We start from the raw sequence: 135,083 nt of genomic DNA, 5'->3' as shown, positions 1-135,083 counted from the left end.
TTATTTCAAATTGTAAAATTTTGGGTGTTGCTTGTAAATGTTACAGTTTAGTTTGGCTAACCCTTCTACATGTTTCCCATATATGTAGATAATCACTAGAGCCGGAGAGAAGGTATTGGGATCGAGTACGGAGTTGATTTGCTTGAATAATAATAATAATAACAATAACCTATTTGTGTATCATGTGCTAAGAATGTCTGCAAAATAATTAATATATGTATAATGACCAAACTAAGTTAGTAAGCTATTATGCGTGAAAAATAAGGTTTTGATGATATTTTTATGGTATAGTTTATGCACTCCACAATCAGGTAACTGGGAATGTATGGTTAGTTACCGTGTCCTATAATTACCCCGATAAAAAGATTTGGGGTGTTACAAGAACCCAGGCCTATTGGGGATGAGTGGGATAGCTAAGGGATCCATTTTGGATTTGGGATTGGTTTGGATAAAGATAAATCCAGAGTGATTCTAGGTTCTCTATTAAGTAAAGAAGAGGACTTGGGTTTTTCTGGAGGATATGGGTTATCTACGAAGTGATGGACATGAGAATGCGCAATGTAGTTTCTCAAAGAGGATATGGGGTTTTATGCGAAGTGAGAGAAAAAAAGAACAGAATTTGAGATTCTTGAAAATGCTTCTCAAAGAGGATCAAAAGAGTATTTTGAGTTTGTTGTTCCAGAAGAGTTGAATGTCACCAAAGCTTAACGATACCTGTATTGTTGATGCAATCTTTTTTTTTTTTTTTTTTTTTTAACGTGGAACCTACCAACTATTTACTGGATAATTGATTGGTAAACGCTGGACTATATGAAAGACTCCGTAACCCTATGGACGAGTTGAGACCTAGATCGAGGCTCACTGTGAGAAGATAATGATTGGTGGCATACCTGTAATCCTTGAAATTAATCGTTTGTCTATGAAAACTCGTGCAAGAAAATTACAATTGGTCTCGCAGTTACATTATTGTTTCCTCTACAAACACTCGAGTTTGAGTTTGTTGGGCACCAAGGGCCAAGGGCATCATTTTTTTCCCTAATAGGCCACCACTTACAGGGTCGTTTTGGTACAAAAGATGCTATGGGCGACCCTGCATCTATAGAACTTTCCTTGGTCCTCTTTTTACTGACTTAAAGCTTCTTTTGGCCGATATCTTCTGGTGTCCAGAGTTGTTTGAGAATTGTCTCAGCTTGGCTGGTGACCATCTTGACTTTTCTTCAATTATCAAGCAATTATACTCTGATTCTCTCTCCTCTCCTTCCAAGCAGTCCAAGTTTCCACTGGTATGCCAAGCAACTTCTCCGGGAATATAGAAGCAAGTGTAAAATTAAAGTTAAAGCTACCATTGAAGAGGGGGGAAAAACTTGTGGAAGAGCAAAAAGTGGGCTCTATTTTAAATAACCGAAACTAAGGTGGCAAAAGTTGCAAAGTAGTAATGTAGTATGACATTTACACGACACTCGCCGTGACATCAGCATTTAAATACACACATTTCGCCTCCATTTGGGCCGCGGTCACTTGCTCGAGAGCAGTCGAGCAGACAAACACAGAGAAGGAAAGAGAAGCGGGAAAAGAGATGTCTTTTGCGACTTCTAGGGTTTTCAAGGCCTGCAGTGCGCTATTGGCTCCGGCGAGATCGTCGGCTACGGCAGGCAACGCTACGAAACCTGCATCCACTGCCGTTGCGAAAACAAAGTCTAAGCCGAAGCTGAAATCGACAACACCGACTATATCTAAGGCCGCTGGCATCCTGAAGGTGACACCAGTCTCGCCGGCTCTTGGCGATTTCCTGGGGGCCCCGGAGTCCTCCCGTACCGAAGCGGTCAAGAAGATCTGGGCACACATCAAGCTTCACAACCTTCAGGTCTTCATTTACTCGCTGTTTTGCTGTGTGTTCATGTTTGTTAAACGCTAGTGTATTGCTGCTTCTTTGTATGTTTATTAGCCTTTTGTTAACCATTTGTTTGACATGATTTCGAGAATATTGCAATGTTCGTTTACGGTTATTGATCATCTTAGAGTAAGCGTTTTTCTTCTTGAGATTTTGGGTTTATGTGTCAAACCCATAATGTTGGATTTATTTGTTTTTTTTTTTTTCCGTTTACATAAATTTTCGATTTTCTTTTTCTGCTGGAAAGGTTTTGATACAGAGTGATGTGCTTGTCTCTTTAATTTTTGTTTATGGATTTTTTGTCACCCTACTTTCGTGTTTCTTGCGTTATTTTTTTGGTCTTTGTTCTTATTTCTCTCCCTTATGATATGCATGTTAAACCCTAGATTTCTGTTAGGGTTTAGTATTCCTGAAAGGGAATGCCTTGGTAATGGATGCTCAATTTTCTTCTAATTGATGCATAAAAAAAGTGCTTAGGATTGTATATATTTAACCATTCACTAGAACAATCTGATGCAGCACTGAAATCATTGGAAATGCATACCTTCAAAGTTGCTGCTGATCAATCTTTACCTATTTTAAGCTAGTCATTTTTTAGGAAGAGATGAGTGAGAAGCATATAGAGGACATGAGATGGCTACAGAGCACGGAGCCTTTTGTAAGACTCTGATTAATGTCCATTTTTTTCTTGCGCCAAGTCTTTGTAAGACTGCTGGGGCTTGGTCCTCTAAATGAAATGGATTGGCCAAACCCTGTAAAACTTGAAGGTATCTGTTTTCTTCCACATCTGTTAAGCTAGAAAAAAATGTAGGGTGTAAATAATGTATAGGTGGGCTGAATTTCTTTTTGATGGTAGGATTTACACCATAGACAAGATTACCAACAAGAGTCCCTGAAGATAGTTGCGAGAGTGTATACTTGATTTCTTGTTATGTAGAGAGCATTGTAATTTTCTTCGAAGCATGTGGACTAGTGTGAATTCTGATTTTAATGGGCAAGTGTGTTGTAAGTGAGAAGTTGTTCTTACAAATATTAATCACCATACCCTATTCCCGATCGTGTTTTCTTTCTAGAATTTAATTGAATTTTACTTCTGTTTTCGATTTGTCCCTTTTTTTGGATACATCATACATGCCATACTTACTGTTCTTTGAAACCAAAAGGATTGAGGAACATTTTGGTCTATCAATTTATCATTGGTTAACATATGTGCATTATTTTGGCTGCAGAACCCGGAAAATAAGAGGGAAATATTTTGTGATCAGAAGCTGAAGACCCTATTTGATGGGAAAGACAAAGTTGGATTCTTGGAGATTGGAAAACTGCTGTCCGGCCATTTTGTAAAGACTGGTTAACTTCTGATTCGGATATTGATTCTGGGTATTAGCTTTAGATCGGCTTCCCCAACCCTCGGAAGAGCAGGCTCTTATGAACTAAATTTGCATCCTTTTGCTTGTTGTTATGTTCATATTTACTTTTATTTTGAGAGCAGAACTCTCAGGGCTGGGTTATGTGTTGATCAGTTTTCAGTTGGACGTATGGTAAAATTAATTAATTTACTTAAGTTGCATTAAAAAAGCTTCCCCACCCAATAATGTTCCAAATCTCTTCCCACAGCTTCAGATACAACAATCTGTTGGTCTGTTGCTGCTAGTGCTTGTTACCATTTTCTTTATCCGTATTGAGCTCCTCTGTCCCCTGTCCCTGTAGTTCCATCATTCCCCTTAATCCTTGTAGAACTTTTGAAGAAACGCCCAAGGAAGGAGGGACCAGTGATATATTTTAGTTGATTAATTAGTAGCAATTGAAGAAGCACCGAATTCTTCTTTACATGATTTGGAATATTATTAATGAAATTATAAGTTATTAGAAAAAGTCATAATATGAGAAAAACAAAATCCAAATTGCAATGGAGGAGCTAAGCAAATTGAAGATTTTAATAGACGATCAGACATCTAAAGAATTTGGTATGTAAACATTCAATGGGCGGTAAGGAAATAAGGAAAACATTCAATGAACAGTTGGTTTTCATCTACAGAATTCTTAGTTAAATAAGGAGATGGTTTATCCATTGCTCTACAACAGCAGGAGAACCGTACCATGGTCTCAATTCATCGTCCGAACCAACTGGTGAGTGATAGACTCCATCCAAGCTAATATTGACTGCACCCTCCAGATGAGCCGATACTTCCGGTACAACTCCATCACCCCATACGTCTGCCTGTCCGCAAACCTAAGAAGCAGCAAGATCCCATTTACAGTTAGCTCCAAAACCATTGAAGTCACAAATTTTCCGCCCTTGCTCCCGTTGTAAGCACAAGAAGATGTCTAGATGAACATGATAATAACAATAATATAGAAGAAAAGAAGAAAGAACATGGAAGTAAATGGACTAGCTTAGATTTTAACATCTGATATAGGCATGTTAGATTGAATATCTTGTATATCCATAACATTCACTCGTTATTCGCTTGAAAAATGGTGGATGACTAGATGAGCGATCAATATAAGGTTGTGTACCTGCTTATACCCTTGTCCGATAAAACGAGCACGCAGGGTGGCTCCACTAGGGGTTGAATCAATAGGGCTATTCACAACAGCAACCTCGCCAGTCGCTTGTTCATTTTCCGTTGGAAGCACAGAACTAACATCCACATTCACATTGCCAAGGAAGCGAGCCCCTTGAATATACCTGACATTCAAATTGGTTCTTCAGAATCTGACTTTGAGAAGTTTTTCAAAACCTTATTTTAACAAAATATTTTCTTGCAGTTCAATAATATCCATCGCCTGTCGAGTTCCTGTGCCTATTGGCACTTGCAAATGGTGTATTTCAAACTCATTGCTCAAGAATGGCCTTTTGATTTTTCAACTATAAATAATGAAGTCTGAAAAAACTAAATTTAGTACGAAAATCAAGCTTTTGAAGGAAATAGGATTCAGTTTACCTGCCTGCAATACATACATATTTCAGCTGAGGACTGTTGACAGGCTTAGGGCAATTTTCTTCAACGTAATAAAGAAGACCCCTAGTTTGATCAATAACCCCAGGCAGACCTTTCGGAGGTGGCCTGAAAAGGATAAAACTTATGGTGATCTTCATGATGAGGATTCAGGTTAAGCATAATGATCATGAAACTGGAAAACCTACAAGTGAGGAGTACCAAGTGTCAGTAACAAGGAGATATTCGACAGCCCAAATCCTTCCAAGTAAACACGAGCAAGCCATCCTCCTGCTGAGTGTCCGATCAAGGCCAAACTCCCACCTAACATGATTTATGTATTTCGATCATCACAATATATTGGGTATTTTACAGGGCAGATACTGAGCTAAATTCCTGGGAATTTACCTTAACAAACCACTGATCACTTGACCAACCTTTACCCATTCAATCTTGAAAATGTGAAAATTTTCACCACAGGCCTAGAAAGATTTCAACTTATCTTAAATCAACAAGATCTAATAGTCATGGCAAGTTTGGAAACAAGTTTCCATAATTTTATACAAAGGATGGTTTCCGGTTATACAATTTCTAATCACTAGAATCAGATATTTCACTCAGCTTTAACTTCTCCCATCTTTTCATTGTTAAATGTTTAGCAGTATCTTAGTGAATTTCTCTGACAAGTGCCACTACATCTCACAAGCAAACGTATTAGCTTCTTTCCACACAAATTTGTAGAAAACTAGCCCAATCTATAAATGGTAAAGAAAGATCCATGTATTGGAAACATTCTCACAACATCACCAATCAAGTTTAATATCAACAAATCAAACAAGCATCAAGACTAGTCATGAGCAAAGGCATAGCCATCTTCTCTATTTACGTCAGTCCGGAAAATATCCAAAACCGTCCTCTCCAATTTACTCATTTACTGTCAAAATCCAGAAAGCAATCATCATACAAGTTCAAAAAGGCACACCCACCTTGTGCTTGCTCTTTTGCTTCTTCAACAGCATCATGGATTTTCTTCAAATACCTGGTCAGTACTCAGTTGTCACAAGATACTCTTTACACAGCAACACAAAGAAAGATCAATTTTAAGAAAGCAATTTCAAATCCACAAATTCAATGATAATGAGGCATCAAGGGATAGGAATACCAATCAAGAACCGGCCGGGGCTCAAGTGTGCCCTTCCAGTAATTAGGGTCCACCAAACCAGCAGCATTCCTAAGCCAATCATACCTTGACACCTTGGCAACCACAGTAGATACTCCATAATCCTTCAAGGTCTCCTGCAGCTTCTTGTAGTCACCTGAATTGTTCCCTAAACCCTGCCCAAAGAAAAAAAAGACCCCATTGTTATCGTCTACACTATCACCCACCCACCCAACCACCCACCCACACACACACACATAGATATACATATATAAATGCAGAGAGGGAGAGAGTAACTGGAAGAATGACAGCAGGGCGAGAGTTGGGAGACGAGGAAGAGAAGGAAACTTGTGGGCTGAAATGGGTTGGTGGAAAAGCCAAAGCCATCCCCAGAGTTCCTGGGTTTTGTGTTGATGGTGGCAACTGGCAAGCGCCTGGTGTGGAGTTTGTTTTGACGGTTGAGGAGGATTACATTTGAGCGTCCACACAACAGGCCACATCATTTGATTACAAGACAATGGGCTCCAGGGCCTCATAGACTGATTGATGGGTATAAAATGCAAAGAAAGGAAAAATTAGAGCCCAGTTGTCAATGGGTTATTTTAGGCTTAGGCCTCACAGTTCGAGAGGCTGAGAATCGAATGGTCCGAAACTTCCACGGGAGATGAAGAAAACGCAGAGAAATAGTGAAAAACTGAAAACTTGTCAATTCTGCCTTATCTATGTTTGTAAGTTAGTAAATAATTCAATTTCCAACCAACTTATTACGTGTTGAGTGAGCGACCTTCCGATTGAATTGATCAATCTCTTAATGGTTAAGGTTGTGGCTGGCCAAACCAATAAAAAAAAGGGTAAATGTAATGTTTACTTGGTTGAGAACCCATTGAGTTTTGATTATTGGTTGAGTCAGGCATCTGTATTTAAAGTTCGATTCCGACCATATAGTTCGATGTGAACCACAAATATAATTGTCCCGCCGTATATTTTTTTAAAAGGATATCTATATATCTTTATTCGAAAGTCGAAACATGCGGACGCGTCTAGGGGACGCGTGTATGAAAGCCGATAATAGCGTGTTTTCTCCGTGCACAACGAGTTCTCTTTTGATAAAAAGCTGAAATCTTTTCTACTTCGATTATTTCTTCTCTCAATATAAGAGGAACCCAATTCGGTATGCAATCCATACTTCGATTTTTTTGAAGTTTCTTGTGAATTATACGTAGGCTGATCATTGCTTCTTCTTCTTTTTGTCATTGGAAATTGGTATGTCAAAACCTGTTCTGAATTGTTCGTAGTTTGATTATTGCTTCTTTTGTTGTGTCAAAACCTGTTCTTTCTCTTAAATTATATGTTTTTCTTTCTTGAATTCATATGTATATTCGTGGATTCGAGAGATCTCGTTTTCGATGATGATCAGGTGCCTTTTTGTTCTATAATTTGATGTTTTTTTTTATTGTTTCTTTGAATGTTTTTCCTTGGCATCTTGATCTTTTATGCGTTAAATTCGAAACATCAACCAATCAACCATATCCTTTAGCGCTGGAAATAATATTCTATATTGGATTTCTTCTTGCTTTTGCTGTCAAATTACCGATTATACCCTTACATAGATTTGACTGGTGAAAGGTAATTCACCTTGTTGATACAATTTCATTCTTTCTTGCAAGGATTCATCCAAGTGCACCCCAAATTCTCTTAAGAATTCTTCTGTGTTTTATTCATTGATTTGATGGTACATTGTATAGTTGGGTATGTTAAAATTTAAAAGCAAGCTGTAATGAGGAATTGCTGTATTATTACTTACAATCTGCATTCTTGGGAAAGTCTCTCAGTCTGAACTTAAAAGTGGGGAATGTTATGCTGTTGCTTTTTGTGCTTTTAATGCACTTTTAGGACATGTATTAGCATCTCCATGTCCAGATCATAATGGAATCCTAGTTGTTGGCTCATCGCCTCTTACTATGAACAGTTTTCATTGAGTTGCCTCCTCAGCTAAGATTTTATGCTGTTGCAATGCCAAACTGTTGTGTTATGGGTCCATATGTACTCATTGATTTTTGTAGGAATGGCTTTAATGAATGTTTACATGACTTGTAGTCCACTGCATTGGTTCAAAATACGAATGGAGCATAAACCATTATTATTAGCATTTTTGCTTGGTAGAGTTGTTCCATCATAGCTATTTTACATTCACATCTTGGTTTGAGAGAGGAAATGATAATTAAATAATTAATGATGTTTTCCCTTCTAGTTACTATTTGAATTTTTAGCATTAAAGAGAAAAAAAAGGAAGGTGAAAGTTTAATTGACTTACAACTGGAAAAACATTTTTATGGGGGAACTTCTTTGCTTGCTCTTACACTTCAAAGGAAAGATGGTGTCTTAAGAGTTGGCTGAGGCCACTGGAGGCTGGAGCATCCATTACCTTCAAGCTTCATGTTTGATTGTTTCTTTCTTTTAGTTGTGGTCTTTTCTTGCAGTAATTTTGAGTGATATATATATATATATTTTTTTGGGTGATATTCCTTTTATGGAAGTTCCTTAATGTCAGACTGCAATTTTTGTAGCATCACTTTCAAGCTAAAGAAAAATGGGAGGTGGAAAGGACAAGGAGGATCATGATGAGAAAGGATTGTTTTCAAATCTTGCTGGATATGCTGCTGGACACGCTGGTGGTCACTACCCCCAACATGGATACCCTCCTCAGGGTTATCCTCCACAAGGCTACCCACCGGCTGGATATCCTAATCCTGGTGGTTACCCACCTGCCGGATATCCTCCCTCTGGTGGATATCCTCCCTCTGGTGGTTATCCTCCCCCTGGTGGTTACCCTCCCTCAGGTGGTTATCCTCCTGGTGGTTATCCCCCTGGAGGTTATCCTGGTTCATCAGCTCCACATCATTCAGGTACATTTGATGACCTCTCTTTGTGGCTTTTGTGAACTTGTTTTGCCAGGGAAAATATAGTTTTATTTTGGTAGTTTGACTGCCCTGATACACTAGTGCTTTGTTATGGCACAAGTTGTGCGGAAATGCTGCTTTCCCCTACTTTTTCGGTTTTTACATGAATTGATGGTGTTAGAACTGTAAACAATATTACACTATCAAAACTCAAAAAGCACTGGAGTTGAGGCATATACTTTGCCTGCAATTAAATCGACACAAACGATTTTTGGTTTTTAGGTGGTGTTTTCAGAACAGTAGTTCTTGCAGATAAAAGTTTTACGTTTGTTGCGTGCAAGAACTAAGAAGTGCCTGAAATGAAAAGGTGCATCTTCAGTTGCATCTTAGCATCTGTAATCCTTTTTGCTCCTATGAGACTTTTAGTATAGGACTCACGCCCTTGATGGTCCCATGAAACAGGATTGTGGTCCAGACATTAGGAACATTCCATATTGAATTGTAGAGAGCAAGCAAGATTCAAACATCATTTACTGGAAATCTCTTACTTTTTAGTTTCAATTTTCAAGCATTTGTTGTGGCAGTATTTGTAATTTCTTATATGCAATAATTATAGCATCCTCTTATTGTACTTTTGGTCTGCACCCTTTAGGCTCTTTTTCAGAAAATTCCTTTTTGTCATTCAAAATAAAATAATGTGGAGTTCTACCATTTTGGGTGAGTTTTGTTGTGGCAGAAGGGAAATTCTTGTACTAATCTACATATCCTATTAGTGGTTGGGGCTTTGTATTGGGTTCCCGTGGTGGGTGGGCGCTAATTTAATGCTCCATAGTGATGCCAAATGTCTGTGTTAGGGCCATCTTTCTAGTATGAACTCTTTTTCCAGTGTAAATTGTATGTCCATGCTTGATGACTGTAGTCTGTAGAGTTTCACAAGGATATGGAGGATTCTCTTTATTGTGTTTGATAACCGCTTACTTTCAAAAACAACAGGGCACGGATCTGGTGGTATGGGAGCAATGTTAGCTGGAGGTGCCGCAGCTGCTGCTGCGGCATATGGGGCTCACCAGATCTCACATGGTTCTCATGGTGGTCACTATGGCGGGGGCTACGGCCATGGTCTTGGCCACGGCCACGGAAAGTTCAAGCATGGGAAGATGAAGCACGGGAAGTTTGGGAAGCACAAAGGCAAGTTCGGGAAGCACAAGGGCAAAATGTTTAAGAAATGGAAGTGATGACTGCCTCAGCTACTATATCTTAGCATATACTATAAGCAGCTTTCTGCCAATTCTATCATCGTTTGCTTCTGTTTTTCCGTTTCGTCATGAATCCAGATTTTAAATAAACCCAGAATACATACATAACTATGCTTGCTTTCTGTGATGCTGTTTACAATCTATGAAGAAGTCGAGTATGCTTTTTTAGCAGTGGCACCTGTTTGGTTCCCATTTTTTGTACATTCTATTGGCTTCTTAGTTCTTGCAATTGTTTTGCAGACAGTTTTCCTTTGGTAGGGGAGAGAGAACTGTTCCATTTTTTGTATTTTCTCCCATTCTTGACATAACATAGTATCTCAAATGTAATTTTGGAATTGATTGCCTCAATTACATGTACATCTTAATCAAATGCAGAGATGAACTCCTCTCTATAGAACTCTAATTTTTTAAACTCTCAACATCTTTGTGGATTCTGGACCTCTTTCCTTTATCCCTTCGCTCTCTGGGTTTTTGAGTTTCCTGCAAATTGCACCACCCACTTGAGCCTAAACCATTTTTCAACGGGTAGTCATTATCATCATTCGAGCTTTCATCTCAAAAGTTTGGAGTCGATTACATGAGACTATGAGACTATGAGAGAAATCAAAGTGGATTTCCGAACTCTTATCTCAAAAGTTTGGAATCGGTTACATGAGACTGAGAAAAATCAAAGGGAATCCACTATATGTATTAGTTTCCTTCATTCGTTTCTATTTAGGATGATACTTACATCAACTCATATGATATATAAAAGATTTTCACAGACTTTTACAAATCTTGACAATGTATATATTATCAATTAGCTCGTTCTCCCACCAATGTTTTTTCCGTAAAACATTAACTTTTGGTTATTAATTAATTGGATAGTGCAGATCAAAACTTGAATAAAGGATTAGCACTTGGAATCTAACCTAATAAAATCATACGTAGAAAAAAAAAACAAAAAAAAAAGGTACCCACTGAACTAGTTGGAGACAACGATCAATATATATATATATGCCATTTATATATAACTATTTTCTCCAGTTATTCATCCATTAGACCCTCCCCATTGTCTGTCTAGTGAAGCTAGCCTTTATATGACCCAGATCCATAATCTTCAAATAGTATATACAATTAAAAACAAAAATAATGGAACAATCTTTTAACAATTGAAAATTAAGGTTATTTTTTAAAAGATTAAAATAAAAGCAAGGAAACTCTTATCTTTCAACTTCATCTTTTTCTTTCTTTGTGTCCAATTTTGTCACTACCAAAACCTACTTTCCAACCAATAAATATCTCACATTGGAAATTATGTATGCTTGTCAAATTATCTTGTGGAAAAATCAACAATATGAATCTAGCTAACCCCGTCATCTTAATTAATATTTTTGCACCAATATTAATAATCTTGTTATGTTATAGAGATTTGGGTCATGTCCAAATTATTGCCTTAAAAAAAATATTTATTACCAAAAAATTAATTAAGTTATGATTAATACCCAAGTGTTTATTATTTGTAAACAAACAATATTATGATCTATTAATTTCTTTTTACTATTTTCATGGAGACAAAGATTAAGATGGGGTTCACCTTAGATTCCCACTCAAATTATTATTTTTTAAATAACTCCTTTATAATTATATGTTATTCTTTTCTCTTATTCTAAGTTTTAATCCTTCTTCCATTCAAACCTTTGTGTTTGTGTATATATCTATATATATATATAGCGAATACTTTCAACTCTAGAATCTTCCATATCATTGTTTGCTTCTCTTCTTATTTTTCTATTTTATTTCTTGTTGGATATATTTATTGGGTATATATATCCAACAAGAGGAGGAGATAGATCATGGAAGTTGTGATGTTGAAAGGAAGATTTGATTGTAAGTTTAAGGGTTTCATTGAAGAATTTATGTTGGAGCCATGGCTTATTTATCCTCAACAAAGGTGGTGATGATTTGGAGGCAATAACTTTAATCCCACCAGGCAAGTCTGATTCTTGGCTTTCCCCCATATTTCTTCAATTAATGTTTGGTTGGTGAGAAAATGAAGGAAAATTAGAATAAGATCATTTCTTCTTCTGTGCTATTTCTTTTGAATACTTGTGCTCTAAGGTTGTAAAACAACCATGCATAAGATTCACATCAGCATTAATATTAATGCAAACTTACCACCAAGTTTCAATTAACACCAAGCATTTTGAGATTTTGTGGAACATTTTTTCATTAGCATCAACTGCTACTATTTTTGTTTGATAACCGAGAACCCCACCATATAAACTTGTCATTTGGACATTCGATATGATCCACCTCTGACCATTAAGCCCGTGCGCACAGAAATTTTCCACCCGATGATGTCAATTGAATCAAAACCCAACACGTGACCATAACGGTATTGCTCCCAGTGATCAATTGCTATTATGCTAGAACCTCTCTTTGATCTTTACTATCTCTTATTGAAATTCAAAAACAATAGAATTGTAACTTGCTATTCCACAGTAAATCTTAACAAAGCTTAGGCATCATATTATTAATTCAAACTAATCTCTCTTTATGGATTGTTACACCAGCTCCAAAATGTATAGGAATAAGGCTGTGAAAATGATAAATAATGATGAAAAGAAGTCAATCTGTCAACTCAAACCCTAAATGAGAAACATGAATGATATTCACATTCTCAAATCTCAAAGTTCATTTTCCAGCAATTTACAATGCCAAGTTGAGAAGGAAAAAATAACCCCACTTCTCAATCTTTACCGCTTGCTGTACCTACTAGTTTATCCTACATGTCCTACGCTCTTCCAAAACACTTTCACTTAAGACAGAGAAACCAAACCTATATTATACTCTCAGACAACAAACCCAAGTTCATTGGAGAAATGGACTTTCCACCTTTGATTCCACAACCTTTGATCCCACAGAAGGTTACCCAGAGCCACGTATATATTTCGATTACTTGGTTGTTGAGCCTAAAAGCACTGTTGCTGATGCATTACCGCCATCAAGAAAGCTCACGGACAATGGCTGAAAAAGAATATGGGAGAGAGAGGCTAAGTTTATATATTCAAAGTTTCCATATGAATAAGAGCATTGCAAAAAAAATTGTTACATTTACAGACAATAAGCATCAAGACTTTAATTTCCATATTCTAACGAGTCGGAGTTCTACTCAATCTGCACCAAGAAATAGATAAATAAAGGATATAAAATACCTCAATGTGATTTACTTTTGAAAGGGAAAAAGGCTCTTTCTCATAAACTCCACCATTTTCTTTGACCAGTCTTTCCAAATCCTGCCAAGTAAAAGAAGAGAATATGTTAGACATTTTTAGAAAAAGAAAACTAGCTGACAATCAAACAATCATTGGTAGAATTGCCACAATATATTTGATAAGCTAATGCTTCAGATATTCATCATGTACCATAAATTTCATATTACAGATCATAACACAAATCATCAAATCTTTGCAGCAAAACCTGTGTATTATGGAGAACACAACTTTCATAACAAAATACCAAGCGGAGGTAAGAGCTTTTCTCAGCAAGGAAACACATCAAATTTGAAAGTATTCTGATTGCGGTGATGACCTAAATCAACTAAATTAATTCCACAACAGAACATTGACGTTTCAGAGTCACCAATATCTGTCAATTTTGAACAGTTTATTGAGATATGATCTACTGTTGATTCCATTTTAAAAATATGTATGATAGCAACTCTTTACCTTTCCAGTCAAGATTTCAAATTCAAGCAATTCCCCAACAACCTTCTCAAGGATTAGACGATTTTTCTGAAGCATTTCCTTTGCCTTTAGATATGCCATATCATATATCTATAAAGAAAATGATTTTAGAATAAGATTAATCAGAAAATTGCAAATGAAATTGTGGGAACCAGTACTAAATACTAATACTATTGCTACTCTGGTGATTGTAGAAGGGAAAAAAAATTACAAATTTTCAGTTAACAAAAACATACTTTTTCAACTTTAGCTGCCATCTCATACTCATGGTTGTTCCCCATGCTCAAAGATGTTGCCTGCACCAATTAACAAACACATTCAACTCTGTAGTAATATTGCGATGGAAACTTGACATTTGTAAAGAAGTACAAAGTGAATGAGAGGGACAACGAGCAGAGCTGTGGTCGGCACACAATAATACAATATACATGCAGGTTGTCTTTCACCAACACATCTCTCTTTTAATACAAATCATTTTGAATAAATAGAAAGGAGAATACCGCATTGCTGCTGTAATAAATAGCTGGACTGTCATCAGGGCCCCATCCATACTGAATCACCATGCGTGTAGCTATCTGTTGAAAAAAGTAATCATGAATTCACTAAATGTGTTAAGATTAGTTACTTTGCCATTCAACTTGTTGGGTAGGGCCTTTTCACATCATATATATATATAAATATTCTCACACTTGCCCTCACGTGTGGGCTAGACAACTCCAACGGCCCAACACGTGCACAACAAACAAGGCCCAACTCTAGGACGACAACAATAAACACACAAAGGCCCACGTTTGGGGCGATAATATATGGGAGTTTAAATTGCAGAAGCTAAGCTTTAAACCCAAGACCTCCTACTCCAAGACCATGTTAAGATAAGTTATTTTACCACTTGTTGGGTTGGGGCTTTTCACATCATTTATATATGTATATATATTCTCACAAAATGAATATTGCCAAAGTGTTCTATCTAAGTACAATATTGAAAGTAGTAACCATAATATACTCTTATCAACAGGATGACCGACCTCCTGTGCCTGTTTTAATTCTGAAGAAGAAAGAAGATTTTCCTCCCCAAAAGGAAGTAGTAGTTGGGAAGAAACATATGAACCAAAGCAGAACACAAGCTTCTTTTCAAGGTATGATCTTGATTCTGAATTCCCATACATCGAACCTTCATTTCTGGCCTTAGTAATCTTTGTACATCCAATTCCCTGCCAAAAGTAGAGAGGGAGGATAAAATTCTTTCTCCATTCAAATCACTTTATCGTTGCCATTTACGTTCACCAAAGTCAAAATTGGAATGTCTATGCAAAACTCGCCTTCCTAAACTAATAGTCAGGAAACTAGTATGAAATTGTGATCGGTGCAGGAAAAATAAAATATGCAAATAAAGACATGTAAGGATGTGTAATCCTACTGCAGTTCAGCCACAGTATTACGTGAACTGGATGAAAAAGTCAGCATTTAATAGCCAGGCATGTCACGATAAGCAGTGTGCCCATGCACTGCCGTACCAACTTTCAATCAGTGATCCAGCTATACAAGGTCTAACCTGACTTAATATACAGTATTGTTCAGAATATAATCAATATCAACAACAGGAAGAACGAAAAAAAGGAGCTTTAATTTCCAAATATTTTGGTTACGCAGTAGGCCACATAAAAGAAGCTACCGAGAATCCAACACATGAATTCTCTCTTGCCACTCAATCATATCTGAAACTATACCCGTTACCAATCATCTAAGATCCATATCTTTCCTTATTACATCAACTAGTATCTTTTTTGGCCTATATCTCTTCTTGTTAAAATTTCTCCTAGTAGATCTTCTCAACTTTCCACACCAGAGAATTTGTACAGCTAAGTTGTATATTTCCAAACCCAATTGATATTGTAAACTTATCTTCCATTAGAACTATCTCTTTGTAGCATTGGATATCAATATTTATCATATTCAATTGCATCATTTTCTTTATTTTTTTTTTGTTTTCGTCTAAGTATTGTCATTTCATAAAATGATGGCACCATCCTAGGTATTGGTCTCTCCTCCTTTCTAAAATTTAGGAAACTAACAATTCTTTTCCACCCTTTTCATTTCAACTGCCCAATTTGGCTGGTTCTTGTCTAACCTATACGACACAAGATGTACATTTGATTTTTCCTTTCCCAATCTTCCATCACCTATATACATAATATAAACCTGGATTGTAGAGAAGGCAACTGCATGATCTGAATTAAATTGTGGAGACTTGGTCAAACTGGAGGACACCAACTTGAGAATTTCAATATTTATGTTACAAATTGTGATTGAGCTGTTATGCTCGTTGATTTCAGATGCCTAACAAAACAAATAGCTCGTTGTATCAAAGAAAAAGTCAAATTATTGTAAGAAAACATTCTGTGGGTAACATTGATATAGAAGAAAGTCATAAAAGATCCATGTAAATTTTATGGCCATAACAAAATAAAAGAGATTTATTGAAAAGATGCATGTAGAATTGGATTGGAGAAATGAGGAACTCAAGAATAGCAGCAAAAAAAGATTTCACAGCAACACTAAGTGCCCCACCTGGAAGCCCCAAAAGGCAATAGAGGCCTTGTAGTAGACCACAGTCTCCAATGATTATGTTAACACATAAAACCTATCAAAAACATATAATTAAAAGAAGTTATCGTAAGACTGACCTGCCAAGAAGATGGCTCAAGCCATAGATTGTCCACAACATCGAAGTTGGGTAATAGAAGTGCAATGAGACCACGACCAGCTGCCCAAACAGCATGTGGGAACTTGGTTTCCCTAGTCCACTGGTATAGAATTAAGACTTGCTATGTTAGACTTTTCCACCACAAGAAGTAACTTTTCTACATCAAGGTAAATATACACTTAGAGGAGAACAACAGGACATCTCAAAACGGACAAAAGGTAAATACCAACTTCAGAATGTATTTCTCGTATCAAAACAAAGCCTCTGAATATAACAAAGGAACACAAACGTTGCAAGGAACATATATCTCACTCCAAGAAAAGACATAAACATATTACTAAGACCTTCTATCCACAGCTTCATATTTTACTTCCCCGATCCCATGAAACAGTTTCTCCAGTGTAATTTGAACACCACCCAACTCCTCGTCAACCCAAAAAGAGAAGGAAAAAAAAACATAGCAACTTGTCTTTTTAAAATTGAAGAAGCATGGAAAAAACTTAGGCTTAGCAATCACTTTCAGTGATTCAGATTGAACTCACTGTTGAAAAAACCGCACACACACAAGAAGAGTGACAGAGGATCATGAAAAACCATTGGCAAAGTTGAGAAAATAAGCAGTGAACAACATATTGAAACAAATGGACAAATACTTGAAGAAACAAAGGGGGATTCGCTTGCCACTCCATAGTTGATGAAGCATATGGTATTCTAAGATTAAATTTTGCTCATCGCTGATCAAGGACTCTTGCTCCAATGATATGACTTGTCATGTTACAGTAATAAAGGAGTTGGAAATTGAAATATAAGGGTGATCAAAATATGCTATTATCTATAACTCAAACATGAGGTCAACGACCAAAACTATGTCAGTTGCAAAAAACATTTAAATTGTCGTAATGAAATCCCCTCCACCACCTTGTTTGATGATCTCCTAGCCCTATCATAAAGCAGTTCAATATCCTTAGCCTACAGGTCTTTTGCTTTATATTTGAAACCTAACTGCCTCCTTTGGCACGCTCAGCTTGCTTTGAAAAAGTAATTTAGTCCTGTCCAAATGATTTAGAAATGCAAGCTTGAATAACCTATCCTCTGAGACCCTCAAAAGATAGTCAAAACTATGAACAAGTTGTAAGTGATAAGCTCATATGAAAGAAGATTTTTAAAGTAGGTAACCTACCAAAACTAAAAATTACTAATAACCATATAATTAGTCAGAAAACTGAAAATTCTCAATTCTTCTGGACTTTCAAATACAGAAGCAGCACCATTTATGGAAAGAACAAGAACTCATGTCATAAAATAGTATATATTGGGGAGGAAAAAAAGGGAAACAAATTACTAGATTCTTACATACAGTCGAAGACTTTCTCCAGGAGATTTTCAGGGCTATCATAAAATAAACAAGAACTAACAAGACTCAAGTAATTATAGCACAAAAGTACACAGGGAAGAATGCTGATTATAGAAAAGAGAATCAAAGAAGCAAGAAACAATATACGGAGAAAGAGCTAAAGGCCTTGATGGTAGCAGATTAATATACACGGAAGAAGAAATAAAGTTATTTATTCATAGGATAGAATTCTTACATCAAGTAGCGGACTCAGAAGTTCTATTCCATTGCTTATCTGGCCGTATGGCTCCATCAAATCAACCACATTTTGCAGATCCTCTTTGGTCAATCCCAATCCAAGAAAGTTCACAAGCACTTTACTCATCTTCTTCGCAGTTTTTGTCTTCCGCACCCATTTAGGAACAATGCCACTGAAAGTCTGCACAAAAGCAAAAGAAACATGGTTACATCAATGAATATAACATTAGCTGTTCAAAACTTATGACAATTGATACGTATCAGCAGGGGCAGATATTGAGTCGATGAACATTGCATCTGAATGGAAGAAAATAGCTTACAATTCGAACATTCATATTGATAGGCCATCTAAAATCAGAGGAAAATTCACCAAAAAGTCTACAATTCCAGCCATTGGGCTTTGACTCTAAAACAACATGCTCATTTCTCACAGATTTACCGCTAGATTGCTTCCCTCAACTGCCCCACAACAAAACATCCATATAGTTTTGTTCTAAAAGATATATAGATTAATATATATAGATTCAAATTTTTTTACAATCTAAAAAACTTTGGGATAAAAGTTCTGATACAAGGTGAAAAGTTAAACATTAGGCTATTGTAGGCTCTAAAATACACAATTCATGCCACTCACACTTAACAAACGCTCCCTAAACCTAAAGGTCATCCCAAATTCTTCATAACTGGTATTTCTTACGTTCACTAACTCGAGCTAGATTTTAGTGATTATATTGTCAATTACGACACCTAATAACCAAACACTATGCAATTCAAACATTTTATTTTCAAAAGCGCAAATTTCAAGTAAATTCAGAAAACAATTTACTCTTTTATTTCTTGTACCTATCTTGAATAATTATGGTCAAATTTTGAAAAAGAAAATGTACACTGTACGACCTATATTGCGATTAAATTTAATGGAAGTAATGACCGTAAAGTGATAGCGATAGCTTCAGTTGTTCCTCACCGCAAACCAACTGCAGTAGCTCATAAGTTCATCTGTATCAAGAAACTTGCTCCTAAAAGCACTACCCTCCAAAGCCACAGGGACAAATTTGAGTTCTATAGGCCGCAAAAGAGAAGTCTTCTCAGCAACCTGAGAGAAAAGAAGACTAATGAATCAGAACAGAATTTCTATATATATTTTCAATGTTCATCTAAGAGAAACAAGAGAATGATGGACAAAAGCACTGGCATATGCTATACATTAAAAGTCCAACTACCGAGCTGCTTTCCAAACATTGAGATACTGCTATTGTCAACTAACAACAAATCTCTAGAGATCACAAGTCAAAGATATATTCTAAAGGTCTAATGTTTGGCTACTAAGAGATAACACCATTGAAAAGAGCTCTTAGCCTAGTGGTAGCCTACTCCTTAGGAGTTGAACAAAGGCAAGATCCAAGTCCTCTGACATTCATAATAATAATAATAATACAAAAAAAAATTATTATCAAGGAAAAAGAGATAGCACCATTGTAGCCCTGTACATGCAGCAACACAAACAAAAACAGAGATAGAAATGATGTTAATCAATTTAAGGTAGATGTAAACGAGTAAGAGTTGGCCTAGTGGTGTTCTGCTCCTTATAATTTGCACAGGATATAAGGTTAGATTCTCCCTCCCTAAAAAAAAATGAATAACATAATCTTAAATTAATTAATATCGGGGGTCTTGGGCAACCAAAAGATTCCCATGAAGTTAAAGGAAAAATTCTATAGGTCAGCTATACGCCATGTAATGATGTATGGTTCCGAGTGTGAGAATATTAGAAGACAACACAAAAAAAATGCATGTAGCGGCATTGAGAATTTTGCGTTATATGTGTGGCCATACTAGGAAAGATATGATAAGCAATGAGACTACTAGATGTAAGAGTAGCGCCAATTGAAGATAAAGAGTGAGAAACTCATCTAAGATGGTATGGGCATGAACAACATAGAAATAGTAGTGCAACGGAGAGAAGAACTGAGAAAATTCATGTAGGAGATACTAAAAAGAGACGAGGGAGGCTCAAAATGACATGGCTAGAAGTAGTAAGAGAGGAAATGTACTCAATAACAGTTGTTGAGAATATGACCTTAGATAGGACTGACCGGCAGAAAAGAATTCACGTAGTGTATTCTAATTGATTTTTCTCATAGACCACAGCCAACCCCAAATAATTTGAGATAATGCTCGAATGATGATGATTAGTTGATTACTCCACAAATTATAAGAAAAGGGTAGATGTAGCTTTTAGGAAACATAAGAGGAGATAAAATCAACTAAACTGGTATGGACATGAACATATAAAGATGTGAGTACTTAGGTGAACGAAGAGGAGAAAATACAAATATGAGATGTGATAGCTTAATATTTCATAGGCTGGCAGTTAGCGTACAACTATATTAAATCTAACGGACATGAATCCAGATGAGAGAAATGTTGGAGCGTATTCCAACAACTTTGCTCAATTGATTCATTTAGCCAACCCCACATTATGCAGGAAAAAGGCTTGATGATGATGCCCAGTCAAAGCACATGAATTAACGTCACTTGACTAAGAAATTCTGCCTAAAAAGTATAACCTATGCCGCTCCCAAAACTAAGAAAAGTTGGAACAAGTTAGTTAATATTAAAATCTGTTAAATGCAGAGAGAATAAATTGAAAAAAATTTAGAAAAATTACCTTTCTCCAGTCTACAAAATCAATGACTTCTTCATCCATGGTTTCCTCAGCAGCTATGTGTAAGATCTTCTCTCTTTCTAATTGGGTAGGCTTCTGAAGGTGAAATATTCTATCCATTCGACCAGGGCGCTGTAAGGCCTCATCGATTTGCTTAACATTTCGAGTCGTAGCCATCAAAACAACCCCATCTTGTTTCTCAAACCTGTAGGAATATGTAGCATAAATTCTGGGAAAAGATTGCTCAATATGTCATGACTACTTGTAGACAAACCGCTAATTAACTGTCAAATTGCATAAATAAAAAGAGGTTTGAAGTCATTCTGACCAGAAAACAAGCACCCAAATTAGTTTGGATTACTACATATTGATAGTGTCAAAGACTCCATGAAAAATGCTATTGAAGCCTCGTTACTACGACAAGTAAATAATGAAAAGAATAACAAGTAAAGCAGCATTCAAGAGTAGATAAACAAAAGTTAAGCACCAAGGACGTAGTGCGAGAATATTCCAAGGTATGCTCCAAAGAAATACTGTAGGTAAGTGGAAAAGAGAACACCTAGTAATGAACAAGACTATACAACAGAAAAAGTTAGATATCATAAATTAGTTAGTAAAGTAACAGTGGACAACTAGCATGGCCTAATAAGTTACCTAAACTTTGCTCCATTTTCAACGAAACCTTAAAAGCATTGAAAATGTTTTTGGGATTGTGGCTAAAGAGAGAAAAAAAATGGAGACGTTTAAGGGTTTGCGTCAATAAAGAAGGCAAGTTAGGATCAAGGGCAAACATACGAATAGAAATTCAGTGGTTTCCAAACAGTATCCAAAAAATATCAAGAGTGACTTGAGTAATCAAATTTTCTGAAAACTATAGTAATAAGTGGGTAATAAAGACATATCAGGGCATATGTAAGAAACCATTAGTATATAAAATGTATAAACATGGTGGAAGCTCGAAAGAAGATGAAAGGGGTAAAACAATGGGAACTGACGGAAATCACGTTGATGCATGAAAAGACATCAAGGAGATTGGTATAGTATGGCTAACTAATCTCTTTATTTATATTTTAGAGTTGTTATTCATAGTCCTAATTTGGCAAGGAATTCGCACCTCTTCACTGGGTTTCTGGAGTCAAGTCCTTAAGAGTAGAGGATTACCCAAGAAATTCATTGATCAATAGACACTTACTTCCTATTACTAGAATTAAACATTTTTCTGATGAATCATAAAAAGAAAATTCATTTTAATTCAACAAGTTTCATACTTAATTCAAAGCATTTAAAAAGAGGACCAACGTCCACACATCATTAGTAACCTGTACATAAGGAGCAACAACAAAATACTTTCAAACTTTAAAAGATTGTTGACCCACTGAAGAAAAGAGAGCAGTAGACGTTGATAGTTACCCATCAAGCTCCACAAGAAGTTGATTAATGAAAGCCTCGTGGTCCTGCTCTTTAGTGTGAATGAACTTGCCACGGACACCAGCAAAGAGGTCGAAATCCTCAACAAATATGATAACAGGTGCCTACAATTAGCATTTCAGTAGTCAGCCAAAATTAGATGACGAATATTCATGCATTTTCCAATGTCAAGGTGACAGAACTCATAAATAAAATGGAACTCTTTCCGATAAAAGAAAAAAGACAACCCCAACCCCACAAGCGCAATAAGACAAAGTATACAAACTCATAATTTAGCACAGAAAACAATATTCCAAAAGAAGCAACAAAGGTATCACCCAAAAGCTTTAACAAATATTGTAAGAAAGAAATTATCAATATTTATATTAGTAGAACCATATTAGTAGCACCACGATCTAGACTTTGATTTAAGTTCGAAGAAGACTAAATGGGAATGACACTATTGAGAAGTCGAAAAATTACCCCAAGTAGTGATCACCAAAGCTAAAAAAAAATTAAAATCTTGGCATAAGTAACATATACAAATAAAATTCATACATTGCTATCAACAATTAGAAGTAAAAGAAGGCTTGCAGAGAATAACCAAATCCCTTGCTGTTTGAAACAGTTCCCTAACATTGGATGCACTTTGACCAACCCATAGCCCAGCCTCCAACTGCTGGGCTTCAACATTGACAACAGGCACCCTAGCTTCTGCAGCTATCGCCAATGCCAGAGAGGTCTTTCCTGTCCCCCTCTCTCCGACAATTAGAACTCCCTGTAATAAGCATGCAACTATCTCAGATCTTATAGCACACTGTGATGAATAATAACCCTCGCAGCAAATATTAACATTCAGAAACCAAGTATATTCTGAATAGCTTAATAAAATTTTGTAAAGTTAGAGTACAAATTTTGGCATCACCTCAAATATCAGGATCTACCATTCTACACATGAAATGCAAGATAACATTTGATAAAGTTATTAAGATTAGTTACTTTGCCATTCAACCTAATAAGTTAACTTGTTGGGTTGGGTGTGTCACATCATTTATTTTATATTATAACACTTCCCCTCACGTGTGGGCTGGACAATCCGACGGCTCAACATGTGCACAGCAAATGAGGCCCAATACTAGGGCCTCTCACAAAGACTCACACATGGAGCAACAACAAACACACACAAAATTCCACACTTGGGCCAACAATAAATGGGGGATTAAATTGCGGAAACCAAAACCTCCTGCTCCGATACCAGTTAACTTGTTGGGTTGGGGTGTTTCACATCATTTATGTTACATTCTAACAAAAGTAAAAACAACATGCAAAGGAATTATTCTGCTGCTGAACAACTTTGGGCATCAATCCAAATAAATGGCAATACAACAATTGACCACAAAAATTGCGTACCTTCATGATACCTACAATAGTGGAAAAACTAATATAAGATCAATAAGAGAAATACCAACCAATCTATCTTATTGCAAAAAGAACATACCCGAGGTGCACGGGCTCCCATGTCCTGAAATGCACTAGGATTCCTCAAAAAAGCCACAACTTCATTGATTTCTTCTCTCATAGAATCAATACTAGAAAAGTCCTTCAATGGGATGGGAGGATTCTTTACCCTCTGCAAACCAGCCACAATTCTTGAAATTCATATCACAAATTGTTTCTTTCAAAATGATTATTAGAAAATGAAAGTCAAGTATGAACCTTCATTTGCTCAAAAGCAGTTTTTATAGGATCAATGCCTTCCTTCTTCTTATTTTTGACGCTTCTCAGCTTGTACATCATATAGGTCCTCTGCAACATAAGTTAGTTCTGTCAGCTGTGTCTTAAGAACAAGTATAGAAAGGATCTACTTCCCATCCAACCTGACTTTTCACTGGAGAAGAGGGAGGGGGAACCGGGTTGCAGTCTTCTGAGGGAAACGTCAGTCATAAATGGACAATTATTGCAGAAGTACCTATCATTCCCTTTTAGCAGGCTATTTTAGACAGGTCAAAACTAATATACATTCCCAAGAATCCAACAACAGACAAGAAGATCCAGAAAGTAAGGAGTGTTAACCCAGAAACACTGGGAAGTGGGACTTGCTTATGTATAACTCACACAGAACAGCAACAAACACGATTCAGTCTATGTAAGGAAGAGAAAGAATCGAATGATCACATTTTTCAACACTGCTCTTGACAAGGAGAGTCAGGTCTACAGTCTGGAATCTCATTGGCGTTGATTGGGTAGTCAGTAATGACTTAGATTCAGAATCTATTTCCGGAGGCTTGATTGCAGAAACAAGGCAAAAAGGGAGGTCCTATACATTTTACCAATGATCACATGGTTGGCTTTGACTTTTTTTTTGATAGATAATTTGCTCTCTACTAGTAAAATTTTTGGCTTTGTAAAGCTTGTAACAACTTTCTAGACACAATTAACCTTGTACGTAATTGACAAGGGCATATTCATATGCACAGTTGATCATCCAAGTTCTCTTCGTGATCACAAGACAAATCCCAAGTAAGGCAAATTGGCAGTTGAGATCCAAGAAACAAGCAATGCAAGTTTTATACACTCACTTGTTGTGTTATCATTCATTCATAATCAAATACAAAACAATAGTGCCTCACTTGATTCAATTCAACTAACAAATACTCCAATATTGTATGTACAGCTTTATCATTACATTTGATTGATATGTCGACCTTCATAATTAAGATAAAAATAATCTAGAACCCCTTAGAGATAACCGGTTTTGACTCCAGAAACATCGACTATGGGAAAATTTCCATATCACCACTGCTATTTAGTAAATGTTAAATGTTGTTTGAACTTAATAGTGACTAACATAAGTTTTAGGGGGATTTGAGAGAAAACAAAAGTTTGTAACACCTAAAACAACTTCAAATATCAAGGACAAGGTGATTTAAGAAAAGTTGTAAGTATCAAACCAAAAAAGAAATTCTACACGACCAAGATGATGACCAACAAGTAAACGATCCATTGGCTCCGATGAAAGGTTTTCTTTTCTCTTTTCCTTTTCATGAGCGCAATGATAGGTATATGATAATCTTATGTATTATCCAATTCTCATCTTTAAAAAATTTCCATTTGTGTAGTAGTCAATACTTGAAATTGTGTTCAATGGGAGAAATCATACCACTCTTCGAAGCTTCTCCCTGTTTGGATCTCTACCGCGTAAAGGACCATAACCGAGAAGTCTTGGAATTCTCCTCTTCATGAACCGGAACACATGCATCAACAAAAATCCATATATTCCACATCTAATAAGAAACCAAAGAAACCATTGTATCTCTTGATCTTCTGTCTGTCTCGATTTAAAACTGATTTCTGCCTCTGATTGCCATTGCAAGTACCACGTGGAACCAACAGTTTGACCTATTTCCTCAGGCCATGCCATCCCCAGTCGTATCCTTAGCTGTAATGGAACGACAACTACTCAAAATAAATGTAAAAAAAATTAGAAAAGAGTCAAACATATTTCTAGTGTAAGTGATGATTAATACCGGGTGAGGAATAACAAACTCCACAATAGGAAACACAATCATCATCATTATGTCATCATTTATGTTTCTAACTTTCTCAAACACCCAGTCTCTACCATATGACACAAATCTATTCTTCCATATTGCATTGAAGCATTGATGAACTAGCCTCGTCGTCAAAAGAAACTGCTGCCAGAAATCCAACTCCGAGAAAGGGATCCACATTAGTTGAACAGCAGTTGGAATACCACTGCCAAGCATTTTCATATATAGCCCATCAAAACCTCCAAAATCCTCATATAGCATATCAAATTCCTGAAATATGAAAGCAATGATAAGAACTTTAGAAGCAAACCAACATTGACTCATAGAGTGACTGAACATATAAAATCAATGTCCAACCTTAATGTCAACATAATACTCCTTATCTTCTCCCTTAAGCTTAATATACATGGCACCCCAATCATGCCTGATTCGTGCATGCTGTAATAGCTTCTTTGATACAGCATACGGAACAGCCATAGAGTCCATTTCCCACCTACTTTTTTCTTCATTGTACCAGGTTTTTGAGACAAGTCTATCTCGATTTACAAGGATGCGTTCCTGTAATTAACATCTCATACATCATTAATAAGATGAAACTAAGGACATACATAGAACTTCATGTGCAAATCACCAAACTGTAGTAGTTTTTTTTGAGTGAAAAAGAGCATGTTATTCAAGAAAACACATGAAAAATGTTGTCGTGTGGCTAGTTTAAGAAAAAAATAGAAGACGACCAAGAGGAAAAGGTATATCAACTGCATTTTCTATAGCATTTACGTGTTTTTTTTGTTTGAAAGGGAAAACTTTATTACAGGCACCGAGGGGGTGCAACCCAAAGAAAGCTGAAACAGAAAGGAAATAAGAAATTGATATAAAGTTCACATAAAAATTTTAAGCAACACTAGGCTACATTCACGTTCATTGTTAAATGCATTCTCCAGTCAAATAGAGACCAAGCACTTTTCATGTCAATTGACAATTTGGAATGCAAAGTAAAGGAAATTTTTTTTGTTTAAGATTATATTCAAAATAATAAAAAAAACAATAGCAAGAACACGAATACGAATATACATATATTTGTAACAACCAAAATATTGAAGAAGAATTAGATCATCAATACACATACAGAAACTTGACTTGAAATAGAATTGCAATGGAGACAAGATGTGGAAGAACATCCATCACAGACAATGACCAAAGCAACTGTTTCACAAGCTCGAATTCTACGTAATCTTAGGCAAAGCTCGGTAAAAGTGATGTGCATCTGTGAATTGCAACTCAATTTCCTCCCCCTAGACTACTTTCACAGAACTCCCAAGACACAACAAGCAACAGACTGAAAAGATCCACTACTGTCCTTCCCAATCAATGATATATAGTTTCCAATAGATGGACCTAATGATAGAACAGTCAAGTAGTAAAATCCAGTCTACTGCCACACATTAGTGTTTCTAACTACGGCATGGCTTAGATAAAACCTACCTGTCTTTGGTTCATGTATTGTCTACCCAAATCAGGATCTTCCAACAATTTCTTTTTCAGATCTGCTTTAGCTTCTACGCGCCATTGTTTCCAACCATGGTACAAATAGAGACCAATAGCCTTAGGTACCACAACCTCTCTATCTCCAAACATCCACTTCAACTCAAATTCTGGAAAACCCTTCACAACCTCATCTTCTGGTGTCTTTAAAATCAGACGTTTTTCATCGCCAAACTTTCTCATATTTTTTCTGATACGAGCCTCCAAAACAGTCTGCACCTCATTTGAATCTCTAAGGGCTTGTTGTATGCGTCGAGAGAAATCCACCGATTCTTTATCAAATGGTCCGAGACCTTCATCTTCAACAACACTAGGCAGAATCATTTCTTCCAAGTGCTTCCTTTGGGCAGTTTCCAGTTGTTTTTTAATTTCGGATTTCGAAAGCTTGGTAGCAGAGCTTTTGAGCGGACTGCAACCATGTAAACAATTCTCAATTAAGGAAACGATTTTTCAAAACTTCGTTGTTTCAAAAAAATGTTAAAAAACAAGCAGGATATAACGACAAGCAACAAATCAAGAAAGCTTGCTAATATATTTGAAAATGAACATCATACTTTCATCTATAAAATGAATATTGACAATAGACAGAAATATGTGATGAGTAGCCAGTCTAGCTGTTAAAAACATTCATATTTTTGTAACTGTACATCCATTGTAGCCAATCAAATGCATGTCAGTATGTTATTCAGAAAAACAGGTAATTCACTTTGCCCACCACCCCTCTTCAAGGACTACCTAAAAGTTTAGAAAAATTAAAAGAATATAAAAAGATAGAATGGTATAAACTAATCAAGCGATGATGCTTAGAGAGGTCATTTATTAGCAAAAATGTATAAAGCCATAACAACCAAGACGAGGAGAAGAACACTACATATCAAAGTCAAATTAAGTGGTGCTCACAATCAGAGCTAAGTTGCAGTTAAGAGTTTAAGCCTAACAACCCCTACAATCAGATTCTAGCGTTTATAAACACACCATTGTATTTAAGCAACAGGAACATAAAAGCAACAAATCTTTACATGACTAAATTTGATATGCCTCAAGATGTGGCATAAAAATATCACCACTCGTTACCTTTTCTTCCCAATGATTTTTTAATGTACTTTCTCTACATAAAATCCAACGATAGATTCATAAATAAGAAGGTTAGAATACCTCCCTGTTTTCCTCAGCCTCATTTTGCGGCTAAATCCCTCCACCAGCTGCTCACACTCCCTCTCAATGAAACAAAGCTCTCTCACCCCAATACTCAAAGCCGTTGTTTCCCTCCTCAAAATTCTATCCTCAACCTGGTCAATTCTCTCCCATATCTCACTATACTTATTCTCCAGCCTCTCCATACTCTCCTGCAACATCTCCATCCTCCCCTTGTCAGCCTTTCGTGCAACATTCTCAAAATCGGACTTTGCCTTCACCGCCTCACCTACAATAGTAGCCGCTGTTTTCCTCAAATCCCCTTTCTCTTTCTTCAGCTCTCTCAATTCTATGTATAGCCGCTCCATTATCTCCGCCTGCAACTTCTCTTTATTTGATTTCACCAGCTTCAAAGCCGATTCCAACTTCTCTAGATTCTCGTTTCCCCTTCTCACATCCTCCATGCATCTCAATAAACTCGACACCTGCTCCAACAGTCGACGGGTGTAATCTGCATACTCATGCTGTTTTGAACTCAATTCTTTCTCTTCTTTCTTACCCATTTTTACTTCACTGGCAACCGGAGCCGCAATTGCGTGCGACCGAAACGCACCAACCGGACAAAACCCAATTGCTAAACAAAACAATGCATACACCATCGGCCTCGCAATGCCTTGGAGTATGGTATTTTTAGATTTTGAATAAAACCCATTTAAGGACTCCGGTTCCTTTTGCTCTCTTGATGTTTTAGGAGCTTCTACTAGCAATTCTAGCTCTTTGTCAGTGCATGTTGGGTTTCTACTGGCTTCTCCAAAGTGCAGAAAATTAGAAGCGAATGGGAGGGTTTTGCAGGGTTTGCGGATTGCTTTGGATGTGATTTTAAGGATTTTAATCCTTTGTCGGGTTTTGGACCGAAATGGTGAAAGGTTCGGTTGTGGTTGAGAGACGTGAGAAAGGAACGAAGACGACAGTACGGAAGAAGCCATTAGAAGGAACGCGATTATGCTGGTGAGAAGGGAATGGAGTGTTCAAGAATCATTCTGGCCTTCAAAATTGTGTTTGCAAGGGAGGATTCACAGCTCTTGAACAAAGCAGCGACAGAGAGGTTTATCATTTATGGGAGGGAGGAGGCGAAGGAGAAGATAGAGAGAGATCAAAAACGGGTCAGGCTTAGAACCGGAAATCGAAACCGACCCAATGTACATAATACAATCCGCTCCGATTTCAATCCAATCTCCGTCGGCGACGGCTAGAAAGATGATACCTTTTATTTAGGGCAAATGCAATGAGAAACAACTTACTGATGTTGGCCCGGTCCCACCTCTATTACACAAAAAGTCAAGTCAAACACGTATTCTAATACCGTCACATCAGCAAAACACAAATTTCTATACACTTTTTCTTCCCACACACTTTCTCTTTCCACCCAACCCAACAGCATTCCATTCCTCCCTATTATCCACAACAAAACTACACCAAAACATCAAATATCAATACATCCATATCAGTAAAACACTTATCCCAATACAGCCACATAAGCAAAACACATTTTACAATACAGCCACATCAGTAAAAAACAACATCTTTGTTGGCCCAATACCAGTTCACCATTGCATTTGCCCTTATATCTTCATTGACGTCATCGAGCCAGCAAAGACATCATCATCGTGGTATCCCATATCCACACGAAGTCACGAACCTTCAGGGTTTACCAGTTTGAGATCGTCAAGGGTGTTGGATTGGGAGGTGTTCATTCCGACTCCCAATCTAATACCTCCCAATCAACACCCCCAACCCTCCAAACGGACAAGCCCTCAATGGATTATTTGGTCCAGGAACAATGGCACATTTACTCGGGTCTAGGAAAACCATACTAATTGCCTCGTATTTGGGTCGAGCGGATTACTTGAGTCCACCAACCTTCATTGGTGGGCTCATCACACAAAACCTTTATTGGACTCGTGGGTCGTGGACCCGCAGCCACTACCCGTGCACACTGCGGCACTGGTAAAGCCATCGACGTTACATACTAGACGAATGTTGTCATGTCCCACATCAGAAGATGTGGGCGTGTCAATGCAGTACTTAAGTGGGAGGGCCTTCCTTCCCTAGTAGCCAAGATTTTAGAAGAGCAGGGCCAACGAGATCTTGGTTACAGTCGGCCCATGGGCAGCCCACGCGTGGGTAGGAGAGGGCCCCTTGCTTTAGATGGGCATCGGTTAGGCCTTGATTGCTAGTGGAGGGGTTCAGGGTCATAACATTTGGTGCTTTCATTGAGAGTTCAATGCCCTCAACTTGGGGCCGTGTCTACGGAGTGGCCACCCACGGGGGTGGACTGCCGGAGGGGCCGGCCATGGTGCTTGACCAACGTGGACGTTGGTCTTGAAATGGAGGGTATTGTCATGTCCCACATCGGAAGATGTGGGCGTGCCAATACAATACTTAAGTGGGAGGGCCTTCCTTCCCTAGTAGCCAAGGTTTTAGAATGGCAGGGCCCGCGAGACCTTGGTTACAGCCGGCCTATGGGCAGGTGGGCAGCCCATGCGTGGGTAGAAGAGGATCCCTTGCTTTAGATTGCTATCGGTTGGGCCTTAGGTGCTAGTGGAGGGGTTCGGGGTCATAACACATGTCATGCGTTCGACTGATCGCAGCGTTACGGCAAAGCATCGATGAAGCATTAACCGACCGTTGCTTGCTTGAGCTGCTCTAACAGAGTCCGACTTTTTGGAGTTGATGATGGAGGAAAAAAAGATGAATTTGAAAGATATTGAGAATTCCTCAAGCGATTCGTATATTGTCGATACAGACGATGAAGATGTACCTTCAATAGCTGAACCATACTGAGGCAAGTCACTGAAGTGCTGCTGTTCAGACTTTTACTTTCATGGTTAAGACATGGAAACCCTTGATTTGTGTGTTTTTCCTACTTTCTTCATCGTTGTGCGGAAACCATTGACAGAGGAAGAGATACATGAGTTAATTTCGGAATTCTTAGAGGTGGAGACTAAGGTACTAAGGTATGATCTCTCTCTTTCTTGGTTTTTTTGGACTTCACACCTTTATTTTTGCATTCAAGGGCTTCTCACATTCTCATATCAGGCTGCAGAGGATCAAGAAGCACTTCATGAAAAGGAGTCCCTTGCAAAAATTGAGAGTGAAGTGAGAAAGGAGTTGGCACAAACTCATAATGGGGATGATGTAGTATTCTCTGCCCCGTGTTCAATCCTTTCAATTGTGTCATCTTTGTCGGTCGCTTATGTTTTTTGCTCGAATGTCCACAGTTAGAGACTGCCGTTGCAGATGAAATTACTACGACAGTGGGAAGATGTGCTTGATGAGCTTGAGACTGAGACTGCTCATTTGTTGGTCTTCTATTTTCAAATTCTAGTAAAATCTTTCTGGTTCTTAATACGTCCTATAGTGCCCGAATGTGGTTGTTATAGTTTCCTTTTGCGGCTTTACATGTTTATGAATCTATAGACTGGAACAACTTGATGGGGCAGGTATCGAGCTGCCAAGCCATGTTCATGTTCTGGTTTCAGACGGCATGATAAACTATTGGAGGAAGGTGCTAGTGGATTTCAGAGGTTGATTGGTGCACTCTCAACAAAATATTTTCTGAGGGAGTTTCCAATGATCACATTTCATTTGGCAGCAAGCATCTGTTTACTTGGCTAGCACCCCACGGCAAGCTGCAATGATGGGAATCAAATTTCCTGGAGTCATTGAGGTTACAAATTTAATTTTGATTGTTAATTCCCTACCTTATATGTAATAGATAGGTATCTTACTTTAATATAATAAAACGGAATAAAAAAACATATTTTAATCTTAAAAGGAACAAAAAAGAAGGAAACTTTTGAAAAAACAGAACAGAAACGTTGGAGTCGTCCTAATCTTACGGGGAAAGTTTCCCCGACCCGAATTCCTTTTGTCTTTTCTGTTCTGTTGAGGCGGTTCTAAATCCTAATCGTAAGAGGTAAACTATGTTTCCCTATAAAATCATACGCGTGAAAGAAAGTAATCCCGACTGGTTTTCTTGGGCCATGGCTAGGGTTTACGTATTTGGGAGCGCCTGGTGCGAGCCAAAGTTACAGCGATCGTTGGTACGGTGCTGTTGTTCGCTTGTTCCAGCGATCGTATTTCCGAGTGGAAGTTTTTTAACTCGGATTCGATGAAATTGGTTTTCTAAAGCCATGGCTAGGGTTTACGATATTGGAAGCGCATAGTGCGAACCACCTTAAAAGGGGGCGGCTACGTAGTGCCAGCCAGTGTCACGGAAGAACTCCCGGCGGCATCGCCGGTGGGATGCTGTCGTCACTAGTCTGGACCACGAACATTGACCTGGTCTTGCAGGCAACCGGATTCAGATCGATGATTGGAATGGAGCCAGAATTTGTGTGTATTCTCGTAACTTGACTTTACATGTTGTTTACATGTTGAAGTCTCAGAAGGTGTATTCGGTACAGCTTCTTGGTCGTCTTTGCGTATTTCTTTCCTGTGTTTTTAAGTTGGAATATCTGGTTACCTTAATTTGAGAACCATATAGTTACTTTTTTGCATTGTTTACATGTCTTGGATGGTGTATTATGTACAATTCTTGGTCATGCAAATGTACTTTTGTGTTTTCTTCGGGTTGCCATGAACAATTTAATGTCGTGGTAGAGCGGGAAGATCCGGTGTCCGTAATTTGAATTATGAACTAGTTCAGAAAAGTATGTTTCATGCGGGGGATGATTTTGAATTTGCTCAAATGGCATATGTTTGTACACACTGTAGCCTCTTTATTGCATAACGATTTTGAAGTTGGTCGTATCAACCACAACAGTGAATTCGAAAGGAATACCCAATGAAACTGGCAATGGGGGTTGTCATAAGTTTAAGCATGGTCACAGAAATTTATGGAAGTTTTTGAATATTATGCAATAAACGAGGCTATTGTTGTCTAGACATATGTCGTTGGTCGGAACTGCTTTACATGTCCTCTTTGCTTTGTGCAAATTTGACATTACTTCTTTTTTTTTGCATCGTTTACATTTGATAGTCTTGGACGGTGTACTTGGTACAATTCTTGGTCGTGCAAGTGTGTTTTTATGCATTTTTTGTGGGTTCCCGTGAACAAATTAATGTGCTTTAGCTAGAAAATGTGGTAGAGCTGGAAAATCCGGTGTCCGTAATTTGAATTATGAACTAGTTCAGAAAAGTATGGTTCATGCGGGAGATGATTTTGAATTTGCTCAATGGCATATGTTTGTCACATTGTAGCCTCTTTATTGCATAACGATTTTGAAGTTGGTCTTATCAACCACAACTATGAATTTGAAAGGAATATCCGATGAAACTGGCAATGGGGGATTGTCATAAGTTTAAGCATGGCCACAGAAATTTATGTAAGTTTTTGAATATTATACAAAAAATGAAGCTATTGTTGTCTAGACATATGTCATTGGTCAAAACTGCTTTACATGTCCTCTTTGCTTTGTGCAAATTTGACATTACTTCTTCTTTTTTTTGCGTCGTTTACATGTGATAGTCTTGGATGGTGTACTTGGTACAATTCTTGGTCTTGTAAGTGTATTTTTATGCATTTTTTGTGGGTTCCCGTGAACAGATTAATGTGCTTTAGCTGGAAAATGTGGTAGAGCTGGAAAATCCGGTGTCTGTAATTTGAATTATGAACTAGTTCTAAAAAGTATGGTTCATGCGGGAGATGATTTTGAATTTGCTCAATGGCATATGTTTGTACACATTGTAGCCTCTTTATTGCATAACGATTTTGAAGTTGGTCTTATCAACCACAACTATGAATTCGAAAGGCATATCCGATGAAACTGGCAACGGGGGGTTGTCATAAGTTTAAGCATGGCCACATAAATTTATGGAAGTTTTTGAATATTATGCAATAAACGAGGCTCTTGTTTGTTTAGACATATGTCGTTGGTCGGAACTTCTTTACATGTCCTCTTTGCTTTGTGCAAATTTGACATCACTTTTTTTTTAGCGTTGTTTACATGTGGTAGTCTTGGATGATGTACTTGGTACAATTCTTGGTCGTGCAAGTGTATTTTTTATGTATTTTTTGTGGGCTCCCGTGAACAGATTAATGTGCTTTAGCTGGAAAATCTGGTGTCTGTAATTTGAATTGGGAACTAGTTCACAAAAATATGATTCCTGTGAGGATTATTTTGGATTTGCTTAATGGCATATTTTGTACAAAGTTACAAACAATAGCCTCTCTATTGCATAATGATTTTCAATTGGGTCTTATCACCCATAACTATGAATTTGAGAGGAATATGTATAAAACTGGCAATGGGTTGTTGCCCTTTGCATGAATAAGTTAAGCATGTCCACAATCTGTTTATGGAAGTTTTGAACATATGCAATAAAAGTGGCTTTTGTTTTGTAGGCATGTGCCATTGGTCGGAGCTTCTATACGTGTTCTCTTTGCTTACTTGGATGGTGTATTCGGCAATTCTTGGTCGTGAAAGTTTCTTTTTAAGCATTTTTATGTGGGTTCCCGGTAACAACTTAATATTGTGCTTTAGCTGGAAATTTGGTGTCCGTAATTTGAGTTGGGAACCAGTTTATAAAAACATGGTTCATGTGGGAGATGATTTTTGGATTTGGTCAATGGCATATGTTTATACAAACTTTAGCCTCTTTATTGCATAATGATTTTCAATTTGGGCTTGTCACCCATAGCTATGAATTTGAACGGGATATTTTATGAAACTAGCAATGGGTTGTTTCCCTTTGCATGCGGAAGTTTTTAACATTATACAATAAAGGAGGCTTTTGTTTGTGTAGAGTTCTATTTTTTCTCTCTCTCATCGACAGAATTTATATGAACAGCCCCTTTATTAATGTCTTCAAAACAAACTTGATGGATGCTGACTTGATACTTTAAAAATGAATGGACAAGCTGCAGAACAGCTATGGATTTTAATTTTGTTGAAGCTGATGATTGTATTGAAGATGATAGACGTTAGCAGCTGCTTTGTAATTCATATACCCCATCACAAACATAAAATGAAACCACAGTAAGTTTTCATTGGGTACTCCAGGTGGGACAATTTCATATGCAGCTCGGTTCATATTTCTTTTATGTTGCGTACAGTTCGTGAGGAGCCAATCCAAAGTCTAATATCATTGAAATGGGGAAGAATTTGCTTGTGTTGGCTATAATTAGGGCTTTTATGGTCGTTGGTAAAGAGTTCTTACACCTGAATTTGGTTCTGGAGATCCTTTACAAATGTTGGCCGAAATTTTATCTCGTTTTCTATTCGACATAAAAATTGCTCCCGTCTTCTTACGGTTTTTGTGGTTGAGTTCATAGTTGGCTTCATGCTCCTTGGGTTCTTTGATTGTGGGTGTTCGAGTTACTAGTTTACTTGATGGATTACTCGGGTTTTAACCTTGCCACATGTAGCTCAAATTCCTCAATTATTTATGTGGCATCTTACGGCTTTTACAACTGCGTTCATAATTGACTTTATGCGTCACTTTAGTTTTTTGCTTGCGGGTTTTTACTCGAGTTTTAGTTTACTTGATGGATACTTGGGTTTCTACCTTGTAGCATTTAACTCAAGTTCTTAAGTTATCTGAAGTCCTCTCGTGTTTCCACCTATTGGCCTATACAAATGTTGGTTTTGGCTGACATTTTTTATCATCGTTTTCTATTTGAAATGAAAATTGCTCTTGGCACCTTACGGCTTTTACAGTTAAGTTCATAATTGACTTCATGCATCATTGAGTTCTTTGCTTCCGTTTGCTCAAGTTTAAGTTTCCTTGATAGGTTAATCGGGTTTCATGGGCCCTTTGGTCCGATATCTCTCTCATGTTTTCTCTCTTGAGCCCTCTCAATTTTCACCAAATTTCAAGTTTCTTTGTGACTGACAGATTGGGAATTCGAGGTGAAAGAGGATCAGGATTCTCTCTGGAAAAAAAGGGGCAGTATTTTCATAGATTTCTTACACAAATTACCCTTATGCATTGCAGTTACATACACTGGACGGGAAGGAACGCTGGTATGATTCTTTCAGTGTACTAATGACAATTTCTATATATAATTTTGCTTCTGTTCCAATTCATGGCCCAGATCTTGTCTTCGTCCAAAATTGAGATTGGACCTAAAGTCTTAATTGGGCATGCCCATGGGCCATGGTATGGTGGCCCATGTTTTGGTTGATCCTGCTAAGCCCAAATATGCCAAATCATCGGATGGCCCTAATGAAGTTCAATATCTTGTCATTAATCTATACAGGTCTCATCAGGGTCCGAACAGATACTTTGAATATCTTTCTTTTGATGCGCAACTCTAGTCCATTATTGGTCAATTCCTAACCCTCCATGGAACTGCTGATAAAGTGATCGATCCTCTAGCCTCCCTGGATTTGTACAATGAGGCAGCTTCCAAGTTCAAATGCATAAAGCTCTATGAGCCAGAAGTTGAAGAGATTACACGTGACATAATATATTGGATAGAGAAGAACTTGGGGGCTATTTCTGAAGGAAGTGATAGTATCCGGTGAGTTATCTTGCAGATATCAAAGAAGGATTCATGCATGTTGGGTCCATCAATTTATTGGAGTTGTAATTGAGAAAACCCACTTTCGCTATACAATTTTTTTGCGACATGTTCCTGATCATGGAAATCCTGGTATCGTATGACTCCCTCTACTTGTTGGGAACCATTGGATGTTGCAGAAATCCTCCAAGAAAGGCCCTAGCTATTTGGTCTGCTGTTGGGTCTGCCACGTGCGCACTCACATTTCTTTCTCTGTGCCTTGTCTTCCATTAGAGAAAGAGAGGATGTGTGTCTTCTGCGGGACTGCCTCTGGTACTATAAAAGCTATAAAAGCTAGGAGGTATTTATGGATTTTGCACTTTATATACTAAGAGAGTGCAAGGTTACTAATAATACGAATATGTGGTCCGGTTGTCTCTTTGATATGCCCAGCCCAGGATTCTCCGAGAGATTAATTGTCCATTATACCCTTCACCCCAAGTGCAGTCCACGTGGAAATAAAATCCAAAAGCAACTAGAATCACAAATGATGGAATTGAAATTGAACGACCGTTAGATTATACCTCATCAACGGCTATCAATTAATTGCTTATTAATTTATTGGTGTGTAATTTCAAATTTATAAAAAAAAAAGTGGCTGTGCAACGGAATCACGCGTGTCGCAAGCGACAAACGCGCTGAAAAAATCTTAGAAGGAATAAAAGAAGGAAACTTTTTATTGCTTCCCAAAAAAAACACAAAAAAGGAAGTTACAGGAATCCTAAATCTTACTGGGAAAGTCTCCCCACCCGAAATCATCATCTCCGCTTTTCGATGATCGGGATCGCGACGGGTTTCTCTCCGAAGACGTTTTTGGTGTATAGAAGCGAGCCTCGCGTTGGTTCGTTCGATTATGATTCCATAGTAAAGGATCAGAATATGAATAAAACAATGTGAAGTCCTCAACGATGCCGGTGTTTGACAAGCCTGTTTATGGTGACGATATATTTGAAGGATTGCCTGGGCTAAAGAGCGCGTCCTTGAATTCGTTCGCGGTGAAGCAAGTAGACGTGTTCGTCTCAATTTCAGCGGAGCCGTGATGAGTAGATCGCATAGCAGCTCCGCTTTTGATGATCTATTGGGTAATTTGGGGAGGAAAGAAACGGAGTTGAAGAAGGAGAGCGTGAAAGTGGATAATGATTCTTCGGCCTTCGATGATTTGCTTCCTGGATTTGGTAATAGTAGCTCCCCTAACAGGTAGCGTTTCATCCATTATCGCCACTTGGGTTTTATGATATCCTTGTTTATGCTCTAACTGTACGGTTCCCTTCTGAAAAAAACACGAAAGGAACGTTACAGGAGTCCTATTATCTTACGGGATATTCTCCTGACCCTAAATCCTTATTCGAGGCGGTCCTAAAATCCTTAAGAGGCAAACTATTTCCTGTAATATCATAAACATATCTGAAACTAAGTAATTCCATCGATCCTTTTCCCGATTGGGGCTTTTTGAGCTCGGACTTGATCAAATTGGTTTTCTTAAGCCATGGCTAGGATTTACGATAGTTGGAGCGCAAGTGTAATATCATACACGTATCTGACAGTTCCTTTTTTGCATTGTTTACATGTCTTGGATGGTGTATTGGTCGTGCAAATGTACTTTTATGTTTTCTTCGGGTTCCCATGAACAACTTAATGTTGTGCTAGAGCTGGAAAATCCGGTGTCCGTAATTTGAATTATGAACTAGTTCAGAAAAATATGGTTCATGTGGGGGATGATTTTGGATTTGCTCAACGGCATATGTTTGTACACACTCTAGCCTCTTTATTGTGTAATGATTTTGAAGTTGATCTTATCAACCCCACTATGAATTCGAAAGGAATATCTGATGAAACTGGCAATGGGTTCTTGTCATAAATTTAAGCATGGCCACCAAAAATTTATGGAAGTTTTTGAATATTATGCAATAAACGAGGCTATTGTTTGTCTAGACATGTGTCGTTGGTCGGAACTTCTTTACATGTCCTCTTTGCTTTGTGCAAATTTGACATTACTTTTCTTTTTTTGCGTTGTTTACATGTGGTAGTCTTGGACGGTGTACTTGATACAATTATTGGTCGTGCAAGTGTATTTTTATGCATTTTTTGTGGGTTCCCGTGAAAGATTAATGTGCTTTAGCTGGAAAATCTGGTGTTTGTAATTTGAATTGGGAACTAGTCACAAAAATATGGTTCATGTGAGGATTATTTTGGATGTGCTCAATGGCATATTTTATACAAACCATAGCCTCTCTATTGCATAATGATTTTCAATTGGTTATCACTCATAACTATGAATTTGAGGGGAATATGTATAAACTGGCATGCATAAGTTTAAGCATGTCCATAGTCTGTTTATGGAAGTTTTGAACATATGCCATAAAAGAGGCTTTTGTTTGTCTAGACATGTGCCATGGTCGGAACTTCTGTATGTGTTTTCTTTGCTTACTTGGATGGTGTATTCGGCACAATTCTTGGTCGTGCAAGTGTGTTTTTAAGCATTTTTATGTGGGTTCCCATGAACAACTTAATGGTGTGCTTTAGCTGGAAATTTGGTGTCCGTAATTTGAATTGGGACCAGTTTATAAAAACATGGTTCATGTGGGAGATGATTTTTGATTTGGTCAATGGCATATGTTTATACAAAATTTAGCCTCTTTATGCATAATGATATTCAATTTGGGCTTGTCACCCATAGCTATGAATTTGAAGGGGATATTTTATGAAACTAGCAATGGGTTGTTGCCCTTTGCATGCGGAAGTTTTTAACATTATACAATAAAAGAGGCTTTTGTTTGTCTAGACATTGCATATGGAAGTCTCAAATGGTCTATTCGATAAAATTCTTGGTCGTGAAACTGTAATTTTTTGAATTGTTTTTCGTGGATTTCGATGAAGAGCTTCGTGTACTTGAGCTGGAAAATCTGGTGTCTATGATTTGAATGGGGATCTAGCTCAGAAAAAATTGGTTCATGTGGGGGATGCTTTTGGATTTGCTCAATGGCATATGTTTATACAAACACATGTTGAAGTTTGGGACGGTATACTTGGTACAATTATTGGTTGGGCAAGTGTATTTTATGCACTTCTTTTTGCATGTTCACACTAACAGATTAATGCTGTGCTTGAGTGAGAAAATCTGGTGTCCACAATTTAAATTGGGAACTAGTTCATAATTAAATGGTTCATGCGGGGGATGATTTTCGATGTTTTCAGATGCATATGTTTATACAAACAGAAACTCTTTGTTGCATAATGATTTCCAACTTGCACATAGAAGCCATGACTATGAATTTTAAGGGAATATCATATGAGGCAGGCATTTGGTCATACTGAGGCTTAGTGTTTGGGTTTGCAATGAAAGCATAATGAAAAATGTAAGATACTTATGACTTGGGACTTTGTACCCAAGTGAGGATGATAAATATCCGGACGGTGAGGAATTACTATTTACTGCACTTTGTAGCTTTGTTATGCTTTCTGACCACAGCAAAAGATTAATGGTGTTCTACAGTTTGTGAAATTTCTCACTCCATGTGTAAATATAATATTATTGATCTATTCACAACTTAAGATATTTTGTCTTCATAGGAAATGCATGGAAGCATCCTTACAAAATTGATGCCCGAGGTATATGTGCTTTGTATGATGATTTATTTTATGGTTTTCAAATATTTCCTTCATGCATTCCCATTTTCGCCCTTTTTGTTTTCATCAGAATATTTTGATTTTTCTTTAGATTTTTTTCCCTTTGTGTTTACCTGAAGTTTGCTGTGCATATATGGGCTTTTGTAGATTGATTTTGGTTCAAGATGAACTTGTTATGTTGATTTCTTTTATGTTTTTGCAGGCTTCAAGTGCTGTATTGAATGTTTTAGTTAGTCATCCACCAACCCCTGTATTATGGCATGCTGAATGGCTCTTGCAGAAGGCTCAGTGATCAAAACCTTCACCTGTTTAAACTTTAATGTAAGATTTTATCTGATTTTTGTACATATTAGAGGGACTTCTGCATTAGGGTTAAAGGGATGTTGATTTTCTCGACTTATTTGATTACTTAAATCATGCGAACTCAAACTATAACTGTAGCTTTTTATTGTCTTTTTTTTTTTTCATAACCACCAACTGAAGGGCAAATCTGTGTCCTAGTGATAAAGTTGCTCATCCAAATTGTAGGAGTTACAGGTTCGAATATTGGAATCAAACCTTGTGCACAAGTCATGTGCGAATGCATTAGTCTGACCCTTTCCCGTCCTGCCTTCATTGAATTATGCATAAACTATACTGAAGCATGATGTATGTTCTAGGTTCTGGTTGCATAAAGAAGAAGATAGTTTGGAGATTTAGAAATTCTGTTTCAAGCGAAGGTGGGAATGGGTATCAGTCTCATATCAACGGTAACTGGTGAGTTGACATCTTCTTGCTTTGGTGATCTTTCGCTGTTAATTCATGTTGTTGTTGGTTATTGTGGTTTCTGTTGTGAGTAGCGTTTCTGTGAGATTCTGAATGTGTGATTTGTGATTGTGAGAAATTTCTGCTGTGGTTCGATAGATTTCAAAGAATCTCTCCTTCTCTCTCTCAATTTTGGTTTATCTCTCTAGAATTCAGTTCTCTCTCTCTCTATTCCATTTCCGTTTCATTTAATTGTTTTAAATTATTTTAGGTTTCAGTGATGCTGTTTGTTGTGTTGTTTCATTTCTGTGATTCTATTTGGTAACTAATGGCCTTTTGCATGCATAGTTTTATCCGAGGAAATGAATAGATTCAATAGGTTTAACACTTTATGAAGCTCTCAATATGTGGGTATGCCCTGGTATCTCTGTGCTATTCTTTCTCTTTTTTTGGGCATGTAAAGTGCTAGCTTGTTGAATTATGCATTTGAACATATGTTATCTTAAATTATTTCTGCCTTGGGGCTAACATAGATGTCTGGTAAATGCATTCACTATTATTGTGCAATAAGTTAATGCATTACCTGATAAAGGATTGGCACAACTGGAGTACAATAGATCAAAGGAATGTTCTGGTTCTCCTTGGTCTTCTTGAATTTCTTTTGGTTCCCACTCCCTGCATCCACTGCATGTACAGTTTGAATTTATTTTTTGTGCCCTGATAATAATATTGATAATGGTACTTCTGTTCTAAGATAATATGTTTTTATTTTCAGGGGAATTATGATTATCATCCATGGGCTTAAAACGAGCACAGGAAATGCTCTAGGGCGCTCATTAAAATTAACTCAATAAACTGAATGACTTAAAGTTTATTTCTATCAATTATTGATCCCTAAGTTTCCAGCTAACAGTTATTAGTTGTTTTGAACAGCTTGTGAATATTATGGTTTGTGTTGTTCATATTTTTTTGGGAATTAAGGATATGTGATTTTATTCTTCGTTGGCATTCAATGTCAGTGGAAGATATGCTCAGTTTGCAAAGCAATTAACCACGAGGAACTTTGGAGTGTCTGCAATGGACTGGATAGGTAGGAATATATTACCAAAGTTTTCTTTTTATTAAATTTAACTTCCCCTCAACAAAAACGAAAAAACAGGTTAGCTGCGATAGTTTTGGGTTCAGCACTATACCATAGACTGAGTAAATCTTTTATGTGACAGGTCACACAGAGTGATGGATTGCATGGATATGTTCCCACATTTGACCATGTTGTTGCAGACACTGTAAGTAATTTTGAATTTACTACCTTTTGTTTTCGCTCAACACTACCCAACAAAACTTATATCAGAAACCGTATGTATTGATCTATGTGTATTCCCAATCACTTTCACCATTTAGGGTTCCCAGTTTACACTACCTCGTTATCTCTCATTATGCATGTTCCATCTTAATGGTGTCAATGCCTCGTGCTATCATATACACCAATTGAATTTATGTATAATTACTAATTGTGAAGGCTAAATGCTTGGTACTGATTTGTGGCTTAGGACTTCAAGAATGTTCCAGGCTCTCTATAGTGTTGTTCAGTTGCTCTGACAATCAGCGTAATTTAACTATGAACAGGAGGACTTTCTTGGAAAAAGTCCAAACAGATAACCCTGGAATACCTGGTTTTCTTTTTGGTCATTCCACTGGAGGGGCTGTGGTTCTGAAGGTATGGAAGCAAAGATTATTGGATTAATCCAAATTTTGTTGCTTTTGTTCTGTGTTTCAAATAGGTACTTGTTTCTTTAGTTTTCTGAAATTCATTAGTAGGGGTATTTTGAAATTGCTAGATTTTCTGGGATTAGGAAGGCTATAAATGTTGATCTATCAAAAAAAGAAAAGGGAAGCAGTCATTAGTTATTTTATGGTCTTTATTATGATTTTTTTTTTGGTTTTTCCTATTGTTCATTTCTTAGTTTCTCTTGCTTGTAGCCCCGACTTTAAATAATGAAAGATTACATTTTCATTTCTGGAGAAGAAAAATGAATTGCATTGCAGGGCTCTAACACCCTCTACATGAGTCGTTAACCCCTCGAAGTCCCTCTTATTCTTCACTTTCCATGTAAATAGGGATGAAAAATAGAATGGCTAGAAATTTTTTGTCCCATTGCTATGCTGCTGTAGAAAGTCTTGGCCTTTGGCTCATTCTCGACAGACTTGGCTATGCATATAATCTTAATAGTAGACACATCATTGTGCTTGCTATTCTTGATATTTTGAAAGTCATTTGTACTTGCTTTTGTTTGGTATATCCTCATGTCTTATAATGTATTTTACTTCATTGATGTATGTGCAGGAAGCTGCTAGAAACAGTAATGGAAAAGCTGCACATTCGGAATGGAGGAATTACGATGATTTCTACGAATCTTTATGGTTTGTTCAAAGAGGAATCTTAATAACTTTCAGGTCCATTATATTTGTATAAGCTATTAATTGTGCTGATTTGCGTCCTATACGTAGGTCACCTGCTTGCTTTGAGCTGAGCTGGCCAATGAGGAAAGATTCACCATTTATGTTGAAGCCCAAAAAATGAAAAATGGTGAGTCTTACTTATTCTTTGTGGTCCTGGCTTCCAATTTCTATTATTGTGTTTACTCCTTTGTAGGATAATGATAGTATTTGTCAATAATAGCTGTGTGAGCACTCTCCATTCACCGAGTTGTTTTGGGCTGAATTTATTTTATGAATAATGTAGATGGTGATTTGATACAGTTGGTGGCATGTTTAATCTAGCCCATCACACAAATAAAGAATTGAAGATAGAAAGCCCCTATGAATGAAACATGAGGAATTTAGTGTGCCTACATTCATTTGAGAGAAACTCTGCTTCTGTCAATAAGAAGATAAGAGTTTTAGTAGGGTTGCAATACAACCTAATTTGGAGTTATTCATTCGCCATCTTAGACACGTTTAAATATGTGCTTAGTATTGGGCTGACATTTGCTATCATGAACTTTGTTGAAAGTATGTTGTTTGTACGTCCAAATATTTTGAACTTATTATTTTAAATGCTCTCAGGTATATTCTCGTTCATTTTTGTTGCTGTTGTTGTTTATCATGGTTTGTGCAGGCTGTTTAGACATCTTTTTTATGTTTGGAGCTTACTCAACTGCGAGGGTCATGGCTATCACAAGGCTGATCACAAGCTCTGTCAGCCTAACATTTCTTTGTGTAAGGAACCTCGCCTTTCATTTGCTTTTTCTTGTCAGTTACCCAAACATTTATTTTCTTGTTTTTGTTTGATAACCAGGTCAACACACGCTTGTAAATGGTTGACTGCTGACTGCTTATTCTTATTCATCAGTTGGATATTGCAGGAGCAATACTGGAGTGTCTACACCGAGAATCAGCCCATCAGGTTCTAACTACAAACGTTCTTTCTTTCTTTTGGGTATGATTTCTTTGAGCTGGGGAAGGGTTGATTTTGTTGGCTGTAAGTAGGACTCACATGGTCACTCATTGGAAAAGGGGTTCTTCCACCAGAAACTTTTGGCTCTAGGGGTCATTGCTTTCGAAGGTTTTTTCTGGTTTCATATTCGGGATATTTCTTACTATGAGTTGCCTGATTATTTAATTATTTAATTTTTTCGGCTTGGTCCATGATTCCCCTTGACCTAAAGGAAAATATCTACCCATGATCAATAATACATTAGTGCCCCATTTGGTTACTTCAAGTTCCTAAGGTGTCGTCTTAGAGTATCGGCCCATTGGGTTCTAACAGCAAACGTTCTTTCGGTAACATTCTTTTGGTAGAGTTTGCTTGTGTTTGCTGTAATTAAGATTTTTATGGTCGTTTGTAAAGCGGTTCTTACACCTGTATTTGGTTCTGGAGATCATTTGCTTCTGTAGGTTTTCTGGTTGCAAATTGAGATATTTCTTACTGAGCCTTATGTGCACAGGAGTTGTTTACTTTTTTCTGACCGTCGGATTCATGCAGTCTTAACTCTTGAGAGTTCTTCTTAGCTTGTGGCTAGTCCATGTGTTGCAAATTGGGTGTTAACTTATGGTCTTGCGCAAAGAAATTTAATTGTAAGCCACATATTTATGTGAAAGCATATAGGCATGAAATCATGCGCAGTGGCGCTGGCACAGAATTTCTTACTTTATGATGAAGAATATGGCTTCCAGTTTTTGAGCCAGAGACTTCTTCAAGCTGTCCTTGGAAGTTCATTTGTATGTCTCTGGTCTTGGAAGTTCATTTGTATGTTTCTTGAAATCATACACATTGGTGGGGAAATCAATAGAACTCTGAAGAGAAGGAAAAACATTGGGGGACTGGACAGACCGTCAATGAGAGAAATTACCCCATTTATCAGTGCCAATGTCGGTTTCCTTGGACCAAGGCTTGTGGCTGATGGTGATGGTGATGGTTCTGATATCGTTATAAAGCACCATACCACAATGCCTTTGCCTAACTATTTTCACTTTACTAAAATCAACAGGTATGCTTGCTATAAACCTTCTAAAGTTCTATTTTGTTCTTTCTCATTGACAGAATTCATATGAACGGCCCCTTTATTAATGTCTTCAAAACAAACTTGATGGATGCTGGCTTGATACTTTGAAAAATGAATGGACAACCTGTAGAACAGGTATGGATTTTAATTTTGTTGAAGCTGATGAATGTATTGAAGATGATAGCAGTATAGCACTTTAGCAGCTGCTTTATATACCCCATCACACAGAGAAAAATGAAACCACAGTAAATTTTCATTGGATACTCCAGGTGGGACATTTTCATATGCAGCTTGGTTCATATATCTTTTATCTTGAGTACAGCTCTTGAGAAGCCATCCTTATTCAAAGTCTGATATCATTGAAATGGGAAGGGTTTGCTTGTGGTTGCTATAATTAGGGCTTTTATGGTCGTTGGTAAAGGTGTTCTTACACCTGAATTTGGTTTTGGAGATCCTTTACAAATGTTGGTTTTGGCCGAAAATGTTTTATCGTTTTCTATTTGAAATGGAAATTGCTCATGTCTTCTTACGGCTTTTATGGTTGAGTTTATAGTTGGCTTCATGCTCCTTGAGTTCTTTGATTGTGCATGTTCGAGTTAATAGTTTACTTGATGGATTACTCGGTTTCTACTTTGTGGCATTTAGCTCAAGTTCATTGGTTATTTTATGTGGCACCTTATCGCTTTTTTGGTTAAGTTCGTAATTGACTTCATGCGTCCTCGAGTTTTTTGTTTGTGGGTTTTTGCTCGAGTTATAGTTACTTGATGGATACTCGGGTTTCTACCTTGCAGCATGTAGCTCAAGTTCCTAAGTTATTTGAAGTTCTCGCGTGTTTCCACCAATTGGCCTTTACAAATGGTTGTTTTGGCCGAGTTTTTTTATTGTTTTCTATTTGAAATGGAAATTGCTCCTAGCACCTTACGATTTTTACGATTGAGTTCATAATTGACTTCATGCATTCTTTAAGTCCTTTGCTTGTGGGTGCTTGAGTTACTAGTTTACTTGATGGATTATTCAGGTTTCAAATTTCCTCAATTATTTATGTGGCACCTTTCTGCTTTACAACTGAGTTCGTAATTGACTTCATGCGTCCTTGAGTTTTTTGCTTGCGGGTGTTTGCTCGAGTTACTAGTTTACTTGATGGATACTCGGGTTTCTACCTTGTAGCATTTAGCTCAAGTTCCTAAGTTATTTGAAGTTCTCTCGTGTTTCCACCTATTGGCCTTTACAAATGTTGATTTTGGCTAAAATTTTTATCGTTTTCTATTTAAAATGGAAATTGCTCCTGATACCTTATGGTTTTTACGGTTGAGTTCATAATTGACTTCATGTGTCCTTGAGTTCTTTGCTTGCAGGTGCTCGAGTTACTAGTTTACTTGATGGATTACTCGAGTTTCTACCTTGCAACATTTGGCTCAAGTTCCTCAATTATAATTGACTTCATGTGTCACTTGAGTTTTTTGCTTGTGGGTTTTTACTCGAGTTATAGTTTACTTGATGGATACTCGAGTTTTTACCTTGCAGCATTTAGCTCAAGTTCTTAAGTTATTTGAAGTTCGCTCGTGTTTCCACCTATTGGTCTTTACAAATGTTGGTTTTGACTGAATTTTTTATCATCTTTTTCTATTTGAAATGGAAATTGCTCCTAGCACCTTATGGCTTTTACAGTTTAGTTCGTAATTGACTTCTACATCCTTGAGTTCTTTGCTTGTGGGTGCTCGAGTTACTAGTTTACTTGATAGATTATTCGAGTTTCTACCTTGCAGCATTTAGCTGAAGTTCCTCAATTATTTATGTGGCACCTTACGGCTTTCACAATTGAGTTCGTAGTTGACTTCATCCGCCTTTAAGTTGTTTGCTTGCGGGTTTTTGCTTGGGTTATTGTTTACTTGATGGATACTGGGTTTCTACCTTGCAGCATTCAGCTCAAGTTCATAAGTTATTTGAAGTTCTCTCGTATTTTCACCATTACGAATGTTGGTTTTGGCCGAAATTTTTGATCCTTGTTTTCTATTTGAAATGGAAATGTCTCCTGGCACCTTATGACTTTTACGATTGAGTTCATAATTGATTTCATGTGTCCTTGAGTTCTTTGCTTGCGTTTTCTCGAGTTAAGTTTACTGCTGGATTAATCGGGTTTCTTGGGTCATTGAGTTTTTTGCTTACAGGTTGTTACTCGAGTTATAGGTTTACTTGATGGATACTCGGGTTTCGACCTTACAATATTTAGCTCAAACTCCTAAGTTGTTTTAAGTTCTCTCGTGTTTCTACCCATTGACCTTTACAAATGTTGGTTTTGGCGTTGATCGTTTTCTATTTGAAATGAAAATTGCTCCCATCACCTTACAGCTTTTATGGTTGAGTTTGGGCTTCATGCTCCTTAAGTTCTTTGATTGTGGGTGTTCGAGTTACTAGTTTACTTGATGGATTGCTTGGGTTTTTACCTTGAAGTATTTAGCTCAAATTTCTCAGTTGTTTATGTGGCACCTTATGGCTTTTACAACATAGTTCGTAATTGATTTCATGGGTCACTTGAGTTTTTTGCTCGTCGGTTTTTACTCGAGTTATAGTTTACTTGATGGATACTCGGGTTTCTATCTTGCAGCATTTAGCTCAAGTTCCTCAATTATTTATGTGGCACCTTACGGCTTTTACAACTGAGTTCTTAATTGATTACATGCGTCTTTGAGTGCTTTTTGTGGGTTTTTGCTCAGATTATGGTTTACTTGATGCAATATGTCGTACTCTTTCCGTCCACAAATGACTATCTTGAATTAGTTCCTCTATCTTTCTTGCCCTGTAGCAGCAAGAAGTACACATGAATTGATTTCTGGTAGCTTCATATACCTTCCCTTCATAATTGACTTCATGCATCTCTGAGTTTTTTGGTTGCGGGTTTTTTGCTTGAGTTATAGTTTACTTGATGGATACTCGGGTTTCTACTTTGTAGCATTTAGCTCAAGTTCCTAAGTTGTTTGAAGTTATCTTGTGTTTCCACCTATTGACCTTTACAAATGTTGGTTTTGGCTGAATTTTTTTATCATTTTCTATCTGAAATGGAAATTTCTCCTGGCACCATACAGCTTTTACAATTGGGTTCATAATTGACTTCATGCGTTCTTGAGTTCTTTATTTTCAAGTGCTCAAGTTACTAGTTTAGTTGATGGATTACTCGGGTTTCTACCGTGTAGCATTTAGCTCAAGTTCCTAAGTTATTTGAAGTTTTCTCGTGTTTCCGCCTATTGGCCTTTACAAATGTTGGGTATGGCTAAAAATTTTTATCATTTTTTTATATTTGAAATGGAAATTGCTCCTGGCACCTCACGGCTTTTGCGGTTGAGTTTATAATTGACTTCATGTGTCATTAAGTTCTTTGCTTGTGGGTGCTCGAGTTACTAGTTTACTTGATGGATTATTCAGGTTCTACCTTTCAACATTTAACTCAAGTTTCCTAATTATTCACGTGGCATCATATGGCTTTTACGATTTAGTTTGTTATGTACTTCATGCTTCCTTGATTTTTTTGCTTTTGGGTTATTGCTTCAAGTTACTAGTTTAATTGATAGATACTCGATTTCTACCTTTAAGTATTTAGCTCAAGTTCATAAGTTATTTGAAGTTCTCTCATATTTTTGCCTATTGTCCTTTATGAATGTTTATTTTGGCTGAATTTTTTTTGTCATTGTTTTCTATTTTAAATGAAAATTGCTCCTGGCATAATATGGTTTTTACGATTCAGTTCATAATTGACGTCATGCGTTCTTGAGTTCTTTGTTTCCAGGTGCTTGAGTTACTAGTTTACTTATGGATTACTCGATTTCTATCTTGCATCATTCAGCTCAAACTCCTCAATTATTTATGTGCAACCTTACGACTTTTACGATTTAGTTCGTAATTGACTTCATTCATCCTTGAATTTTTTGCTCATGTTTCTAGTTTACTTGATGGATTCGCAGGTTTCTACGTTGCAGCATTTAGCTGAAGTCCCTAAGTTATTTAAAGTTATCTTGTGTTTCTTGCTATTGGCCTTTTCAAATGTTTTTTTGGCTGAAAATTTTCATCATTGTTTTCTATTTGAAATGGAAATTGCTTCCAACACTTTACTGTCTTTACAGTTTTTGCGGTTGAGTTCTGTGGAACTTAACTAACCAAGTAATTTGATCCTGGCATAACCATATAAATAGCTGCAAAGTCACTTAAGTTTTATTTTATTTTTTTCAGTTTTCTAAAAAACCTTCTTTTCCATCAATTGTTGTGTTGTAAAGTTGTTCTCATTCGAAGAGATGCCCAGTCAGCGCCCTTCTAGGGCGAATATAGAACAAGAAGAGAAAAAAATGAAAGTGAAGAATATTGGAATGGTGAAGACAAAAGCTTGGTAGAGCTTGAGCTCAGTTGAAGCTACCGGTGAAAGAAAAAAAAGAATGGTCAAGCACGTATCATTGTGTACTTATCTAAAAAAAAAAGCATGTATCATTATGCTATATATCATTTTTACCACTTTAATTAGTGATTCGGATATGTTATTAAATCAATATTTTTTGTTGCAAAATGTATATATATATTTTTTATTTTTTTGTGTTCCTTTTTTTTAACTCATCTACACATGTATCAAGTCCAAAATCTTTAGAATAATTTTATTTACACCACATAAACTATTAAGTTTATACACTTATTTTTTTCCTTACATATATATCCCTATTTAGAATGACAAATATACTCTTTAGTGAAAATAAATATTAAATTCGTATTTACATATTGAATTAGAAACTTTTAAAATTTACACACTAATTCTCTTAAAAAAAAGAAAATTTTGCACGCGTCTTAAGCTTCCCAAGAACATGTTATGATTAATTTTTGATATCTTTTCTTCCTGGAATAATGTCAGACTGGATATCGAAATAAACAAAAACTTGTTCCTGGAATTTGAAAAAACAATCATGCCAAATTCTTGACTAAAACACAAAATGTAGGTTTAGTTCATTTGATGAGGTGTGTAAACATAACACTTTGTTAATAGCAATTTTGCAAGTTAAGGGTAATTTAAGTTATCCATTAAATATTTGATATAAACTTATAAATTTCCTCCCTCTACAATGCCAAGCAAAAAATAAAATAAAAAAGAATTATATACTCCATTAAATTAAAAATTATTATCCATGCACATACTTTCTCCAGTCCCTATACGTACATATCCAACCTTATTGGCCATGCATGGCAAAATAAAACTTTCCATGATACAATCTTTCATGGAAATTAACCTAGAAAAAATCTAAACAAGGGAAAAAAAATTTCAGAGAGGGATTTCCTCAAATGAAGGATTGACTGTAATTTCCATCCACTGAGCTGAGATGGCAAACTTTGCCATTCCCATTGACCTTCCTCTTACTATTACCTCCACAAGTGATCGATATCTCACACCCAAAAGCATTACCAAAACATGAAAACAATCCTGATTCTGATCTCCCCCTTCGCCTCTGCCTCCTCTCCGTGCTCTTCGACAACATCCTCTGCTTTTCGTGGTCGTATACAGGAGGCAGCTCTGTCTTCCATCGCTCCAGCTTCATTCTCAGACCTTCCTCACTCTCTTGCTCCGTCCAATTCTTCAGTATTGTGTTCTCCTTGCCATGCTGCGGCTGAGGAGTCCTGTACAACCCTTTTGCAATGGCTGCTGCCACCACTGAAGCTGATGGCCCCACGTCAGAGTTACAAAGTGAGCCGTTAACCATGCTTCCGCTATTTTCTTTCTGCTTGGTGGTGGTAATAATTTCTGATATGCTCATAGCAGAACTGTTGCAAATGGAACCATTTCCTCCATAACAGATTGAACCACCATTGCCGCATTTTTTAGGAGTTTCCTCCGTTGTGCGATCTGTGACATCGCTTTGTATACGGCGCAGTCTAATAACCTGCTGGAGATGATTTTGACAGTCATGTTAAACAAACAAGCTTGAACAAAATGTTAAAGGTTATTTAATGATGGCAATTGTTGATGTAGATTTATCTAGAATTAATAGATGAAACGAGTCGCAACATGTTAATGAGACTGGGATGGGATTATAGCAATGGGATATTATGAGATTCCAACATGAAGTTTTTCGAAATTCAACGTTTAGAATGGTAAAAAAAAACCATTTGAATTCTTTACTGACATATGAAAATACTCATTTCACAAGATATAGATTGGAATTTCCAGAGAATCAATGGTATAATTGCTCGAGATCTTGATCCTCTACCAAAGAAGAAGAAGAAAGAAGCATTATCATTATCATCATCAAACCATTGATCTCAAAAAATCCAGAGTGGAGTAAAGAAATAAGTTTTAATGCACTAATTGAAATCCTTTTCTTGGTTATTGTTTTAAATTTAATTATATTAGTGAGCAATAATACCTGCTTCGGCTTGTGATTGTCCTGATCGTTGACATTGCGAGTTTTCACATCCATCAAGTCATTGAATTCCACGGCAGTGGAGCTTAGCTCGGTGGATAAAGGCATGCTACGCATTGTGCTGCTGAGGAGGGCAACACCCATGTTGATGATCCCTTGAGGCCTCCCGGAGGGACGTCTAACCTGGAGGGCAGTAAAACGCGTGTTGGAACCAAAATCAGAATCAAAGAGGTTACTAATAAGAACGCGGACAGAGCCAATCAGAACGTCTCGGAGCCATGCCACAGCATAGATTTCAATCATGATAGAGGATTCCTCGTCATTAAGGAAGCCATTGTCGACTCTGAACACAAACTTTTCATTCCATGTGGGATTGAAGTGGCCATTCTGGTCAACCCTGGTTGTGAGCTTGCGCTCCGGTTGCACCCACACCACTGCATAGGTTCGCATGGACTTGGAAACCGGTGCCAGGTCCTGAGCAGTGATGAGGTTAATTTCCAAGAGTTGGAACTGTTGCTGAGACATGGTACTTGATCAATTAAGGCAGGATAGTTATCAATAATGTGGTGGGTGGTGGGGAGTTGTGGGCTGACCGCGGTGCTGGTTGCTCCCCCACACGCACGGCCGTTGCCCACAAAGGCTTTGAAGCTACCTTTTTGGATGTAATTACAGGAATGGAGGGAGAGAAGAAAGAAACGATTATTAGGAGGTGGGGCTTATGGAGCGAAATGCAAGCAGATGCATGCAGTTTATATTTGTAACTTCGTATTATTAGGAGTGGCAAATTTAGAGCATGTAACGACTGAATGGTGACTATCTTTAGCGTCTTTGACGCCCCTCCAACAGATTCAGATAGGATAACCTGGGCTTACACCATTGGAAGACTTTCAGAAGAATAAAATATGGCCCATAGACTTATGATCTGTCCTCTAGAACTTCAACATTATTCATGCTACCTGTCATAAGATTGTAACTTTTCTTTAAACCCAAATGATCAAATCAAAATCTGAAGTTGGAGTTCCTCCAGAGTTTGATATAGGTAGGCTGGAAAATAACCCTAAAATAACTCATCTTCCTCAACTACCATAGCCAAAAGGCCGAAAACACTTTTACTCTTTCGCTTTTTCGTCAGTAATTAATAAAAAATTAAGAATTAAATATAAAGAAAAAGAAAAAGCCATGAACCTAGAGCCTCAAACTTACCAGTTAAAAAGAACCAGCTTTGATCAACTTTAATTTCCACATGGGTTCAATCTTGAAGCAACTTCCCCTCCAACCTGAGACCCTCTTGCTCCTACTATGCGATGTACTCTCTGTTTCACCAGTAAAACCCATTTCAGATTTGAGCGCATTAGTGTACAGAAACTGCACAACTCATAAACTCACAGGCATATCAACAAACACTGACAGAACCTGTCTTCCCTTTTCGAAGAACTCATTTCCCAATCATCCCACTAGCTCCAAGTTCTGTAAGACCACAGCCACCAGTATCTCACGTCACTTCCAATGCAGATGTGACCTAACTCCGGGAGACTGCCATATCTGCGTGAACACCCTCACTGACAGTATGTCGAACACCTTGTGTGTCTCCGCTAGTATTTTACAAAAACAACACCTACATTCACTGCTTAGGCTGCATTGTTTCGTATAATAATGCAGCTTGGTTTGTGGAGTACAACTGTGTGTTGTTTGATGTAGATTGACTGAAATGTTTACATGTTCCCATACAATTTTGTCCGACCGTTTCTTTAGCTTGATTTACTTGGAATACAATATCTCTGGTCTGCCCAAGTTTCAGTTTTGATGGTTTTAGTCATGAAAAACCAGGCTTTTGGATGTAGCGAGATTGTCCCTTTAACTTCCATTTGAGCCCATTCATGGGGAGGCCTATATTTTAATATTTAGGTCGGTGGACGGTACTCATTTGATTATCAAATTATCGGATTACAAAAACAACTCGGGGATGTAGCTCAAATGGTAGAGCGCTCGCTTTGCATGCGAGAGGCACGGGGTTCGATCCCCCGCATCTCCATTTTTTTTACTTTATAGAAGTTTTCCATGAGCTGTCGGGTCAACCCGGTCCAAATAACTTAACAGCTCCACCAAAAAACCCTAGAGTAAAACGGCGCCGCTTGAACTCGCTATAAGTTTTTGACGCTGCCCATCTTCTTCAGGTCCAAGTAGCCGTCGTAGCTCGTAGGCGCGCCACCAAGAGCCATGTCGAAGCGAGGTATCTCTCTCGGCTGCAAACATAATAAGCATTCTTCCACTTCTTCGTCTTTCACGTATATTGTTTGTTGTTTTGAATTTATAGCGTTAGCGGACAATATCTGTTCTTCCTTTTTTTGCTGCTCGAGAAACCCGTACCGATTGATTTTGTTTTAGTGCTTTTGATGTTTGAAATTTTAGAAATTTGATTCGGTTTGGTTTGTTGTGTGTTCGTTTCTTCATTGCCGAAATGTGTTTTCCATTTTGTTCTTTGAGAATGTCAAGGTTTTCGAATTGATTCCTCGTGGAAATCGGCTGATTGAGCTCGTCTAGTAATACGGATGTGATCATGCTTATTTTTCCTAATACTGTTGTCAAGTTGTCTAATTTATAGAGATTATGAATATGTAGGAAAGTTTGTAACTTTGTATGTTCTTAATTTGCTTGGAGTAAATCAATTTGTTTTTCTCCAATTTGTTATATGAAATAAGAATGCTTCATTATCTGGTCAGTGAGGAGATCAGTTCCCATCTGGCTCGTTCCCTTGAAGCAATATTGATTGTGTTGCTCGTTTTCATCACTCCCTTAGTTGAAATTTAGCTCTGGAAGAACGTTGGGGCAACTATATTATTTTTATGTGTTTTGTTATAATTTGAATGTACCATTAAATGTGTTTTTCCATTTTGTTCTATGAGAATGGCAAGGTTTTCTAATTGTTTCCTTGTGGTAATTGGCTGATTGAGCTCTTCTAATAATACTGATGTGATCAAGCTTCCCCATTGTTCTGGAGTTTGTTTGTGATCAAGCTAATTTTTTCCAAACATTGTTGTGAAATTATATGATTTTGCAGATATTTTTAATATGTAGGAAAGTTGGTATGTTCTTAATTTCCTTGGAGTAAAGAATTTGTTTTGTTTTCCAATTTGTTATATGAAATAAGAATGCTTCACTATCTGGTCAGTGAGGATATCAGTTCCCGTCTGGCTCGTTCCCTTGAAGCAATATTGATTGTGTTGCTCTTTTCATCACACCCTTAACTGAAACTGTGTTGCAACTTTGGGAGAACATTGAGGCAACTATATTATTATTATATTTTTTGTTATAATTTGAATGAAGAGTTATATGGAAAACTTTTGTGATTTATTGCTGTTGATGTCAATGGGAGTCTATTAATAAACGGGGATGAGCCTACATACCTGTCATGATTTGCGGATATGATCGCAACTCATTTAGAACATCTAAGGGACTGAGTTTACATTTGTCATGGTACTCCCAAACGTGGATTTGGTGAACCATCCATGATTCTCATTTTTAGACTATTATTTAATTTTTTATGGTATGGATTAAGTTTTCCTCGTACTACCTTAGGCATTTTTTTTCATGGAATAAGATTTTAATTTAGCCATTAAATGAAGAATAAAATTAGGCATAATCATTTTTAATCCCTTGCAACGTTGACATTTTTTTATATGTAAAACATCATATCTATTGAGCTTTTGATGCGAGACGCTTCCTTTATATTACACTCATTGTTCAGTTTAAAACTTAGTTCTTCAGAGGGATTAGTTCTTTTCCCCTGTGTATCATTGTCTTTTTAGTTTTTGTAAGCAATATCACTTTCATTTTGTTTACTCAGTAGTCAGTACCCAGAGACACTGTCTTCATGAAACTCAACGCAATAATTTCTCAATAGGTACAGCATCACTTGTGATTTTATTTTGTAATGTTTGTCTAACTAGTTAGTTTTGTTCATTTGCAGGGCGTGGAGGATCTGCAGGGAACAAGTTCCGGATGTCACTTGGTCTGCCAGTGGCAGCAACAGTAAACTGTGCTGACAACACTGGCGCCAAGAATCTCTACATTATTTCTGTAAAGGGTATCAAGGGTCGGCTCAATCGCCTCCCCTCTGCTTGTGTGGGAGACATGGTAATGGCCACTGTCAAGAAGGGGAAACCAGATCTGCGGAAGAAGGTCATGCCTGCTGTCATTGTCAGGCAGCGCAAGCCATGGCGTCGAAAGGATGGAGTCTTTATGTATTTTGAAGGTACGTGTAGTGTTTATTTCACAAGTTGGTAAAGATGTAGATGTATATTCAGATACCTTGGCTGCTTTGTTGCATGAAGTGTAGGTGTACTGAGAGATTCTCTGTGCCTATTCTGGATAGTTATTTTTTAGAACAGTGGAACTTTTTAGAATGTGTTACTCTTATGTGGGTCATTTTTTCATATCAGATGTTTATATAAACTAATTCGACTGTGGTAGAGTATGGGTGAAGTAGTAATACATATCTTTTTAATATGTGCATTGTTTTTTTGCATTTGTTCTGGAAGCTTTCTTCGTCATGATCTTTGTGTTCTGGAAGCTCCCTCAATTCTTGTCCTTGATCAGTAGTCTCTTCTATATATTGCTGACTGAGAAATATTTTGGTGTACGCAGATAATGCTGGTGTCATTGTGAATCCCAAGGGTGAAATGAAAGGTATGGAGATATATGTTAAATCACTAGTGCAAACTCCTCATTAAGTGTTTTAACTTGTCTCATCGCATGAAAAATCATGGAGGAGCTGTTTGTCGTTATTAATCAAGTTATATGACTTGCTATTTCTTGTTGTTAGTTTCCAAACAATATATTAGGTCTATTCTGCATTGGAACATTTAGTCTGGCTTTTATGGATCGTTCAGTGGTCACTGGGCCGTTATCCCAAACATTTTTTGTGTTATTGTTGTTTTGATTTGTTACTGATCTGAATGTAGGGTCTGCTATTACTGGACCAATTGGAAAGGAGTGTGCAGATTTGTGGCCAAGGATTGCAAGCGCTGCAAATGCCATTGTTTAAGTTGTCGGGTCCCCTTTTTTGTTACATCTAGATTTCGTCAGGCTCAGTGTCTGGACTTAATAGTCGATCGTGTGAAGAAAGCGTTATACTATCTAGAGATTATATATTTATTGAGTTTGGAGTGGTTCTATTTGCATATTTAGATAGCAACTACAGCTATAATAATTACAAGACAAACTGTGTTCTCTATTTAGACTTGGCTAGTCTGCTAAGGTTCATCATAACCTCTGTTCAGATTTTTATAATAATCGCTTCAGTGGTCCTTTGGCTGCTATTCTATATACTCTATAACAATGGCAGAAGAAACGCGGCACCGGGTCCTGTTGTAGTAACTATACGATCATCCAGAATGATAAGGAGACGGGAGAAATATAGGAAGGCATTGCGCAGCTCATAAACATTGCTGTTGCAGAAAAACAACTGCAACATAAAGCCAGCTTAAATGTCAAAGCCATCTTGAACTTTCTCTGGTCACTAATCCAGGATTTACAAGATAAATAGGGGCAGTGTAATGGTGAGTAACACTACTTTCACAATTATTTAATTATGTTCATGGTGTAATAGAAGATGTTATTGTCTTGCCTGGCAGTCAGCAGAGAGAATGAGCAGAAGGAAATTTGTTAGGAGCCGGGTCCAATTTAATCATGGATAATTGAGAAGCAGACCCTTCTACGTAGTGGGCCAAAAACCATCTTGTTGTATAAGAATTATTTGCCCATAAAGGGTAACAAAATCCATTTGGCTTCAACTTTATTGGACGTGATGAATCTCATACTACCTGCCTTTTATTATGTGAGGCATTTTCTGGTGGTTTCTATTGAATAAATAATAATAGAAGTGGTTGCAATAAATTTGGGACAATATTGGAATAAGAGAGAGGATGGTGCCTGTCTTAATTCCATAAAGCTGGTTAGGTGTGGAGTGTTCTGATATCACGCTATCACATGACTGCCTTGAAGGCAGGATGGGGCAGAAGGCAAAACCAGCCTTTTGCAATTAAAAGGTGCATGCATCATCCTCTTGGAGGATATGAGGCGCCCCACAAATCCCTTTACAGGAAAAGGCAGGGATGGCCCACACCCAAGTTGCTCCATATGTTATTGTATGTTTTCTTTCTTTTTGTTTTTTAATAATATGTTATTGCATGTTTTTTTAACTTTTTAAATTTAGAGTTCAACATTTAAGAATTTTTTGAGTTTTTACTTATTGAAAACAATAATACACAATACACATTTGTTAACACATGTTTTCTAATTTTTTGAATGTTTGTTTTTGTTTTCAAAAATTTGGTGCACCGACTCTAAAGAAATTAATTAAGAAACGTAGAGAATTCGAATCTATTTGAAAAATAGCGACTTCCGTAATAGGTGGGTTCAAAGATAGACAAGATGCACGTATATCTTTAGGTAAAGGTGTAAATAATCGGTTTTAATTGGATTTTTTTTACAAGAATTTAACCGATCGAACAGTCGGTTATTTCGAGTAATTTTCTTACCGCCCTACTTTTAGGTATAGAAAACAATAAATAATAAAAAAAAAACATAGTTGATGATAATAAAAGAGTAAGACATAACGTGTATGCATTATATATATATATATGTACAGAATCTTACAACCGACTCCAAAAACAAAAGGCCAATCAAGCATGCATATATATATCCAAAAGCCAAATAACTACTTTTATCATCATCAAAAATATCAATTGCTAAATTCCAACAAAACCTTTTATATGCGCGTGCTGTGCTTGTGTTGGAGTTTTGTGATCCTTATGCATGCCACATGCATCGATCTATCTTGCTGGCCTTCCCCTAAACGACAACCCAAACTTTTTTGCCTTTATGGGTCTCTTTTATCATTTCATTATCTTGTCTCGACGTGGGCCATGAGAAAATTAATATATATATATATCAGGGGTTTTGGATGAATTCATCTTTGTTCATTTGTTTATAGATGATGATAGGAATAAAATATCTTCAAATAATCTGAAGAAGCAATGTGTTTTATTATAACCATTGGATTTTGGTCTATACTTTTTGATCCACATAGGAGAATTCCTCACATAATATATATATATATATATACACATATATAAATAGGGGAAGACTCACGTGCGGGATCCCGCACCATCTAACACCATTCACGTGCGAGCCCCATCACTTGTAGGAGGCCGCACTTATGCCAAATGAATGGTGTCAGATGGATCTCATAGCTGAGAATTTTCATATATATATATATATATATATATACACACACACACATATATAATTAGGTATAGGGGTGACAAAAAATCTGTTTCAGGTCAGTTCTAGGTCAGACAACAATATTTGTTTACGAAATATTTACATATTCAGACCCTAACCGATATTGGATTTCGGACGTACTTAATTGACCAAACCCACATTGGTTTAAATCCCGACAACTAAATCGGACAATAATCTAATCCGGATTAGGGTTCGAACAAGTAAATGAGACAAGATTTATGTGTTTGGACCCTAACCCTGTTTTAAACCGAACAAATATTTTGTATTTGGACCCAGATTTTAGACATATAACTTATGTCTAAATTTGATTTAATTTGGGTTGGACAAATTCGATTATCCGAACCGGACAGAGTTTTCCCACCCCTAATTAGATAGTCAGGCTAATTTATTTCCATATAAAGGGCAGGGAATCTAAGCAAAAGTTTCGGACCTCGACTTTCTTCCTTCAATAATATCAATGAATATAATTTATGAATAACTAGTGCGACTTAAATTAGTTTTTTTTTAAATTTTATTCTATATTTGTCAGATCATCCAGACCCCCTTACATCCAACTAATATTATTATCCGTTTTGATTTACTAGCTTCTGTGGATATATCAGGTTCGTATGATTTTGCTTCTCTCAAACCTATCAAATGGGCTAAACCCAACTCACCAAATTAGGGAGAATGCCTAATTAATAGTTTGTATGTGGATTTACACACGTATGTCACTCGATAGACACTTATCTAACCGAAATGGGATATGTTATTAACAATATTTTCGAAAGGCTTTTGTTCTAGATCTAGCTTGTGAACTATGGCAACCCCATGATTCAATTGATTCTCTCAACTATAATAATGAAAAGGAGCCTTACATTATTACATGTGTACTTGATTAAACCTTAAAGATGAATCAAAATAATTAATGTTGGAAGTTGGCAAAAGCTTCATGCCATAACTTAAGTAGTTTAATACAATCATGTTTTTCTTTCCCTTTGTTCAAGAAAGTTAGACAACTACACTTCTGTTCCCTAGCTACGAGTAATAATATCATCATGTGGGTTATCAAGATGCCCTTACAATTTCATATATTCGGCCATTAATAATGACGTGATTGTAAAAATAAAATACTAATCATGTTATTGATAATGACGTGAAGGGTTAGATTGGTAAAAATTTTAAACGAGTGTTATACTAATGTATAATTATTTGACAAGGCAACGTAATAATATATATTGACCAGAAACTCCATTCCTAAACGACAAAGAAATAATAGTAGAATGAAAGGTGAAGGCTGAAAATGTAAACAATGAAAAAGCTAAAAAAAAAGGACGGTTGAATTAATAATGAAAAGACAATGTTCTAACTTTTGGCATTTATTTATGGTCTTCTAACCAACTCCACTTTTCATCCAATAAAATAACCGCTTCAAAGTCTTATCTCTCTCGTTCGTTCGTTCTTGTGACCAAAGACCATATAGATTGCCTTTCCTTTCCCATCTCTATCTCTCTCTCTATATATTTATATATATATATATATAAGGTCTTCAACCCAATCTCAACTCCCTTCCTCCTCCTCTTCTACTTTCTCTTCTCATGTCAAATCCAATCCAACCTCCTTCTTCTTTTTGTGTTGAACTTGAAACCAACAATAACAACAACAAACGTCGAAAACACAACCCACAAGAATCTCAATCTCAGCCTCTCGTTCCTGGCCTACCTGATCACATAGCACAACTCTGCCTCTCTCATGTCGACAACCCATCACTTCTTTTCTCTGTCTCTCAGTCATGGCGTCGTCTTCTCTACTCCCCTTCTTTCCCTCCCTTTCTCTCTATCTACACAATCTTCTCTTCAGCTTCAGAGACTGACGAATTCAATACGAATCCAATAAAATTTTTAGCCTTTGACCCGCTCTGTTCTAGGTGGTCCAATCTTCCTCCTCCGCCAACTGATCCGCAACTCCGTCTGCTCCTTCGCCACCCCGCTTTCATTTCCCGGAATTTCCCTATACAGTCCGTCTCCGCCGCCGGTCAGCTCATACTTCTTGCGGCCACTGACAGTACTTTTCTTCCTGCTCTGTCTCGCCCTCTCTGTTTCGACCCACAATCTCGATCTTGGACTTTTGGGCCTCCAATTGACACTCCACGCCGGTGGTGCGCCGCCGGAGTCAGCGGTGGCGGGGTTTATGTGGCGAGTGGAATGGGATCACACTTCTCCTACGATGTGGCCAGGTCAGTTGAAAAATGGAACTTGAATGCTAAGACATTCTCTCCAGGCGGTGGCGGATCCGCCAGAGCTAAGGCTAAGATGGGTGCGGATTGGAAGTGGGAGAAATTAAAGGCATTGAAAGATGGAAGATTTTGCAGGGACGCCATTGACGCTGTTGGGTGGAGAGGGAAGCTCTGTATGGGGACTTCTAACGGAAAAGAAGGGATTGTTTACGACATCGAGAAGGACACGTGGCAGGAGATGCCGGAAGGTATGGCTGCCGGTTGGAGGGGACCAGTGGCGGCGATGGATGAGGAAGTGATATATGTGGTGGAAGAGGCCAAAGGTGTGTTGAGAAAGTATGATCCAGAGAGAGACTATTGGGAGGAGGTGCTCGACTCCGAGAGGCTTAAAGGGGCAAGGCAAGTTAGTGCCAGTGGTGGAAGAGTTTGTGTTGTTTGTGGAGGTGGGAAGATTTTGGTGGTTGATGTGGTGGCGCCAGCGCCTGAGAGGGTCTGGGTGGTGGATACTCCGCCAGGTTTGGAGCCTGTCTCGGTCCATGTCTTGCCAAGGATAAGCGTGTCGGACCCGGAATGATTTTTTTTTTTATAAATATTTTTTTGGATGGTTGAGAGATACGTGTTCCAGTCAACAAAAAAGCCTCACCACAAAATTTGTTGATTCTATTAGGGCAAAAGTACATTTTTTTGTCCTAAAATTATGAGTTAGATTTCATATTTGTCCCAAATGTTCCAGAAGTTTCATTTATGTCCTTACCTTTAAAAGACGTACCATACTTCTGTCCAAAATATGGAGTTCCAGGCAAGATATTTTCCCCATGGTGATTTTTTGCACGCCCAGATTGGCTCTAATCCTTCCTATTCCTGGCGGAGTATTTTGGGGACTCAACTGTTATTATAGCGGTCTGTTCAATGGAGGATTGGGGATGATTCCTGTGTGAGGATGGGGCATGACCCGTGGCTTCCAAGGCCTATGCAATTTAAGGCCCATCTCTCCCCTCTCATAGAGCACAAAGGGGATTGTTGTATCTTGGCTCATTGATCCTAATTCTCACACGAGGAATGCCCAAAGGGTCCGGGACTTGTTCCTCCCCATGGATGCCAGTTTGATCTTCTCTATCCCTCTTAGTCCATTTCAGGCTAATGACAAGTTGATGTGGCATTGGGACTCTAAAGGACGCTTCTCAGTGAAGTCTACATACTATGTGGCATGAGCCCTTAAGGAGGAATCCTCAAGGCAAGGAAGCTCTTCTTCTGATGAGAATTCATTTTCGTGGTCCCGACTTTGGAATTTAAGGGCTTGCCCGTTTAGGGTGTTGGGGAGGGTTGGGTTCGTCCCGAACACCTCCCAACCCTTGACTGTTTGAGGCGTTCGGGACCGTTGGTACAAACACTTCCCAACCCAACACCCTCCAACCCAACACCTCCCAACACCCTAAACGGGCAAGCCCTAAAGCTGCCAAGTAAGGTTAAACATTTTTCTTGCGCGAGCGGCGAAACAAATTCTCCCTTCCTTAACTTCTCTATATCGTAGGAAAATCTCTCAAGATTCAGGTTGTTGCCTATGTGGACACCCCTACAAGGATATTTCCCATGCTCTGATCTATTGTGCTTCCGCTAGGGAGGTGTGGCAACTAGCTATGCCTAATAGCTTTTTAAGGTTGGGGTGCAAGCTAAATTTTGTAGACTAGTTGGTTGAGATTTTGTTGAGAAAGCCTGCAGAGGAGGCCTGCTTGTTTTTTGTTATTGCGTGGGTGATTTGGAACAATCGAAACAATTCCATTTTTAATCAAAATCGCAGGAGTGTTGCAGAGACATTTCTCTTTGTTCAATCTTATGTTCAAGAGATTGCTGATTTGGAAGTTGCAAGACCTAGGTCAACCCCTGTGGGTGCACCTCCCCCTCGTCGGAGGTGGATCCCTCCAGTTTTTGGAAGCCTGAAATTGAATGTTGATGGTGCCGTGTTTGTTGGTGTTCAATCTATTGGGGTGGGAGGGATTATTCGGGAGTAGAGCCTTTGTTTGCTGAAGCTATGGCTGTTTTGCGTGGGTTGCAACTCAGTTTTGAAGCTGGTTGTAGAGAGCTGGTAGTTGAACCAAACTCAGCTATTCTCATGAATGCTCTAAATTCTGAGGACTATGACTGCTCGTTCTTTGGCCACCTCATTGATGCTATTTGGATGGTGGTAAATTCCATGGGTGCTGTGAGTTTTTCTTCATGCTAATAGGGCTTGTAATTGTGTAGCTCAGACACTTGCTAGGAATGCTAGAGAGTTGGGCCCTATGAGTGTTTGGCTTGAAGAGTTTCCTCCCTGTATTGGCCCTTCTCTTCAAAAGGACTCTGTATCTGCTTCTTCTGTTTCTTAATATATTCTCTTGCTTATCAAAAAAAAAATGGAGGTAATATGAATCAAAACAGATATGAGCGTGAGCTTAATCTTGCTAAGCAGACCAAGGCGGCGGGTTGAGATCAGCTTGACCACAGCCATCTAGCGCCCCTCGCGCCAGTAAGACTGGCCAGGAGTTGCACCAAATATGGCATGATCGTAGCCGATCATCCTTGATGAAGTATGATTTGGTTTACGGAGAAAACTCTATCATGGGTAGTGAAACACTCCTTGGCCAATTCAAGACTACTTAAGACCAAAATGCTATGGGAAACCATTCTATTAGAGAAACCTGGTTCGTACTTTTCACCCATTTCAGTTGGCTTCTCATGGAAGGGTTTGAGGCCGCGGAAGCAAAGCGTGTGACCAATTATAGGCCAAGCACCACTTGCATCAGGAAGAGCTGTGGAGGTTTTGGTTTCTCGTCTGTTAAGATGGTAAAAGAAGCATCATAATAGCAGCACAAAGAGGGGAAGAGTATAGCTTCCATGAGATGTATAATAGAGGAGGTAAGCAATAATTGATTTTTCTGCTGAAGCAAGATGGTGCGCAGCCTCCACAGATACTACTATACCATATACATATAGTTAATGCGACTACTCATCTTGTTACGAGTATAAACATCTTTCTACCAAGTCTTTCACGTATTCCGGCTGGAACCAAAAACGCTACAGCTACGACAGAAAAGCAGAACAGGAAAGTAGGAAACACATCAAAGCAAATCAATCTCAAATAGAAGAATGAAAACTTCAATTTCATCAAAAGATTAGCATTGCAAAATCTAACTCATTCAGGACAAGATAAAAAACATAATTTACCACAAGTCCAACACCAATGTATCTCAAAACTATTAGAAACACTTTAAAAACTGGCACAAAAGGATAAAGTTCCATAAAGTAAACAAAGTAGAACCCAGTTGCATACACCGAGCCCTTTGGCCTTCTTACTTGGTCTTCTCCTCCTTCTCGGCTTCAGCAGCCTTCTTCAACCGAGCACCAAAATGGCGCACGTTTGTACGCTCCACTCGAAGCTTGTTGTATGCCTTGAAGGACTTCATCTCCTCGGTGATCTTCACAAGCTCCACGGACGGCTTTTCACGTAGAATAGGCATATAAGGGCCTTGCACTTGCGTAGCTGTTGCCAGTTCCTCAGGAGCAGAATCACCAGCCTAAGGTAAAAGCAAACATATAAATTTTGTATCAAACAATTGAAAACAGTGTAAGACAAAGGAACATGAACCATTCTGAATATACCTTGGACTTCTTAGCACGTCTTGGGAAGACCACCAACTTGGCCTTGTATGTCTTCAGCCTTTGAACATTAGCTTGAAGACCTTCAAGAGATCGGTTCTTGCGACGATGATCAACTGATATTCCTATGGTTGGGGCAAGCTTCTTTGGAATTCCAGCAGCCTAAAAGGGACAAGGGAGGAAGGGTTTAAAACTTCGAATCGAACCCTTTGTAGACAAAAAAAAAGGCAAAATTAAAAATAGTAAAATTGATATAAATGTAGGGGCCAACTTGGTCTTAGGCTCAAATCCAACCCAACAGCCCACAGCCCAAACAATTATCGGCATAAAGAATTGTAGGACAAAAGAGTGCACATGCCCAATTACGCTTCTATAACCCAAGGCCCAAATCTACATCCAAGAGACCTGGACCTGCAAAGATGAATCCAAGATACCATCAAACCCAGGTACTAACAGGCCCACGGGCTTCATTGGGCTCCGGTGCCAAGCCCATTACATCGAATAGACTTCACACTCTATAGCTCAAAGACCGAGCCCAACGATTGGCTGACTCTGAGATTGGTGGAAGACTTTCCTCAACCACCGGAGCCGCCCAACGGATCCCTCAATCTCTATAAATAGGACCTTAGGGAAGCATGGCAAAGCAGATCATCCAGTGCAAGGCCCTTATACGCATATTTTACATCATATACAGGTTTAGATTTTAAGTTCCACATGCAGAACGATAATTGTTTTCGTAGATGAATGAATTAGTTAACTGTACGAAGTGTCATAGCAAGATACTAGAAATGATTCATGCAAGGAACACAATCAAGCAATCAAAGCATGTGTAAAGAAAACAATGACCAGCGACTGTTATCATATGCATTGCTTTATAATCCTTAACATAAAGATAACCAGTGTACCTTGAGCTCCTCAAGAGAAAAACCTTTTCCAGCCCTCAGTTTCATATTATACTTCAATGTCTGACCATGAACAACGGGTCGAAGAGGTCCCGCTGTAGGCCGTGGAAAAATTTTCACAGCCTTCTTCTGCCGAGCTGTAATAATTTCACAAGGAAAATAAACCAGGAGAAATGACTATTAAAACTTTCTACTCCGCAATGTGCAAGTCCATGTGTATGACTATGAAGCATTGAAGAGCCGTCGTTCACATATTGGTCGCAAAATATCATACAACATGGCCAGAGTCAAAAGCAAAGCATGCACAAAACAATACATTAAGAGATAAAAGATATCTCACCAACGCGTCTTCTGGTTTTCCGAGCAGGTTGGTTGAACCATGTCTTCACATAGTTTTGCCAGTGCTTCTTGAAATGCCCATTAGGGATAACATTGTTATGTTTAACCATGACTTACCTGTAACACTAGAGCAATAATGAAATATTAAAATATCTTAGAGCTTTTTAAGACGCAAAATATCTCAGTCATTTTTAAGATGCAAATTGATTTGTACTCAACAACTTTAGCTAAGCACATAAAAAGATAAAAGTATGCACACAATATATTATGGATCACAATCCCTTATTATTTTTTCAAGTGACATTTACTAAGAGCACAAAACATTTATAGTGTACAAAAGACATAAAAAAGCAGAGTTGAAAAACACTCCAACCACATTCCCAATCATGTTAACAAAGGAATATAGATGGAATGGACATTCAGCTAGAAGATGAGTATTGTGGGGATCCCAATGGTATGACTTTCTATAACCCATAGAGAAAAGTTGACCCCACCATACCATCAAATATTAATCGATTTAATCTTTGGTTCTCACTTCTCACCGCATTTGAAGCGGAAAAAGACACCCCACAGAAAATTACTAAAGGTTGAATCTTCATAAATAGGAGAGAATACAAAGATAAGGGAATAGATGTAGATTAAAAGCGACAGTATACAACACTAAAAATCCCCTCTACCAATCTAATTATGGATTTTCTCCAGACAATTATTTAACGTACAAATGCCTAACCAACATGTCAGCTACAACATCTCTTCTTCACTTGTTTTATACGATACTTCTCATCAACCAAACAAAACCCATCCAAAAGATAGGCGGGCAGGCGGTAATCAAAGTATCAAACAAGTATAAGAAACGTTTCAATGTCACAACTCAGAAAAACAGAGAAAAGAGAAACAATCCCTATAATTTCTTCATTTTCACAGCAACCAAACTGAAATATATCAAGAAAGCAGCGAAACCTTACCGGCTCGGCCAACAGTTTCTGTCCCCCTTTCTCTAGCTCGCTCTGTCGCGGCTGTGCAGATACACGAGGAAGGATGCAGCGTAAGCATAAAACCCTAGATTTATAGATAACATGGGCCGTTACTGTTAAAGTGGACTTGGCCTATTTGTTGCTGGCTTATAACTCATCAGATGGGCTGGAAAAATTAGTTTGAACGCGACAACGCGTGGAGTCCTTCATCCGGCCCATTCAGTTGCTGGGTCATTGGGCCCATGGATGCAAAGTGGGTGTTTATTCGGTTCGGTCCAGTATCGGTTTATTGTAAAATTTCTGTTCGGGTTTCGGTCTAAAATAAAAAGAACAGAAATTTTGTAACAAACCAATACGAGACCGAATCAAAACCGGAAAAAGGAACCGAAATTCAAAAGCCGGTTTGATTCGGTTTCCCGATTACGGTTCGTTTATGACCATTCTACTTGTTAAGACTCAATTCTCCCACTTAGATTGGCACAAAGCCAATTAAATGGTTTATTTGGGTAAAACTCACTCTTACATATCATCTACGCCTTTTTATGGGTTTAAATGACTTGAGTTAATACTCAATTGCTCTTAGACCCATAAGAAACAAACCCGTGAAGATAATATGATGTATTCACCAAAACAAAAACAATAAACATTTTTTTTTTCCATTCCTAGAATTAGGGGTGTTCATGATCGGTTAGTGGATTTTTTGTCATAAATTTAGTCAACTGTTCGATTAGTTACTGTCTATTTGATCGTTTTTTTGATCACTCATCGTTAATATACATTTGACAATAAAATGAACAATTTTTTTTTTCATTCCAAAAATTAGGGAGGTTCATGGTCGGTTAGTCAATTTTTTGATATAAATTTAGACTACTGTTTGATCAGTTATTGACTATTTGATCGGTTTTTTCAATCAATCATCACTAATATACATTTGACAATAAAACCACCAAAGGTCGATTTGGGGATCGGTTATATTTGTCACTTTTTTTAGAATAACCCTACAAAATGACAAATCAATGGCTTTCATAGAAAACAAAATGTGAACACAGAAACCACTCCGGCCAAGGCAATTTAGTAAAAAAAACAAATTTTATATAATTTAAAATTAAAACAAAGTGCAAAAAGAAAAAGAGCAGAATGTCATTTCCGTAAATTACTTCAAATGTCGGGGGCATTTGTGTGGCGTGTCCATCATCTATAAATACCGGTTTCAACGACGCCACTATGCAGTAGTCTTGTCCAAGAAGAAAAGAAGAGAGGGAAGTCGAAGTCTAACGGAGCCGTTGCGGGTACCAAAAACGACGACGTACAAATTGAAGTGCGTTCGGGAATGTTCGGGGTCGGCGATGGCGACGTGATGGGGCGAATAACCATGATAGCCTCGTCTCTGTTGAGTGAACCACTAGAGTCGCTGCACGGGCACGGGGAGATGTCTCACTCGCCCTCGTTGTCGGTGGCGTCGCAGCAGCTGCAGTGGGGGCAGCAGGAGACACGCTATTTGATTGGGATTCGGGCAGAGCTGGAGAGCGACTTCAAGGCGGTGAAGCGGAACAAGGCGTTGTGGGAGATCGTGAGCAGTAAAATGAGGGAGAGAGGGTACCAGAGGACACCTGATCAGTGCAAATGCAAGTGGAAGAACCTCGTCAATCGCTACAAGGTATGTCTAGTGTATATATAATTACTGAATGTATCTATATCTCTCTGCTGTATGTGAATGTTTATGATCATTCCTTGTTTGTCTCTACAGGATGTATCAATAGGCCTGTTATTGAATATAAGATTGTGTATTTATGAACAAACAGTTCTTTGATTGCTGAAACTAATTGAGAGGAAATTTTGTGGGAAAGTATTTTTTTTTTTGTTTTTTGTTTTGGTAGAAGTTCGGCTCTTTGATTGTGCATCTCTTGTTTTTCACCCCTTTGTCTAGGATTTTGCCAGAAAGTATGAGAATTTACAGTTGTAAATTTGAATTGTGTCGAAGAATTTTGTTTTATTGAGTTTCACTAGAATGGTTTTTCATCCAATATTACGCCTATCTTTCATCTGTCTTTTGTGAAAAATGGGACAAAGGGGAGGAAATGTTGAGCTAGTGTTTTAGGAATATTATAGTGAAAATTAAGTTGCTATGGGGTTTTACAAGTCAGTAAGAAAAAAGTTTGTGACTTTACTAATGCTTGGATTAAGCAAATGCGAGTGTCTGGGGTTTTTTGGCACTGGTTTACACTAGCAAGCATAATGAGAATATAGGAACTAAGCACTATCTAATATCTTTACACAAAACTCTTTTCACTACAGCTCTCTAATAGAAACTGATTTATCAAAATTCAAGCTTCCAACAAATGGGCCCTATCCTCCTATACATTTCGTCATTAGGAATGCCTTGAGAAGGGTGCAGGAGAGGAAAATCTGCTCGTGTTCTTTAAATCATTGGAAGGTTGAGAAGTGAATTAACTAAGATTTCTTTCTTGACATATTTGTGGTAGAGGCAATGTATGCTTAGTCCTCACATTTTTTTGCTCAAGCTTCTTGTGAATTTTGTGTATAAATATTGCATGATGTGGAAAATTAATCTTCCCCATGCCTGGTTATTCCAGTTGTTTACTTTTTCACTCTAGCAATACTAGCTACCATCAATTTTACTTTTGACCTGCGATGCTTCCTTCACCAACCGCAGCAAAACCAAGGATTCCATGGCAGATTGGATTGAGCATGTGCTTTATTCCATTTCTTAGAGTTGTTTGAGACATTGATATCTAGTTTCTTGACTGCTGCTTTAGATATCTGGGTTGCTAACAGAATGCATTAAATTGACCTTCACTCGTGAACAGCTTTTTAATGCTTGTTTCTTTTCCACTTATGTAGAGTGTTAGAGCCTTTTCAATAAGTTTAACTTTGATGTTGCTATTGCATTTAAGGCATCCAGACCCAGCAGACTTTTTTCTGTTAATGTGCGTCTTTAATTACTTCACATGTATCTTTCTACTTAGTGGGTTAATTATTGGTTGGTTTTGCCTTTTCATTTGTGGTGGAATGACCTCATAATTATGTATAGGGGAAGGAGACATCAGACCCAGAAGAGGGACGACCATGCCCCTTTTTCGAGGAGTTGCATGCAGTTTTCACCCAAAGAGCCAAGAACATGCAGCAATCACTTAATGAACCCAAGGGAGGCTCTGTCCAGAAAAAGAAAAAATTGAAGGGAATGAGTGGAGATAGATACTCGTTTGAATTTTCAGAAGACGAAGATGAGGATGAAGATGACAGTGAAGAGGAGCCGATAAGAAGCATATCTCGGAAAAGGAAGGCAGAAAAAACTGTTACGGACAAGTCTACCAAAGCAACTGGTGCCTCTAAAGTAAGCAATAGTACCAATGGGGGTCTCCAGGAACTGCTGAAGAAATTTATGAACCAGCAACAGAACATGGAAGCAGAGTGGAGGGAGATAATGGAGAGGCGTGCCCTTGAGCGACAGTTGTTTGAGCAAGAATGGCGACAATCTATGGAGAAACTTGAGAGGGAGAGGTTAATGGTTGAGCAGGCTTGGAGGGAGAGGGAAGAACAGAGGAGGATAAGAGAAGAAGGCCGAGCTGAGCGGAGGGATGCCCTCTTGACTACCCTCTTGAACAAACTACTGCGTGAAAATAATCTATGATACTACAGATAGGTTTACAGGCTGTCACAATTTATTTGCTTCGGTTTGTTGTTGTGCTTCGCATGAATGGACTATGGAGTGAGTTTGATTTTGGCTTGTGAACATTGCTGGTACAGAAAAATTACATGTTTTTGGTCATAAGGGGAAACAAGAGAAAGCGGGAATAGAAGATAAGGCGTCAACGAGAAACTTATGAACAGTACCCTTTTAATTTGTAGCATAAGGAAAGGAACTTTTACATGGTAATTTGACACACGCAGAAAATCTGGAGCTATGCTATTCTTGTATTCAATAGTAGGAATCCATGTAATCTTGGATATGCAGCACTCAATGTAGATTTTGTTATTTGATGATGGTCTTATTTTCTGTACACATTGTTACCTTCGCGTTCTTTTCTATTTGCATATTTGCCGGCCTCAGCAGCCGTTTAGAGTTGAAGATGCCTTGCACTACAATACTCTTGACTACTGAATTGATCACCCAGATTTGCGAATGAATATGATTTATAATGTATTTTTCCTAAAACCCAAACAAAATATCACTATTATTCTTGATAATCAAATTTATGCATATAAATGTCTGCATTGTGTATGTTTTGAGCAGTATTTACGGAGGATGTTCGAAGTTTGTCACTTGAAAACATCCAAATCCTCGTGAACTTTTCATTCCAAAGACTTATGCCAGAGATGGAGTATTTTTACTTTCTCTTTTTTTCTCATAAACAGGTTAAGGAGTTTTTTCCGTACTAATATAAATTAAAAAATAAATACGTAAATATCATGTTTTACTTTTTTTTTTTTTATTATTGACATAGTTTTTTACAAATATTTACGTTATTATAACTAAATATGTTAATTGTGTAATTAGTTTTTTTAATTAAAGTGGTGGACTGGATTTGGTAAATTCCCACATGAGCATGACACAGCGTGTCGGACAGGTAAAGCCCAACAGAAGAACCGCAGGAAAGAAATCGTACAGTAAGAACTCAAGTATGTACTATTGAATCGATGACTGTCTCTTACACAGGCTTTCACGATAGATTCGTGGTTCTAGAACGGCAGGGGAGGGGCGGGGCAGCGTCGGTTGGCACGTGTGCAAAGTCTCACTCCTACGTGCGAGGCCACTTTTTCTCATTGGTTTGGTTGATGCCCCCTTCTTTAATTCCACAACTATTATTTCCACTCAACACACTCTCACTCCCTCTCTAACAATCAGTCAATCACCCCAAAAAATCCCACAATTTATTTTCTTACATTCTGTTTTATTTTTGTTTTTGTTGTTTTTCAATTATTATCTACTTTACAGCTCATTATCTGCATTTCTGCTTCACAGATCGAATCTGAAGAGGGTATGCCGATTTCCCTTCGTTTTTTTTTTTCCCCGTAATTTTTTGCAAAATCTGGAGTCTTTGGGGTTTTGGTGTTTTATTTCGGATAGTTGGAGATCCCATTGCTTTGAAGTTTGCGAATTTTTTCATTACTGGTTGAGGTTTCTATAGTAGCTAGTGATTTGAGCTGTAAATAGTAACAATCTAGAGAGCATTTGGGTTGGTTCAAACTTTTGGGTACTGTAATTGGATTGCTATGGGAAATTACATTTGATGTATTTCTTTGTAACAGATTCACTGATGTGATTTTAAGCATGCATTATGTTCCTTTTCTTTTGGGTGTATATTAGGCGCTGTAGTAGCTAAGCTGAGCGGGTAAGTGAGCGTTTCTTTTGAGTTTTGAAGTTTGTAGATGATATCATGCGTAATTTTCTTGTATGTGTTGTTTGGAGCAAACCTTGTTGGCTTGCTTTCCAATGGATTTTGTTTCATTTGTTGATATATGGTACCCTGTGTTCAAAGATCTAAATTGTTAAGTTATGTTTTTTCTATGTGCGGAAAGACATTAATTGCTATTTATATTGTTTAGGTCAAAAAGCTTATGAAGCTCATGCCACTTGTAGCTAGCAACATGAAATAAATTGAATTTCTCCATTTGTCACCTTAACCCTTTTTTTTAATAGAAAATGGGACCATAAGGATTTTTTAGTTGTTTTACATGAGGGATTCACCGGCTTTAATTAGATAATGCAAAATTTGTCTTCCATCATATATAAAAATGTACTTGGTGAGTCGAAAACTTGAAATCCCTATACCTAAAGGCAAAGAAACATGGTTGTGGAATGAGGATGTTAAAAAAACAATTAGGATTAAGAAAGAATGTTATAGGAAGTTACATAATGGTAGGAATGGAAATGGTTATGAAACATACAAAGTAACCAGTAAAGAAGCTAAGAAGATTATAGGAGTGACACGTCATAAAGCATATATTGAGTTATATAACAAGTTAGATGCAAAAGACGGAGAAAAAATATATTTATAAGCGAAACATTAGTAAAGATGTAGTTAATAGGATAAAAAGACAGGTGGATGAAGTGGAGGAGTGCATCCGGGGTTTTAAGTGACCAAAAGATTCCTTTAAGGTTCAAGGGGAAATTATGTAGGTCTACTATATGACCCACAATGTTGTATGGTTCTAAGTGTTGCGACTAAATGATACAAATTCAATAGGAGTTGAAGCAAGTATAATCCTAGATAGAAATGAATGGCGAAAACGAATACACATAGTGGATTTCTGTTTATTTTTCTCATATACTCATGTAGCCAACTCCAAACTTTTGGGACAAAGGCTCGGATGATGGTGATGATCGTATATAAAAATGTAATACATGCTCTCATGAAAAGCAAGCGTGGTGCATAAATTGTTGGTATATTTAACCAGGCATGCGTAGGAAAGTTGGGGGCTGGGCCGTGGAGGCTAGAGGTGACTGTTTGTGTGGTCATTGATTCTATTGAAAAATGTGATTGCAAAAGCAATCTCGTTGTGTTATTGGTGAACTTCATTTATTTGTTTATCTTCTGAGTAATGTTGAATAACTACATTTATGATGCACTCTTATTAGGAGGGGGAAGCTACATTTAATTGAATATTGTGTTATGGCATATCATGCTTGCGAACAGAAATTGGCAGCAAAACATAATGGTGCACTTGAACAAGCTCTTTATTTTGTTTTGATTTAGGGTTTGATGATGATGATGTTCTTGACTCAGTAATAGCTAATAACTCTGTCTTTCCTTCCAGGAAATCATGTTCTTTGTTAGTTTGGAGACAATAATGGTGTCATCAACCAGATAGATGTTGCAAGGGAACATTTTGGAGCTTGGTTTATCAAATGATTGGTAGAAAGTATATTATGATGAGCAGTGCCACTATGGGCATCTGTCTGTTGAAATGTGAAGGGCCTTGGCTTCTCTACATTCTATTGAGTTTTCTCCTAATAAACAATAGCACAGCTATCAGTCCTGATGGTATGGTGACAACTCTGGTTAATTATTGTTTTGTTCCCCTTAGGTTTCATTTGTTTTCTCCTTTTTCTAATGACAAAAGACAAGGAAAGAAAAACAAAGCACAACCTTCTTTATATCAGAAAAAAGGATCATTATGATTCTTTTAAGTTTTCTACATGACTTGAATGTCTATATGTCAAATTCTGGTGGAAGTTGCCATTCAACTACTCTTACTATAACTGTATAAGAATCGCTTGAGTCGTATCTCGGATTCATCACTTGTCAAGGAAGGTATCAAAGTCAGTTTTTACTATTTTGAGATGTACAAAAGAAAGACTGGACTAAAGAACACGAAGAGCATGTGGCCCAAATACAGCCCTAAGGAAATTATTTATATGAAACTGAAAGGATGTCTATTAAGTTCTATTTGTTCGTGAAACTTATCCATCGTTTTATTGTCTATTAATGTGAGGTAATCCATGGCTGGTTGTTTGCTTGCTAAATTCATGTCTTTGTCAAATGTATTAGGTTTCTTCTTCTTTTTTTCACATTATCCACATGTTTTGAGCAAGAACTATTAGCTTTCTCATAATATGTACATTGTGTGAATATGAAATCCCTTTTCTACTTTGTAGGTGAGGCACTTCTAAGCTTCAGGACGGCTATTCTCAGTTCAGATGGCATTCTGCCTTTATGGAGACCTGAGGATCCTGACCCATGTAAATGGAAGGGGGTGACATGCGATCCAAAGACAAAGAGAGTTATACAATTGTGAGTTCTTCAAATGATGTCGAACTTGGATTGGTTTGTTTCTTAAGCATACTTGCTGATTGCTTGCTATAATTTCTTTGAAGTTGTCTTAGTTGTATATATTATGTGGATGTCAATTTACGATATGTCTAATAGTAGTTCTGTGAGCGTTCATTATCCCTGTCAAACTAAACCAAATTAAATGCGCATCAAGACAATTATAAATTGGAAAGGCGAAAGGCAGGCTCTCTATAGTTTTCCCCATGATGATTGGGAAATTGTTCCATAAAAGAAAAAATGATGAGCGGGGAAAATGTTCTGTTTTGATTTAACATGGAAAGTCTTTTAGCATGTCTAGTTGAGAATCACTAGGATTCCAATGCACATCTTATATGCTTGATCTTGATTAGCATCTTCAGAATTCTGTACTTTCCTTGATGTATGTTTACGACGGTCAGGGGAACATATTCTATTTGTCGCATATTCTACATCTCTCAATTGGTCCAAGCATTAAAGCGCTAGATGGTATTCATGCATAAACCTTAATGAAGTTTACCTTTCATAGACATCAAATCGTATTCCCAAACAATTTGGAGTAGGTTATGTTACGTGTATTGGCAAGAAAAAACAGTTGAAATACACCTCATGTTTCCCTCAGATGGTAATGTGTTTGTTAATATAAGGCGAGGATTCATCAATAATATTTTAACTAGCAGACAAATTTCTTAGCCTTTTAGATTATTCATATGTTGTGCCTGAAAGCTGTATCTCTCAAGTAGCCAGTCGGAAGCCAAATAGAGGAGAAATTATCTAAATTTACTTCTAGCATAAACTTGCCTCTTATGAGCATAAGCATCAATGCCAAGAAATAAAATTAATGAATCTGTGACACTGTTAAATGAACAATAAAACTATAAAAGCATAGGATAATATGTTCCTGTTAGTACAGATAAAGCCAAATGAGGATGAGGTTTGCAATGTTTGCTTAAAATGGTAGGAGAAGAATTTGCTCTTGAAGGATATTGTTTTAATAATGCTCAACTGTAGTTGACTTTTTTTCTATTTTTTAACACGATGGTCTCTTTTGCTAGTTTCTAATGCTGGAAGCACATCTTGTTATACATGATGCTTATATGATGTATTGCACTTAGAAGTTAGAAAGTGAACATATGATAGCGCGATGGACAGTTATGTTGATTTTTTTTTCTTTCCTCTCTTATTTTTCATCCCTTAATTATGTTATTTTCTTTTGAATTACCTCCTTTTTCAGGAACCTGAGAAATCATAAATTGAGTGGATCCATATCACCTGACCTTGGAAAGCTTGAGCACTTGAAGATTTTGTAAGCGTTTCAGAAGATTCACTTTGAAATTTCATTGTATTCAGTTGATTTTTCCCTTCGATGATGTTACGTTTAATGCCATGTTTTCTAGGGCACTTCATAACAACAATTTCTATGGGACAATTCCTTCAGAATTGGGAAATTGCACACAGCTGGAGGCTATGTGAGTATATCAACAATCAAATTGTCTCGTCATTTTTTAAATTGAAATGATATAGTGATTGTGATAGAGTCACGCCCATACATGCTCAACACCCAAGGCCCAACCGACACCCACCCATATGGGCCGGCTGTACCCAAGGCCTCCCAGCCCATACTAGAAAACCTTGGGTACTAAGGGAGGTCCATACCTCCCCCCTATAAACAACACCTTAGCTCCCACATCTTCCGGTGTGGGACAATCCTATCAGATTGTTTCCGTTGATTGTTCTTGAACTTTACTATGAATGGATTTATCGAATCCTCTTTTTTTAATTTATAATTGATTCTAGAAATGTTATCATTGCTAGTCTCGTATCTTCCCCCTTTTTAGTTTTCCTTTATTTTGTGGGAAAAACTAATAAATGTGAATACACTATTGAAGACCGTGAGGTATTAAGATCTTCCTCAGCAAGTCAGAGATGACTTGGTATTACACTGTAAAACTGTGTTGAATATTTTGGCCCCAAAAATTGTTTGTCTAGTTGATAGTTGATATATCACTTTTAAATTCAGTTAGGGGGATTTCCAAGATGAAGGGTGACAGGAGAAAGAATGAACTGAACGGCTGCTGTTTAATGACTCTAAGTGATGCGGTGTTGTTATTTTCTCGATTTATGCATTTTTTAGTAGGCTTTCTGTCTTGTCTGTTTAGCCTTTGCGGATAAATTCTCAAAAATCTGCTTCTTTAAATATAAGCTGTCAAATTTGACATCTAAGTGGATAACTGTCTGTAGATTATCTATTGTTGCAAACACAGCTTGCTATTGTGTTTGCTGCTACTGCATTTAGATTAAGGTGTTCTTCAGTACCTATAGCGTTCATGCCCGGCTACTCCCATCCATTTCATACTTAAAAGGCTAGTGCCAATTTCTTGTACTTTCAAATTTGGCAAAGGCCAAATCATGGTTTGGTTTAGTTGTTTACACAAGTACTTGAGACCTTCCATATAAAAAATTACTTGAGACCTTCCAATAGAATTTCATAGTTAATCCTTTCCTGCTTGCACGTAATTCACGGATTGTGTTTACCAGTCCAATTTGAAGGACTCCTGGAGCTGTCGTCAACCTATGTGTGGTGACTTGTTTGAACTATTGTCTTTATTTCATTTTAAGGATGGTGCTGAAGAGCTCATCCTCTGTAGGTGTGTCATCATTTTTTTTGCATGTTTTCCTTGTGATGAACTGAAGGCAGTTTTTTAATATTTAATTTTCTCAGATACTTGCAGGGAAACTATTTAAGTGGATCGATTCCAAGTGAACTTGGGAACCTATCTGAGCTTCAATTTCTGTGAGTTAATTTTCTTGTGCTGTTCATCATTTTCGCTGTTGTCTTGATCAAACTTGTAAAACACCCATTCTTGGAAGATTATGGAAATTCGACTTCTTGAAGAAGAAAAAATAAATTGTTTTTTCTTCTTTCTTAAGCAAATCCAAGTATTTTTTAAGTATAAACCTCCTGTAGACACTTTTTTCTTTGTGACATGTAATCTTATCATATCTTTGTGGAAAGTTCTTTGTTGTCATATACTGTTTACAGATGTAAAAGTTGCCGTTCATTCACCATTTTCTACATTGAAATCCTAAATGTAGAGGTTGCTGAAAATGAGTATTCGAAAGAAGTACTAATATGGTTCCTTCTTTGTTCATCATTGAATTTGAAGTGTCTGTTTCGAGCGTCGTAATTTCTGTGTACAATGTGATCCCTATTGATGGTGATTTCATTGCACTCAAAACACTGAGCATCATTTCTTTCTACTTAGGTGCTACAATTTCCAATTTGTTTCCATCTTCAATCTAAGCTACATCATTTTGAGCGGTTATGTTATTCTTCATTGTCACATCTTAAATATTGGAGCCCACATTAGTCCTTTTTCACTTTGAATCGAGTATGCTTTTACGTTAGATTGATGGTCCATTGTCTGTTTATGGTGGGGCAAGCCATACTGTTTAAAACACATTTCTTTTTGTTTTGACGGAAATATGACTGGTATTCTATATCAATCTTTTTACTTCATTAGAATGTTAATTTTTAATTCATTTTGTTCGTAAGCATCTGAAAACTCCTTGGACTTGTCTGTCATGATGCTAGAGACATTTCAGGCAACTCTCTCAGTGGTTATATCCCTGGTTCACTTGGGAAGTTAGATAAACTCATTGCTTTGTAAGTACCTTTCTCCTTAAATTCAATGATGGGTGATTTATTAAATGGACCTCACAATATTAAATTGAATCTAATGTTAAATTTGTTTTTGAATATTTGATTTTGAAGTAATGTGTCGAACAATTTTCTTCTTGGTCTGATACCATCTGAGGGTGTTCTCACCAACTTTGCTGAAAGCTCGTAAGTATAACATGTACTTTTCATTTTGTTGAACCAATTTTGGGAGTTTTGGATTTCTTGGGTAGCTCAATATGTATAAGTGGTAGCCTCTTCTATTTGCTCAAGTTAAAACTTGAAAGGGTTCTAAGCTTCTAGAGTTGTATTTTGGTGGCACCCCCGTGATGTATATTTAATAAAATTCTTCTGTTTCTGTCCTGTAAAAGCGAAGTCTACTCCTATAGTAATATTGGCTGCAAAGCCAAAGGAAATAGTTGTGCTCGATTTAAAAGTTAAATCATTTTCTTGTAGCTTCTCTGGGAATCGTGATTTGTGTGGCAAGCAGATCAATATTAAGGCATGCAAAAATAATGGTGGAGGAAGTGGTCCAAGCTCAGACTCTCCATTAGGTTAGCTAAACTCATGAGGAATAAATGGTCTTATTTCTTTGATGTACTTATTTTGCACTGGCCTCTGGCTTTCTAGTCCTCTGTAATTACGGGATATTAAATAATTAGTTCTAATGGTTACCACTTTTGATTCAAAGTTTGTATTTCTGATTACAGTGTAGATGTCTCTCTTATGCTTTATGTCATCGACTTCTTAATTAGCATTTTTTCTTTACTAGCCCAAACCCAAGGAGGAAAAAAGAAATACTCCGGCCGTTTGTTTATTAGTGCTTCTGCGACTGTGGGAGCGCTTCTTTTGGTGGCACTTATGTGTTTCTGGGGATGCTTTCTTTATAAGAAATTTGGCAAAAATGATGGCAACAGTCTTGCTCTTGCAATGGATGTCAGTGGAGGTACTGTTTATTTTCTAGACAATTTTGTGGAAAATCTTTTGAAGTAGCCTTGACTTTTGTCAATGGTTTGATTGGCTCTTAAAATCCGACATCTAAATATGTGTAGTTGTGTTTCTTCAGGTGCATCAATTGTGATGTTTCATGGAGACTTACCTTATTCTTCAAAAGACATTATTAAAAAATTGGAGACTTTGAATAAGGAACACATAATTGGCTGTGGGGGTTTTGGAACAGTATACAAGCTTGCAATGGATGATGGCAATATATTTGCCCTGAAAAGAATTGTAAAGCTGAATGAGGGCTTTGATCGATTTTTTGAGAGGGAGCTTGAAATTCTTGGAAGCATCAAACATCGATACTTGGTGAACTTGAGAGGATATTGTAATTCCCCTTCTTCAAAATTATTAATTTATGATTTTCTATCTGGTGGTAGCCTTGATGAAGCTCTTCATGGTGAGATTTTTATTTCTTTTAAGTTATCATCTAATTTCAGAAATCAAATTACTGTTACCTAAATTGATTGCCTGTAATTATGGAGAAGTTATTTGCATGCTATAGTTTGTAAATAGATGTTCCAATAATCTGATTTATTTCTGAAGTTACTCTGTTAATTTTGAATTCATTAATTCTGTGACTGCTTCATTTATGAACATAAGTGAAAATGATAATGTATTCTGATGCTTACACAGAAAGATCAGAGCAATTGAACTGGGATGCACGCCTAAATATTATTATGGAAGCAGCAAAAGGGCTGGCTTACTTGCACCATGATTGTTCCCCTAGGATCATACACCTCGACATAAAATCAAGCAACATTTTGCTTGATGGAAATTTGGAGGCTCGAGTTTCAGACTTTGGACTAGCAAAACTGTTAGAAGATGAAGAATCTCACATCACAACCATTGTTGCTGGGACATTCGGTTATCTGGCTCCAGGTGAGCTGGATTTATTTTCGACTCTGTTAAATTTGGTAACCACTTTCATATATGGCTCTGATGGTTGTGTTTTGTTTTATCATACAAGAGTCTTCTTAATTCCTTACAAGGCAAAACTTTAGAGGCTGTCTTTTTGAAAAAGATAGAACAGTGAACAAACCATCACTATTCTGCTCCTTGATTCTTCTAATGGACTTCCTTGATGTATGGGATTTTTTGTTGAATTTCTTCACATCCCCGTACCATATTTCTTACACTCTTGGTGCTTTCTCATGCAATTTTGAGACCACACTCTTATGTACATTTAGCGTAAATAGGTACAAATGTGTTTTCAAGTTACTGCTCCATATTTATTTGTGCTGACTCTGTCGACAGAGTACATGCAAAGTGGTCGAGCAACTGAGAAGACTGATGTTTATAGTTTTGGGGTACTGGTGCTTGAAGTTTTGAGTGGAAAGCGACCTACTGATGCATCCTTCATTGAGAAGGGCCTTAACATTGTTGGCTGGGTACGTCTCTTTTATAGACATCTTTGAAATTTTTTGATGCTGTGCTTGCAACCTGGTAGTACCGTTTAGTTCCATTTGTGATTTTCCTTTACTTTTAATCCTCTTCCCTCCCCTTCTCTCAATTCTTCTTCTCCATAAACGTAGTCTCAGTTTGAGTTGTTCCTTGTCATTCCTTGAATGGTACCCCATATTCTACTTATTGATTTTTTTCTGTTTTGCAGTTAAATTTTCTAATTACAGAGAACAGGCAGCGGGAGATCGTTGATCCAAACTGTGAAGGTGTGCAGGTCAAAAGCTTGGATGCACTGCTCTCTGTTGCTATTCAGTGTGTTTCTTCGAGCCCAGAAGATCGGCCTACAATGCACAGGGTCGTCCAGTTACTTGAATCTGAGGTCGTGACTCCGTGCCCAAGTGACTTCTACGATTCTAATTCAGATCGAGAACTGTAAGATGGAAATGAAAGACTAGTTTGAGCTTACATTTATATCACTGCAGTGTAAAGCAGAAAAGTAATGGAAGCAGTGAAAAGGGTTTAAAATCTGCAGCAGTTTTACTTCCGTTCCATTCGTTCATTCGTTCTGCAGATTTAATGAAAATAAGAAGATGAAACATTTCATCACTTTCCATCTGACCTCAGTATGAGCAGTCTGAGTTAGTCACCTGCACGGTTCTGGGTTGCATTTCTTTACCAGTGTTGGCAAATTGCGTGGGTGCTTGCGTTCTCTCCTTCACATGAAATGAGTTCTGCACTCACATTAACTGTATATGAAATTTGTATAAGTTGAGAATATTTTGTCCTTCCAAGTGTTCTTGTTTTATGTCAATTTTGTAAAATATGATTCAATTTGACAATAATCAACAACTTCTTTACCATTGGGAGGAAAGTATTTCATCCTTTCTGCTGCTGATCAATGTTGGGTTTCTTCAACAAAGCTGTGCGTTAGTTCATATTACTTGTGTTCGCGCCAAGCGCAAAAAGTCTGAATCATTGAAGAGATATAGTGCTGTATCCAGTGTCTTGGACCAGGAACAGGTTTCTGCATGCTTGATATTAGCCACTTTATAGTCTGATGATACAGCATCAGGCAGTGGCTCCATGAGCTCACACCTTGCCAAAATTTCTGATGGAGCCTTGGCTTACCCTCTGTGAGCACTTCAGGCAATTTAACTGACGCATTTTCAAGGGCAGATGGAATAGCTCCTGGAATTACCTCCTGTTTGAAGGGAAGTGCTCTTGACGATTGTAGGCAGAATTCTATCCATTGGTGGATTAACGGAGATGGCCCTCTTACTCTCCCTCAAATTTGGTTTGTTCTGAATCTTGAGGCTGCTGGGACTGCCTACAAAGAGAAGACACCAAATATCTTCACCTGTTCCACTGACTACCTGATGAGGATCCGATTCCAGATGCAACGCCAAACCACTCCAATCTACCCAAAGTACTCCCAAGTCTCCAATACCAGAACAACCACTCCAAATGAGAGAGCAATAATCAAGAACAATGACTAAAAATATACATAAATTTGATTGAATAGAACTCGCACAAATAAGCGCTAATACAATCTCCATATCGAAACCAATAGTTGTGTTCCTCACTAGCCCATGTAGTTCAAAGCAAGAGTACAATGAACCAATGAAAATCTAAACAAGAACCTATAGTAAAGCTCAAGTCGCCCAAGAAAATCAAAGAAGAAGCACTTTGAACCCAAGTCATGCCTTATTTATACCAACTTAATTTGCCCTAAACATTGGTGGAACCAATCACGAATTGCCATGTGTCCAGCTCACTTCGTCTTCTACTCGCCTCAACACTTCAGTGCTTGGACCTGCCTCTTCCTTCATTCTTGGTGACGCCAAAGATATTCCTTCATTGGCCAAGTCAATTCCGCCTAAAGGAATCTTGGCGTTTGGCGCCATCAAGACCTTTCATTGATTCACCTTGCTAGCCAGGCTCATAGGTTCTTCTGATACGCTTTTCCTCATCACACCCAATGGCTCGGCTACTCGCCAATCGTGCCACTCACGCCCAGAGGCGCCTAACTACTCTAGGGTCAACCTTGGCATGGTCTCAAATCTCCTTGAAGAAGAGAGCGAGATACCCGTGCCTTAGTCCACTACGGTCAACATTCAAATTCCATATTTTCCTATTATTTTGGTAATCCTGCAACAACATTAGGCAATGATGATAGTGGTTTAGATTGTTTGTTACAACCCAAAACGTTGTAAAAGAAGACAACACACTAATTAATCAGAGGGAATAACTCGAAGGGCATTGTAATGCTGTAAGAGTAATGAAAGTGAACACCACATTAATCATAGAATATGTATAAGGAAAATTAATATTCATAAACAACTCACAATTTACTGCTCAAAAAGGAATTTACACTAGCTGAAGGCATGCCAATTGGTATACGGCAAGGAACTACATATACAGTTGGGCACTATGAGTCTTGTACAACTATGCATTAGATCACCAAGCTAAATTTCCAGTTCATGGTGATGAGCTTTCATCCACGAGCTTCCTTGCCGGCGCTATATCCTGCCTCACTACATAAGCAGAGGGAAACCATCCAGCGTTGCCCTTGAATTCTCCTTCGGACCATCCAGTAGCAGCCACCTTATGATATTAGCAACAGAAGTTTAGAATTTGAGTAAAAGGGGAGCAAGAGACAAGCACCAATCCGATAAGAAAATAATCTCTCATATTTGAATACCAGGGACAGCAATATACATCACATGGATTTATAATTCACAAGCAACAACAGAAGGACAAGTACACGAACATTTTAACATGCATAACCACCGTGCAACAATCTTATCCATAAATTTTTAACAAAAGCATAGAAGTTCATATAAAGGACAAATTTATTTATCAGGAAATGGTCATTATTTGGGTAATGCATATGCAGTAGCAGCAGAAGGAAGCACCTGTCGAACCACAACATAATCATCCACTGAAAGACTTAACTCCCCTTCTGTCTGAGCATCGAACGGGTGTACAACCTGCAAGGCAGAGAGTTACAGTCACAACAAGCACAACAATAGCTATGCGTTTTGAGGTGACAATTATAAAAATGATACAAACAATGTTAATGATGCCCACAAATGTTTCAGTGGAAAGATACTTCCAAGGATCACGATCTACGGTACCAATATCCAACAACATTAAAGTAAGACTGGCGTCAGTGCAGTAAAATATCTTGAAATGATAACTTACTTTTGCAATAAAATAAGTACTAGGTTGATTAATATGTGCCGGCTCATCAGGTTGATTAATATGTGCTGGATCATCAGGTTCATTTGAAATTACATCCTGATGTGCAGTTGGGGTATTCACATCTTTTTGTGCAGACACTAACACTGATGAGGACTGTATGCTTTGCTCCTCCAGGCTCATCTAGCCGCAACAACAAAAACAAATAAATAAATAAATACACAAATGAACACACAAACTTTTACTGCAAATACGGACCTACTATGCACGTTGCATACCTCATCATATAGCTTATCTAACAAAGTCAGAACATGTTGATGATAAGATCTCTCAGCATCTACCTGCAAAGTGATTTCGTTAGGTGCATGTGCAAAAAAGACCCACCTAATCTCAACAAGAAGCACAGGTTCACAGATCACAAACAACACTCAGTATTCGTCATCATAATTTTCTGTAATACGATGAAATCTCAATTTCATCCTCCACTCATTGAAGTGTATAAAAATTTGAGGTCCAAGGAAGAAGCCCCTTTATCGTAAAGGTACATCAAAATTAGTTCAAAGTTCAATCTTTTTATGCTAATTTTAAAATAAAAAAAAAACAAAAAATAAAACACTAATGACATATAAAAGCATACATGCAAAGTATATAGATTAAAATACCATAGCAAAAAGACGCTCAAAAGTTGTCTGCTGCTGCTGATCTTCAACAGACAACATGGCATCAGTTGTTTCTCTTCCAAGTGCTTTCATGGTAGATTTAAGCTCAGTCAACCTTTCTTCAGCATTTCGAAGCTTCAGGCAGCTCTCTGGAGTTACATCTGATTCCTTAGTCTTTGACCGGCGCCTCAACACCTCCGCTGCCTGATGAGAAAATGCACACTAAGAATCCAGTCTGTTTCTAACAATATCATGAAAACCCAGGTGAACATCAGAGATTACCTGTGCTTCAACCTCTTGGCGGAGTCTATCATAACGATGGACTAAATGTCGAGCATCCTCCAGAGGAGCTCCTGTTATTAATGCCCGTAGTGGCTCAGAAACCTAAATGTCAAGGATCTGCGACGCCATTAGACTCACAAAAGGGGAAAAATGACGAACCTTTCAAATATAAATAAAGGCTTAAAACACAAAATTGCTGTTTCTTGATTATATATATTCTTTCTCTTACTAAATGAAAGGCGAAAGCAAACCATGCATGGGGTCAAATGTACATCAATAACAATTTCTTCTACTTTTGTTTATTCAAATTTACCCATTCACTGAAATAACTGATCTATTGGTGTATATTCAGCCAAAAGAGCAAACATTAACAGATGTGACCCATAAAAGGATGCTATGACAAATCTCACAAAAGAATCTCAAGAAAAATATACCTGATCTCTTAGGATCCCGAGTAAAGTTTCCCTCTCATTTTCCATCAAACCATGCGAGGTACCGAAGTCAAGTGTAGTTCTTGCAATGCAGTTATCACTGTTTAGGTTCTCGGCTCCATATTTGCAACAATCTTCAGCCAACTTCCTTGCTATAATTGTTTAGGAGAAATCCCATGTGTCAGCCTTTAAATAAACTTGGAAAACAATCCTAGATGGTCAGGTCAAGTTCAGTTCACATAAAAACAAGTTAGGTTAGGGACCCCTTGACCTGAGGCTACCCTTTCCATTTATTTGGAACATGTTTGAGTGACCTTAACAGGACAACTGTATCGTTGTTTGATTCGACAGCTTCAGAATAAGCAGGTTTTTAATTGGTTGGAGAAAATGCACCCATAATAATTTACATTTTTTTTTTGGGGGGGGGGGGGGGGGTTGGTAAGTACTATTGGGTTTTTCCAAATGGAAAACAAATTCAACATAGGAGAGAGACGTACCTATATCCATTTTTTTTGCACTTATAGAAATGTAGCCTTCAATACCACGAACAATATTCCTCTGAAAATGCTGTGCAACATACATACTTCAAGATTTTGCCCAACTTAAAGCACAATCAAAGTATTAGTTGTTATCACATTAATTTAGATTTGTCGTATTAAATGAGCCACTATAGTATAGTATGCAAGTCAATTAGATGACAATGGCTTGATTGATTTACCTTAGCTGCTCTTGTGGAATTGTATAGAGTTTGAAGCTGTTGGTGGCACTGAAGTTCAGCTTCATCAACTGCAGAGGCTTCACTACTAAAATGTCCAAGATGTTTCAATAGTGCCTGAAAAATGTGTGATAGTATTAGGTCACTCAAAACGACAAATGTTTAGCTCTCCCTGGCGCTCGATTGAGGCTATCAGCTGTTTTGTTTTGCTCGTTTAAAGATGGTGCAAAAGAAGAGAATCTCTCCTGTGTATGTTTAACCAGTTGGATCCTATTTTTAGAAATTTCTGTTTCTGATCTTGAACATCATGTTGTAGGATTACTTTGTACTCAAGTGCATTGTGCATTGCATAGCGTATCATATACAAAAATAGTAGACAAGTGGTTTGATATTCTTGCCAATTTGTCTCATACACAGTTCCAATCTTTTGGGAACCCTAAAACACAGCAATTTACCGACTAAACCCCTGAATTTACAAGCTTAATTCCTTGAGCCCCTCAGCCCAAAATACCCATACCCAGAATAATCTAACCGTCTAATCGTTACCACACCCCATAAATTCGCAGCTATCAATAAGAATCTGAAAACATGATCAAATCAATAAGACACCAAATTCTAGAAAGAAGAAACGGATTTATAGCTTACTTGCTGTTGCTTGGCAACCTGTTCTCTAAATCTGCTTGCTTGCTTCCTTATGGCCTCCATCTATTGAGTGTATTATCCTCTGATACCCCTATTTTGGTCTGAGGCTTCAATCGTTGGGACACTTGAATTCAGTGGCCAAAGATAGCAACTTTGGTCTCCGTTGAAGAGGACGAGGATTACGCCTGCAACACCTAAAAAGGCTAGATCTTTCCTATTCTAGTCTCCCTGTTTTCCACCTGACGGGTAAAGACAACCCAAAAAGGAGTGACTCTGACTGTGTGTATTGGAGACTAGAGAGAGTAACTGCGGAAAGGAAAGGAAAGGAAAGGAGAAACCGTCGTATGTAAAAGAAAAGGCGTTTTCCGTAGTGGGGTTTGACAGGCACATGAGCTTTCGGTTGGCGGTCGGAATACTGGTCCCACATATTTCCCCAAGTCAAATATCTACGGCTGTAACGCAGCCACGTCAATTGTTCTTTTATTAAAAAACATAATTTATTGATGTATTTCCCCTTGTTCTGATCAGCTAAATCTAACGAATGACACAATCCACCAGTCTCATCTCAATCCCTTCTGTGTAGATGGTCTATTTGCTCTTGCTTTTCTTATTATTCAAACTATGCGGGCTTGATGTATCCACGGTTCTCATCAATGGCTTCCTCTAGTATCAACAGAACCCGGTTGAAAAATCTCTCACTTCAGAAAGGTTTAAGGTTGTTCTAGAGTCGAGGATCATGTTTCCAGGATCAATAATGGAATGGACATCATTTTTGGTTGAATTGTTGTAATAGTCCAGTCTCTTGTTTCCAACACTGATGGCTTCCAATGTCACATAATGGTAGGTGTGAGGGTCTTTTTCAACTAAAGGAGTTTCCAGAAACCTGAGATCACACCATCACTTCCAAAAGTGATCTTACTTGTAAGATTTGATGATGATGGAACCATGCAAAATGAGAATATTGACCATTAATTGAATAACCCAATTGGGAAATCAGAGAGAAAATAATACCACCTCCAAGACCAAGACCATTGGCCTGGTATTTGGGGGCCCATGGATTCTTCTAGCCCAATTTGAAGCCCAACATAGTCCCAAACCTAAACCCATATTCTCTCTGCCGCCCCCTCCCTCCCTCTCTCTCTCTCCCCCCATTTTCTGCGCTCCTATTGCGGCATAGGCCGCATGGCCTTAGCAAACTTCTCGGCGAACAAAGGCCTCGCTGGTTACACAATCTCGCTTTTGTGGTTTGGCGTGGATTGTTCTCGTCGTCTTATTGAAATCAATCGAAGCAATTAATGGCTCCTTCTCAGCTCCCACTCTAAAACCCTTTCAATACGTAAAACCCAGGTACCCTTTTAATGATTTTGAGAAGGCAAGCAATCTGTCAATGGAGCTTTTTTCGTCCTCCCATCGTCCGCCTATTAACTTGCGTAACATCCACAGCCCAAAACTTGGACCTGCAGTGTGAAAATAGTCCCCAACCACCACCATTGCAGCGCCAGAACCAGCCACAGGACTCCAATCAGAATTTGCTCAATCGGGTATTTTCTATTCTCAGAAACCCATCACTAGACACTTCGAAGTGCAAAACACTTATTCCTCATTTATGCCCTCACGAGTTTGAACGGGTGTTTCTAGCTGTTGGGCCAAATGTGAACCCCTACACTGCTCTTGCTTTCTTCAAGTATGCATCTGAATCTTGTAAGTTTCGGTTCACCGTTCTGTCTTATTGTATCTTGATTCGTTTGCTTGTGGTTTCGAATCTCAAGGATCCCCCAAGATTGCTTTTGATTCGTTTGATTGATGGAAAGATGCCGGTTTTGAATGTGAGAAACCCCAGGGATTGGCACCTTGAGATTGCCGCTGCAATGGCGGATTTGAATGAGTCAGGTGGTGGGGTTATTGATATGCTTATACATGTTTACAGCACCCAATTCAGGAATTTGGGGTTTGGTATTGCTATTGATGTGTTTAGGCTTCTTGCTAGTAGGGGAAAGTTTCCATCGTTGAAGACTTGCAATTTTTTGTTGACTTCTTTAGTGAAGGCTAACGAGTTAAACAAGAGTGTTGAGGTATGGGAGATAATTTACCATTGTGTTTCTCCCGATGTTTATTTGTTCAGCACTGCTATTAAAGCATTTTGCAAGTTGGGAAGAATTGAAGACGCCCTGGGGTTGTTTTCAAAAATGGAGCAGTTAGGTGTTTCTCCTAATGAAGTTACATACAATGTGATTATTGATGGACTATGTAAGAATGGGAGATTGGACGAGGCATTTGAGTATAAAATCAAGATGGTGAATAATGGTGTAGAATTGTCTCTCATAACATGTAGTATCCTTGTTAATGGTTTGGTGAAGTCAGAAAAATTCGGTGAAGCCTATCTCATGTTGAAGGAAATGTCTGACAGGGGTTTTGTACCCAACGAGATTGTATATAACACATTGATTGGTGGATTTTGTAAAAAGGGTAATATTGGTGATGCACTTAAGATAAGGGATGATATGGTATCCAAGGGTATAAGTCCTAATTCAGTTACTTATAATTCTCTTATACAGGGAGTTTGCAAGAGTGATCAAGTGGAATATGCTGAGAAGCTCTTGTTGGAAATGCTATTGAAAGGTTTACCAGTGAACCAGGGTGCTTATTCTTCGGTAATTAATTTGTTATGTGTGAAGTATAAATTTGATTCTGCACTACATTTCATGAAGGAGTTGTTGGCCAGAAATTTAAGGCCCAATGATAAGTTGCTAACCATGATTGTTGGCGGGCTTTGTCTGAATGGAAAGCATTCAGAGGCAACTGAGCTATGGTTTAAACTGTTTGAGAAAGGGTTTACAGCTAATATAGAAACTTCAAATGCTCTAATTCATGGGCTCTTGCAGGCTGGTAATATTCAAGAAGCTGCTAGGATGGTTAAGGTGATGCTTGAGAAGGGTATAATATTTGATAGAATCACGTACAACACACTCATCTGGGGATGTTGCAAAGATGGGAATGTGGAGGAAGCGTTTAAAATTAAGGAAGAGATGTCTAAGCGAGGGATTCAGCCAGACATTTATACTTACAATAGACTAATTAGTGGGCTGTGTAAGGTGGGTAAAATAAAAGAAGCATTTAAACTTTTGGGCGAATGCAAAAGAAATGGTCTTAATCCAAATGTTCATACTCTTGGACCGATATTAGATGGCTACTGTAATGCTGGTGAAGCTGAAGAGGGTGAGAGACTATTCAATGAGTGGGTTAAGAGTATGAAACTGGGGCCCAATTCTGTTGTTTATAATACACTTATCAAAGGATACTCTAAAAGTGGGAATATGACGGCAGCCTTCAGACTTCGTGATGACATGAGAATCAAAGGAATCCCTCGCACTGTTGAAACATATTCTTCTCTAATAAAGGGCATGTGCAGCATCGGGCTTGTTGAGGATGCAAATACCCTTTTTGATGAAATGAGGAAGGAGAATTTGTTGCCAAACGTGGTATCTTATACCATAGTTATTGAAGGTTACTGTAAGCTGGGCCAGATGGATAATGCTAGATGTTCCTGGGAGGAAATGTCTTCATGTAAAATAAGCCCTAACCAATTTACCTACACTGTCATGATTGATGGGTACTGTAAACTGGGTAACATGAAAGAAGCTAAAAAGCTTCTAAGTGAAATGGAAGAAAATGGAGTTGCCCCAGATATTGTTACTTATAATGCCTTAATAGATGGATTTAGGAAAAAAGGGAAAATAGAGGAGGCTTTAAAAGTGTATGATCATATCCGCAGTAGGGGTGTTGCTACTGATGAAAGTACAACTACCTTATTGACTCCTGGGTTGCATGAGCCATTGACACATACAACTCAAGATTGATCAGGAACTTCAAAAAGGTAGGGCATTTTTCTGCATATGACATATCCCATTCCTTCAAATCTGTCTAGTTATCGGGCATATATACAAATGCATGAACTTTTTAACCCATCAGTTTTATGCTTGCAAGGTCTAGGAGTGAAATGGATATTACCTTTCTTGTATGCAAATGCAATGCATTTTCTCCCTAACAGTTCATGTTTATGAGGTCTCCCTTTTCACATGCTTGATTTATGTGTATCTTGCTTTCTTTTTGCTCTTAGGCGAGGTAAATCCAGAGCAGGGACAGCATCCTCTTGCCTTCATTTCCAACTTATTGTTGGACTTAAGAGGTTTGTCTCTTAATTGCTTATGATTGGTTCTTTCGGGAAGTTTCGAATTAAATATATTTTTCTGCTTACTGTGGCTTTTGTTCTTATTTTGATTGATGTGGTTGAACTTTTTGTAGTTCCTGTCAGGCGTGTTGCTTGTAAACTATGGGATGGTGATTTTCAGAGGTTCCTCTCTAAATTGCTTATGATGCATTCTTGTGTATATTTTTAAATTATATTTCTCTGTCTGGTTTCTGTGGCTTTTTAAAAAAATTTAATTGACGTAGGTGCACTTTCTCTAGTTCCTGCCAAGGCATGTTGCTCGTAACCCATGGGGACGATACTGTCATATTTAATTTTTCTAATGCCTCACATAGGTGTAGCCGTGTAGGGTACTTTTCCTTCAAAAATTGTTACTTCTGTAGCTCAAAAGTGTGTTAATCATGTTGAGTATGTTTACAAAGATGGAAAATTGGAAATTCCCACAAAAAAAAGGCAATCACGTTTTTTGTTATAGATTACAAGTGAACTTTGTATTCCGGGTTACAGATACAGACCAATATGAGCGTACTGTTGACTTGAAATTTTCTTGGCAAAAACACTTGAGGCACTTTCGAGATTTTTTTTAATTACTGCTTGTATGTGGTACTAATTTACATGAAACTTGTCTCCAGTTTTCGCACACCAATGTTTGACAGAAGTGTTGCTGTTGCATGGTGGAACAGAAGAATGGGCAGGGGATCACAGTTGGGTATAAACTCATGGTCGAGGCTGGCAGATATCAGGTGATAAATACAGATGCACCCAGCCACCCACACGAACAGAGAAAGATGCATGTCTACATACTTGCATTAATGCATTCATGTGGTATTGTCAAAAACTTTTCTCCAACTTTTTCTACGATTTTTTTTTGATGCACTGAATGTGAGCCATATTATAGTATTTAAACCAAAAAAATTGTAATAAAATTTTGATGGATTACTATGGAGATAGCCTTGAAATTGTGAGATAATTCCTGATGAGTAATGTACCATGTTCTACAGTTCAGTGAAGCATTGGTTATGCAAAAGTGCTGAAGGTGGAAGAGGCTTTTAAAGGATAAAGAGGAACATCTTTGGATGAAATCACTCGTGCATTAATTCACGGGTGGAATTGGTTATCAACAGCGCAATCAAGATTGATCTGGAAACTTTGAAAAGGCAGGGATTGTGAGTGCACAAGTTTTTGGCTGACTTACGCGTGCAAATTATATACATTCATGTTTCCAAAGTCCATTTCTTATGAGACACCTAAATCTTACATGAATTTTCTGTGTTATCTTTCTTCTATTTTGAGAGAAGGTAATGATATAGCTGGACACAGTTCTCCTGCTACTCTACCAATGTGGAACCTGATATCGAATTCCAGAGGTTTGTCCTGGCTTGTAATTTTTGGATTAGGCTGATTAGGGTGTAGTTTCAGTTTATCTTACTATACTCTAGTTTTGTAGTAGTTAATATATGTGGGTTTTAATCTAATTTGATTGATGCAGGTGCACTGCTTTTTGGTTGCTGAGACAAGCTGTTCCTAGTTCGTTAGATGGTGCTATTTCACAGTAATTTTCACCTTATGTGTTGAGACTAAGGTATTTTTATACCAATGTTTTACATTGATTGAAATTTCTTCAATATGTAAACTATTCCACATGCATGCAAATCTTCCCTCCCCCCTGCACACGGGAAGTGAAGAGTAGCTGATCTCGATGGCATAGCTTCATTTCTTATTTATCTCTATGTTATATAATTTACACTTGTTCCCCCCTTCGTTCTTGTAATTCAAATGTCGTCCATCAATGATTTTGCTAGCTTCAGCTTTCAAAATTACCCCCCTTCATGCTACTATTTTTTATTTGTATTTTTTTGATAAGCTTAGTATCATGCCCCTTTTGAACTTCATTTTCCTCCTTTCTTTCCCTATTGTAGGCTTTATTAACTCCATTATTTTATGTATCATGCAGGTTGTAATTTTTGGACGGACCAATAGAGAAGCTTGTTAGAGAACGAGTGCCTTAACACGTGCCAATGTGTCATTGGCTAACCCAGAAAGTCTCGACTACCACGGCTAACTTGGTATTTCCTGAATGGAGCAATTTTTCTCTCATAATTTGTTTGTTGCAATTGTTTTAACTTGAGATTTTTTTTTATCAATACATTCAGTACTAACGATCAATTAGTTTTGTAGCGATTGCAGAGGTTTTAAAGGCGGTGATAATTGTCCCCGGGATTGAAAATGGAAAAGCTGCTTAATCACATAAAGGTAGAGTCTTGCTCTTGCATGAAAAGATAGAGGATTAAAATAGTGGAGGATAAGAGCATCCGATAGTAGGGACCTTGACGACAGGAGCATCGTGATAATCTCCATGTTTGGAATTGGAGGAGACATACAAGAACACACTGTGGCAACACATAATCTCAGGAATTGGCATTCCCTCTGGAACTATGTATGCTTCTACTTGTGGGTTCTCCTTCTCTATTATCTCCTTTGCCTTTCTTGCCTTTACCCCTTTAAGCTCTGGCCATATAACCTTCAACCCTACAAAATTAAGTAACATTGACATTAATGTAATTGTTGAATGATCATAGAAAACTATAAACTGATGTTAATTACCTGGATAGCGATGCTGGCAGTGTTTGCCATAGCAGGGATCGCAGCGAAATGGAGCCTCTGCAGCCATTACTAGCTCTGTATTTCTTTATGATTCAAAAAGTCCATAGGGATATTTATATGTGAAATGGGATTTTGAGATGGGAAATAGGGTTTTTGGAGCCAATTCAGCAACATATCAAGGCATGAATGTATATCAGTATATGTATAGCAATTACTTTGATTTGGTATTTCGTTGTTTATGATTTCACAATTATGGATAAAATATTAGGGATTTTGTTTTCCCAAATTTATATGTGAAAGAGGTTTAATTTACCTTTTTAATAACTTTTTTCCTAATAAAAAGGGATTATTTTCGCTTAATTTTTTGGCTCTTAAAATTTAGATTCTCCACCAACCCTTGTAACCCGTGTGAAGGAGAGTTAAAAGAGTGCGCTATGGGCCTTCTGGCTTACTTTCTGGGCTTATTGGGCCAGAGATGAACACCCCTTACTCTTAACCGGGATTTGGGTTGCACACATCCACTGGTTAGAGGCGCTGCACAGTGCACAACAATATCTTGGGCCCCATCTACCTTTCCATTATTGGTCCTTGCTTTTGAGGTGCAATTAGGGGGTGGCAAACTTCTGTAATATGACTGAATTTGTCCGATTTAGATTAAACTAAATTTGAACATCAGTTATATATCTGAAATTCATATCCAAACATAAAAATCTTGTCCGGATTAGAATCAGGTTAGGGTTCAAACATAAAAATATTATCCGACTTAAATCTAGACCCGAATTTTAGACATATAAGTAATGTATCTTCTTATGATTCAAATAATATAGAGATTGATTGATGTAATATAGTGATTGTACGGAACAAGCTAGCTTAGAACTTTGGATTATTTGATGTTATTGATTTTTGTAATTTTTATTTTCTTAACAACTTGAATGTTGTGTCATTATTAACTTATTTTGTATTTTATTTTATTTTGAGGTTTTACGAATTGTTTCAATTAATTGTAGTTTCATTTTAGGAAGAAAAAACATGTATTTTGGATCGTCTAACATTATATGACAAATATGTGAATGACATTTTAACTAATTTGACTAATAGAAAAACCCGTATTTTTCAATTAGTTGCATCCGAAATCCAATCCAAATTAGGGTCCGAATATGTAAAAATATTTCATAATTCCCTGATGTTGTCCGATCAAAACCCGACTCGGAATTGAATTTTTTTTCCACCTTTAGGTACAATTACAAAGTGAAGGGGAATTCTAACAATGCAATGCAGGACAGAGACTTAATAAATTACCATTAATGCTTCTAAGAAATGAGAGGATGCCTTAAACATAGGCTTTAAAGGATTTTGTTTGATGCTTCCACTTCTGCTGTGCCAAACGACACAGCGGAACCACTGGCGCAAAAGAAGCTCCCTCTTTGTTGCAGTTTTGGCGTGGGTCCCACACTTTTATATAAAGTATTATTATTTAATGATTTAAATATAATTATTATAATAGTAAATTTAATATTGAAATTAAATAATTAAAATTTAAAAATACAAATAAAATATTTAAGACTTTTAATTTTATAGGTGTTTAATTTTAATACATAATGATAAATTAAAAAAATACAATAAATGTAACAAAATTTATTTGATTAATTAAATATAAATTAAAAAATACAATAAATGTAAGAAAATTAATTTGATTAATTAAAAAAATACTTCAAATTAATTTTAAATATAAATTATATTTGATTAATTAAAATTAATTTTAATAAGAATTATATTTATTAGATTAATTTTAATATAAAAATAAAATACTAATATTATAATACTTTATTTCAACAGTTTTTCCGCTAGCATCAGTTTTTAGTTCACCAAACATCTTACAGCATATTTCACAGTTTTAAGCTCAACGTAGCATTGAAAATCAATTTTTCCGTTATACCAAACGGAGCCTTTGTCTCTTGTCCGTGCCGCTATAGTTGCTAATAATTATCAATATAATTAATATGCATTATAGACATGCATTAATCAATAAACAAATTTCTCATAAATATCATTATTCCTCCATTAAATCCACATTCTATAAATCAAACAACCAGTGCATCAGAAGCAGATAAATATGGCTTCCAAGTTTTTTTTTTAAAACACAACTGAGAAATACGTTTCTCATTGGAATTGAACATTGAGCACATATGTGTCTAACCTAGCCGATTGTCAACCAAACCACCTCTCGTTGGTATCACTTCCAGGTTCTTAGCTTCAACAATCCTAATAATCTTTCTTCTGTTGCCATTAAGTAAGTTTAATTATTCCATCCTTTTTTTTTTCTTTTGACGTGATTATTAAGCTAAATTTTACTTCTGTTAAATGTTTATTTAGAACTCATCTGCTGAAGAGAATTAAATGGTTAAATACATATGCGAACATGTAGTCCAGTGGGGTGATAGAGTTGATGGTGTGTGATGAAGACTTTTCGAGAAGTTGGGTTGGATTCTGGATATATTCGCAGCACCCACAAGCCTGAGTGCATTAAGATATTGCCCGCTTTGGACCAAAGTCCGCACGGATTTGTTCCTCCAGACCCAACATCCTCGCTTAGGTCTGGAAAACCGGTCTTAATGAGTCAGAGTGTGGGCTCTCCTTATTTATTGTCGCTCCTCTCTCATTCTTCTCGATGTGTATTAGAAGGAAGCTGGTTTGGTTTGATGATTCATGGAAGCAGGTAGCTATCCTAGCTACCACAGAATAAGCATCCAGCTAGAGATTGGCACAAAGTTCCTTTCAACACATACAAGTCCAAACTGTCTCTTTTCCAAGTTGAAAACTTCTTCCAAGTAATTTAATTTGATGAGATTGCTTAGTATACACGAAGTTTAACAAGTCATACTTGAAAAGGCATAGTTTAGTGGACGTGATATATATATATATATGTATATGTATATATAGATTTTGTGCAATATTGAGTTTCAATTATATTTGGCTTTCTCTATGATTGGCTTAATGGAGATAAGGTTGCCTAACTTGTGTTTGCCACTTTTCGATCGTTATGTTATTTGTGTAGATATGATTAGTTAACAAACACCATATAGGCAAGTGAACCATTGATTGAACGATAATCATATTGTATGTAAAGGATCACCCATTCATTAGATCATGGATTCAAATCCTGCCCTTCCCCAAATCCCTGTTTCAAAACAAAAAACACCATAGGAAAAAATAAATTATCATTAGCACAAAGAGGGTGGGGGTTAGTCTATCAGATAACCAATCGTGTGACCATCTCAGCCAAGTCAATCATGACCAAGAACCATCCTCCACCCCATCAATGATTGAGGAACCCAAAATGGCGATTAATCACACTGTTCAAGAAATAATACTAATTTTTTTTGTGGAACTCACTCAACTCTCCATCGGACAATTAATTGACAAACTCTCCGTAATCCCCATGGACCAATTGAGACTTGAGCCTAAATCCATTGTGGGAAGATAATGCAGAGTGACATTTGCATACGTTACGTTGAGTTGAGCAATGGTCATCTCGCAAATTGCGATAATGAAAACACGCATTAAACTTGAACTCACAACCTCCCGCCGCAATCCCCATGAACCAGTTGAGACTTGGGACAAAACCCATTGTAGAAATATAATGTAGAGTGATATTTACATACGTTACGCTGAGCTGAGCAATGATCATCTCACAAATTGCGATAATGGAAACATGCATTAGACTTGAACTCATAATCTCCTGCTTGCATCCAAAACTAAATACAATCAAGTTTACCATCTTAACCAACGATCCGTTGTTCTAAACTCTAAACCCGACTTAATAGTACTTTTTTTTAAAAAAAAAAAGCATTAATATTAATCTCCAGGAAGAATACTCATCCATTAGGTTGTGAATAATGTATGGAGGGTGGTGAAGTGCTTATCCATTGATGTTGTGGATATAAATTGATAAACCTCATTTTGGATGTTATTTGACAAATCAATCTTCATCATAATCAACATCAACATATATATGTCACACATATCATTTAATTTTATCTATTTATTTCAAATTGATGATAATGTTGATAAGGAAAGTGAGTAGAAGACGTACCCAATACTTAATGGATCGATCGCCATTGTCGTGCCCAATTTGCAAACTGTCACATATAAAGTCGTAGGTGCATATGGCTCCACATGCATGAATATGGGGGGTGCTATAAATGTTGGAAATGAGGTCCCCATGTGATGTGCTCAATCGAACAATAATTAACTTAACCAAACCCTAGCTATCATTAATTAAACTATATAGTATTAGCTTAATTTAGTCAAATAATTAAGCATACAATTAAAGAGGGGAATTTTCAAAAGTGTCATCCCCACTTTCTATTAAGGCATTATTGATTTTTGAAGAATTAAATTCCTTTCACATGGGTAGTGGAGTTCATTTTAATCTTCAAAGATTAGGGTAAGAACCCCAATCCAACCATATGCAGTGGAGGTAGTTCAAACGTACTCTTGACTTTTTAAGAACATATAATGTCACATCGGTAAGACATATAATCCGTAAGAATAATCCAATGTATTCACGGAAACCAGAACCCAAAACAAAATATCTAATTGATTGTTTAGGGTGTGGATTTCTCCTCTAGATTAGATGGTAAGTGGTTAGTGTTCTTAGTAAATCTAAGATGTTTGGGTCATCTTCCTTTCTTTTTCAAAAAAGGGAGTTTAAGCTCAACATTTCATTCCATAATAACAAATATTACACTTAACGTCACGTTAACATCTAAAGAATTTAGAAACCAAATGAATTACAAAAACGAATAACAAATGCCGAACTAACACCGAGAAACACCCAAGATATACCCGAATAATCATGTCGCGGGTACGTCATCTTCCCTTGATAAAAAGAGTGGACAATTTATCTCAATATGTAATATTTGTAAGCTTACTACATGATCATTAAAGTGAAGTTTTCTCCATGCAATGCTTACGCAAGTTTTTTTTCAACATCACTTCCTAACTCTTCCTAACTCAAACAACAAAACTCACCGACTACCAAGAACAATTTTACAACTGGGCGAGTTAGTGGGCCCTAAGCCCACCAAATTGATCGGGCCCACTAAGCCTTATTTGCCAATCATGGTACTCCACGTTCCATGCATATCGGAGCCCCGTAATTATGGCCGGGGTTGACATTCACATTCCTACCGCACACTAAACAAACTCCACCAACTTCATTCTCAGATCTTCTCCTCCCAGTTCACAGATTAATCAAAACTTCACATTATACGACAAATTATATATTGTATTTAATGCACTGAATACATACATACATACATATATATATATATATATATATATATATATATATTCTTCCCTTAGAGCTCTCTGTGTCTTTCTCTGCCCACTCATTTATGCAAGAACGCGTAAACCGATGAGGTATTAAGGTTTGGTTCATTTCATTACAGGCTTGGCTAGCCTTTTTTTTAAGCGACTGTATTTCGGATCCAAGTCAAGCCCATGACCCGAAACATGCCCCGTATAAGAGAATCAGTGTCGGCTCTGGTTTCTATATCAAACAAAAAAGGAAAGAAAAAAGAAAAGGCACTTCTATAAAAACCACTTTTTTTTCTCGCCTAAAAGAAAGGGAAAAAAAAACAAGAACCATTTTCTAGTTTCCACCGTCTCTTCTTTCTCTGTGTCTCCACATTCTTTCACTTGCAATACTTGATTCTCCTCTCATGTTCTTTGATCTCAATAGCCGATGCAGTGAAAAGGGTTTCATCCACGTTCTATCTAGAGCTGTTGCATTCTGAGATATTCTCGCATCTTCAACACTCAGGTAAATAGACTCTCTTTTTTTTTTTTTTCCTTTTTTTTTCCTTCTGACAACTCTCTGTTTCCTTTTACTGGTTTGGTTGTGTTATATGACAATGTTGGTCGAGATTTGAAACGAAAAAGCGGCTCTATAGAAGTAATTGTTACTGAATATTTTTCTGTTAAGTGCGGATTTTCCATTGAAGGATGTTTTTGGTGTAGTCTGGTTTCTTCGAAGATGGGTTCTTCTTTTCTTTATTACTGTATTATTAATTTTTCTTTTGCTAGTAGTGACTGCATTGCTATAATATTTTCAATATGAATAATTAGTGGTTGTAATAATGTCGAAATATTGATGATAGATCCTCGATTTCCTCTATTATTATATATAAAAATTCTCTAATGATTTGCCTTTTGAGCTTGATAAAGTCTGCACATTTGAAATTTAAATACCACTTTCTTTCTTTCTTTTTTCTCTTGGGAGTTGGGGCCATTATAATTTTTGTTGGGTATAATATGCAGAAAATGGTTGATGCAAGATTAGGCCAATGGTTAAAACTTGTAGCTTGGTCTCTTCTGTTGCTAAAATCAGAAGGCGGTTATGTTGGAATCACTTATGTTCAGAATGCGGTGGCAACAGGAGCCGGTGAGAGATTTACTACTCAAGGAAATTATTTGAATTATTGGGTGTTTATAGTTTTTGATCTACTATTGTTAATAACCTTATGTTTCTCTCTTTTTCTTTTTCTTTTTCTTTTGTGGTTTTTTTACATAATTTTGCAGTTTGTTTGGATGGTAGTCCACCAGCGTACCACTTAGATAAAGGGTTTGGTACTGGCATTAACAACTGGTTGGTTCACCTTGAGGTTTGTTCTGCTTTCTGTTACAAAGAAAAAAACAACAAAAAGTGGTCATCTAAATATTAAGTTAATGCTTTTTGGCTTCAATCACTTGGAAGCCAAAGGAATGATTTATGAATTGTGACTTTTTATAGTAGAGGGTGCAAAAAAAATTCTAAAAAGAGGTTCGAAAAACAGTCCGTCTGTCTATGGAAGTGATGTACATAACCTTTCAGTTTAAATTTATTCAAACCAGTAAATGCCAAGTCATTAGCTTATTTCACCACAAGTACAGAGACTTCATGGATTCGTGAATTTTGTAAATAACCCTTTATTCCTCTGAAATTTGAAAAAAAATTCCTTACTGTCTTGGATTTTAGGGAGGAGGATGGTGCAACAATGTCACAACTTGCCTTTCCCGAAAAAAGACGCATTTAGGTTCATCGAAACAAATGTCCCAGCAAATCCCTTTCTCTGGCATATTGAGTAACAGGGGAAGATATAACCCAGGCAAGCATTTACACCTCAGCGAGGCATGTCATACTTAATTTTCTCTTTTTCCTGTGATTTGTTAATAATTTTAGATGGTTTTTTTTTGAATATATAGACTTTTACAATTGGAACAGAATCAAGATTAGGTACTGTGATGGGTCATCATTCACTGGTGATGTTCAAGCAGTGAATAGAGTAAGTAACTTTGCTAGACTGAAATTGTAATCAGTTGTTGTAGCTTATTGATGTTAATAAGATAGAAATTTGATCAGGCTACGAATCTTTACTATAGAGGACAAAGAATTTGGATTGCTGTCATTGAAGATCTATTAAAAAGAGGAATGAAGAATGCTGAAAATGTAAGATCATACATTGAAGATATTCGCTTTTCCTAGTATCCACAGATTCTACGGCTTATTATCATTTTTTTTTTGCAGGCTTTGCTTTCTGGTTGTTCTGCTGGTGGCCTGGCGTCAATTATGCATTGCGACAGTTTTCGAGCCCTGCTACCTATGGGTACTACAGTTAAATGCCTTTCCGATGCTGGTTATTTTATCAATGCGTAAGCTCATTCATAAGCACCTTAACTGTATTTGAGACCATGTAAAATTTGTTGAGAGTGCATATCAGTAATCTTAAAAGTGTCATCTATCCGACAGGAAGGATCTTTCAGGAGCAACACATATAGAAGGCTATTTCAGAGATGTAGTTACAACTCATGTAACTCTCCCTCTCTTGATAATTTTACTATTAACGACTCATCAAATTATTATCGTAGAAAAAGAGTTCTCAGAGTGTAATTAGTCACAATTCTGAAAGTCTAAATATGTTGTGTAGGGATCAGCAAAGAATTTGCCTCTTTCTTGTAGTTCGAGAATGAGACCAGGCTTGGTATGTGGCTGTTTCTGATTATGTTTTCACTCTTTCCCAGTTCCTCTTTTATTGTTACTGATACTTCAACAAAAATTTTCAGTGCTTCTTCCCGCAATACGTGGCGCAACAGATTCGGACACCACTCTTTATACTAAATGCAGCCTATGATTCATGGCAGGTTGGCACATTTCTGTTGCTCATTGAACTTGATACCACTCTTTGGAGAAAATTCATGCTATTTTCAGGAGTTTTTCCATTTATAGATTCTAAATATAGCTTGGATTACAAGTCCCTCTGTTGTCAAGCCTGTTGGAAGACAATTTTGCACTCTTTTGGATGCTTTTGCTACATTAAATCGGGACTAAAGAACAAATCAAGCCATAACAGTGAAAATTTGCTGTAAACAAATTATGTAGTGATACATGACAGGAAATTGTTATTACCAACATTTTCTTTCGGTTAAAAGTTATCTCTGAGTACCCTTTTTTGTGTATTATCTAATGCTGCAATTCATTAACTTCATCCAGGTAAGGAACATCTTGGCGCCAGGCATGGCTGATCCTCATGGCTATTGGAGTAGCTGCAAGCTTAATATAAAGAACTGCTCACCTATGCAACTCAAAACAATGCAAGGTTGAGTAATATAAGCCTAGTCAATCACATTCTCGTTAAATACTCTCCTTGGCTGGTCAAAATTTGGGTGAAACTCTTGACAAGCGCATTGAATTAGGACCCAAAAGGCAAATACTAAGAGAATTGAAGCTAGGCCGAAATCCGTTCTAGCAGTGACAGGACCTATGTATTGTTCTGAAATTTTATGTTGAATTTTATCTTTTGGATTTCTTTTCAGGTTTTAGGTTGCATTTTTTGAGTGCATTATCTGGATCTGTGAAGTCTTCATCCAGAGGAATGTTTATAAACTCTTGCTACGCTCACTGCCAAACTGAAACACAGGAGACATGGTTAATGCCTGGATCTCCATTGATCAATAAGACTGTAAGAGACTGCTATATTTTCAATTTACTCTTTATGTGCTGTTTGTTTCTCAAAATGCCTTATTTGTTCACATTTTTTTTTTGTCTTAAAAAATTATCTGCAGACAATTGCAAAGGCAGTAGGAGACTGGTTTTACGACCGAGTGTCCTTCCAGAAGATAGATTGTCCATTTCCCTGCAATCCCACTTGCCAGAATCGTGTTTTTGATCCACAAGAATACCCAGAAGTATGAATTCTTTTGTCTATATATATACATAATTTTTCTTAATGATCATTGTAGGAAAACATGGGTTTGAATAGGAAAGGAAAAAAAAAAAAACACAAAGAATTATGATTTGATTAAGGCTTAAAATAAGCAAAAGACCACCACTGCACAGAACTTGTGTGCTGGGTGTGTTTCATTCTGCCATATTTTCTTGATGTAATAAACTGTTGTTCTCAATAAGATCAATTCTTTTCAAAGTGATCAAATCTTACTCACATGCTTTCATCTACTCCTCATATATAATATACGTACTAGCATATACAGATATGGCATTTTACTGAGAAACCATGAAGTTTTGTATACAAATGCTTCAGAATCCAATTATCCAACATGAAGAAGCATATATAGATATCTATAGTGTACTAACCAAAGCAGTATATCGATGAGAAACTGAAACTGATTGGCGTAAATTTATAATATTCAAGCTCAACAGGTATCACTGTATCACTAAAATGTGTGTAAGATCTCAATGATGATCTGTAATGAAAGGGTATTGATGTGAAATATTCGCAAGCGGACAAAATCGCACAAGTAATAAAGAGTGAATAGAGTATCGTCCCACAAGGATGTTTTGGCAATTTCAAATCAATGACAAAATAAGCAATTAGCACACTAAAATGGCAAACGAATTTTTGATTTGGTTTTTACCTAATGCTAAACTAATAAATTGAAGGAGTACTAAGTAAATGACACTTAAATGATTAACAAAGCAACAAACCAGAAATTTTGTTTCAAGCAAAGTAAACACTAAGGTTCCTAATTTCACAACTTCTTATCCAACTAAACTCCATTGATTCATTAATTCTCACTTCTCAATTTAGTTGTTGAAAATAGATTTCCCAAATTATTCAATGTTCTATTCCTAGATACACTGAAAGTATTTTCAATAGAATCCCTGTTATTCCTAACATTCGGCTTCATATCAAAAATCCCTTAAGCATGACGGAAATCAATTAATGATTGCATAAGTTTTGAACCTATATTCCTATGGTTCATACAACTTATGTCTTCTATGGACTCTTGCAACCCTAGGTTTATCCTTCCGATTTCAACCTAGACTAGAAATCATTCAAATGGTGATCAAGCATTTGAAAGCAATAAGCATATCCACAGAAAATCAACAACATAAAAAGAGATTCAAGAACAAGAAACCAATTTCATTTAATCTTCAAAGAAGGGTTCCATTAGGACCCTTAGTTAGAGGATTAGTTCCTCATAACTAAGGAATACAATACAAAATCAGAAATGGCAGTCATTAAATACAAGACTAAAGAGAAAAGAAGGAAAAACCCCTTAACCCCCTTGCGCTTGCAACAACGGCTGCTGTAGAGAGGTCTCCCCAAAATCCTAGGTTTTGCTCCAAAAGTCCCCAAAAACCCTAGAAATCTAAGCTTATATACCCTCATAACCCTTCAGTCGTTCTATCTAATAAGTCTGTGCCGTTTTGAGTGGGACCATTTGGATTTAGAGTGAGATCGTCATTTTGCAAATCTTCAGAATCCTTGCGCGATTCTGGCCGATCGATCGGACAGAGGTCCGACCGATCGGACTTCTCTTCTGTCTGATTTTGCTTTCTTGACGTCCGATCGATCGGACCATCAGGCCGATCGATCGGATTTTCTCTCTGTCTTCACTTCTTGGCTCTTTTCTCTCCAACTTGCTCCTTTTCTTCCATATTCGCCCTTACACCTGAATTACACAATTAAACACTCTTTAGGCATAAATAATCCAAAATAACTCTAAAACAATGCAAGATTTCATGTAAAATGATGCACAATTATATGAATCTAATTGGCATATCAGGTATATATGTAAAATGTGTGTCTGAAAAGAGGCGATGATGTGATTGGTGACCGAGAGAACAGGTCATTTACTGCGGCTCGTCCTCTCTGAGATGAGATGAGATGCATGCGAGACTGTATGGGTCTGGACCATTTTGCAGCCCACTACACCACTATTAAGTAGTCTATTATTTGATGAGGGGTGCAAAAGTCCTCCCAGGTGAAGCAGCAGAATTATGGTACCGACCACCGAGTCGCATATTGCACACACCTTTTCGAGCATTAACCTATTAACCTGTATCTTTCTTTGCCAGAAATCATTATTTCTCTTTGACCATTTGGTCATCCCATGTGGGTGGGTACTGGGTAGAGAGTGAGACCACCAACAACGAAATTGAGGTGGGCCTTTGTTTCTTTTATTTTGCTGACGACATCCTCTGCAAGTTATTCATCCTTTCGTCCTCATTTCTTATATATATATATATATATATAACCATACTTCTTTTGACTCAAACCACGGGTATAGTTTTGAGGGACTAAAAGGTGTATTTATTTGTCCCCTGAATCATCATGCACTAATGGGATGGATGTTTCTTGAAGCCTTGCATTGCTTACACATTCTTGCATTACAACCTGTTTTTATTCCACAATATCTCTTCACCTTTACAAATTACAAGTATTTGGGTTCGAAATGCCAATTCTTTTCATTTTTTTAAATACAAGTAGAATGAGTGATGTCAACTCTTTCCTTTCTTTTTAAAATCAAACAAATGAACACCAGCTGTTTAGATCCCAAGGAATCATATATACATATATATATTATCAAACATATCACATTGAATTAAAAAGAAACTAAAAGTAATATCAACTTTCACTTTCCCACCCAACTTTTGATTGCACAAACCAACCAATATTAAAATATTTACCAAAAACAAAAATATCAATCAATGTCTTTGCCATACTAAAGATTATTTTGAAAATGACACATGCATGTATATGTGCATGCATCATATTCTTTCTTTTTTTGGTAGTGAAAACGAAAAAAAATACTTGTATCTCAATTGTTGAGGTGTATGGATCAAAATTAAAGTGTATGTAATGGGTTCTACATACACTTTAAATGTTGTCCATATAAATTGGGATTATTGGGATCTCAGTTGTTCGGACGTCTAACACCTCTGTAGTGAAAAGGGTAGGTGAATATCAAAAGAGAACTAAAACATTTGATATAATATTATAGTTTTAAATTATTTTTTTCTAATCGTTTTTCCATTTCATAAGAATCCCCCCCTAAATCTTGCTAATTCCAAAATTTGTGGAGTAATATAAATTGATTTCTGTTTCTGCCGTATTACGTGGCATCAACCAATTGGGAAAGAAAAAATCAAACCGCTGAACCCTAACACGTGCATGGACGTGTCATTTTTACGTCAACCAGTTTCACCAAAACCGCCATTTGATTTGCTTGCCCTAAACGTAGTGGACGAAACCTCCACGTGTCGTAATCCTATTCGCCTGTTCTCTCTATAAAGAACCCTTGTTAGTCGTTGCAACCTAACTCCGACTTCAATGCTTTCGTTTGTTTATATAGGATTCTTCTTCGCGTTTCTTTTATGCATGTATAAACGCGCGTGAGGAGGGCTTGCTTGTTGTTGCCGGCGGTCTCTAATTCGCTTGGTGCAGGTCGGGACCTGATTGGCCGATGACCGGTGGCGGTTGTTTCAGTTCAGGCGGATCGTTGTACGAAGTTTTTCATGACATGAGACTGGAATGGCTTGTTGGATCCCGCCTTGCATCAACTGAATCGGAGACCGCGAGCGGTGAATGATACATGGATCTCCGGTGCTTGATTGTTGTTTGTGTATGCAGCATGTTCAGATCTCAGGTTTGAGATTTCCGATTTTATGATGATTTAGAGTTGTCTCTCTAGTTTTGGTAGATTTGGAGAATGTGTGAGCTTCTATGGGAAGAATCAGATTTAATCTAATCTAAATAGGAAAATGATGAATCTTCTTGTTTTGTCTGTTTAAATTCAGTCAAATGTTACTTATGGAGATGAGATAGATAGTAATCAAATCAGATTTATTCTAAGAAATTTTGAGCTATTTATTTTTAGATTTGTTTATTTTCTTGATTGTACAGATTAGGGTCCTATCTCGATGAGAGTCTGGCTTTAAAAAGAAGAAACATTGATTAGCTATGCGTCATGTTTCATAATTTTTATCAACTTTATAAGGGGATTGTTATTGTTTTTTTTCTGTTCCAGCTACTTTCATTGCTCATTTTGAACATATCATAATTTTTGCTTGGGATTCCAGAACAAATATTGAAAAAAGATAAGTCTTTTGACATTGTTCAATTACTTTGGGAAACTTTTAAGATTTTTTTAAAAAATGCTATTGATTGAGATGACAAGTTTTCTTAAGATACAATGCTGTTTTAGCAGTTTTTGTCTCTTTTTCCCAAGTTGCTTTTACTACATTGAACCATGCACTGTCAATGATGATGTTTGCAATTCCAAGTTGGTTTATTTCATTTCAGCATCGATGTATGGTACTAATATTAACATTGAGGGTAAATAAATTAATATTTGATTCACTTAATTAGGTAGATAAACCAGCGAATGGTTGATTTTCCAACACATATCTTTATAGGTAATTAGAATCCTGATTTGTCGGTATATGCATAGTAGATTGACCTAGAAGCTGGTGATTCGATGTCCGCCTATGTTTAGTGGTAGCTGAGAAGATACTATGACTCTGATTATAATCAATGTGCATATCTAGTTTATTATGATTGGGTTTTGGTTCCTTACATTTTTTAAGCAATTACATTTTTGAGTGCACATCGATTCTGATACTCTGGTTTCTCTTATGCACATTTTTTTTTCCTCTTATGCTATCCCTGCTTCTGGTTATGTTTGTGTTTGCACCATTTGTTGTTGCTATGCATTCTTTCCTTTCCGATCTCCACTTCTCCTTGGATCCTTGAGGCTTCTAGTTATTTATTCTATATTTCCAGGAGTAACAATAACATAATGGGTTAACTTTAATGTTGAGGAGCTCGACTTGTTCAAGTGGTCAAACTCCTCACTAGCCCAGCCCAAACTACCCTGACTTAGGGCCGAGGTTCTTTCAGTTCTCCTTTTCTTCTTGGATCCTTATTTGTCTTTAGGTATTTCTTCTATATTTGTAGGAGTAACAAGAACGTAGGAGTAAACTTAATGTTGAGGAGCTCGACTCTCGTTCAAGTGGTCAAGCTCCTCAGCAGCCCAGCCAAAGTATCCTGACTTAGGGATGAGGTTCAGATCCTCTTTCTCGTTTAATGGAGGGGAAAAAAATCGTTAACATAGATGTCCTAGCAGAGAGATGCTCCTATTAAGCACAGATGACAGTTCTTACTCAAAATTCTTCTAGGGAATAAATGATGATGTGTGATAGGAAAAGCTTTTTTTTTCAAAGAAAGTTACTAAATGCAAGAACAATAAAAAGTGGAGTATAATCACTTTGGCATGATTAAGGAAAAACTGTTGGAGAACATTTGGCAGTCATCGATTTGAGGTCTGCTGTCTTGCTTTGAGGATTCGGTAAGTGCTCCTTTCCTTCTCCATGTTAATGTCTATGGCATATTGACTTTGTGGACCAATTTAAGAATATTGAACTTTCCTAATATAAACATTCATAAAAGTAATGGAATCTAAATGGATTCCACAGTGAAAGCCATGACTAAGCTAAGCTGCACTAATTTACAGAGGGTACTAATCTTTATTTTCTTTCATAAGCCAAGTGAAAACGGGGTGCATAGGATAAGATTACGTGCCTTCCATGTTTTGACGGACCAATATTTCCTTAATGGCCTGCTTCTTTCTCAGTTATTTTGATGTATTGCTTTAAAGTCGCTGAACTTATGTCGAGACCAAGTTGATGGGTTATCATGGAAGAGGTGATGAAGCTGTATAGCATCTGGGCATTCTAACTTTGTGGAGGAGGTGTCACGGAGATGTTGAGGCCAGGTAAATCTTGTAAATGGAGCTGTATTTTGATTTTGAATTCAGAAGCTGTCATGAGTTGACTGATTATCCTTGGCCCTTGGATTTTGTATTTCTGCAGGCGTTTGTTTTTGTAATTGATGTAATGCTCGTTAGAGTTGAAGAGCAGTACATTTGCTTCATATGAGATATGACGCTCTCATGTACTCCTTAATGTCAGATTAAAATTTAAATTGATGCTTCTGTATGTCTTGTATGCAAAAGTATTCAAGTTGCCACCAGAACTTCCAGCTGTGAAAAAAAAAAGATTTTTTGCATGGACTGTGACAGTCAACACCGAAGTTCTCTCCAATGGCTAATGCGCTCTTGCTTCATGTCCTAATCCTGTCAGTGGGGGCGGCTCCTCTTTTTTAAAAGATTCTAAAGCCACAGTCCTTTTGTTTGGAAAGAATATTTAGTGTGCAATGACTTCTAGTCGTCTTTTTTTTTAAAAAAAAATAATTCCCAATCATGTCACTAGCTAAAGGGGGATGCCAATTTTGAGGGAAGTGGTCCAAATGCTTGTGCAACGTGCACTCTGCAGGGTTCTTTGCTCAAATTGTCATAACCTTTTTCCTCCCTTTTTCTTTTGGTTTAAGCTTTTAAACATTCCCTTTACGGTTCAAATTGTCAAACATGGTTTCTTTTTTAGTATTGTGATGTCTTTCTGTAAGCGTGGTTGGTCTGTTCTATCAACATATTCCGAATTGGTGGCTACTTTGTATGTAGTGATGTTGAATTTACAATGCCACGAACTGATATTCTGTTGGGGGGGTATTGTTTGACTTAAATTAACATGCGTTGTTCAGAGATGCTGTTTTGGTTATTAATTAGCATCTATAGAAGCGGGTGGGGGTAGGAACAGTGAGGGTGAAGATGGGATTTTGGTGCCAATAAGGTTGCCTTTGCTAACCATGGAGACAAATAACATATAATGAAGCCTCGTATTGTCATCGAGCTCTCGTGCTGTTTGTGGACTTTCAAGGCCTGGGCTTTTTGTAGAAGAATTCACTACTGGGCTACCCACTGGAGGTAGTGAAGGAGAGTAGCTGTGAAATGGAGTTGCGGGGGCGGCCCATGTAAACAACTGTGGGAATTGCTTTAGGGTTGGGTTTCAGGAAAGCCCATTTATGGAGGCCCAACCTGCTAAATGGTTTCCCTTTCATCCTGCACCACAGTCTGCACTCTTGCAGGCACCATTTAGTTGACCACCAAAAAGTCGACAATTACTGCGATAGCATAGCACGTACAGTCACACAAACATATATCCGCTCCTAAGAGCATGTCCAATGGTTTCAAGTGTCCAAAAGTGAACTTTATGGAAAATTTAGAGTGCTAGAGTTCTATAATGGATGAAAATGAACACTTGAAAACACACTTTCTTGATAATGACACTTGTTTTATAGGTTGTTGTGGAAAATGACACTTGAAATATGAAGTATGGATATAGTTGATGAATAGTGAAGAGAGATGATGAAAAGGAAGAGAGAGGTGATGAAAATGAAGATAGAGGTGATGAAAAGTAAGAGAGAGATCATAGAAAGAAAGAAAGATAAAATAGATAAATGAGTTTGAAGTGTTGGAAAGTATGAAGTGTTGATGAATAAAGTATATTGTGGGACCCAATCACCCAATTAAATTATGCCATCCAGGATAGAAGAGAAGAGAGAGAATGGTTTTGAAGTACTTGATATTTATTTTAGCATTGGAGATGGTCTAACCTTACACAGGAGTATCCAAAGGATGCATGACGCAATGATATGATATTTGGTATGTATGGGGACAAGAGAGAGAGAGAAACCTCGGCGCCTCTTTTGAACCCGATGTTTAGAGCCAAATCCCCCTCCCCTGGCCCTTAAATTACTCAGGGAAAAAAAAGAAAACCAAAAAATTACTACTTCCTATTTATTTAGTATTTTGCATATACTCTTGTGCAATGGTTGTCCTATGGCTGCACTAACGAGCTAGCGATCCCAGACAATAGAATAATAGAGCCTGCAATGAAAGTTTCATTACCAATTTCTTTGAGTTTTTTTTTTTTACTTTCCCTAAATTATGGAGGCAATAGCTCTCCATGTTTGCTGAGTGTGGTTTCTATGTCATCAACTTATGGGGAGAACTCTATTTAATTTTCTTTTACAAAAAAAAAAAAAAAAAAAAAAAACATTATGGGAGGACTGTCAAACGTTAAATTCCCTAAGCGACCTTTTCGGTGACATGACGTATCCCTTTTGCCTTAAACAAAGGAGCCATGTTATATTATATTATATGATTTCCAAATTTTTAACAGTCAAGACCAACCAAATCGTACAAAATTTAATACACAATTCAATACTCATGGATGCAAAACCTAAATATATATCAATTGTGTCTGTTGGTTTTCTTCTTTACCTTTTAGATTTGGTTTGTTTCTTTTTCTTTTCCTTATTTTCTTTTATAACAAGTAGAAGTATTTTATTCTTTTTAATTTTTTTAGGGTTTTAATAGTACATGCTTAGAGTTGAGTAGTAAGATTAGAAGGACTAAAAAAAGGTGAAACTCCTTCAAATGAGGTGACTACAAAAGTATTTACCAGACGTGGGAGTTGAAATTAAAACCACTCTGGTCTCGATTTTGGCAAGACTTAAAGTATGATTTTAAATCAATGGCAGGCTAAAATCCAGTAATGGTTTGATTACAATTTTTAAAAACTTGACACTATTCGGCGCGGCCGGTGGGGGTGGGGTGGCTTCCCTAACGAGGGAAACTACATCTGTTGGGAGCCCACCACTTGGCTTCAGTACTAGGTACTTGGAAGTAGGTCCCAGTTTTGGCCTTTTGGGTCCTACTGGTGTTTGCATCCAAAGAAAGAGGAGCCTCCCAACTGCCCCTCCTCGTCTCAATAAATAAACACACACCACACGCCAATATCTCCAGCATTTGCAGAATCATATCTATCAGCCAATCTCCTCCAAGTTTCCTTCAAACTTGGTGCAAAGGTCTGTTTCTGTTTCTACCATCTTTTTCATGCCTCCATTTTTCTTTTAGGAATTTGTACTGTTCTTAAATTCATCCAAAGTTACCCCATTATCCCCAGTTTCATTATCGCATTTGTGTTGCATTTGCTTTTTCGATCCAGAGGCAGCACTCGTTGATTATAACTTTCTATCTGGGTTTTCAGATTTCCAAGTGTTTTAAGTTTTCTTGGGATGTTTTGCTGTGTTTTACCATAGCTGGTGAAAGCGTTTAATAATCTGACTGAGCCTCAAAATTGCCCTTTTGTTTTCTCAGAACTTTTTGACTGCGAATACAAAAGGCTCACACTATCATCATCACTCTATTTGTCTTAAAGTTTTGGTCTTTATCTGTAAAGATCACATTTAATTTTCAAGTAATTGCTCACTACGTTCTTTGTTTAATTTTTTTTATCTTTAAAGGCCCAAAATATATAATGAAACTTACACAATTATAGTAAAATAAGTAGATTACCCTGTTAAAGAATCATTTATATGCAGGAGGTGACTCTGTGTATCGATGCTTTGACTCTAGCTAATGCCCACGTTAACTTTTCTTGGAATACCAATAATATTTCTATCACTTATTTCTAGCTAAAACATTCTGTTTTTACTTTTGCAATTATTACATTTCTTTACCAAAAATGAAGTTTTTAAGTTCAAAGCATTCCTTGCTACTTACTACTCACAGGTACGCATCTTTAACGATTTTTACTGCCTTTTGGGTTGTCTGCTGGATCATCTTTATTGTTGTAAAAAAGTGTTTCATTTTTTCTTCTTTAGAGTCCAGCCACAAAAAACAAGTTTGGTTCTTTTTCTATCGGAGAAAGACTGAAAGGAAAACAGCTCAAAGGGATGATGATGATGAGAAGAAGACTCGCTTGTTGCACCAGGGACAGAGGATGCAGCTTTGACTGGGATGAACAAGAGAGTAAGGAAACATCTCTACTACTTTTAATTATGACCAAATTTTCCTCTTTTTTTCCATGTTGTTTGCTGTACAACACCTACCACATGAATTTACAATAAGAAAATGATACATCTTGTCACTTGACATTGTGACTCAGACCAGATCTATAAAAGAACATGGTTCACATTTTGTTAAATAAGTTAGTTAGCAAATTTAAGTTGATTTAGTCTATTAGATTTGCAATCCATTCTTTGGCCTTTTCTTCTCTTTAGAGTGCTTTGGTATTGACTTAATTGTTACGTAAGATGAAGAGCCAGGGTCTGATGTGAAGAGATAAGAAAGGCTCAATGTCATGCACACACAATGGCTGCGTCGTGGGAGACCCCACAGTCGGTAAGGGCAGCCATTGTCATGCACCAATGGTGCCTGTATTTAATTATGATCACCATGACATATATGGTGCCTTTAAGAGCATGGATGTTCTTGTCCATTGGATTTAGAAGACCCACCATACTTTTTGTATTCGACCATTATTATTTCAGTTACCATACTTATGCATATACTTATACATATACTTCCTTCACCAGTTTGTATTAAATTAAACAGCATTAAAAGAAGTTAATTGGTGCTTTAGTTTTTGAATTTCATTGAGATGAATGATAACTCCCAATGCCTAAATTAAACTTCCTGAGATATTTATCACCTCTTGATTGAAAAAGGTTTCAAACTCTTTCTGATTAGTAAAATTAGTTGGGAAGATAGCACGTCATAAAGAATCAGAGATTTGAAGTATGTATGTAGGTGTACAAGGCTGAAGAGAATACTAGTCATGGTATATTCCAAATGGGACCCAGCTAGAGGCTCATTGTATCTGAAAATGTGCAAGCCACATGGGCATATGAGTCTTTTTAAACTATTTGTAGAGATGTCAAAATTGGTGGGCCAATCTAGGTTTTAGTGTGGAAAGTAAAATATAGATGTCAGAGATAAATGTGATAGACACAACCACAGTTTATATGGGTTATAGAGAAATACCACAAAAATTGCACGTTTCTTGCCACTTGGTTGTAGTACTGCTTTATTTATATCAAACTAAATGAGACAATGAAGCACATGAAGCATATGGGTGGGCACACTAATGATTTTTGTCAGGATGACTTTTTTAGTCTACATCTTTGGATCTGCTTTCTCTACATGATTCCCTTATATGGGCCCTTTGTTTCTGGTTTTTTTTTTTCCTCTAAATAATTTTTTGGGGATGCCTATTTTGATTTTGATTTTGAAGTTTCTGTGAAATTTCCTTTCATGCTGTGGTCCATTCTTTAACCACTAAGAAGCTACTGTTTTCAGTTTTTGGCTCTATTTTGAGTAATTCTTGAGAAACTGAGATGCTTTTCCTGTTGTGTGTATGCCAAAAATGTCACAATTATTTTAGTGTCTTGCTAACTCGTCAATAAAGGTAAATTTCTCATGTGGGTATCGACTCTCTTAGTCTTTTTTACTTCATTATTCACTAAATCTGGATTTGCGCCAACTAAAAAAATGGTGGTTGATGAATAAACCGATATGCGTAACCTTTTGATTTGAATCTATCTGAAGTTGTTGAATAATTTATCACCATAATCAACTGATTTTTGATCCACCGAAAATGGAAATGAGGAGTTTGAAGAGTTTACAAGTAGCATGTGCTTTAATTACACCTGACTTTTATACAATATGGAAAAATTTGACAGATGACTTCTATCTCTGCATGTGTAAACCACAAGAGTAAGCAGTAGATAATGAGATGGCAAAATGAAAGGCTGAAAATAGACCTTTATGTTCCCAAATCCATTGTACTTTTGCTGTACAATTCTGATATTATGGAAGAGTCTGATCAATGGGTCGTACTCTTAACTATTAGTGAGAGCTTCATGCAGATCTTTGATGGCTTGTTCTGGCCATATTTATCTATCCCAATTTTCTTACTGTTTTGATACTTTGTTAATCAAATAATACCTTGTACACAAATCTAACTGGGCGCCGCCTGACTTATGATTTGGGTTGGTTTATTTTACTTTTATCTTTTGGGATAAATGATGGACAATACATGCATCTGGTTTTGTATATTGCTGCATGATTTGTAACAGAATCGTAAACCCATAGTTCGTATATATATATATGCATATGGAGTGGGATGATAGTATAACTTCACTTCCAGGTCTTGTTTTGTGTACTCCCTGTTGAACTTGTCGAATCTCTGTAGGCTTTTTGTGCTTGGATTAAACAAACATCATTAGTGTTTCTCCTTTGATCTATGCTTATCTATAAGTCATGATTGAATGCTTCAGGGATAACGACCTATAACGGCCTTGAGAGCTGCATTCTTAGCAACCAATCTTATGAGAATGAAAGTGGAACAAGCAGAGGACAAGGGTTTGCAAGTGATTCTCTGGACGAAGACTACTCAAGTTCTTCTTCTAGTAAAGATGCTTTTGGGTCATTTTCTTCTAAATGGTTGACAATGAAGAGGGATGACCAGGGTTTGGATGAATGGGATGTATCAGAGAGCCCCCAACATTTTTATGTTAAAGAGAAACCCGCTCGCGCCATTCAATTTTCAGATGCTGAGACAATGAAAGAAAATTTTGCCAAGCTTTTACTTGGTGAAGATATAACCGGGGGAAGTAAGGGTCTCTCCACTGCATTAGCATTGTCCAATGCCATAACAAATCTTGCAGGTATTGATAGTTTCTGCTTTGAAATTTCTGACTTTCTGCTCTTTCGATATCATTGTCCAGTGCATTAACGCTTGGCGAATTGATTTGCAGCTTCGGTTTTTGGTGAGTTGTGGAAACTAGAGCCTTTGTCTCAAGAAATGAAGAAGAAATGGAAAAGGGAAATGGACTGGTTGCTCTCTCCTACAAACCATATGATTGAGTTGGTTCCTGCTAAGCAAAATGGTGCTAATGGCCGGATCTTGGAGGTACTTCCTCATTATTTGTTATTCAGATTTCAGAACATTAAAATTGCACTCTACATTTCTTGACATTTGAATTTGATTACTTTTGGAGCAGATAATGACACCAAAAGCTCGTGCAGACGTCCAAATGAATCTTCCAGCACTGAAAAAATTGGACTCCATGCTTATTGTAGGTCATCTTTTCACTCCTTACTACTCTCAGAAAACCATTTTTTCTCCCTCAATTTATTGCCAACATAACTGAGAATCCTAATTTTAACAGGAAACACTGGATAAAATGGTGAATACTGAGTTCTGGTACACAGAACTAGGCAGCAGGAACAAGAGTAGAGGGCAGAGTAAGAGGTGGTGGCTTCCGATGCCACAGGTACCGACAACTGGGCTCTCAGACTATGAAAGAACAAAATTGCTCTCCCAGAGTAAAGTGGTTCATCAAATATTCAAGGCTGCTAAAGCCATTAACGAAAATGTTCTTCTTGAGATGCCTGTCCCAGCAATTATCAGAGATGCACTTCCGAAGGTATGCACTAATACTATTCCCATGATCAGCTCACCTCTACAAACCTTTTATGAGATGGGTTTCTACACACATACAAATTCAATCTGTGCATCCTTAATTCACATGTTCAAAGTCATGAAAGCTCCCGACTTTTAGTTCAGAATTCAGATTAAGCGCATATATTTCTGCTTAACCTGTATTTGATTGAATTTGGCAAGTTTTACGCCGGAAAATACTCTTCTAGTTATTTGAATTAAGAAGTAGCAGACAACGATAGTTTCAGGCAATCCTGAAGTTGGATCCTAGCTGATAAGGAGTCTGCATAAGATTACTCTTTAGCTTAAGTTGTAGCCTTCCAAGGCAGGGTTGAATGTTTCAGAAACACCAAGTTAATCTAAAATATGAATTTGGATTTAAGGATTTGATTTCAAACTGACCATCTCTTACTTTGTTGTACATACAATCATACATACAGTCAGGAAAGGCAAGTTTGGATGAGAAACTGTACAAGGCCCTGACAGAACAACCATTCTCAGCTGAGAAGATGCATCGTTATCTCAATTTCGCATCTGAAAACCGTGCCCTTGAAGCCATCAACAGGTTGGAAGCTGCTGTACTTACATGGAGGGAGAGGATTACAGAACAAGTTAATGGTAAATCCCCAGTTCGAACATCGTGGTCGTTTGTTAAGGATCCAATGTCGGATCATGATAAGATGCAATTACTATTGGACCGATCAGAAGCTCTTCTGCAACAGCTAAAGGCAAGATATCCAAACCATCCACAAACATTCCTGAATGCTACCAAAGTCCAATATGGAAAGGTTAGTTTGAAATAAAAATTCCCATATTGCTTACACAATCCATAGCCTTGGCATTCATCATCTTCTACTAATGCTATCCATAGAATTTGTATGTGGAATAATTTGGATTGTTTATTTTCTGGTCTGAAGGATGTAGGGCATGCAATACTTGAAGCTTATTCCCGGGTTCTGGGGAACTTGGCTTTCGGCATACTTTCGAGGATCAAAGATATCGCGCAAGAAGATGCTCTAAGCAATCCCACTTCACCAGCAGCAACATGTTGCTTTAATGGAGCAATAGGAAATATGGTTAGTTCCCATATCCGGCACTCACTCATCAATCAGATGAACCAGGTGGCCGACGGAAAATATGTAAGGCAAAGTGATTCTGATGAAAACAGTAACTTAGATTCGGAATTCTCGCACACACCAGCTAGTGCAAGGTCAGTGACTTCAACACCGAGTGGAAGGCGGGTATGGTGCATTGGTAAAGAAGCTTGTAATTCACCTTAATATAGAACAGGTGGTTCCTGCTAGATTTTGTCTAAGTCATACAATCATTTGCTTATATATATATATATAAGAGATGAAGGAAGTTGACTGCATCTCTTATTATGAATTAGAATCACAAAGAGAAGCCAAAACCCAAAAGCATATGAGACAGCAACAAATCCTCAGAAGACTAAATTCAAAAAAAAGAAGAAAAAGAAAAGAGCAGAACCTGATCAAAAGAAAGACAAGAAAGAAAGAAAGAAAGGAGGGAGGGATGATTCATATTTGATAGTTCATTTGGCCTTGGAACTGCAGCGGGAGCGTATATAGGTACCATTCGAAGGATGAAAACGGAGATTGCAATTCAAATGACACCAAAACCTAACAGACCCAAGAACCCCCACTCTCCATTGAGCCCTTGCACTCCCTCTCAGCTCGAACGTCACTCGGTCTTCCTTCAGTGAAATGCTCGCATACTCCATCTGTTCAGGATCCAGAGGTATTGGCAGAGACGTCGCAACGTAAGGGAGATCAATGGAGCTGTTCTTCCTCACATCAAACGCTTCAGCAGCCAGCCTCGCTATGTCAATCCCATCAAAAACCAGAGTGAAACCCACGTCTGAAAACGTCGCGTGAGCTTTCCGGTTATCGTTCTCTGCTCTAATAACAACCGTTACTTGTGTTTCAAGCAAACCGGCATAGTCAAACTGGAATGCATTCAGATGACCATCAGTGACGCTTATGTATGGTATTCTCGGGTGAACTACCAGGTACCCTATGAAGACTGCAATGCCCACGATAATCACTGCCACCGCGAGGATTGCACAGATCACCGCTGCACACCAGATCAAAAAGTGGGTAGGCCGTTGACGATGCGATATCAGCTTCTTTGGCATTGGGAGAGACTGCTGGTGATTGGCACCCACCGGAGATCAGCAACATTAATTCCTTTTTTCCTTTGGATTTCTGGGTTGTCTGCAATTTTTATGCGGTGGAGTTGGAGTCAAGAGAGGTTAAGTATCTTCTTTTCCTAGCTCCAAAGCATGTGTCTTGTGTCTATATAAGACTATACGTATATGCCTAACCCTATTAAGGAATCCCAGCCCACTTTATTTTTATCTCTTACCATGAAAATATACCAAACTTGCATTGCTGAATACCCAAAAGCCAGCAGAAAAACAGGGGTTGGCCTTTTCCTGTTTAGTGATCATGGGAGAACTTAGTAGTAAACTTTTTATTTAAAGAAACATCAAGCCTTAAACATCAATACTGGAGACAAAAACTTCAGAAAAACCTGGACAATCTTGAAACTTCGACTAGTTTTCTCAGTACTCTACCCACAAACTTCAGAAAAACCTGGACACTTCAAACTATAGAAGCCGGGAAGTCTAGTCCAATCGCCATTTCTCCTTTACAAATTCATCAAACAACCAATATTACACCATTGAAAGATGACAAACCAGTAAACCAATAACTGTACTTATTTGTCATCAAAAACAGTACTGCACAATAACTAGAAGACTAAATCTCGTTCTGTTGCTGATCTCAAGGTACAACTAATAACAATAAGAGAAAATTCAAAAGCTACTTAGCAGATGCTCTGTATAACTTCTTGCAGCATACAGAGGGAAGCTGAAGACAAACTATATAATCAGACTCAATCCACTGCATCTCAGCAGTGAGCAGAGTGCCTGATAATGATGAAAACACCAGGCACCACCAACATATTTCTCCTCCACCTTTCTGTACACACCAAGTTGCTTTACACAAAACCTCTAAAATCACAGAACCATAAGTGGTCCACTAGAACAGACTAACCTTGTGATGCACCAAGTCTTTTCTTATGATCACCAAGTGCTACACCATTCCGTAAGAATTCCATCCCTTAGCTTCTCCAAAAAATACAGTATACCAACATGTGAAGTAAAATAAAAAAAACTGTTAACAAAAAAGCAGTGAAGTCAAAGACACGCAAACCATCATCACCAATCCCCATTGAGAGGCAATACTGTCTCATCCAAGACCCCTACTCAAACAAAAGTAATTGGATCCCCCAGTCATTATCATATTAAACGAGCCTGGAGACAATCCAAAAAAAAAACAAGGGGTACAAACCACTTAATTGCAAACACCTCCATATCCAAGCTAGTGTTTTGAACCAACTCACTCTTCTGAATTCAGCCAAAGACAGGACAAAACATTGAAACATAGAACTATAGAAGGTACCTCAAGAATCCCAATCAAGTAGCATTGCTATCACAAAATATGATTCTATCAATTGAAAACATTAATCTGAAATCCCATATAATCAACCCCACCAGTAGCCACTCTCAACTCCAAAAAAAAAACAAAAGAATCTCAAATACAAGGAGTTGGCATAAGAATAGCAGGGGAAACAATTGCACCAAACAACTGAACTGATCCAGACCTAACTAAAATAATTCTCTGTATAACTGATATTCACATTATCATCAACAAATCTTCCAAGAGTCTATAATATATAATACCTAGCACACAATTGGAATAAACATACAGCAAAAAATTACTCCAATATTTGCATATGACCAAAAAGAAACACTTTAAACTAAATATAACTTGAACAGGCACCATACCAAGATGACTTCATTCAGAATCTTCAACAAAAACTTATGCAGTGTACTCAACAAAACTATTTCCAAAATCAAGCGCAGCACTTTATTCAACACTTCTAGGAGAAACCCATAAAGCATGGACTGAGAATATTTTCAAATCAACAATGCAAATAGATTTCTAAAGCAGTTTCACGATATCAGTCAGCTTGACACCACCATCAAACAAGTTCTCCAAAAAAGTATAATAGAACTATCTGGGACCCATTGCTCAATCGTTATTTATCTTTTTCAGCTCTTAAAATTGCTCATAGTTATTATGCAATAAACCTGGCTTATTTGATAGCCACATAGACCCCAAAACTTTCCAGTCACTTTGTTGTAAGAGCATGTTGTTCCCTGAAGCAAAATCAACAAACATATAGACGGACATGTGGATTTACCCGAAAAAACTCAAATGAGCAACACCAGGTACATTTACTTTATTGCCGTCTTCAAAAATGTGTGCCAAAAATAAAGCTGAAATTCTGGTAAAGCTCCGAATGAGTATCATCACATCATGAACTATTTCCCACCCTTACAAGCTGAATCAATCCAAAGTTAAAAGACTACTAAGAGAGTCTATATCCTTCACAACAATCTTTAACATATGAAATATCGGACAGAATGAGACTATAGCCATCACCCAGCAATAATGACGAAGAACAGACTACTACACATCCAAGTAGAACTTACAAAGAAAAGAGAACTTGACATGACAGTCAAAGAAAAGGAAAGACGCCGTTGGATGGTATTAAAATATTGGAGAAGTAAAAAAAGAAAAATAAAAATCTTTAGAAACAAAATAAAATGTGATACTTAATTCTAAAAGACATCAAAGAATAAAAAAAATCAAAATAATAAGCAAATACATTAACTGATATACCATCATGATAAATGGCAACAAGAAATTTAGCAAAGCCATTAGCATATTCATTTACTGACACTAATGTCCTATAATAGAAAGTCCAAAGATTGAATAGAAAATCAGTTGCACCTTACATCCTCCGAACCAAGAAGAATCGGCCTGGATGTGCAAACAAAACCATTTGTCAGGATATTGGCAATAAGTATTTTAAACAAGAGGATTTGAGGAGACATTTATTGTTTAAGGCAAAATAAAATTAATTATGGCTATGTTTCCATGATAAAAGATATCACTGGAATAACTTGACGAACAAAAAACATATGGGAAAATGAGTACCAACTATTACTAATTATACACAAATGGACAAACCAGCCAATTAAGAAAAAGTAGAACCTGCCTTAACTTAAAAAGTTTTTTCAATAATGACAGCCAGGTGTCCAAAATCTTGTTAAACATCACTAAAATCAAACTTAGAAAGGAAAAAAAAAAAGGAACTTTAGACAATGACATTTAGGAATGTTTCCATCTCCTTGAAAGTCTATCATATTTATCCCTTCCACTTCGGCCGCATTTATAAAAAGCATTCTTCAACTTTTCCATTGTTGATTCATATATATTTATTCGTCTAAGGAGCATATCATCTGCAACCCTCCTCACCTCTGACAACCTATCCAAATCACGCAATCCAATGAGCAAAGCATTCGCACTGTCATCAAGAGATGATACCTGATTCTCGACCATGTAATTCCATATTTCAAACGCCATTTCAGGGTCATCACCATCGAACAACATTGCGATGGCTGCACTGAAATTAGAAGGGGTCGGAGGCCATTCATTCTTGATCATCTCGACGAAGAACTTGCCCACCTCACGGACCTTTTTGTCCTTTATTAGACATTGGAAAATCATATTATACGTCAAAGAATCAGGGAAAGCTCCATGAAACACCATATCGTCAAGCAACCGAATCGCATCATGAATCTCATTGTTGTCACAAAGCAAGCCAATCATCGCATTGTACATTATCAAATTGGGAACTAATCCACTTCCCACCATGATATCCCACAACAGAATTGCATGGGAGGAATCGTTTTGCTTAATAAGGATATCAAGAGCATTAGAGAAGAATTTCAAACCTGGCAAGCAATTATTCCCCTTCATCAATTTGAGAAACTTCACCGCGTCTGGACATTGGTGTCCACGAACAAGTGTCGTCAAGAATGTATCATAGGCAGACATGTTCTCTGGGCTCCACCCGATGTGAACTACCATCTCACCGAATGTGGTCATAGCTTTCGCCACGTTACCGTCCCTCTCCCATCCTTCTAACAAGATGGCATAGGTGTCGCCATTGGGTGGGATCTTTGACTTAATCCTTTCCAACCACTCCAAAGCTTTGGAAGTCTGATTCTTCTCACGACAAATTGCGCTCAACAGAGAATTCACTGCGACAACATCCTGCTGCACACCGTACTTCTCCATGACCTCAAAGCTCATTATAGCCTCATCAAATCTATTAGAAACACAATAGGTCCCAAAAACAGAGACAAAGGTGGCCAAGGAGAGTACTCCTTCTTGCTTCATGGAGCGAATGGCGTCCCACATTGGCTCAAATAGGCCATTCTTTCCAAGCAAATCAACAACAAGGTTCCAGGAAAGTGCAGAGTGCTTGAGAGAGAGGCCAACCCACCGGAAGAACTTCACGGCAGATGAAGGGTAGTTGTAGGAGAACCTGAGGACCTCATTGACGATGTCCTGGGTAGGGGCAATCCCAGATGAAGAAAGAGCAGATTCAATATCATGTGGGGAGGCCCGGATCAAAATTTCACAGAGACCTCGAACAGAGGGAGACACATCAGGTGCATCAAGGTGTGAGGGAAAGTTCTGGGGCTGCTGCTTCAATGATGGCTTTTGAGGGGATTTTGGATGACTATGGTTGGTCGAGGAGATGATTCTGGAAGGGTATTGAAGTCTAGTACTAGGGTTTTCATCCATAGGAGGAAAAATCAAAACCCCTGAATCGATGATGAATGAATACCAAAAATAAGTGGAACACTTAGATATCCAACGCGATATACGTACACATATATATGAATCCACTCCCAACACAAACTCGTTTGAGATCTCCAATTCTGACAATGAGCACAAAATTGAATCCCTAAAAAGAAAACCCCATTGAATTACATATGTATAAAGATGAGAAATCATAAAACATTATTCATATAAACCGAATTGAAACAAAACTTCGTAAAAAAATAAAAACTTTCAGTTAATGAATAAATGTGTATATATGCATTTACATGTATGTAATATATGAAGAAAGTCATAAAGGAAAAACCTTTGAACGCTTCAGAGTTCAGAGTGAGTTCCTTCTCTAATCGATGATCGTCGCCTCTTCGGAGTCGCTGAACTGAGTTTCCCGATATGGGCCATGAATTAAAACAGGCCCAGAAGAAGAACCGATTGAATTTACTGTTTCGGGCATACTGAATTTTCCTTTATTAATAAAATATCTTCAATATTTGGTTTCCCTGTTTAGCTTGACCGCGACCGAGTCACTGACTCAAGTAATCCTCAACTCAGTTGACAGTCTCTTCATGCCAACATCCTCCTCCCTTTCGCCATGGAACTGTCTCGATCCTTCTTCGCAAGACCCGTTAGAACAACACCGACGCCAAGAAACACAGCTGTGTTTGTTGAAACTCGCCACTTGGGTCGAAATCTGAAACGGGTCTTTGAGTTTAGCCCATTTGGAGGCAGTTCTCGAGTGTCCATAGCCAGGGGCTCAGTTCATCACCTCTTACTTGCTGCTCCAGTCGAGACATCCTCTACTTGTCCGGAAATCGAATCCAAAACAGAAAAGTTAGAAGCTTTAGAGGAAGGCATTGAGAAGGTGATAATCTTTCGTATAAGGGACCGTTAACTGTAGCCTTTATGATTACTTATATCCATGAGTATATTTGTTCTTTCTATTTCGGTGGTAAAAGATCATAACTCGTGTTTTAGCTGCGTGGACTTCAAAGGGGATGTATTAAATTGTTGAATCCATAATTTACTTTTTGCCATATAAAAAGCTATAATGTGATGAAGAGAGAAGATTCGAATCTCTATTTATTTTGTTCTTGCTTCGCTTAACGTAGCCATTGTGATTTTTTTGTTTAGTACACTTGATAAATTGGCTGTTGTGATCTTTTTGTACCTCTCTTAGATTATTTTGGATTCTGTGTAGGTTATTTATCGGTGCCGCTTCTTGACGATTCTGGCAGTTTTTGGCTCCCTGGTTGGATCATTTCTGTGTTTTGTAAAGGTACGCTTTGTTTAAGCTCTAAATGGCATAGAATTGATTTGTTTCTGGTTCTAAATAACTTCTTTTTTCCTGGTAAGTGGTAACAAGTATGGTTGTATTTTTTAAGTGACGGAATAGGCTTTGTCGGAATTGATTGACTATACAATTGAAACTGATATATATTAGCTTAAATTATACGGAATGAAAAGAGAGGAAATCTATACTGAAATTTTGATTGCTTGTCCAATTTGCATTCCAAATTTAAATTAAAATGGGACAGAATCCTTGCCAGAAGGTAGATGTATATACGTACGCGAATTGCACAGGCAATATGCCTTTCAGTAGTTTTGAGAAGCAGGGGAGCGTGAACCTTTCATTATTACTCCAAAGTCTCAGCCTCCAGTTTCCATAAATTTAACTAGTTTCTTGTCTGAATCAGAATGTAGATTTTGTAAAGATTAAGACAATTTTAATGTAGTTTCTATGTTCTCATTGTTTAGTAGCAAAATAAAATAATTTTATTGAAAAGGAACTAAGGACAGTGCCCCAGATTTACAATCCCAGTAACTTATCTACACTATGCTTGCTCAATTACATCAAAGAAGATTTTCATCAACATTACGATGTTCAGTATTCCAAAAAGATAGGGAGAGAAGCATTTCTTCTTTCCCTTTACGAAGAAAACAAAAATTAGCCAAGTTGAAGCCTATTATTGTCAATGGTTAAGCTGTCACCTTCCAGAAAAGAAAGCCACCTTCATGGAGACTTGCGCTTACCAAATTTATCTAAAAGGAAGTTGCTCCTTTCCCAAAGGAGTATGTTTCCATCGAGTCATCAAACCAATACCATTCTTATAGTCTGTACAATTTAAGTCCAAAGAAAAAAGGTATTTTCATTAATTTTTCAGTTTGTTCTCATCCAAAAAACCTGCATCAAAATGATATCTTGATGCAATCAAAGATTATAAAACATTGAATGAGAAATCTTGCGGTTGTAGAGGGTACTATGGTAGTCCTTTGGGCATGAGTTAACCTCCTCTCATCCCTGGGCTGGCTGCCAAAAGAGGAAAGAAAAGAAAAGGTATTCTTTAATCTTGAATTCTTTTGTCTTGAGGCTACGAATCTCATGCAGACTTAGTTCTCGATTTTGGCTATTGATGTAAATTGCAAATGCTGAAGTGCATATTTTGATGTGAAGTCTGTATGCTAAAGTGCATATTTTCACAGAACGCTCTCTTTGTTTTGGCAGCACAAGATAATACAATTGTATAATGTGTTCTTGAAATTTCTAATATTTATATTCTATATCTATGCATGGCTTCCAAAACTGAACATGGCATCAGTATGTTTACCGAGAGATGAGGAGGTATTTCGAATCAGAACTTTGTTGTGGTATCTGCTCAAATAGTAATCTTAGTGGTGGCCGCATACATTTTTCTTCCCAAACTTCTTGTTATTATCTTAAAATGATTTTTTACTGTAGCTAGTCTAGTAACTTAGATGTTTTATTTTTGGACGTCGGAATGCTTTCTATCTGACTATAATTATATTTGCATGAGGCATTTCTTCTGAGTCATCTAGTCCTTCCTGGATAATGTATATCGGTTAATATGAGCTAAATGTGATGTTGCAGGGTTGCACCTATGTTGTGGCATCTTTCACTGAGTACTTTGTTAATAATAGCAAAGTGATTATATTGCTGGTAGAGGCCATAGGTTAGTGTTGTGAATCATTTTCGATAGTCCTCATCCTCCTTTCTTCTTCTTCTTCTTTTTTCTCTGCTTGTTATAGCTTTATGATTCAAGTTAACCAGTATCACGGTTAACCTTTCCCCCCCTTTATTTGGCTACTTGGATTTTGTCCTGTGCTAAAAAAAGATAAAGAGTTCAGTTGTTCGAGTCCAGCTAGAACCCTGCTTAAGAATATTTTTCTTACCTATCAACATTATAATCTTTACGACCGAATCAGTTCATGCTATAAACTTAGCCAATTTTCATTCCCTCAATTTTTTTAAAAAAATATTTTATTGCAACTTTTTTTAAGTTAATACACATTTTTCCTTGTTCTTTCTTTATTTGGAACATGAAAAAACTGTAAGGTCTCCGACAATTTTTTATCTGAAGAGAATATAAGATTTGAACAAGGTCATATGTTGTAAGGACAAAGGTGTGCCCTGAATGAGGTACATTCACTAATTTAGATCATATCTAAAGTTGAACTTCAAGGACCATCATCAATTTCCGAAGGCCGGACACTGTTAGTGTGAGAATGTAATTGTATCTACTGAATCAAGGACTAATACAAGCCTAAAGGTAAGAGTCTATCAAACTTTGGAGGACAACAACTACATGAGCCCTACCCCATATTTGGATATATGGTGAATGGCCCAATAATGCATACTATACAGATGACTTGGAATTATCTTTACCAGACACCTCTCAGAGGCAAAAAGGTAAGAATTTCTAGGGTGACAAAGCCGAAAGTAGCTCACTAGTTTTTGGTCAGTGGTTTCAAATGCTATGAATACACCCCCCCCCCCCCCTTGCAATGGCCTGTGGAAAGATATTGGATTGAGGTTAGATTGGCTTTTGCTAGAAATTTGAGAATTTGGGTTACGGTTTTTATGAGATCCCAATTCCACATTGGGTATATGGTGAAGCCTATTAGGCAAAGTGGAAAAGACCTCTAGTTTGGGTGGCCAGCTATTCACAATCCCCATGTCTTTTATGTTCAATTTTTTTTTCCTTGGTGGTGCTTTCTCTTGCATATATCTTGTCCCGTCGCTCCACTATTTCTGTTTTTTGTTGAATTTTTTTTTCAACAATTAAAAAAATGAAGGCATTTATTTATGGTAGTTATGCATTGGCAAAACTGGTAAATTTTATATGGACTTCCCTCAATGGGCATACCTTCTTGTTCTCATCAATAATATTCCTATGAAGTCATTAATTATGATCTTTTCATTTTTTAGATGTCTATCTCTTGGGAACTGTGATGCTGGTCTTCGGAATGGGACTTTATGAACTTTTTGTTAGCAATCTCGGTCCTGCCCATTCACAGTCAGGCAAAGGAGTTCCACAGGGGTCAAATCTTTTTGGCTTATTCACTCTCAAGGTAGGCTCCTTGTTTCAGCAATCCTTATACTGTATCCATAATCTCAAGTTTCTTATACGGTAAAATCTTTGTTCACTTCTGGAAAATGCTATTGTTCCATTAAATAGCAACTGAGAACATCAAAGTAGAATACTTTTGAATTTTAATCTTGCATCGTTTCTTTCTATTGATGTATGAATTGAGGTAAGAGGATCTTCTACATTTTTTCTTGTAACAGGTGTTTATATAAACTTTATATTTTAATTCTTATATTGCATGGGGAAGGAAGTCTTTCCATGATGAATCTAGGTTCCGGTATTTGTTTGATGAGTTAATGACCTTTGTCTGAAACTGAAAGTTTTAAGTCTCTCTTAATTAGCCCTTTATAGTAACCATGTTTTAACTGACTGATAACTATATATGTTTAATCATTTCGTTCTATCTGCAGGAACGACCTCAATGGTTGGAAATCAAATCTGTCAATGAGCTGAAAACAAAAGTTGGCCATGTTGTAGTAATGCTGCTGCTTATTGGTTTCTTTGAAAAGTGTAAGAAAGCAGTCATTCACTCTCCCTTGGATTTACTTTGTTTCTCCGCTTCCGTACTATTTTGCTCTGGTTGCCTCTTTCTACTTTCAAAGCTCACTGACTAAATGAATTCCTTTTGTATATAGTTCAGTTCTTATATTAGTTTATGGATTGAAAGAACCAAATAATCTGATATATATGCTCATATCATTATCATCATCCGAGTCTTTATCCTAAGTGTTTGGGATCGGCTACATGAGTTTATGAGTAAATCAATAGGAATCCACTATGTGTATTTGTTTTCGCCGTTCATTTCTATGTAAAATGATGCACTCTTCCGCTTCATCTACCCGTTTTTAATCCTATTAACTACGTCTTCACTAATGTCTATGTATATGCACATATGTCTAAAGATATTGAAGCATACTGGTTTTATGTTCATGGCCTGTATATTTTGCAATGAAATATGAATCTGCGAGTGCACTTTAGTAAAAGCTCTTTACCTTCTTCTTCATACTTTATACATTCATGTGGTTTTAGAATGTGCTTCTTGAAGTGATTAGATCATGATAGCTAGTGTATCCACCACTAATCAAATAGCTTGTTTGGTTTGACACTCATGTGCTAGAGCATGCACAGGTGGAGCCACACTGACAAGCTAGGACACACAAAAGAATCAATATATGTAGATACAGGAAAAAGTCCATAAACAACCCATCTAGTTGATAAAAACCTTATTAGTTAATTTGAGTGCAGTGCGTAGAAATGCAATCCCACAACATAATGACTGAGGTTCTCACATAAGAACCTTGTCTAAGAGCTTTAGTTGGCTCTACTCTTGCATGATTCCATGACCCCTGAAAGCAGTTTCATTGGAATATGAAATCCATTAGTCAAAGAAAAGTATAATTGAATGCTCTGAATATGCCTACGGTTTCTAGGTAACACTAAAACACATCATCAACACTTGCTAAAGTTATAGAACCAAAATTTATTTATTATAGCCTCATAATGCACAGATAAAAGCCCCATATCCTATGCTAAGTTGACCATTAAAAATGTAAGATCACTTTTCGTTTGGTGTCCAGCAAATACTAGGAAAGTTTGTTAGTTGTGCTGCAGATTTCATTTATGCAGCTCTTTCCATGCCCTCTCCTGGAGACCAGACTCAAACCTAAAAATCAAACTCCAACTTCTCCTCTTCTCTTTGGGTTCATTATTATGTTAAACAATGTGCCTTTCACTAGTGTTTTCGGAGACCAACATTAAATAAGAATAAACAAAGAGAGCAATAATGCAGCAACTATGTAAAGATTGGAAAATTTTGAAGCTTTTATCATTATTTTGGAAGTATGATTTAAAGTGTGAATATTTGGGCCTTGTACATGTAGATGTCTACCCCTTATTCGTGTGCGTGCATTGCTTGTCTGCCATTCATCTTTCGCCACTCACGGGCAAAACTAATAATTCTGACTTGCTCGTGATTTCTTATGTAATCATGGTAGGGAAATTTAGTGATCCTGGGTTTTTTAATTTAATGACATGATGCTTAGTGGACAACAAAGATCGATGAAACTGAGACGAAAATACTGTTTATCAGTCTTTAAAAAAAAGTATTTTAGAGGAACCTAGTTTTATAATGTTTTTCTAGGAGAGATGTGTTGTAGTGAGACTGCAATGCAACACCTTGAACTGCATCAGTCATTTTGCATAAAAAGCCAGTGGAGGAAAAATCATGCTGAGTTTTGAGTGTTCTAAAGAAAAAGTCAGAGACAGAGTGAATGTTCTATCATTAAAGAAATTTGAAATTACCTCTGTCCATGTGTTCCTCAATTCCCTCAACTATAGGCTAAACTTTTGGATGTCTATATTATATCTGGGGAAGGTTAGGACTGTATGTATTAATTTAAATATTTCTCTGCAACTTCTGTATATATATTGTACTGTGTGAGATATGAACATAAACCATCGACTGTCATGGGAAAGACTGCTTTGGGAACTTGGAAGATGTGGAAATTGTTTCTTAAAGAATATAGTTTATGGACAACAACGTAAAGCTTGTCAAAACCTAGAAAGTAGTGCAGAACTGTCCTAAAGAATGTTTAAAAACTCTAGTGTTAACTGATGACAGAAGAGCAGGATGCCATACAAATTTAAACAATGAAGAGGTTTTGGCTTATACAAAGCCAAACATGTTAATAAGCCCTTTTTTACCCTAAAATGACTTGGAATTTTAGGAGACAGCCATATGTTAACCTAGTTAAAAGTTACATATCATATCTAAGGAGCTTCTAAGCTTAAGAATCTGATACCTTGTCGTAAAGTGCAAGTTGAGGAAAACTAGGTTTCTGATATGATTTTGGTGGGGCTACTACAACCTGGCCTACAGATCCTAGTGGTGTTTTTTTTATTTAAAAAGGTTATCAAAGCATAGAAAACTGGTAGTGTTGATACCACTGCCAAGTCTCTTTTATTTGTGTAAGGGTAGTGTCAGTCAATAGATAGCATCACATGGTACCAAATGGGCAATGGTTCTAGGCTGGGATTGGTCAGGCAGAGAAAGGAAGATTTGTTCCAAACCATGGGGTCAGAGGGTAGAACCCTACTCTATATATTAGCTAGTCTTATATACATGTTTATATGATTAGGGTTTCCTTGGACAAACAAAAACAAAAGTAAAGGAGTGATGGCGAATGGAGGTGGAAAAACAGTGCATTAAAGTAGAGGGAAAGGGGAGAATGGAACCCATGAACACATGGAATCTCTCTCACTCACACACATACAGATATAGGAGTGAGTTAATGGCAGACAGCGGATCAAGAGCTCATGATTTCTGCTAGACTGGTCAATATGTCAAGGAATCTACCAAGTTATGCAGAAAAAAAAAATTCTGACATGTATATGAACAGAACATGAGAGAGTAAATTATAGAGCCCTCACCCAGGAATTTCCTCTAAATTAAGTGCATCTATGTGTCAATTATAGTTTAGAAATTGAGCTGAACATCTTCCTCTTGAAGCATATTGAAATGAAGGACGCCATGTAAGTTATTGAAGAAAGGTTGATGTAATAAATAAAAATGTTTGATAAAATCTTTGTAGGTTTAGTGGTAGAGGCATTTTCTTGACATTTGAAAAAAGGGGGAACGAATATGTAACTTGGTGAAAACTTTAGTCTCTTTCAACCTGCTTAAAACAAACCAGAGATGTTAGAAGGAAAAGTATTTCATTGGTGTTGTCTTATCAACATCCGTGCTCTTTCCCTGTATGTTGTATATTAATATGATGGGTGGCTGTGAGAAAGCTCTTTGAATTGGAAAGAATGAAGAAATGCCAAACTTACCCTAAATGGAATTATTCCCATGATTGCTTCTTTCATTTCTATATTGCATTGATATCTTAGAAATCCTAGCTGCCATGTCTTCATTTATTTGTTTTTTGTTGCACGTGGGACCATTACATTCTCTCCTTAAATAGGATACTCTATGCAGCATTTATATATACTAAGCCATATGCACCATTAACTTTTCATTTCAAGAAGCTTGGCAAGCTTTAATTTCTTCTTCTTCTTCTTCTTCTTTCCATCAGTACTAAATACTAATGGCACCCAAAAGCTTCATTTTATGTTCTTATGTGATCCTCTTTTTACTGCATAGTCACTTTGAGTTTGCAGCAGCAACAAGGCCTCTAATTATGCAGCTGCCAAATATTACAAAAATTGTTCACCCACCACCAGCAGTAAACCCTGGAATCTCTTATTTGAACAACAGGATACCTCCTTCCATTGATAGGTATTATGGTATAATAAATCGTTACAAATTTACTGAGACAGAAGCTTACAGGCCAACAAGTCCAGGCCATAGCCCCGGTGTTGGCCATAAAGAACCTCCAGCTGCTCCTTGATAGAGTGTGCTTGTTCTGGATTTTGCTTGGTGAGCTAGTGTTTATTTATGGTGGCATGAGTGCCACAGGGTTTTGACTGCTTGTGGAGAAATTGACTTTTTTTTTTTTGTAAGGGAGAAATTGACTTTGTTTGTCATTTTCTTTCCTTGTCTTTTTTTTTTTTTTTTTGCTTTCTATTTTTTGCTGCTTTTTTTTGGAGAGTTGTGAATATGTTGGCTTTGTGTGTTTCATGATTCAGCTTCATTGATAACTTGTTCATGCGTGTACATAATAATGTATATATGCTATTGCTGAAAGGTAATTAAACAACTCTCGTGCACAAAGTCATGTTTTCACTAAACCTCCCGCTCCGATCCGGATAAAAAAAAAAAGTGGGATGTTGTATTTCCGGTATTGGATTTCATATTCGAATGAACCTTGTTATCCTTAAAAAATTTGCACTAATCATAAGAAAGTAGTTTTTTTTTTTTTTTTGTCCTATGGGCCCATCAAAAGAGAAATTATAATAAGATCTTATAGGATATCGTCCCTTCAAAATCAGTTCATCCGGCTCAAGTAGTCGAGGCTATTTTCAAGAATTGAATTGCAACTCTATCGTTGGACCATATGTTCACTTGTGTGCACTACATAATATAATATTAAGAAAATAAATATCTCCAAAAACAGCAAGAGTTTTAGAAATATTCTCTAGATAGTTTATGCATGCGTTACTCTGAGTTTATAATTAACCTAATTTGATTAGGTGAGACAATTTAATATATAATTATAAGCGTTTGGGAGTGCGGTGAGATTGAGGTGAGGTGTTGTGAGGTAAAAAGTTGTGGTGATGTAAGGTGAGTTCTACTATAAAAACATTTGGCGTGTCACAAAAAATTGTGGTGCTGTAAGGTGAGGTGCAATTGAACGTAGTAAAAACGTACTGCCAAACATATACTATGCATCTCTCTATGAGTCTATGTAAGTTCTTAGCTTCCAAATATAAGAAAAAATAATTGGGTTTAGGTTTTGGGGTCATAGAGGTATTTGGGAGTTGGTGCGTAAAACTTTTCATTATATTGATATGGTAATGGTATATATACTTTGTGATAGTTTAACAAAAGAAGAATGGGTGTGTTTATATGGTGTTCTGAAAGTGTTGATTTTTGTGTGAGAGCAGAACAACCATGGAATCACATCAAATTTGTGTAAGGCTACTATAAGAGTTAAAATAAAAATATTGACATTGATTCAATATGTTGCATAGTATAAAGATTAGAAAGAGCCTTTATATAGAGAAATAGAGGAAAAGGCATAAATAACATAATTGGAATCTAAATTAAGAAATTAAATCATAATAATATATTCTAACATCCTCTATGTCATCCGAATCACCCCCTCTACAAATATCTTTTACCGCGAAATGGGAGCTTTAATTTTTTATTTTTTTTTAAAAAGTTAATCTCCAAATCAAATGATAAGTATGCGGATGAAGGGGCGGCTCAAGCCCTAGGCCGCTAAAGCTGCCGCCTGGGACCCCAAATTTTTATTTTTTACGTACTTAACAATTGTGGCCTCGTGAGCTCAAAATAATGAAAAACCTAGCTATTAGTATACCATCTAACAAGTTGTACACACCAAAATTGTCAAGTCAATCCATTTTTCACCTTTTTTTTTTGTTAATTTTTAATTACTAATTACCAAAAAGTCATTTCTTTACGTTTATGATTTGCAGCTTTAGCATAGTTTACCTACCACCTATAGAACACAATTCTCAAGACAAACACACCTGTTTACAAGCAAAGACCTTTTAAAAATCAACCAAAAATTTTGTAAACCTGACGTCTTGATCGTTGTTCTTCTCACTTCTCTTTTAGTTCTTCTTCTCCACGACTAACGATTAGACATCTTCTAAGCTCCTTTTCTAGTTTTTTACAAGAATTTTTCACATACAAACTTAATCATTTATTCTTCTCTTTGTTTATTTAAACTCTAAGGTCCAAGCTTCAGGGCTCTAATTACAACGACTAGGTTTTATGATAGGTACAAAATGAAGAACAGAGCTAGAAAGAATTGTAGAAAGGAAGAGAGTCCAGAAGAATAATTAGAGTGAATAAATGTCTGTCCATTACAACCCTCTCAACCACTTAAGCCTTACAAATTAACTGATGCAACTACTAATGGAACCTGCATATATGTGCAAGTATTAACTAATACAACTACTAATGAAACAACTGCTGATAACAACAATTCTAAACTACATATGACACCTTCTTTTCTCCCCACTTGCAAGGACCATAGTGAATGTTATAGTGAGTAGCATGTCCCAATCTTGCATGCATAATTTTATTGCTTCATTTTATTTTATTTATGTCACAAGAAATGTTAAACGAATTGGCTTTGTTATCGATTGAAAAAGAAATGTTAGAAAATCTTGAATATAAAACTTTATTTAATGATTTTTCATCGCAAGAAGCGAGAAAAATTAAATAAAAATTTAAATTTATATTGAATTTAAAGGGAATTCGGTTATAATGTTTGTCTAGTGTGTCTCTAATTATGTTGAACCGTCCGGATTAAATCAAATCAACACCTTCAAGACACTGAATCAAATCGACGTTTTCACTGTATCAAATCAAGTTAAACACCTCCATGGCATCAAGTTAAGGCCTTCAAATACGGATCAAATACACTTCAAATCAATTCGACTCAAGTTAAAGCAGTGTCAAGTCCAAAACAAAACGAAAAAACGTCAAACAAACTTCAAATCCAACCAGATGATGCCATTGTCAACACAAAAGCAGA

At 37.2% G+C, this 135,083-nt stretch overlaps 17 protein-coding genes, 2 long non-coding RNA genes and 2 other non-coding genes across 45 annotated transcripts; 14 read left to right on the top strand and 7 right to left on the bottom strand.

The window, feature by feature from the left end:
- Positions 1-1,499: 1,499 nt before the first annotated feature.
- On the top strand, positions 1,500-3,469 carry LOC119997488 (upstream activation factor subunit UAF30-like). The gene is made up of 2 exons (XM_038844552.1): positions 1,500-1,864; positions 3,121-3,469. Exons 1-2 carry the CDS (start codon positions 1,577-1,579, stop codon positions 3,244-3,246), a joined length of 414 nt encoding a protein of 137 aa, XP_038700480.1. The 5' UTR covers positions 1,500-1,576; the 3' UTR covers positions 3,247-3,469.
- A 341-nt stretch (positions 3,470-3,810) lies between these two features.
- Positions 3,811-6,675, bottom strand: LOC119996583. 2 transcript variants are annotated; one of them, XM_038843272.1, is made up of 7 exons: positions 6,290-6,671; positions 5,996-6,168; positions 5,820-5,872; positions 5,043-5,157; positions 4,840-4,962; positions 4,412-4,583; positions 3,811-4,124 (listed from the first exon to the last, which is right to left on the bottom strand). In XM_038843272.1, exons 1-7 carry the CDS (start codon positions 6,377-6,379, stop codon positions 3,939-3,941), a joined length of 912 nt encoding a protein of 303 aa, XP_038699200.1. In that variant the 5' UTR covers positions 6,380-6,671; the 3' UTR covers positions 3,811-3,938. The 2 variants fall into 2 exon arrangements, with proteins under 2 accessions (XP_038699200.1, XP_038699201.1); XM_038843273.1 differs by having other exon boundaries at positions 3,982-4,196; positions 6,290-6,675.
- A 334-nt stretch (positions 6,676-7,009) lies between these two features.
- LOC119997264 (glycine-rich protein A3-like) lies at positions 7,010-10,513 on the top strand. 2 transcript variants are annotated; one of them, XM_038844163.1, is made up of 3 exons: positions 7,010-7,163; positions 8,560-8,898; positions 9,886-10,513. In XM_038844163.1, the coding sequence occupies exons 2-3, from the start codon at positions 8,583-8,585 to the stop codon at positions 10,125-10,127; spliced, it is 558 nt and encodes a 185-aa protein (XP_038700091.1). In that variant the 5' UTR covers positions 7,010-7,163; positions 8,560-8,582; the 3' UTR covers positions 10,128-10,513. The 2 variants fall into 2 exon arrangements, with proteins under 2 accessions (XP_038700091.1, XP_038700092.1); XM_038844164.1 differs by having other exon boundaries at positions 7,105-7,255.
- A 2,119-nt stretch (positions 10,514-12,632) lies between these two features.
- Positions 12,633-29,682, bottom strand: LOC119997266 (probable inactive ATP-dependent zinc metalloprotease FTSHI 5, chloroplastic). The gene is made up of 19 exons (XM_038844166.1): positions 28,495-29,682; positions 27,280-27,748; positions 26,155-26,355; positions 25,774-26,067; positions 25,407-25,685; positions 23,963-24,052; positions 23,745-23,876; positions 22,851-23,024; positions 22,250-22,371; positions 20,843-21,044; positions 19,139-19,267; positions 18,170-18,352; positions 16,561-16,680; positions 14,902-15,087; positions 14,377-14,451; positions 14,113-14,172; positions 13,859-13,966; positions 13,346-13,426; positions 12,633-13,157 (listed from the first exon to the last, which is right to left on the bottom strand). Exons 1-19 carry the CDS (start codon positions 29,457-29,459, stop codon positions 13,086-13,088), a joined length of 3,942 nt encoding a protein of 1,313 aa, XP_038700094.1. The 5' UTR covers positions 29,460-29,682; the 3' UTR covers positions 12,633-13,085.
- An 8,056-nt stretch (positions 29,683-37,738) lies between these two features.
- On the top strand, positions 37,739-43,131 carry LOC119996469. Of its 2 annotated transcripts, none has more exons than XR_005467863.1 (7): positions 37,739-38,239; positions 40,613-40,651; positions 40,872-40,990; positions 41,329-41,425; positions 42,433-42,503; positions 42,637-42,699; positions 43,040-43,131. It is a non-coding gene; the product is annotated as an uncharacterized LOC119996469 (long non-coding RNA). The 2 variants fall into 2 exon arrangements; XR_005467862.1 differs by having other exon boundaries at positions 42,964-43,125.
- Positions 43,132-43,296: 165 nt separating this feature from the next.
- Positions 43,297-50,494, top strand: LOC119996301. Of its 3 annotated transcripts, none has more exons than XR_005467836.1 (5): positions 43,297-44,000; positions 44,532-44,632; positions 44,712-44,819; positions 45,957-46,053; positions 46,188-50,494. It is a non-coding gene; the product is annotated as an uncharacterized LOC119996301 (long non-coding RNA). The 3 variants fall into 3 exon arrangements; XR_005467835.1 differs by having other exon boundaries at positions 43,301-43,834; positions 43,922-44,000; positions 45,957-50,494; XR_005467834.1 differs by having other exon boundaries at positions 43,314-44,000; positions 45,957-50,494.
- Positions 50,495-51,079: 585 nt separating this feature from the next.
- Positions 51,080-52,908, bottom strand: LOC119995861. Its single transcript, XM_038842317.1, has 2 exons — positions 52,308-52,908; positions 51,080-51,827 (listed from the first exon to the last, which is right to left on the bottom strand). Exons 1-2 carry the CDS (start codon positions 52,827-52,829, stop codon positions 51,225-51,227), a joined length of 1,125 nt encoding a protein of 374 aa, XP_038698245.1. The 5' UTR covers positions 52,830-52,908; the 3' UTR covers positions 51,080-51,224.
- A 1,355-nt stretch (positions 52,909-54,263) lies between these two features.
- TRNAA-UGC lies at positions 54,264-54,336 on the top strand. The gene has a single exon. It is a non-coding gene; the product is annotated as a tRNA-Ala (tRNA).
- Positions 54,337-54,408: 72 nt separating this feature from the next.
- On the top strand, positions 54,409-57,629 carry LOC119996100 (60S ribosomal protein L23). The gene is made up of 4 exons (XM_038842618.1): positions 54,409-54,534; positions 56,272-56,556; positions 56,949-56,990; positions 57,266-57,629. The coding sequence occupies exons 1-4, from the start codon at positions 54,522-54,524 to the stop codon at positions 57,346-57,348; spliced, it is 423 nt and encodes a 140-aa protein (XP_038698546.1). The 5' UTR covers positions 54,409-54,521; the 3' UTR covers positions 57,349-57,629.
- On the top strand, positions 55,685-55,768 carry LOC119998019. The gene has a single exon (XR_005468151.1). It is a non-coding gene; the product is annotated as a small nucleolar RNA SNORD25 (small nucleolar RNA).
- Positions 57,630-61,155: 3,526 nt separating the features above from the next.
- LOC119996503 (F-box/kelch-repeat protein SKIP25-like) lies at positions 61,156-62,540 on the top strand. Its single transcript, XM_038843161.1, has one exon. The coding sequence runs from the start codon at positions 61,187-61,189 to the stop codon at positions 62,396-62,398; it is 1,212 nt and encodes a 403-aa protein (XP_038699089.1). The 5' UTR covers positions 61,156-61,186; the 3' UTR covers positions 62,399-62,540.
- A 2,395-nt stretch (positions 62,541-64,935) lies between these two features.
- LOC119995975 (60S ribosomal protein L13-1-like) lies at positions 64,936-67,799 on the bottom strand. 2 transcript variants are annotated; one of them, XM_038842459.1, is made up of 5 exons: positions 67,664-67,799; positions 66,700-66,823; positions 66,363-66,496; positions 65,461-65,619; positions 64,936-65,375 (listed from the first exon to the last, which is right to left on the bottom strand). In XM_038842459.1, exons 2-5 carry the CDS (start codon positions 66,806-66,808, stop codon positions 65,151-65,153), a joined length of 627 nt encoding a protein of 208 aa, XP_038698387.1. In that variant the 5' UTR covers positions 66,809-66,823; positions 67,664-67,799; the 3' UTR covers positions 64,936-65,150. The 2 variants fall into 2 exon arrangements, with proteins under 2 accessions (XP_038698387.1, XP_038698388.1); XM_038842460.1 differs by having other exon boundaries at positions 66,700-66,815; positions 67,664-67,785.
- A 1,113-nt stretch (positions 67,800-68,912) lies between these two features.
- LOC119995988 (trihelix transcription factor GT-3b-like) lies at positions 68,913-71,762 on the top strand. The gene is made up of 2 exons (XM_038842472.1): positions 68,913-69,329; positions 70,725-71,762. Exons 1-2 carry the CDS (start codon positions 69,003-69,005, stop codon positions 71,322-71,324), a joined length of 927 nt encoding a protein of 308 aa, XP_038698400.1. The 5' UTR covers positions 68,913-69,002; the 3' UTR covers positions 71,325-71,762.
- A 543-nt stretch (positions 71,763-72,305) lies between these two features.
- LOC119997305 (LRR receptor-like serine/threonine-protein kinase FEI 2) lies at positions 72,306-82,397 on the top strand. 9 transcript variants are annotated; one of them, XM_038844222.1, is made up of 17 exons: positions 72,309-72,465; positions 72,630-72,672; positions 72,944-73,026; positions 74,274-74,347; positions 74,453-74,679; positions 75,294-75,429; positions 76,679-76,750; positions 76,842-76,913; positions 78,167-78,238; positions 79,040-79,111; positions 79,220-79,291; positions 79,580-79,677; positions 79,896-80,069; positions 80,190-80,522; positions 80,759-81,004; positions 81,380-81,513; positions 81,735-82,397. In XM_038844222.1, the coding sequence occupies exons 5-17, from the start codon at positions 74,544-74,546 to the stop codon at positions 81,960-81,962; spliced, it is 1,845 nt and encodes a 614-aa protein (XP_038700150.1). In that variant the 5' UTR covers positions 72,309-72,465; positions 72,630-72,672; positions 72,944-73,026; positions 74,274-74,347; positions 74,453-74,543; the 3' UTR covers positions 81,963-82,397. The 9 variants fall into 9 exon arrangements, with proteins under 9 accessions (XP_038700149.1, XP_038700155.1, XP_038700150.1 ...); XM_038844221.1 differs by lacking the exon at positions 72,944-73,026 and having other exon boundaries at positions 72,306-72,460; XM_038844220.1 differs by lacking the exon at positions 72,944-73,026.
- A 1,410-nt stretch (positions 82,398-83,807) lies between these two features.
- On the bottom strand, positions 83,808-87,783 carry LOC119996779 (SH3 domain-containing protein 1-like). Of its 2 annotated transcripts, none has more exons than XM_038843572.1 (10): positions 87,460-87,783; positions 86,818-86,931; positions 86,597-86,666; positions 86,103-86,251; positions 85,669-85,770; positions 85,390-85,590; positions 85,006-85,068; positions 84,731-84,910; positions 84,442-84,516; positions 83,808-84,130 (listed from the first exon to the last, which is right to left on the bottom strand). In XM_038843572.1, exons 1-10 carry the CDS (start codon positions 87,517-87,519, stop codon positions 84,005-84,007), a joined length of 1,140 nt encoding a protein of 379 aa, XP_038699500.1. In that variant the 5' UTR covers positions 87,520-87,783; the 3' UTR covers positions 83,808-84,004. The 2 variants fall into 2 exon arrangements, with proteins under 2 accessions (XP_038699500.1, XP_038699501.1); XM_038843573.1 differs by having other exon boundaries at positions 86,597-86,700; positions 87,460-87,475.
- An 802-nt stretch (positions 87,784-88,585) lies between these two features.
- Positions 88,586-93,991, top strand: LOC119996777 (pentatricopeptide repeat-containing protein At4g19440, chloroplastic-like). 9 transcript variants are annotated; one of them, XM_038843570.1, is made up of 9 exons: positions 88,586-91,330; positions 91,574-91,642; positions 91,759-91,807; positions 92,296-92,488; positions 92,665-92,829; positions 92,962-93,030; positions 93,153-93,215; positions 93,618-93,729; positions 93,851-93,991. In XM_038843570.1, the coding sequence occupies exon 1, from the start codon at positions 88,815-88,817 to the stop codon at positions 91,311-91,313; it is 2,499 nt and encodes an 832-aa protein (XP_038699498.1). In that variant the 5' UTR covers positions 88,586-88,814; the 3' UTR covers positions 91,314-91,330; positions 91,574-91,642; positions 91,759-91,807; positions 92,296-92,488; positions 92,665-92,829; positions 92,962-93,030; positions 93,153-93,215; positions 93,618-93,729; positions 93,851-93,991. The 9 variants fall into 9 exon arrangements, with proteins under 9 accessions (XP_038699498.1, XP_038699494.1, XP_038699491.1 ...); XM_038843566.1 differs by having other exon boundaries at positions 93,153-93,245; XM_038843563.1 differs by having other exon boundaries at positions 91,769-91,807; positions 93,153-93,245; positions 93,842-93,983.
- Positions 93,916-94,567, bottom strand: LOC119996778 (inhibitor of trypsin and hageman factor-like). Its single transcript, XM_038843571.1, has one exon. It carries the CDS (start codon positions 94,215-94,217, stop codon positions 93,951-93,953), a length of 267 nt encoding a protein of 88 aa, XP_038699499.1. The 5' UTR covers positions 94,218-94,567; the 3' UTR covers positions 93,916-93,950.
- A 5,163-nt stretch (positions 94,568-99,730) lies between these two features.
- On the top strand, positions 99,731-103,740 carry LOC119995931 (pectin acetylesterase 8-like). The gene is made up of 13 exons (XM_038842408.1): positions 99,731-100,094; positions 100,592-100,715; positions 100,853-100,935; positions 101,289-101,418; positions 101,516-101,595; positions 101,673-101,759; positions 101,838-101,962; positions 102,060-102,120; positions 102,238-102,291; positions 102,374-102,451; positions 102,801-102,906; positions 103,124-103,269; positions 103,373-103,740. Exons 2-13 carry the CDS (start codon positions 100,595-100,597, stop codon positions 103,499-103,501), a joined length of 1,200 nt encoding a protein of 399 aa, XP_038698336.1. The 5' UTR covers positions 99,731-100,094; positions 100,592-100,594; the 3' UTR covers positions 103,502-103,740.
- Positions 103,741-112,180: 8,440 nt separating this feature from the next.
- Positions 112,181-118,263, top strand: LOC119997051 (rop guanine nucleotide exchange factor 14-like). The gene is made up of 8 exons (XM_038843822.1): positions 112,181-112,320; positions 113,119-113,266; positions 115,576-115,965; positions 116,056-116,210; positions 116,302-116,376; positions 116,470-116,727; positions 117,182-117,529; positions 117,659-118,263. The coding sequence occupies exons 2-8, from the start codon at positions 113,191-113,193 to the stop codon at positions 118,019-118,021; spliced, it is 1,665 nt and encodes a 554-aa protein (XP_038699750.1). The 5' UTR covers positions 112,181-112,320; positions 113,119-113,190; the 3' UTR covers positions 118,022-118,263.
- A 3,553-nt stretch (positions 118,264-121,816) lies between these two features.
- LOC119997052 (pentatricopeptide repeat-containing protein At1g77360, mitochondrial-like) lies at positions 121,817-124,169 on the bottom strand. Of its 2 annotated transcripts, none has more exons than XM_038843823.1 (2): positions 123,834-124,169; positions 121,817-123,653 (listed from the first exon to the last, which is right to left on the bottom strand). In XM_038843823.1, the coding sequence occupies exon 2, from the start codon at positions 123,488-123,490 to the stop codon at positions 122,006-122,008; it is 1,485 nt and encodes a 494-aa protein (XP_038699751.1). In that variant the 5' UTR covers positions 123,491-123,653; positions 123,834-124,169; the 3' UTR covers positions 121,817-122,005. The 2 variants fall into 2 exon arrangements, with proteins under 2 accessions (XP_038699751.1, XP_038699752.1); XM_038843824.1 differs by having other exon boundaries at positions 121,817-123,627; positions 123,834-123,958.
- On the top strand, positions 124,094-128,703 carry LOC119997053. The gene is made up of 5 exons (XM_038843825.1): positions 124,094-124,388; positions 124,725-124,802; positions 126,414-126,495; positions 127,752-127,894; positions 128,322-128,703. The coding sequence occupies exons 1-5, from the start codon at positions 124,119-124,121 to the stop codon at positions 128,523-128,525; spliced, it is 777 nt and encodes a 258-aa protein (XP_038699753.1). The 5' UTR covers positions 124,094-124,118; the 3' UTR covers positions 128,526-128,703.
- Positions 128,704-135,083: the final 6,380 nt, after the last annotated feature.

The sequence above is a fragment of the Tripterygium wilfordii genome, chromosome 4 (genome assembly GCF_013401445.1).
Source record: "Tripterygium wilfordii isolate XIE 37 chromosome 4, ASM1340144v1, whole genome shotgun sequence".
NCBI classification, from domain to species: domain Eukaryota; kingdom Viridiplantae; phylum Streptophyta; class Magnoliopsida; order Celastrales; family Celastraceae; genus Tripterygium; species Tripterygium wilfordii.
Note: the sequence above shows the minus strand (reverse complement) of the source record. Positions and strands in the feature narration are given on the sequence as shown.

Coding starts and splice junctions, on each gene's coding strand:
- LOC119995988 (XM_038842472.1), top strand. CDS start 69,003: ATGTTCGGGGTCGGCGATGGCGACGTGATGGGGCGAATAACCATGATA. Junction 69,330..70,724: donor ACCTCGTCAATCGCTACAAG/GTATGTCTAGTG, acceptor AATTATGTATAG/GGGAAGGAGACATCAGACCC.
- LOC119996100 (XM_038842618.1), top strand. Junction 56,557..56,948: donor AGTCTTTATGTATTTTGAAG/GTACGTGTAGTG, acceptor TGGTGTACGCAG/ATAATGCTGGTGTCATTGTG. Junction 56,991..57,265: donor TCCCAAGGGTGAAATGAAAG/GTATGGAGATAT, acceptor ATCTGAATGTAG/GGTCTGCTATTACTGGACCA.
- LOC119997052 (XM_038843823.1), bottom strand. CDS start 123,490: ATGGATGAAAACCCTAGTACTAGACTTCAATACCCTTCCAGAATCATC.
- LOC119997305 (XM_038844227.1), top strand. CDS start 74,544: ATGATTGGTAGAAAGTATATTATGATGAGCAGTGCCACTATGGGCATC. Junction 76,914..78,166: donor TGCACACAGCTGGAGGCTAT/GTGAGTATATCA, acceptor TAATTTTCTCAG/ATACTTGCAGGGAAACTATT. Junction 80,523..80,758: donor CCTTGATGAAGCTCTTCATG/GTGAGATTTTTA, acceptor ATGCTTACACAG/AAAGATCAGAGCAATTGAAC.
- LOC119997266 (XM_038844166.1), bottom strand. CDS start 29,459: ATGGCTTCTTCCGTACTGTCGTCTTCGTTCCTTTCTCACGTCTCTCAA. Junction 22,372..22,850: donor TTCAAACAGCAAGGGATTTG/GTTATTCTCTGC, acceptor TGCTAATTGTAG/GCACCTGTTATCATATTTGT. Junction 19,268..20,842: donor ATTTTGTAGACTGGAGAAAG/GTAATTTTTCTA, acceptor CTTTTCTCTCAG/GTTGCTGAGAAGACTTCTCT.
- LOC119997053 (XM_038843825.1), top strand. CDS start 124,119: ATGGAACTGTCTCGATCCTTCTTCGCAAGACCCGTTAGAACAACACCG. Junction 126,496..127,751: donor ATTGCTGGTAGAGGCCATAG/GTTAGTGTTGTG, acceptor TTCATTTTTTAG/ATGTCTATCTCTTGGGAACT. Junction 127,895..128,321: donor TTGGCTTATTCACTCTCAAG/GTAGGCTCCTTG, acceptor TTCTATCTGCAG/GAACGACCTCAATGGTTGGA.
- LOC119996503 (XM_038843161.1), top strand. CDS start 61,187: ATGTCAAATCCAATCCAACCTCCTTCTTCTTTTTGTGTTGAACTTGAA.
- LOC119995861 (XM_038842317.1), bottom strand. CDS start 52,829: ATGTCTCAGCAACAGTTCCAACTCTTGGAAATTAACCTCATCACTGCT. Junction 51,828..52,307: donor ACAATCACAAGCCGAAGCAG/GTATTATTGCTC, acceptor AATCATCTCCAG/CAGGTTATTAGACTGCGCCG.
- LOC119997051 (XM_038843822.1), top strand. CDS start 113,191: ATGATGATGATGAGAAGAAGACTCGCTTGTTGCACCAGGGACAGAGGA. Junction 115,966..116,055: donor TGCCATAACAAATCTTGCAG/GTATTGATAGTT, acceptor ATTGATTTGCAG/CTTCGGTTTTTGGTGAGTTG. Junction 116,377..116,469: donor AATTGGACTCCATGCTTATT/GTAGGTCATCTT, acceptor TAATTTTAACAG/GAAACACTGGATAAAATGGT.
- LOC119997264 (XM_038844163.1), top strand. CDS start 8,583: ATGGGAGGTGGAAAGGACAAGGAGGATCATGATGAGAAAGGATTGTTT. Junction 8,899..9,885: donor ATCAGCTCCACATCATTCAG/GTACATTTGATG, acceptor CAAAAACAACAG/GGCACGGATCTGGTGGTATG.
- LOC119996778 (XM_038843571.1), bottom strand. CDS start 94,217: ATGTCAATGTTACTTAATTTTGTAGGGTTGAAGGTTATATGGCCAGAG.
- LOC119997488 (XM_038844552.1), top strand. CDS start 1,577: ATGTCTTTTGCGACTTCTAGGGTTTTCAAGGCCTGCAGTGCGCTATTG. Junction 1,865..3,120: donor TCAAGCTTCACAACCTTCAG/GTCTTCATTTAC, acceptor TTTTGGCTGCAG/AACCCGGAAAATAAGAGGGA.
- LOC119996779 (XM_038843572.1), bottom strand. CDS start 87,519: ATGGAGGCCATAAGGAAGCAAGCAAGCAGATTTAGAGAACAGGTTGCC. Junction 86,252..86,596: donor TGCAAAAAAAATGGATATAG/GTACGTCTCTCT, acceptor AAACAATTATAG/CAAGGAAGTTGGCTGAAGAT. Junction 85,771..86,102: donor TCGGGATCCTAAGAGATCAG/GTATATTTTTCT, acceptor CTTGACATTTAG/GTTTCTGAGCCACTACGGGC.
- LOC119996777 (XM_038843570.1), top strand. CDS start 88,815: ATGATTTTGAGAAGGCAAGCAATCTGTCAATGGAGCTTTTTTCGTCCT.
- LOC119996583 (XM_038843272.1), bottom strand. CDS start 6,379: ATGGCTTTGGCTTTTCCACCAACCCATTTCAGCCCACAAGTTTCCTTC. Junction 4,963..5,042: donor ACACTTGGTACTCCTCACTT/GTAGGTTTTCCA, acceptor TATCCTTTTCAG/GCCACCTCCGAAAGGTCTGC. Junction 4,584..4,839: donor TATGTATGTATTGCAGGCAG/GTAAACTGAATC, acceptor TTTGAATGTCAG/GTATATTCAAGGGGCTCGCT.
- LOC119995931 (XM_038842408.1), top strand. CDS start 100,595: ATGGTTGATGCAAGATTAGGCCAATGGTTAAAACTTGTAGCTTGGTCT. Junction 102,121..102,237: donor GAGATGTAGTTACAACTCAT/GTAACTCTCCCT, acceptor TATGTTGTGTAG/GGATCAGCAAAGAATTTGCC. Junction 102,907..103,123: donor GCAACTCAAAACAATGCAAG/GTTGAGTAATAT, acceptor ATTTCTTTTCAG/GTTTTAGGTTGCATTTTTTG.
- LOC119995975 (XM_038842459.1), bottom strand. CDS start 66,808: ATGGTTAAACATAACAATGTTATCCCTAATGGGCATTTCAAGAAGCAC. Junction 65,620..66,362: donor TTTCTCTTGAGGAGCTCAAG/GTACACTGGTTA, acceptor TGTCCCTTTTAG/GCTGCTGGAATTCCAAAGAA. Junction 65,376..65,460: donor GACGTGCTAAGAAGTCCAAG/GTATATTCAGAA, acceptor CTTTTACCTTAG/GCTGGTGATTCTGCTCCTGA.